Raw genomic sequence first — 140,266 nt, forward strand, 5'->3', positions numbered from 1 at the left:
TTTCTCAATTTTTATAGCCATACAACATTCTTTTATAAATTAATAATGTATCTATAAATCATATCCTAATCATTTTTCTACTATTAGATGTTTGCATTTTCTCATTTTGTCACTTTATATTATAGATCACTCAGAATAAATTTCTTTTACTTTTTTTTTTTTGCTTTTTTTAGGGTTGCAGGTGTGGTGTATGGAAATTCCCAAGCTAGAGGTCGAATTATAGCTACCCATGCCAACCTACAACACAGCAACAGTAATGTGGGATCTAAGCCACCCTGCAACCTACAGTGCAGTTTGCGGCAGCGTCAGATCATTAACCTGCTGAGCGGGGCCAGGGATTGAACCTGCATCCTAATGGATACTAGTCAGGTTCTTTTCCATGGAGCTTCTTGCATTATTTGATCTTCTCTAGATTATCATAATGATATTAGTGTTAGCATGTGCAGTACATATTCTTAATTAGCTTTCAAAATAATATTATTTATACTTGGATTATAACATAAAAGCAAATTTAGAAGGAGATAATAGTAGGGAAGCATAGAAGCATAAGTCCTGCAACATATCACTGAAGAAATATATATGTATATTTTTCTTTTTTTGGTTCTCCTTATGTCCTGCCAATTTTACTACTGCACACTGAATTGTCCTTATGGTTCTAAGGTTGCTTTTATTTTCTTATTTATTTCTTTACAATCTTAAAAATGCTTTGGTTGTAGTCCCTGTCATATCTCCATTTGCTTCACCAGTCAGCCCACTGAAAAAAATAAAAAATCTTGGATGATGACAACAGGTTGCCACAATTCAAACAAGTCATAACCCCAAGTGAATTATCTGGACCAGATGTGTCTTCTTGGTAGAGCATATTAACTGGGTATTGGGTGCTCAGTATGCAGTCCTTCATCTGGTAAATGTGTTATTTTCATTCCTATCAATAAAGATGATCAGAAGGAATTTACATTCACTTAGAAATGACAATATATATCATCCCAGGGCTATCTTTAGTCTTTCACCTTCTGTCATCATATAGACTGAAAAGAACTGAACTCTCTGCACATTCTGCAGGCCATCACACTGGTCAACTATATCAAGAACAACATGCTAATCAGACTGTATGAGCACAAAATAGTTAATACATGCAAAGTTTTGAAAAGACACCTGTGCTGTAGAAGGTGAGTGAGAAACTGTAAGGATTCCAGGGCCTGACCCATCAATAAAAGTTTTATAAATTCATTGGTCTGAGGCATCATGGGACATCACATCCAAAGTAAAAGATGCATTGTTGCATTACGAATTTCCTAGCATAAAAAAAGAAGCAAAGTGCCTGGCAGATCTCTTTGTTTTGTAGTAAATTTATTTGACACCATGGAATTCTACTCCAATCCATCTGCTGGTAACACAGAAGGATGCCAGCTTTGAATGAAAGCCAGAGTAAGAAAAGACTCTATAGCATGTCTAAGATCTAGTGTAAGTCATCCTGAAACTTGGCGCATACAATTTGTAAGGTCCTACATACTAGAGGTATAAGTTGTGGTAGGAAAGCATCAGGTGGAATTTATGGCAAGTTTATGGGAAACTAGAAACAAAACAAGTTTAGGGTTTGGAGGAAAATCCCGCTATCTGTGGCAGGAGATTATACATCTTTTGAAAAACAGCTTCTGTCATGTCTCTGTGTCCTGGCAGAGACAAAACACCTGATCTCAAACATCAGATAACCATGCAGCTAAAGGTACCCCTCATGAGCTGGATACTTTCTGACTCGCCAAGGTGTTAATGTCAATGGATATAGAGGCAATCATTGTAACAGGATATTGGTACATTCAGGATTGATCAGATGGAAGAAACAAACTACATGAGCAAGTAGCTCAGACTTTTATGCTGTCCATCACTTTTACATCAATGTTTCTTCCTCAGATCACATCTATGTAGCATGGGAGAACCCTTCTAACACACCAATAAAGGAAGAAAAAGACCAATCTTGATTCGTGAATAGATCAGCTTGGTATATGTATGCAAACAATAAGGATAAAGACTGAATTATAGTTCCACTCATGGGTGACCTTGAAAGATAGTGGTGAGGGAAACTGCTCCCTGTAGGCAGAATTTCAAGTGATATACCTTGTCATCCACTTTGTGTGAAAAAAAAGAAGTAGCCTGAAATTAGACTATGTATATATAACTCATGAGGAATAATAAATGATTTGAGAGGTTTTCCAGGTGGCTGGAAGGAAAAAAAGTTGGAATAAAGAAATCTGGAACAGAGGCATATATTCCAGGGTTCTTTGGAGATATATGGGAGCGGGCATATGAAGCCTTTTGTTCTTTGTATTACATGGTAACATCCACAAAATAGAATCTACCATAGAAAGGAATTAAATAACAGAAAATAAAATTGGCCAGAAAATATTGTCAAGTTTCTGTCATATGCCTTGTTCTACTGCCTGTAATACTGGTACAGTGAGCACATGAATACAGTAGCCATGATAGCAGGGATGGAAGCTATGCACGGATTTAGCAGCATATACTGTAGACATTGCCAAGTATCCAATCTTCTGTGTATATCTATCCTATTCTGCATTTAGGGACACAAGAAATACCATAGGGTAGGTCACAAATCCATTGGACTAACTATAAATTGAACTTAGGCCAGTGCTCCATTTACTTCCTATCCTCAGTTCCCACTCTAACTGGGGGTCATGATGGCATCTTGTGTATCCTGCCTGGCATGTGTCAACTAAGACTCCATATTGAATGACCCTCAAATTCTGGTCTCAATATTTGTCTCTCACCTTTGTAAATTAATCTGGTAAATGGCTTGAGGAAATATTTTGTGGAATATTTATTGTATATCCTTATAGTGGCAGTCCAAAATTCTTCCTTAAGGGATCCTCCATTCCCTTTAATTGATAGGATCTAGATCTGAGAACAGGCTTAGTTATGAAAACTGGGCAAAGATCATTATTTTTCTGTTGCAGCTTCCATTTCACCAACTCTGATTTTTTTCCTAACCAATCAAATCAACTAACTTTCTTATTACATCTACATCTGTCTTACCCCTAGAAGAATTATAGTTTATTATATTAGACACCACCATAGATCTTTGTGAAACAAGACACTCTTACTGTCCATATGTTAATTTTATCTAGCTGGCTTTTGGTAGTTAAGAGCTGCCACCTGGACCCTGCTTATCTGGAGTCTTATCATAGGAATTGAGTAAGGAGCTAAGTTCTCTGAAAGCATCTGCTATTATCAATATTGGTCTGCAGAGGACATTAAGCTTCTCAAATATACTTTGCCTCTTCTACTGATACATTTTCTACTCTATTAATAGAGTGTGCCCTCAGGGACATCATAGGGAGTCTAGTTAGGTGATAGGTTCTCTGTACATAATAAATGTTTTCCAATATTCCAAACTGTGATCCTTGTGACACTTTAATATTCTGTCAAGGCAGCTGCAGCAACTCCATTGCATTTACTGTAAATATAATTGTGTTAAAATTTTAATAAGATGTCCTTGTAGTATATTAGAACGGAATCTAGTGTTCATTTCCAGGAGTTTAATTCCTAAGTCTTGGGAAAATGTTTTCATGTCTTAAACTTCCCCACATCCAGCTTTATATTCTGTTTCTCTCCTAAGAAAAGTTCCTGATAATACATGTTAGCCAGGTCCTACATGTTTTAAAAAAGCTATTTCTTTTTATAGCAGAGGCTGTAGTTATTGCTCTGAAGGTGGTGAGTTAGGGCAAGGAGAGATTGTGAGAAGAACTATACCATTTTTCAGAGAACATGTTTACATGATCTCCACGTAGAGGTGGCTTCTCTCCTCTAGCAAGAGGGAAAAAACTACTTCCAGTTTGCAAGGTTCAGAGAAATCTAGATATTCATGTTTTTGAGGTGCCACTGTACAGATATCCATCATTACAGATGCAAATGTCTGACTCTTTCCCTTTTAGGATCCTGACTTTAATATAAACAGTCTGTTCATGTGCATTTTGTATCCTTTGAAATCTTGTGACCCTTATAATCATTTTAAGTGCTTTTCTCTATTCGGGATATAAAAATATCTTTAAATGCTTTCATGGAGGCTTACTTACTGTTACAGCATTCCCTAGTTAGTGGTTCTTTTTTTTCTATTTCTTTTATGGTTTTTATTTTTTCCATTATAGTTGATTTACAGTGTTCTGTCCATTTCTACTGTACAGCAAAGTGACCCAGTCATATTCATGTATATATATATATATATATATACACACACACACAAATATATATATTCCTATCCTCCATCATGTTCCATCACAAGTGACTGGATATAGTTCCCTCTGCTGTACAGCAGGATCTCATTGCTTATCAACTCTAAATGCAATAGTTTGTGTCTATTAATTCCAGCCTCCCACTCCATCCCACTCCCCCCCCCTCCCTTGACAACCATAAGTCTGTCTTCCAACTTCATGAGTTTCTTTTCTGTGGAAAGGTTGATTTGCACAGTATATTCCAGATATAAGTGATATGATATGGTATTTGTCTTTCTCTTTCTGACTTACTTCACTTAGTATGAGAGTCTCTACTTTCATCCTTGTTACTGCAAATGGCATTGATTTGTTTTTTTTTTGGCTGAGTAGTATTCCATTGTGTATATATACTACATCTTCTTAATCCATTCCTCTGTCAATGGACATTTAAGTTGTTTCCATGTCTTGGCTATTGTGAATAGTGCTGCAATGAACATGTGGGCACATGTGTCTTTCAAGGACAGTTTTGTCCAGATATATGTCCAAGAGTGGTATTTCTAGGCCATATGGAAATTCTATATTTAGTTTTCTGAGGTACCTCCATACTGTTCTCCATAGTGGCTGTACCAGTTTACATTCCCACCAGCAGTGCAGGAGGGTACACTTTTCTCCACACCCTCTCCAGCATTTGTTATTTGTCGACCTGTTAACGATGGCCATTCTGACAGGTGTGAGGTGATACCTCATAGTAGTGTTGACTTGCATTTCTCTAATAATCAGTGATGTTGAGCAATTTTTCATGTGCTTGTTGGCCATCTGTATGTCTTTGGATAAATGTCTATTCAGGTCTTTTGCCCATTTCTCAATGGGTTGATTTTTTTTTTTATTGTTGATTTGTAAAAGTTGTTTGTATGTTTTAGAGATTAAGCCCTTGTCAGTTACATCATTTGAAACTCTTTTTTTGACCCAGAATCGCCAAAGCAATCCTGAGAAACAAAAACCAAGCAGGAGGCATAACTCTCCCAGACTTCAAGAAATACTACAAAGCCACCGTCATCAAAACAGTGTGGTACTGGTATCAAAACAGACAGACAGACCAATGGAAAAGAATAGAGAATCCGGAAATAAACCCTGACACCTATGGTCAATTAATCTTTGACAAGGGAGGCAAGAACATAAAATGGGAAAAGGAAAGTCTATTCAGCAAGCATTGCTGGGAAACCTGGGCAGCTGCATGCAAAGCAATGAAACTAGAACACACCCTCACACCATGCACAAAAATAAACTCCAAATGGCTGAAAGACTTAAATATACGACAGGACACCATCAAACTCCTAGAAGAAAACATAGGCAAAACACTCTCTGACATCAACATCATGAATATTTTCTCAGGTCAGTCTCCCAACGCAATAGAAATTAGAGCAAAAATAAACCCATGGGACCTCATCAAACTGAAAAGCTTTTGCACAGCAAAGGAAACCCAAAAGAAAACAAAAGGACAACTTACAGAATGGGAGAAAATAGTTTCAAATGATGCAACTGACAAGGGCTTAATCTCTAGAATATATAAGCAACTTATACAACTCAACAGCAAAAAAACCAATCAATCAATGGAAAAATGGGCAAAAGACCTGAATAGACATTTCTCCAAAGAAGATATACAGATGGCCAACAAACACATGAAAAAATGCTCCACATCGCTGATTATAAGAGAAATGCAAATCAAAACTACCATGAGATACCACCTCACACCAGTCAGAATGGCCATCATTAATAAATCCACAAATAACAAGTGCTGGAGGGGCTGTGGAGAAAAGGGAACCCTCCTGCACTGCTGGTGGGAATGTAAACTGGTACAGCCAGTATGGAGAACAGTTTGGAGATACCTTAGAAATCTATACATAGAACTTCCATATGACCCCGCAATCCCACTCTTGGGCATCTATCCAGACAAAGCTCTACTTAAAAGAGACACATGCACCCGCATATTCATTGCAGCCCTATTCACAATAACCAGGACATGGAAACAATCCAAATGTCCATCGACAGATGATTGGATTCGGAAGATGTGGTATCTATACACAATGGAATGCTACTCAGCCATAAAAAAGGATGACATAATGCCATTAGCAGCAACATGGATGGAACTAGAGAATCTCATCCTGAGTGAAATGAGCCAGAAAGACAAAGGCAAATACCATATGCTATCACTTATAACTGGAATCTAATATCCAGCACAAATGAACATCTCCTCAGAAAAGAAAATCATGGACTTGGAGAAGAGACTTGTGGTTGCCTGATGGGAGGGGGAGGGAGTGGGAGGGATCGGGAGCTTGGGCTTATCAGACACAACCTAGAATAGATTTACAAGGAGATCCTGCTGAATAGCATTGAGAACTATGTCTAGATACTCATGTTGCAACAGAAGAAATGGTGGGGGAAAAACTGTAATTGCAATGTATACATGTAAGGATAACCTGACCCCCCTTGCTGTACAGTGGGAAAATAAAAAAATTAAAAAAAAGAAAAAGAAAATAGTGCTGCAATGAACATCGGAGTACAAGTGTCTCTGCGAGTCGTGGTTTTCTCTGGATAGATGGCCAGGAGTGGGATTGCTGGATCAAAGGGTAGTTCTATGCTTAGTTTTCTGAGGACTCTCCATCCTGCTTTCCACAGTGGTTGCACCAATTTACAATCCCACCAACAGTGTACTGGGGTTCCTTTTTCTCCGCACCCTCTCCAGCACTTATTGTTTGTAGACTTTTGGATGATGGCCATTCTGGCTGGTGTAAGGTGGCACCTCAGAGAGGTTTTGATTTGCATTTCTCTACTAATGAGTGATGTTGAACATCTTTTCATGTGTTTTCTGGCCATCCGTATGTCTTCTTTGGAGAACTGTCTGTTTAGATCTTCTGCCCATTTTTGGATGAGGTTGTTTGTTTTTTTGGTATGGAGCTGCAGAAGGTGTTTATAAATTTTGGAGATGAATCCCTTGTCCGTTGATTCACTTGCAAAGATTTTCTCCCATTCTGTGGGTTGTCTTTTTGTGTTGTTTAGGGTTTCCTTTGCTGTGCAGAAACTTTGAAGTTTGATTAGGTCCCATTTGTTTATTTTTGTTTTTATTGTCAGTACTCTAAGAGGTGGATCTGAGAAGATGGGCAACGCCTGATCCTTAACCCACTGAGCAAAGCCAGGGATTGAACCCACAACCTCATGGTTCCTAGTCTGATTCATTTCTGCTGCGTCACCATGGGAACTCTGTGGATTCTTTAGTTTTTGAAAAATTTCACATTGGTTTTCCGGGAATGGGTAAATCCAGATTGTGAAGCAAGTGCTTTTGTCTTAGACATGCAATATAATGTGTTTTTGAACCCCTTTGACTAAATCGAGATGTGTTTTTCTGAACCCTTTTTATTTCCCTATTTTTTCTTTCTTGCTTTAGCCCTTTACTTATGGGGACCATTTAAATGAAATTATTAGCAGTGCTTCCCCATTTGGCTTCACTTCAGAATAACTGGGATATGTGGAAATTTTAGAAATACAGAATCTAATTCCCGTGCCCTCCCCAGAGGCTATATTATTCTCTGTTTATACTGCTTCTCTGGACAATATCATATAGTTTCAGGGCTTTAAATGCCAGCTACATGTTGATGGCTTTCAAATTTATGTTTCCAGTCTTTTCCACTAAGCATGCAACTGGTAATCCCGACCACCTAATTGCATTTACATTTGGATGTCTAACAAGAACATGAACCTAGGAGTTCCTGTGTGGCTCAGTGGGTTAAGGATCTGGCAGGGTCACTGCCGTAGCTCAGGTGGCCCAGGTTCAGTCCCTGGCCCCGGAACTTCCACATGCCATGGGTGTGGCGAAAGGGGAAAAGAGAAAGAATAAGAACCTAAACGTGGCTAAACTAGAACTCTTGATTCCCACTGTGCCAAATCTGCTATCACCTCAATCTTCCTAATCATAGTCTATGGTACAAAGTTCTGCCTATCACTGGCCAAAAACCGTAGTCATCCTTAATTATTCCTCTGCCATCACCTTGAAAGTCTGAACTAGTTCAAGTTTAACCTGTTCTTCCCATGTCTACTGTTACACTGAGCACCTGCCTTCTTTTTCCTGGATCACTCAATGGCCTCATATCTTGATCCCTGCTTAATTCATTCTCTGTGTGAGAGCCAAAACTCTTCCTTTTTTGGGGGGGTGGGGGGCGGGGAACATTCCTGCGGCATGCAGGAGTACTTGGGGCAGGATCAGACCTGTGCCATAGCAGTGACAACGCTGGATGCTGAACTGCTAGGTCACCAGAGGACTCTCCAAAAGAGTTCTTAAAAAAAAAAGCTAAATAAAATATTTTCGTTTACCTGTCTGAAATCTTTCAAGACTCTTATGTACCTAGAACAAAATGTAGACTCCTTGAGATGGGGGCCAACCGAGATGGCAACAAAAGAGATTCCTGAACTCCACTCTTCCCATGGACACATCCAATGTGCAACAAGACAGAGTATTTATCTCTGAAAGAAATCCAGAAACTACTTGAGTGACTTCTCTACACCTTGAGTGGATGAGAAAATACTCACGTTCTGATGGGTGGAAATGATTGAGACACCCCCTCACCATAGCTCCCCCCTGCCCTGCCCTGCCCTGGCAGAGCACTATACAATTGGGAGAAACTCCCAGCTCCCAATTCCTCCCTGAGGAGCCCAGGGTTTGGACCCCATAAATGTCTATATTTTTTGGCTTTTTTTTAGGGCCACACCCGAGGCATATGGAGGTTCCCAGGCTAGAGGCCAAATCGGAGCTACAGCTGCCAGCCTACACCACAGCTATAGCAACGCCCGATCCAAGCTGTTTCTGTGACCTATACCACAGCTCACAGCAACACCGATCCGTAACCCACTGAGCGAGGCCAGGGATTGAACCCTCAGCCTCATGGATACTAGTCGGATTTGTTTCCACTGCACTACGAGGGGAACTCCAGAACCGCATTTTTAACACCCCAGCTTTCAAGAGTTCCATCCGAGGGATGGACCCTCCAAACTCTTAACTCTGAAAGCCAGTGAGACTTGCATCCATGAGACCCTCAAGACTAGAGCAAAGAAAGAGGAGTTGTTAACAGGTGTAGGAGACGTGACTCATTCCCCTGGGTTGACTGTTGAGGGAGCAAACAGAAAAGCTGATCTCCCAGGCTTTCCCTGAAAGAGGCCCATTGGCAAACTTTAAAAGCAGCTGCCCTAAGGGTCAGGCTTTTAATTTAGCCCACATCTGGTGGCTGGCTGTGATCGGCCCCAGAGACTGGGGAAACTGGTAGGCACCTTTTCTGCCATCTCCCAGTAGTCCCCTCCAAATCACCAGTATCTCCCTGGAAGGAGCTTGTATGCAAGTAATGTGCCTCAGAAATTTCACCGCGGCCCAAGGGACAGGTCCCTAGATGGGTAGGCTCTGATGACCGATGGGCCTTGCATTCGTGAATCCCACAGGACTGTAGCAAACAATGTTATACGATTGATATGTGACACTGTGTATGTTCAAGATGTACAGTGTTACATTTAAATATAACATTATAATTACCACCATAATGTTAGCTAACACCTCCATCATGCCACATAATAACCACTTCTTTTTTTGTGACGAGAACATTTAAGACTTAGTCTCTTAGCAGTGGAAACATTTGTTTTGAATATGGTTGACTATAATCACCATGCTGTACCTTAGATTTCCTGAACTATTTAACCTTCTAGTTGTACTCTTAAACATCTCAGTTCCCCAGCTCTCTAGCCCCTGGCAGCCAGCATTCTACTGTCTGTTTCTAAGAGTGTCTGTTTTAGAATTCACGTACAAGGGGTAATGAGTAGGATTTGTCTTTCTCTGCTTAACTTCTCTGACTTAGCATCCTGACTTCAAAGTCCATTCATGTTGTTGCAGATGGCAAGATTTTCTTCTCATAGCAGAATAACATTCCTGTGTGTGTGTGTGTGTGTGTGTGTGTGAGTGAGTGAGTGTGTGTGTGTGTGTGGTGTCACATCTTCTTTATCCATTCACCCACTGATGGACATAGAATGGGCTGTTTCTATGTATTGGCCATTGTGACTAATGCTGCAATAAACATCGAAGTTCAGGTATCTCTTTGGGATCCTGTTTTCATTTTCCTTGGCTATATTCCCAGAAGTGGAATTGCTGTGTTATATGGTAATTCTATTTTTAATTAAAAAACCCCTTCATATTCTTTTCCATAGCGGCTCAAACAATTTACATTCCCACCAACATACACAAAAGTTCCCCTTTTCTCCACATCCTGACAAACGCTTGCATTTTTTGCCTCCCAGATGCTAGCCATTCTACTAGGTGTAAGATGATATGTCATTCTGGTTTGGATGTGCATTTCCCGGATGATCCGTGAATTGAGCACCTCCTCATAAATGTGTTGGCCACTTGTATGCCGTCTTTGGAGAAATGTTATTCACTTCCTCGGACTGTTTTTCAGTTGGGTTGTTTGTTTTTTGGCTATTGAGTTGAATGAGTTCTTTATATATTTTGGATATTAGCCTCTTATCTGAAACATGATTTGCAAATATTTTCTCCTATTCTGTAGGTTGCCTTTGTGTTTTGTAGATTGTCTCTTTTGGTTTTTCGTTTGATGTAGTCCCACTTGTTGATTTTTGCTTTTGCTGCTTGTGCTTTTGGTGTCATATCCAAGCATTCTATTAAAATGGTCTCTTTTCTGGTTAGTTTGGTCCATTCTTCCAAAAATCTGTATTTGTTGGTAGTGCCAGGAGAGATTAGGGTGGTGTTTGCTTTTTTTTTTTCCCTTCCAGAATTTGATAGCACAATACATTTGATAAGACATTATATATTTCTTCCATTTCCAGTTGTTTTAGTGACAAATAATTCACTAGAATATTCCTTAGGAGTCTATTTAGGTGATACAAGCCCAAATTTCATGGATTAATTTTAAGTTCTGATTGGCTTTATTAGGTGATTCATGAACTGAGCACCGTCTCACCCAAGGGAATGGGTAACGTCTCCTACATCTGTTAACAACTCTAGAAGGGCATTACAAGGGGTTTTACAAATAGGAAAGTTTTTATAGGAAGAAAGGTGGGGTAAGGGAATTAGTTAATAGCCAAAGAAAAGTAAAGATTTTTTTTCATGCCAGAAAAATCTTCTCTTTTGGGGGGAAGAAAATGGCAAGGGTTTTATCATGCCGGTTGCCTTTTCTTCCTCTGGGAGAATGGAGAGGGCCCATGTGACAGATTATACCTCATTGGTGCTGACCAGAAAGTTCCACATACTGGTTGATTAAGATCACATTGGTGGTGAAGGTTGAAACTGCAGTTAGGTTAGGTATTAAATCTAGATTTGGTATCATGGACTTTAGCACAAGTGATGTCATTTTGGGCCTCTGGTTTTCCTCTTTAACACGGGGAACTAGAAACATCTTCCAAGTCACCGCATAAGAGAGAATTCTTGTACGGTTTCTCTATATCAACACCTCGTATATTATTGCCATTTTGATTTTCTTGGATTTTATAATTATTATACTTTCTTTAGGAGACGTAAGTTTCATCTTACCTATGCATGTCTCTGAAACAAACCTGAAAAAAAATAATTGCACGGATTTTTTTTTCATGTATTTGAGTCTTGTTGTAATTGGGAACAGTACAGGAGGATTTTTTCTTCAAAATTAATCTTTATATTTCCAATTTGTCATAATGTCTGACATTATGTTAGGTACAATGTTTGGTACCTAAAGTAATTTGATTTATATTTAATATGTCTGATCATTGTGATATGTAATTTCTGGTTAATACATCTACTAGCCAGACATACTTGCCTTTCTTTGCAAAATCAAAACAGTAGATACACATGAAAATTTATGGCAGTCCATCAGTTTGTGTATTTACGTAACATTAAATTGCATGAAATGAATTTCATATGGGTGTTTGGATTTAGTGGTATTGAAAGGTCATTGATTTAATGATTTTTTTTTTGAAAGGTCATTGATTTCACGATTTTCTTTTTTTTGGGAATCATTTTCAGGCAGAGCTACTTGATTAGTGAATGTCGTTAGTGGAAGGAATATTAAATAATACATATGTTCTTTTCTTTATGATATTTGTCTTAAATTTATTTCAACTTTTATTGAGACATCAGTGGGACATATAAAATTGTATTGGTTTTAGGTGTACAGTGTTATAGTTACTATAATGAGTTAACTTTCATCACCACACACAGTTACAACTTTTTTTTTTCTTGTGGTGGGAACTTTTAAGTTTTCCTCTTAGCAACTCTCAAATAAACCACATAGCATTGCTAAGTACAGTCACCACGCTGTATGTTACATCCCCGGGACTCATTTATCTTATAACTGGATGTTTGCACCTTTTGACCACCTTTGCCTATTTTACCAATTCCCATTTGTGGAGCAGGGTGGGGCCCTGCTCTCTGGCAAGTACCGATCTGTTTTCTGTATCAATATGTTGAGTCTTTTTTTAGATTTGACATGTATGTGAAGTCATATACTATTAGTCTTTGATTTATTTCACTTAGCTTAAGGCTTTCAAGTTCCATCTTTTTTTTTTTTTTTTTTTTTTTTTTTTTTTTTTTTTTTTTTTTTTGCAAATGGCAGCATCTCCTTCCTTTTTATGACTAAATAATATATTAATATATTATTATTTACATAATTGCATAGATTTTTCAGGTGTTTACATCATATTAATCATATAATAACTATGGATATATATATATATATACCGCATTTTCTTTATCTGTCATATTTCTTTGCTAAAGCAAAAGCAGTGGTTCCCAAATGTTGACCATATAACATTTAAACACACAAGGTGATTTCTCATAATACCTTTCACACAGTGGGCATTTCATTCATGTATTCTTATTGATTGCTCAATCTGGTTTCTGTTTATCAACACATTTTTAATCTCTGAGGCTTTTTACTTATATTTTTTTGTTCTAAGAGACATGGGTGCTGGTTTTTAGCCTCCATGACTTTACCACACCCTATTCACCTTGATGTTTTCTGCTGTTTTCAGATCTTATAGAACCTTTAGAGTTCATCTCAAGTGCCATCTACTTCATAAACCTATTTCCGTTTCCTCCTAATCAGACTTATCCATTACTTTTCTGAGAGCCTTTGTACTTTTTGCCTGTGCAAAATAATTTAGCACCTATGGTTAAGTCGTTGCGGGGTAGATTCTAATTATATTATGCAATGTTGTTTTTTCAAATAGATAAAATGGTGTTACTTTTGCTTGCATATATAGTTTCACATTTAAACTTATGATACAGAGATCAGGAAGCACGCAATTAATTCTGTCAATCAGATTCATCATTTGCTTGCCTTGAAAAGTCTGCTGGCTCCAAGTGACAGTGCTCTGCCTGGACCCCAGCACTGTCCCAATTTGGAAAGTCTCTCCACTGCCTACACACACACGAGATATCCACTACTGTTTGTTCTGTGTAGAGACAAAGATTGTGAAGCTAAGTTTAGGCAACCATTGAAAGAAGTGGCAGGAAAATAGGGAGATCACTTTAATATCCATTTTAAATTAAACACACAGAGGCTTGGAACAAATTAAGCAATTTTTTTCTCAAGTGGAGAGAAATTGAGGGTCAATGACTGGTCTTCTGAGTCCTAGTCTAATGTGTTTGTATCATACAATTTTTCCCCCTCATTAATCTTTTCTACTTCTGCAAGAATATTGACACTGTGCTAGCAGAGCATTTAAGTTAGATGAGCTAGAGCATCTGTGGTAAACTCTCATGGATGTTGATGTGAGACTCAGTTAGGAAAGTAACCTTTCCTCAAGGAGAAAATTAGATTTAATTACTATTACTCTTACTATTACGCTTACATTTTTCAAGCGACATATTATTCCACAAGTGTGATATCAGGCTGACTAAATTATGGAAGTCCTGATTAGCTTATAGAAGTTCAGTGTCTTGAAAGGATTTATTGTAATTTAATGTAAATTCCAAGTATATACCCATTAATTGTGAGAAATAAAAGGGAGGTTAAGTATTTGAAATTTTGGTTCAATTTGCAACCCAAATGCCAAAGACTGGAAAAGAAAATAAAAGTAAGTGTAAGCAAGAAAACAAACAATGATGAGCATAACCTGTAATTTTCTCCTGAGTCCATTACTATTGTGTATTTTGTGTGCTTGGATAATTGAAGATAGCAAAGTCTTAATGTATTTTCTAGCCCTATTAATTATAGATGGTACTAAGCTAAGAGCAGACTTAGCACAGAACTTATGTACTCTCTGTGAACCTTTTTTTGTGGGATGGTGAGCTGTTTCTGAAGGCAACTCTAAAAAGGTATTACGTGGACCATAAGAACGTTGACACTATTCTTTATCAAATTAAACATGTTTTATGTGAGTCATTATTGTCGTTCAGACTGGGGAAGTGAAAATTATCCAAAGACTCCTCCTTTCTTTACATTTCAAGAATTGTAATGTGATAGAGGAGAAAATATTACCTTTTCTTTTACTTTTAAAGTCCAACAATGTATCCAAAGTTCCAAATCCATCCAGATTATAATTATTAATAAGGATTACAATTATTAAACAAAGCCGTCTTTTAGAGATAGGTTTTAGATCATAGAAAAATACCAAAGTTTTATTCATCATCACATTTTCCCATAAAAATATAAACATTATACCATGATATAGGACAATGAAAATATTTATTTTATGAAATTCCACTACATACACATATTAGTACAATCCCTCAAAATTTATGTAAATTCCATGTAGATTTATGTCAAAAGCCTAACTCACCTCCAACTTGTCATATTTTCTTTCCATTGGGATTGAGACAATGATGAAATAAATCTTTCATGAATGAATGAGAAATGAGTAAGCCTTTTTTGTCACCTTTAAAATCCTTTAATTTGTGCCTTCTCACTCCTGTGTATCATGATAAAGAGGTAGATAGGCTTAAGTAACTTAGAGCCATTACTCAAGATAATGATATTGATGTCATGATTAGAAGCCAAAAAAGGTAGGGTGGTTATATTGTTTGCATCCACACAGTGTTTGCATATAAGAATTATTACATAAATCGATCTCTGTGATCTAGGGATTACTTGCCTCAGTAAAAATGAAAGTTAGATAACCTTATTATTGCCTCCATCACATTAATTTTTTCTATGACTTCCAGGTCCTTTTTGATTTAGTAGATTTGTGATCAACTCTCATCAGCTTCTTCAGTGCCTCCTTCATGTCTTTATTCCTTAAAGTGTAAATGAGAGGGTTGAGACTTGGTGTGATGATGGTGTAAAAGAGGGTGAGAAACTTAACCCTGATCTTTGGAGGCACTGTTACCTGGTTGTAGGTATAGGTAGATAATAGCTCCGTAGAAGATAGACACCACGGTGAGATGAGATCCACAGGTATTGATTGCTTTCCGCTGGCCTGCCCTTGACTTCATTCTCAGCACAGCTTTGGCAATGTAGCCGTAGGATATAAGAATAAGGATGAGTGGTGTAAGGACAATGGCGATGCCTAAAGCAAAAACAGACAATTCAACTGCTGTGGTGTCTATACACGCTATCTTGAGCATAGCTGGCAACTCACACAAGAAATGATCCAGAAGGTTGTTTCCACATCTAGGCAGATTCAGAGTGAGTGTACACAGTACAACAGAATTGGCCAAACTAATGCTCCAGACCATGATAATCATCTTGAGACATAAATGTGGGTTCATGATTACCAAATAATGGAGGGGCTTACAAATAGCTGTGAAACGATCGTAGGACATAACAGCTAGGAGAAGGCACTCGATGGAGCCCAACCACATATAAACATAGAGCTGAATGACACAGCCCCCATAGCTGATGGTCTTATGAGGCCCCCACAAGTTAACCAGCATCTGAGGGACGATGCTGGTTGTGAAACATAGGTCTAGGAAAGATAAATTCCGGAGGAAGAAGTACATTGGTGTGTGGAGGTGGGAGTCCAGGAGAGACGCAAGAATGATGGCTGTGTTACCGACCAGTGTGATCAAGTAGAAGGTGGCGACAACTCCTGACAGGGCCATCTCCAGTTTGGGATGGTCAGAGAAGCCCAGCAGAATGAAATCATGCAGAGAAGTAGAGTTTCTTTGGCCCATAGTCCTTCAGTGCCCAAATCCTAAACTGATTTTGGGGTTGGAGAAGGAGAGGGAGGAGAGGGTAGGAGGAAGAGTAGGTGGAGGAAGAGGAGGAGGAGGAGAAGAAGGAGAAGGAATGTGTCAACATAGAGTAAAAATTTGATGAGATACAGAAGTAAACAAGGTAGAGAATTTATATGAATAATTGAAAAAATTAATGGTACAAGTAAAAATTATGGCCAAGTAAGTCTGGTATTTGTCGGTTCTTTTAAAGTAATAAATTTAATATTATATTTTTATCTAGATGACCTTAGGGAGTTCGCTCTTAAACTTAGGGTCTGAATTTTCTCATATGTCAATCTGGAAGTTTGGACTAGAACTTTTTCTAAAATAGTGTGATTGTGTGATTATCCATAAAACTCAGCTACTTGATGTGGGAATATTATTCTTTAACTGAGTTAGTGAATTCACTTATTACATCTAATTATTTGGCTTTTGTTGGAATGAAGGATTAGTCCTCTTTTCCATTAGTTATTTACCAATTTGATTTACACCTTTGCTTTTCTGATATATTATGTAGTCGATCTGGCATGATTCCTTGGTACCTTTATCTTTCTCAACTCAGTACCTAGTTTATCACCCAAACTGGTACATTTGAATTCAAACATATTTGTTAACCATCCTCTCACTTAAAAATATGTCCTCCATCACTATGCTAATTCAAAAAAGTACCATTCTGGTGAGTGTTGTTGATAATGAGGAAGACTGTACATGTGTATGGGGAGGGCATAAATGGGAAATATCTGTACCTTTCTCTCAATTTTGTTGTAAACCTGAAACAGCTCTACAAATAAAGTTGAATAAAAAGATAGAAAACTTAGAGAAAAATATATGAATGAAAATTAAATTTAAATATCAAACTGGTGACACTTTCTCTCTGTATAGTACCAAAGTTGTGCTTACTGTTTGTTATACTATTTCAATCTATTTCCTGAATATTATGAAGAAATTGCTTCAAACTATGGCCATGATGCATAAGTGGACACATTTATAAGACTAAGTGGTATGGCTGAGACAGCTGTATTGAGACAGTCATTTGGTGATTTCCTCAGAATTAGCTTCCCAAGAATTATTTGAGTCTAGGTTCTGCCATTGACCAAGTTGGATAGTAAGAAAAAATTAACTTTCTGAAATGTATTACAAGCTTTTATACACCATTAGAATTATGTATTGTCTGAGCAGGGGGGTGAATTAATAATTAATGATTACTTATTTTGATAGGCATATGTTTTATGTAACCTCTGAATAAGACAGAACTTCAGTTAAAATTATATGAATGCAAAAATGAAAATTCTTTTAAAATTAAAGACAATACCATACAATTAATTTCTTAACTATTTCAATTATTCTTGTAGCCTCGAAAGATTAATTTGGGAAGGGAAAATACCCATCTATTAAAAATCTCCCATAGGAAATCTCCCCGTAATTTTTCATGCTCATTGTGAGATTTAGAAATGGATCAAAAATGTGAATCCTTTCTAGCTCTTCAGTCTTCATGAATAAAATATTACATTTCAAGCCTTCATTTTCAATTTAATCTACATTTCCCTCTTTTTTTTTTTTTTGTCTTTTTTTTTGTTGTTGTTGTTATTGTTGCTATTTCTTGGGCCGCTTCGGCGGCATATGGAGGTTCCCAGGCTAGGGGTTGAATCGGAGCTGTAGCCACCGGCCTACGCCAGAGCCACAGCAACGCGGGATCCGAGCCGCGTCTGCAACCTACACCACAGCTCATGGCAACGCCGGATCGTTAACCCACTGAGCAAGGGCAGGGATCGAACCCGCAACCTCATGGTTCCTAGTCGGATTCGTTAACCACTGCGCCACGACGGGAACTCCTCCCTCTTTTTTAAAATGCTGAATCAAGGAGTTCCCGTTGTGGCTCAGCTTGTTAAAAATCTGACTGATATCCATGAGGATGTGGGTTTGATCCTGGTCTTGCTCAGTGGGTTAAGGAAGAATCTGGCATTGCTGCAGGCTGTGGCATGGGTCACAGATGTGGCTTGGATCTCGCATTGCTGTGGTTGTGATGTAGACTGCAATTCTGATTTGACCCCTAGCCTGGGAACTTCCATATACCTCAGGTGCAGCCAAAAAAAAACAAATCCAGATGATTTCTCTGAAATTTCTCTAGAGAAAGAAAAGAAAAAAAAAAAAGAAAAGGAAAAATAAAAAGAAAAAAAGGAAAAAAATGCTGAATCAAAATGTCTGAAATCACAAATCAATAAATAACATTAGGATTATAACTTTTAAAATTGTAAATCACTGTGCCATATACGTGAAACATGTAATATTGTACACCAGTGATACCTCAAAAAAGTAATAGCATCATGCCCTCTACTTACAATAGAGAATAAATTTTTTTTTTTGTCTTTGCCATTTTCTTGGGCTGCTCCCATTGCATATGGAGGTTCCCAGGCTAGGGGTCGAATCAGAGCTGTAGCCACTGGCCTACGCCAGAGCCACAGCAACGCGGGATCTGAGCCGCATCTGTGACCTACACCACAGTTCACGGCAACGCCGGATCCTTAACCCACTGAGCAAGGCCAGGGACCGAACCCACAACCTCATGGTTCCTAGTCGGATTCGTTAACCACTGAGCCACGACGGGAACTCCAAGAGAATAAATTTAATCTTTCCTCCATAATGGAGATAAAGAGAATTTCTCTTCAGAGGTTTACAATATTTATTTGTTCTAAACATCCTGAAAGTCAGCAGGATCCTTAGTCTTTGTAGTTCCAAATTCTCTTTCTTTTACGTCCCACAAATTGTTTTACCAACTTAGACACACTATTTTCCAAGAGATATTAAAGAATAACATTACTGTGATCCAGAGAGCGTTTCCCTGATGTTGTACTTTTTGACCCGTGTGGAGCCCACTCTGTGGAAACCAGATCCTGGTTAAGCATTTGCTCTCGGGGGCTGCAGCTTTCTCCTTTTTTTTTCCTGCAGCGCCACTGCAAGTTCTGTTTTTTTCCTGATGTGTGTTAAAATATAGATTCTCGACTGGACTCCTCCTTCTTGAACATGTGACTTCGAGGAAGGGGAGGAAACGTGTCAGAAATTCTTACTACTTGTTCTGACTTTAAATCAGCTTGCAAATAGTCTTGGTCCCAGTGAAATATTGAAAAGCAACCATTAATTCAAAATAAGAATAAAACAAATTTCCCAGTATTGCCTGAAAACCCAGACCTCAAGAAAGGTTTCAAAGCCATCCAGACTACATCCCATTGATTTCAGTAGAGTGCCACAGAAAAAAAGCCTGTAAATGAAACAGCTGGAGAATTAGAAGATATTCTGATATTTCACTAAGAGAAATTTAATAGATGCAAAAGTTATTCACTGACAGAAAAGCATAAGATAGGGAATGAGGGAAATGTCTTTTAGACATTTTTCTCTAGTAGTGAATATGTTACAAATAAACTTTTCTGTTAGAGTGTGCATTTCCAATACTCAAATTATAGTATGTGTTATTTCTATAAAATAATCCTACCATTAATAGTACATATTGATTTGGAAAAAAGTTGCTGGAGAGTATCATTTAAAAAGTTACTGGAGCGTATAAAAAAGATATCTGATGCCTGAGGTTGAATAGTAATTTTATGAAAGATATTCAATCTGCAAATCCCTAAATAATAAGTTGAGAATCATAAGATTTATACTTTTATACAGTCCTAATGTGGCTTTGTCTTGATGACTGTGATTAGTAATTCAAACACTTCAGTATCTGTAACAACTAATTCTGTTTGTGTCGTAGAGGTCAGTGTTTAAACCCCCCAGTTCTAGAGTGAGTAGTACTCAGAAGAGTTTTATGAGTTGGCTTATGGTCCCAAGACTCCCTTGAGTTAAAATTACATTCCACCAATAATTAATAAAATACAGAAGCACAAATTGATTGCCTTATGATATGTACATGTTTAAATGTTGCAAGTCTCATCTCTGAGTCATAAAACAATTTTAACTATCTGCTTCAGTATGGTAATAATTTTTGTATTCTATATTTGAAACGTAGTGTGGTGTAAAGTAGATGGAGCCAGACTTTCTGAACTGAAATCCTGTGGTTTTAGTTATCAGCCGTGTGAACTTGGGAAAATTATTTAACTTTTTGGAGCATCAGATTTCTTATCTATAAGAGAGGGATAATAATACATACTTTAAGCAGTTAGTATGAGGATTAAATAAATTTAATATACATAAAACAGTATAATACTGGTTAACACATAGTAAGCATTCAAACAAGTGTTAGCTATTACTATTTCAATCAATTCAAGAGGTGTGTATGCTGTAAAAATAATCATTTTTATCACTTTTGGTAGAGCTCATACTGGTATTTGACAAGATATCTGGTAAACACCTCTCCTCTTTTTTTTTTTTTTTTTGGCAGCACACTTGGCATGTGGAAGTTCCCAGGCCAGGGATTGAACCTGCGCCATAGCAGTAATTAGAGCCACAGCAGTGACAATGCCCGATCCTTAACCCGTTGAGCCACCAGGAACTCCAACATTTTCCCTTTTTCAACCACTACTTTTAGAACTGTATACATATAGTGTAAATATTATTTATTTATTTATAAAGATAGTAAGAAACTTAAAATAAATCAATGACACATTTTTTGGTCTAGCAAAATTCTAAACATATGGAAACTTGACAATATCCACTTTGATTTAAAGATCTCAATTTCATTCTTGTATTTTTTCTATTTGCCTTTAGTTTTCTATAGCTTTCTTTTTTCTTTTTAAAAATTTCTTTAAAGTTGGAATTGAATTTTATAATTTAAGTCCAATTGTGAAAAATATTTAGTTTTTGTTTAAGAAATTATAAAACAAAAATGTATATAAATTTTTGTGTATGTATATTTGCTTTTATTACATTACTGCACTGTGATTCCCTAGTCCCTTGATCCTTATTCTATAGGTATATTCCATGGGTTGGCTCCTCTGGAAAAATTACAGAGCAATCATCTAGATTCTTTAATTTTTGGAAAATTTCCCAGTGTTTTTCCAGGGATGGGTAAATTCAGATTGTGAAGCAGGTGCTTTTGCCCTAGACATACAATATAATGTCTTTTTGAACCCTTTGACTAAATCAAGAGGTGTTCTTCTATTTCCTTTTTATTTACCTTTTTTTTTTCTTGCTTGCTTTAGTCCTTTACTTTTAGGAGACATTTACAGCGAATTATTAGCAGCACATCATTGTTTGGCTGCATTTCACAATAACTGGAATATTTGGAAATTTTAGAAATATAGAGTCTGAGGCTCCTATGGCCTCACCAGGGATTCTAGTATTCTCTGTTTATGCTGCCCCATTGGACACTATCATATAGTTACAAGGCTTTAAATGCTACCTACATTTTGATGGCTTTCAAATTCGTATTTCCAGTCTTCTCCATTGAGCATCAAACTGGTAGTTCCAACTGCCAAACTTCATTCATTTTTGGATGTTTAGCAAAAATATGAATCTAAACATGGCGAAAATAAAACTCTCGATTCCCATTGTGCCAAATCTGCTCTCTCTTCATTCTTCCTAAGCATAGTAAATGGGACAAATATCTACCTATTACTGGCCAGAAACCTAAGGCCATCCTTAATTACTCCCTTGCCCTCACCTTGAAAATTTTACCTATTTCAAGGTTTACCTCTTCTCTCCTTATTTATGGCTACTGCCAACAATGAGCCACTCTCTACCCCCGACATCATCCAATGGCCTCCAAACTTGTTTCCCTCCTCTAACTTTATTCCTTTTCAATCCACTCTCCATTTGGCAGCTAAAAGTGTTCTTAAAATTTTTATTTTTTTCCACTTACTTTTTTGAAATCTTTTAAGAATCTTTACACACTTAGAATAAGATTCAGACTCCTTATCATGACCTAGCCCCTTTTATCCGACCAAACTTCTTCCATTCTCTTCACCCCTGTGTCTCTCTAGGAATGCAAGCATTTAAAAGGTTTTTGCACTGTCCCACTTACCAGTAACATTGTCCCAAGTTGTGTTCTTTATTTTCACTTTGTTTCTCAGCTATCATCTATTCAATGAGAGCTTCCTTGATTTTCTAATCTAAACTAAGATCCTCTCCACCCCAGTCTTCTCTATCAAGTTTTCATATTTTTTCTTTAATAGCCCTTACTATACATTTTGCTTTTTAAAAATGTATTGTCTTAGTCTCTTTGGGCTGCTATAACAAAATTATTGTGACTGGGGACTTAAACCAACAATTATTATTATTATTATTATTATTTTGTCTTTTGTCTTTTAAGGGCCACACCTGTGGCATATGGAGGTTCCCAGGCTAGGGGTCTAATTGGAGCTACAGCTGCTGGCCTATGTCACAGCCACAGCAAAGCCAGATCTGAGCCTCATCGGCAATCTAAAGCTCACGTCAATGCTGGATCCTTAACCCACTGAGTGAGGCCAGGAATCGAACCCACAACCTCATGGTTCCTAATCGGATTCATTTCTGCTGTGCCACGACTTGGGAAACTCCCAACAATTATTTCTTATAATTTTAGAAGCTGGGAAAGCCAAGATCAAGATGCTGGCAGATTTGGTGTCTGGTGATGGTCTACTTTCCTAGTTTATAGATGCAGTCTTATTGTTGTGTCCTCTCTGGGCAGAAGGGGCAAGCGAGCTCTGTGGAGTCTTTTAGAAGAGCACTATTTCCATTCTTGAGAGCTCTGTCCTTGTGACCTAGTCACCTCCTGAAGGCTTACCTCCTAGTACTATCACACTGAATCACATTCATCTGCTTTTATGAATCCAAAAAGATATTATTGTGATTTTGTCAAAGAGTGTTCTGCCTAAGTTTTCCTTTAGGAATTTTTTAGTATCTGGTCTTACATTTAGGTCTTTTATCCATTATGAGTTTATTTTTGTATATGGTGTTAGAGAATTTTTTTTGCCACACCCATAGCCTGTGGAAATTCCTGGGCTAGGGCACGGCTGCCATCTATATCACAGCTGTGGCAACACTGGATCCTTAACCCACTGTGCCAGGGCAGGAACTCCTCAGAATGTCCTAATTTCCTTCTTTTACACATAGCTCTTCAGTATTCTTAGCACCACTTTCTGAAGAAACTGTCTTTTCTCCATTGTATGTTCTTGTCTCCTCTGTTGTGGATGAATTGACCATAGTGTGTGGGTTTATTTCTGGGGTCTCCTGTTCCATGGATCCATGTGTCTGTTTTTGTGCCAGTACTATACTGTTTTGATTACTGTAGCTTTGTAGTGTAGTCTGAAATCAGCGACGATGATTCCTCCAGCTGTCTTCTTTTTTTCTCAAGATTGTTTTGGCTATTCAGAGTCTTTCGTGTTTCCATACAGATTTCATTTTTTTTAATCGTCATTTTTTAAATTAATTAATTTATTTTTAGTCTTTTGTCCTTTTAGGGCCACACTCATAGCATATGGAGGTTCCCAGGCTAGGGGTCTAATCGGAGCTGTTGCTGCTGGCCTACACCAGAGCCACAGCAAAACGGGATCTGAGCCGCATCTGCGACCTACACCACAGCTCACGGCAACACCAGATCCTTAACCTACTAAATGAGGCCAGGGATCGAACCTGTAACTTCATGGTTCCTAGTCAGATTCAATGGGAACTCCCCATACAGATTTTAAAATTATTTGTTCTGGTTCTGTGAAAATGTCACTGATATTTCAAATAGAGATTTCATTGAATCTTTTGATTGCTTTGGGTAGTATGGCCATTTTAATAATATTTTTTCTTCTAATCCAAGAACCTGTTATATCTTTCCATCTATTTGTTTTGTCTTCAGTTTCTTTCATTATTGTCTTGTAGTTTTCCAAGTACAGGTCTTTTTCCTCTTTAGGTGGTTTGTTCCTAGGTATTTTATTCTTTTCGATGTGATGGTAAGTGAGATTGTTTCCTTAATTTCTCTTTCTGCTCTTTCATTGTTAGTTTATAGAAATGTAAGGGATTTATGTGTATTAATTTTGTTTCCTATAACTTTGCTAAATTCATCAATGAGCTCAAGTAGTTTTCTTGTGGTATCTTTAGGATTTTCTATACATGACATCATGTCATCTGCAAATAGTGACTGCTTTACTTCTTCCTTTATGGTTTGGATTCCTCTTATTTCTTTTTCTTTTCTGATTGCTGTGGCTAGAACTTCCAAAACTATATTGAATAAAAGTGGCAAGAGTGGACATCCTTATTTGGTTTCTGATCTTAGAGGAAATGCTTTCATGTTTTTCATCCTCAAGTATGATTTTTAGCTGTGGGTTTGTTATATATGGGCTTTATTATGTTGAAGTATGTTCCCTCTATGTCCTCTTTTATAGAGAGTTTTTTTTTTAAACCATAAATGGATGTTGAATTTTATCAGAAGTTTTTCTGCATCTATTGAGATGATCATATGTTTGTTTTCAATTTGTTTATATGGTATATATCACACTGATTGATTTATAGATATTGAAAAATCCTTGCATCCCTGAGATAAATTCTACTTGAACATAGTGTATGTGAATCCAACATAATGTATTGTTGGATTCAACTTGCTAGTGTTTTGTTTGTTGGTGAAAAATTTATTGTCATTTTAGTATGAGTTCATTATTATGCTGAATGCATTTCTGTGAAGAGTTTTTCCTTGTGACTATGACACCAATTTAACCAGGAAAGCTCCTTGAAGGGCATTAACTGCAACCCTGGGATTTATCCTCCCAATGGCCCCAGTCAAGAAAAGAAAGTCATATTACTCTTTTTGTTCCTGTAAAAGCCCCATTTGCTCTGGAGTAAGGGGTGCATCCCCTGATACCTTAAATGCCCTAAAGAGTTCCCATGTTCTGCTAAAAGGAAATCTTTTGGATAAACCTAGGCTCTCTCTTCTGTGGCAATGGTAATCATAATTATTTTCAGACTACTTTCGATAGTTAGATTATGTACATTAGCAAAGATGGACTATGAGGGCAATTAGGTTAATGTTCTTAGGTCACATGACAACCAGAGAGCTTCATATTAGTTTATACATGATGAAGGCATAGACAGGAAGAGAATGATAGAGAAGGTGGACAAACACAGGGAGGTCAGTATTGAAAGAAGTTGATGGAGCACTAAACCAGGTTTACTATAAAGGAACGAATAGGACAAGACTTAGAAAAATGTCTATTAGTAACAATGGGGGTGAGAAGAAAGTGCCAAGCCATCTGCTTTCCCAGTAATGACTTAATGGAAGAAAGAAAATATTTTATTCCATGGTTTATAAAGTCTACCTTTGATAGGGTCTTCATTTACCTCTTTTCCACTAAGAAGAAAATCAAACCACAAACCTTTGAAGTTTTATCTTCCTGAATTCTGTATTTTTTCTGTCCCTTACCTCTTATCCCTTTTTACTTTTAGAAAAATTCTGAAAGACAGGTAATAAAAAAGCTGCTACTTTCTTTTAATTAATATAATATGAAATTAAGACAGCTTTATAAGGGAGGAAAACTATGTCTGCATCAGAAAAAGTACCCATAGCATTTTAATTCAAATATCTTATGATGTATTAATCCTTATTCTAGGAGAATTTTAAAAATCCATTAGAATTTTTCTGTCATACCTTGAAAAGCTGATAGTCATTGACAATACCAATAACATCAAATGGTATATAGATACCTCTATGCCTGCCTAAATCAGTCTTAGCCAACTTCAATGTTCCTGGGTCTCCAGCTTGTAACTCAACCAATCAGACACCTCTGGTTTTTTTAAGCCAGTAAAAAAAGTCCCTCAAAAGATTGGAGGTGAATCTGTTTGGGTTGAATTTGTCTTTTGTCCTATTCAATTAGAGAATGTGAGAGGAGCAGAAGTGGCAGGGCAAAGCTGTTTGGGAATATTTAAATGGTGGATTACTGTGACTTGCAGCAATAACTATATAATAAAAGTGTTTATTTTTTCTATGAAAGATGGATAATGCACAGAGAAAATAAGCAACTGAAAATCAAACTATTAGTAAACATTTGAATTTCTTAACTTTATTATTATTATTTTTTTTTACAAAAGAACCACCACAAGATGACCTTGTATTTGGATTTTATGTGATATTCATGTCATTGTCCCTTATTTTTAAAAATTTTTTATTTTTTTGCTTTTTAGGGCCACACCATGGTGTGTGGAAGTTCCCAGGCTAGGGGTCAAATCAGAGCTACAGCTGCTGACCTACGTCATAGCCACAACAACCCCAGATCCGAGCCACATCTGTGACCTACACCACAGCTCACAGCAATGCCAGATCCTTAACCCACTGAGCAGGGCCAGGGATAAAATCCTGCTCCTTATGGATACTAGCTGGGTTCTTTTCCGCTGAGCCACAACAGGGAACTCCCATGTCTTTGTCTGTTAAAAATTAGTGAATTTTCTATTCAGATTCTCTCATTTCAAATCGTAGACCTAAAGACATATGATGAAATTATAAATTATGGCTTAGAATTTAATTTCTTAGCTCTTATTCTAAGAAATTTTGTGGAAACTACCTTTTAGCCTTATTTTCCAGATCTCACAACCTTGTGATATATGCACTTTCAAGTACCACAATCAGAGTTCCTCCTGTCTTTCCTGATCCAAACACTTTCCCTTTCTTGCTCCTTCCTAAACCTTTTCTTTGACTGTCCCTTTTTTTTTGTCTTCCAAAAAAAGTTGTCTTCTCATTTATGTTTGGAAGCATTTTATCACTGAATTCTCCAATCTATTTCACTTCTCAGTTAATTAATCAAGACTATCAGTCGTTTTTGTTTCTTTGTTTCCATAAAGGCCACTTGAGTATGTGGCTTTACCACCTCAGCACTTCATTCCTCCTTTACCTTCTGGGTGCCATTGTGTGGACATTGTCCAGTGGACCACTTCTGTGAAGTTTCAGCACTGCTGTGATTATCATGTGTTGATACTCATGCAATGAGATTCATCTTAGCTCATTATTGTGAATATTAATAAGTTGGTGTGTGCATGCATGTGTCTTTATACTTGTATTTTCATGTTATTTTTGTCTGAGAATAAGCTGACATAAATAAATAAGAATATTTCATCCTTTCTACAAACATATTCAACTGAAATTGACTTTTTCATTCAACATCGACATTTTAAAGTTACTACTGAATTGTTTTTCATCTCATGGTAAATTCTCTCAGCTTTATGTAAGATGATTAAAACTGGAGATATTTCTTTCTGTGTAATCACAAAATTGGAAATAATCTGAACATTAGGGAAAGGAGGATAAAGATTTTCTTTTTGTAAAAAAAGGGTTTTTTTTTAAATGAAAAGATATGGGATGTCTTTAATCATTTATCCAAATGCTAACTTATGGATGCACAAAGGAACTCATTAGCTTGAGAAGTTATTAATTGTATCTACAACAGGGCAAATGTCTGAATGAAACTTCAAAACAAAACCATACAAATCGTACTGTCATATTGCAGTATTTGGAAATGGCATAGATTTTTTCCCCAATCAGTTTTCAGTGGTTTGACAATGAGTGGGGCATCCTTCAGTTTATGTGCTTCTTTCCTCAGGTATTGGAAAAAAATGAATGATGAAGGAAAAAAATGCAAGTTCTGAAGATTACTTTATTCTACTGGGTTTTTCTAATTGGCCTCACCTTGAGTTAGTTCTCTTTGTAGTTATTTTGATGTTCTACTTGATGACATTGATAGGCAACTTGTTCATCATTATCTTGTCATACTTGGACTCCCATCTCCACACTCCCATGTACTTCTTCCTCTCAAACCTGTCTTTTCTGGATCTCTGCTATACCACCAGCTCCATCCCCCAGTTGCTGGTCAACCTCTGGGGCCCAGAGAAAAACATTTCTTATGTCGGGTGCATGATTCAACTCTATTTTGTTCTTGCATTGGGAACTGCTGAGCGTGTGCTACTGGTGGTGATGTCCTATGACCGTTATGCAGCTGTATGTAGACCCTTGCATTACACTGTCCTCATGCCCCCTCATTTCTGCCATCTGTTGGCTGTGGCTTCTTGGGTAAGTGGCTTTACCACCTCAGCACTTCACTCCTCATTTACCTCCTGGGTACCCCTGTGTGGACATCGTCAGGTGGATCATTTCTTCTGTGAAGTTCCAGCACTGCTGCGACTGTCTTGTGTTGATACCCGTGCTAATGAGCTGACCCTCATGGTCATGAGCTCCATTTTTGTGATCATACCACTTATTCTCATTCTCAGCTCCTATGGTGCGATTGCCCATGCTGTGCTGAGGATGCAGTCAACAGCTGGACTTCGGAAAGTCTTTGGGTCATGTGGAGCCCATCTTCTGGTTGTATCCCTGTTTTTCATTCCAGTCATGTGCATATATCTCCAGCCCCCAACAAGAGGTTCTCAAGATCAAGGAAAGTTCATTGCCCTCTTTTATACTGTTGTCACACCTAGCCTAAACCCTCTAATCTATACCTTGAGAAACAAAGATATAAAGGGGGCAGTTAAAAGATTAATGGGGTGGGAGAGGGAGATGTGATGGATCACCTGTTTAGCAGCTTTTGTTTGAAGAGTATTATCTATCTTGGAGGGTTCTTCTGGTCCTTTGAGACTTTTTTTTTTTTTTTTTGTCTTTCCTATGGCCGCACCTGCAGCACATGGAGATTCCCAGGCTAGGGGTCCAAATGGAGCTGCAGTTGCCAGCATACACCAGAGCCACAGCAACGTGGGATCCAAACCATGTCTGCGACCCACACCACAGCTCACGGTGATGCCAGATCCTTAACCCACTGAACAAGGCCAGGGATCAAATCCTCAACCTCATGGTTCCTAGTCGGATTTGTTAACCACTGAGTCACGATGGGAACTCTGAGACTTATTTTTGATCTATAACCCAGCAAGTTTAGAAGAAAAGTTCTGCTCCAAATTTGTTGTTCTTTTAATTAAAAGAATTAACCAATTGGTTAACCAATTAACCAATTGGTTAATTCTGGACTATTATCTAGAGATAAACTTTTTGATGTGTACCACTTTAATCTATTCAATATTTAGTGTCTATAGAAGTTAGGCAGTGGGTTTTAAAATTAATACGCTAATTTATAGAGCAAATATTAGTATCTATAGAAAGAGAGGGGCATACAGCAAAGACTTCGGCTAATGGAGTTTTTGGTCATTAATAGCCATTACATTTACCTAAATGGTAAAAATTATTTGGCTGGAACACACTTTTTCCAAGATACTACATTACATGAGTGTTTTGTTCTGTGGGCCTATATATATATATATTATAAAGAATTGCCTGTTCTAAATGGTTCATTCCTTCATCCATTCCTTTATTTATCTACTTATTCATTCGTTCATTCATTCAATTCATTGGCTAAATATCTTCTACATTGTTGGCTTGGTAACATAGATGAATTTTTCCTGAATAGAACTCACTTTCTAGTGGTGGAAATGACAGTGTTAAGATAGAAAATGAAGTATCTGTATAGGACTTAGTTTCCAATGGGCACAATGCTAATAAATTAATGTATCTTTAAAAAATCTAAAACAAAAGAAGTTTGGCCAAAACCTTGAAAATAAATACCAGATGGTAATTTCTGCAGGAAGGTAATCTCATTACATGAAATAAAACCAAACAAACAGAACAAGTTTAATTTCCTTTAGTTGAGTTAGTTAATGACAACGATATCGTTTAAATTTAAGGTACCTTAAAGCTTTTCTTTTTAAATATCATTAGTCTTTGCTGTGTAGCATGAGTTTTTTTTTTTAATGTAGAACAGAAAATTGGACCATATTTTTTAAAGTTACCATTCCTTATGGTAGATAATGACCAAAAAAATCACAGCTATGAGAGATTCTCAATTAATACAGCAGATATAGGCTTCTCTTCTCCCTCAACTTTTTCAAGGTAGTTAGAAGTATATGGATAGTGGGAACAATTTCTAACATTGTGATTTATAGACTGCTAATTCATGAGAACTTGTAAACTGGGAACAATCATGTTAAATAATGTTAGAGGATCAAATATCTGAAGCAGTTAATACCAGGCTCTGAAAACAACTTGATTCATCTAATGGATGTCTTAAAAACTTACCCATTTTTATACATGGATGTCTTCTTCTTATTGAATTCTAAGTGGTATTTACATATTCTTGACTCAAGTCCTATGTCAGATAAATGTTTTATAAATATCTTCTTCCAGTCTGTGGTATGCTTTTATTTTCTAGTAGTGTCTTTCGAAGAGCAAGTTTTTAACTTTAATGAAATATGCATAGTTTCTACAAAAAAGCATGCTGGCATTTTGATTGTGGTTGCATTGAATTTGTATACCAATTTGGAAAGAGCTGACATCTTGGTGATATTGAGTCTTCTGATTTAGGAACCCAGTATATATCTCTATTTATTTACATCTTTTTAGTTTCTCTCAGAAGGATTGATGTTTTTATTATACAGATTTTGTACCTATTTGGCAAAATTCATCCCTAAGTATTTAATGTTTTCGAATGCCATTGTGAATGACATAGAAGTACAATTGATCTTTGCGTATTGACCTTGTATCCTGTGACTGCTAAATACGCATTTTATTTCTGGTAGACTTTTAATAGATTTTTAAAGATTTTCTGAGTACATGATCATGTCATTCATAAATAAGGACTTTTATTTCTCTCTCTCCAACTGTTATTTCTTTTATATTGCTATGTTACTCTGTTGCACTGGCTGTGATTTCCAGCTTAATGTTGAATGGAAGAACTGGGAGCCAAAATGCTTGCCCTAATCTTAAGGGGAAAGTATTGTCTTTTACTAATAAGTATATTAGCTATGCGTTATCTGTGTCCTCTACCAGGTTTAGGAAGTTGCATTTTTTTCTTGCTTTTCTGAGGTTTATCATGCAAGGGTATGAAAATTCTGTCCAACACTTTTTCTGCATTTTGTGAGATGATCTGATAGCCTTTCTTCTTTATTCAATTAATACAGTAAATTTCATTGGTTAATTTTCGTAACTTAAAATAACCTTGTCTCCTGAGGGAAAAAAACCTCTTGATATAATATATTGTTCTTTTAAGGCCATTCTGGACTTCATTTGCTAATCTTTTTTTGGTAAGAGTTTTAGTGTCTATAATCATGAGCAATATTAAACAGTATTTTTCTTTTCTTGTGATGTATGTGTCTAGTTTCTGTACCAACTTAATGCTGGATTTATTACATGACTTGGGGAATATTCCCTTCTCTATTTTCTGAAAGAGTTTGTTTAGCATTGGCATTACTTCTTCTTAAATGTTCAATATAATACTCTTGTGGATATATAAGTCCATAGTTCTTTTTGTGGGACCATTTTAGATTAAAACTTCAATTACTTTCATTGTTATAAAAGTATTAAGATTTTTCTGTTTCTTTAAGAATCTGTTTTGATTATTTGTATCTTTCAAAGAATCTACTGATTTCACCTTTGTCATCAACTTTATTATTCATAATATTCCATTATTGTCCTCCTAATGTTTGTAGGATTCCTACTGACCTCCATTTTATTTCTGATCTAGTAGTTTATATCTCCCACACTTTTGTGTGAATCAGTCTAGATAGAGATTTGTCAGTTTCATATTTTATTTTCAATAACTTTGTATTTCACAGATCTACTTTTATATTTACCATTCCCTTTCCTTTGCTAAATTTTAGTTTAACATCATCTTCCTTTTTTAGCCTTTTAAGGTAAAAGCTTCTGTCATTGATATTAGATCATTTCCCTTTGTTTAAAATAAGCATTTAAATCTATACATTTTTCTTTAAGCACTGATTTAGCTGCATCTCACATATTTTGACATTTTCTATTTTAATTTTCACTTTGTTTCAAAGACTTTTTTTTTTTTTTTTTGTCTTTTTGCTATTTCTTTGGGGCCGCTCCCACGGCATATGGAGGGTCCCAGGCTAGGGGTCGAATCGGAACTGTAGCCACCGGCCTACGCCGGAGTCACAGCAACACGGGATCCGAGCCGCGTCTGCAATGTACACCATAGCTCGCGGCAACGCCGGATCCTTAACCCACTGAGCAAGGGCAGGGACCGAACCCGCAACCTCATGGTTCCTAGTCGGATTCGTTAACCACTGCGCCACGACGGAACTCCTCAAAGACTTTCTAATTTCCTTTGTGATTTCTTTGACTGAAGGGAGTGGCACAGTTGGTGTTATCATAAAAGAATGACAAAAAACAGATATGAGAGAATAAAGATTCTAGTAAAAGTGATAATTTCCTATAAATCTATAAATATTTGACTATTGTACATCATTTCTATCTTCTATGTAGCTTTTGTGTTGTTCACACAAGTTTAAAGAATTTGTTTTTTCTGAGGTTTTTTTGTTTCTCCCTTATCTGAGTTACAGTTGTCTGTCTTTTCATTTTTATAGGTTTTTGGTGTGGTGCCCTTTTTGCAGATAATACAGTTTTAACTTCTCTTATTTCTGTGTCTGCCTCCCTTGTGGCTGAAGTTGGTCCAGGGGCTTGCTCTAGGCTTCCTGATGGGAGGGATAGGTGCCTGCCCACTGGTGGATAGGGCTGTGCACCAGCTGGATAGGGCTTTGTCCCTGGGTGAGATTAGACGTGGCTGTGTGCCTGGGCTCTTTAGGCAGGCTGTTTACTGATGGGTGGGCTGTGATCCCACTTGGATTGTTGTTTGGCCTGGGGCTTCTCAGCGCTGATGGGTGGGGTCAGGTTTTCCCAAAATGACCACCTCCAGAGAAACACATGCTGATGGATATTCCCAAGAGCTTTGCTTCCAATGTCCTTCCCCACAATGAGCCACAGTCACCCCCTGTTTTCCCGGGAGATCCTCCAAGAACTGCAGTCAGGTCTGACCCATATTCCTATGGAGCCTTTGCTTTGCCCTGGGACCCAGTGCACATGAAAGTCTGTGTGAGTCTTTCAAGAACAGGGTCTCCATTTCCCCCAGTCCCACGGAGCTCCTGCACACAGGCCCCACTGGCCTTCAATGCCAGATGCTCCAGGGGCTCTTTCTCCTAGTGCCTGATCCCTAGGCCTGGGGATTTGATGTGGGGCTCAGAACTCTCACTCCTGTAGGTGAGTCTCTGTGATACAGTTACTTTCCAGTCTGTGGGCTTCCCACCTGGGAGGTGTGGGGTTGTTTATATCATGTAATCGCCCCTCCTACTTCTTGATATGGCCTCCTATTTGTCTTCTGGAGTAGGATATCTTTTTGAAAGTTTCCAGTCCATTTGGTTGAAGGTTGTTCAGCATTTGGTTTTAATTTTGTTGTTTTTAGGAGAGAAGTTGAACTCCAGTCCTTCTATTTGGCCATCTTAATCTCATCTGCAAAATAACTCTTTTCTTGAAGTGTTTGATTCAAATATTCCATTCCTTGGGTTGTCGTTGGATCATCCTGGGCAATGATTAGTCTCCTTGCTTGCAGCTGGCTGCTGTAGCTGCAGGTAGATGACATGACGTGTGGAGTTGTATCCCCAACCCCAGGGGTGGGAGCCAGGCTGCCAGGGAAAACTAAAGAATTTGTCTTGAGAGTGGAAAATTCTAGTGTACAGTAAAGGCAAGTTTGTAACACGTGCAGGTCATTGTAATCTCCAGAACTAGAAGGCCTTATTGATCAATGGGTGATTTAGAGTCTTGGAAGAAGGCATGGGGGACAAACAGCTTAGGAATACTATGCTATTGTATATTCCTTGGGATAAGCAACTCATTACTTGCCCCAATAAGGGCCTTTTTGATTTGTCAGTACCAGAACCATCTTTATTATATTAGATCTGGGAATATATATATATATGTATATATGTATATATATATATATATGTATATATATATTATATGGACTTAAAAAATAATTCTCAAAATAGACACAACCTTCTTAAGCTTTATCTTCACAGACATCCTTGTTTCTCAAGGTATTGGTGAAGGTATTGACACTGAAGAGAGTAAGGAACTTGCCCTAGTTTTAGCAATAAAATTTTGTTTGCTGGAGAGATATTTATACGTATAATCTGAATATATTGCTGTCTGTATGTCTGTCTGTCTATCTATCTATATATCTATCTATCTATATATCTATCAATCATCATCATCCCATCATCACCTAACTTGGGGTAGCATAGGAGAAGTACATGATCAGGAAATACAGATGTTGAAGGTTTTCTTTTCTCCAGCTCCTGAGTTAGTTAAAAACCTACAGGCTTATGTATCTACACTAGTACTATATTGAACATTTAAGAAGAAGTAATACCAATGCTAAACAAGGTTAAGGTCAAGTTATCACATGCAATGTACCTATGAGAGATGAGAGAATGAGACACCCAATGATAAGGGTTGTGAAGACAAAAGCCTTAAGGGTCATAGTGTCTACACAGTAGTGCAGCATCTGGACCTTGGGTCCAATATGACCATTACCAAATTTGTAAGTACATGATGCCATTTAGTACAAGGTTTTCCAGACTGCAGCTTACTTGTCATATGTCTTGACAGCCAGGTGAATACATTTCACCTTTTCCAGTGCTTGATGGCAAACCTAGATAGGTTATGACCTTTATCTGCACCCCAGATACAACTATATAACATTGAGTGAATGGAGCCTATGGTAAGACACACTTCTAGTAATGAAAAGGTGACTCCCTGACACAACATTGGTTTGAGGAACTGAAAATTTAGAGTTGAAAGCAAGAAAATATTTATATTTCCCAGGAGAGGAAACAGATAAAATGTGAGGGAAATCGTGAAAAGAATTAGCTCTAGAGCAGAATAGTCAGAGAAACCTACCAAAATACAGATTTCTAAAGATCTGATATTGTTCCTTTTCTTTTCTCATAGCCTTGTTTTACCTCTTGGGAAGATAGTGAGTGTTGGTGAAAAGGACATGATTGACAACTCCAAAATGAAATGCTCTTAGGGGAGAAGTGCACATTTGAGTAGAAGTCTTAGCAATGAGACATTAAACAGATATGAGATTGGAGATGCACACATTTTTGGGGATGATTATTATGGGTCTTGACTGTGAATACTTACTAACATTGTATGTCTTTTTATTTTGTCAGGTATACGAAAGTGATTTCCAAAATCTGAGTATGTACAAGGGGAAGTAAGCTCAATATTTTTCCTTCTTTCCTTTCTGTAATTGGGGGAGTTTCAAATCTTTCATTTTTCCACTCATATTTAACCCAAGAGATATTTCCCTACATGCCACTGACATTCTGACTTTTATCTTTGGATCAGGGAAAACCAAGATCACTTTAAACAAATGATTAATTCTTGTAAACTTGCCCTTGTGGGATCTAGTCAACCTGTGAACCCAATAAGCTTCTAAATGACCAGGCAATACCTTAGAATACAAATGATAGGGTTATTTTTGATATATCCTTATAATTTGATCTATTCTTTCAAATCTTATGTATTAACATTTGTCTCGATTAGATGAGAATGAACAGCTTCTTCTGGCATTTTGATAACCTAGGCCCTGTTCTACCCCAACCTCAGTGGTATCATCATATTATAAGTCACTGGTGTGTTCTCACTCTTGAAGTGTTTATTTTTTCCTAATAGCTTATGAAGATGAAAAGAATGGGAAAATAAATAAATCATATTTAATAATAAACAAATACCAGTGTCTAGAACTCTACTCCACTTGAAGCTCTGTCCATGATAATTTAATAGTTTATAATCTATTCTAATTCACACCCTTCTCAAATAAAATACTCAATTTACCAGAATCCTACAGAGATTAATTAATGTCATTTCTCCCTTTTAATCCTCCACGCATGATTTGTGCCTTATGGTCTATGATAATCTGACAAAATGTTTTGCATTGGTTTCATATCACTGAGAATGAGTATGGACTCTGAAAATTACCTAAAATCAGCATATATATTTCTTTTTCTTTTTTTTAAGCACTGTGGAAAATGTTTATATCTTTTTCTTATTGAATGCTTACAACAGTCAAGACCACAGAAACATAAAGACTGTTTTCTGGTACTTCTCTTAAACAGAAAGCAAAATACCCAAATGCTCTCTTAAAATCATACTTTTTAAAATGATATCACTTATATGTGCAATCTAAAGTATGGCACAAATGAACTTATTAAAAAAACTGAAACAGACTCAGAGACTTAGAGAACAGACTTGTGGTGGCCCAGGGGATGGGCTAGGAGTTTGGGATTAGTAGATGCAAACTATTACATTTAGAGTGGATAAGTGATGAGGTCCTACTGTGTAGCACAGGGAACTAAATTATAAATCTATAATTTAATATAATCTTATTATAAAATATAATTTTCAAACGCAGATTTTCTTTCTATAGATGGACTATATTAACCAGAAACAATATAAAAATTTAAAAATATTCATTAATTTATAAACTCATCATGTAATGTTTTTTTGTTACAGCAACAAGTCAATTATTGGATATAGTCTTAATTTCATTTTTTATATACTATAGCAAAACTCTTGATAAGACAGCAAGGGAAATCATTCATAAAAATATTTTGGAAATTTTAAATAGTTACGTTAAGTTTTCAGAGTTTTGGTGGTTACCTTCTGAGTTATAGTTTGAATGGTATTCAGAGATTATTTTCAATATTTTGCAGGGCTAAACGTGGCCTTGAATTTTAGAGATGTTAGGCAGAGACAATTAACTCTAATTAATAGTAAAAATGTACAATTTAGTTTTTAATGTATCCCACTTTTCAAATGTCTCATGCTTCTCTACTCTCTCACTTAACACCACCCCTAACAAGTTATTCCTCAAATGTGGCCCTTAGCAGGATGAGGAATTGGGGAAGAAATTTTAGGACAACCTGTTCCCTTCCCTACAAAGACAGCTTCATGAGCATGTTCCTCAGTGAAGGTTGGTCTGTAGAGTCATTGTTTTCTTTGGGCAACAGTGTATCATGTTGAAGGTATTCCTCAGCAACTGTTGTAACCAGGACAACTCCTTGAAGGGCATTACTTACCACTTTGGGATTTACCCTCCCAATGGCCCCAGTCAAGGAAAGCATGTCCCATTATTCTTTTGTTTCCATAAAACTCCATTTGCTCTAGGAGAAGGGGTCCCCTGAGACACTAAATGCTCTAATGAGCTCCTCTTCCCTGCTAAACCATATCTTTCAGTAGACTCAGAATTCCCTGTTGTGTAGCATGATAACCATAGTAATTTTCAGACTCTGCTTTCCTAGTGTGATGTGGTAGGTTAGACTCTATGGTACATCCAGCCATCCCTTTATGTTGGTGATGTGAAAGAGATGAAAACCAGAGATCAGGTTGGTCCCTACATAAAGAGGCATCAATTGGTCAAATAGAGGGAATATGATCAGACACAGAAAGGACAGAAGTGAAAGGAGTTGTAGTTGTTTGAGTGTTACTCAAGTGGTAATTTAAGAGTATTAAAGGACTAACATAAGAATAAAGTAAGCTGATTAGTGATATGGGGATGGGAAGGGGAAACTCATATCACCACTCTTTCCTCCATCATGTCGTATTTTTTTTTTTTTTCGGTCTTTTTGCTATTTCTTTGGGCCGCTCCCGTGGCATATGGAGGTTCCCAGGCTAGGGGTCAAATCGGTGCTGTAGCCACTGGCCTACGCCAGAGCCACAGCAACGCAGGATCTGAGCCACGTCTGCGACCTACACCACAGCTCATGGCAACGCCGGATCATTAACCCACTGAGCAAGGGCAGGGACCAAACCCACAACCTCATGGTTCCTAGTCGGATTCGTTAACCACTGCGCCACGATGGGAACTCCCATCATGTCGTATTTTTGAAAACCGAGATATTTCATTCCACAGTCTGTGAAAACAGTCTTTGATGAGGTCTTTATTTCTCACTCCCTGGTAAAAATAAATTTAACCATAAAGTTCCTATCTTTACTTACATCTGGTAGTTTTATTTTTTTTTTGTCTCTTATCTCATATCCCTTCTAAATTCTTTAAGAATGCTGAAGTATGGTTCATGCAACAGATCAGTATATCCCAAGCTGTACTTTTTGTTTCGTTTTGTTTTTTGTTTTTTTTAGGACCACATCTGAGGCACATGGAAGTTCCCAGGGTTAGAGGTTGAATCGGAGCTGTAGCTGCCGGGCTACACCACAGTCACAGCAATGTCGGATCCGAGCTTCATCAGTGACCTACACCACAGCTCACGGCAAGGCTGAATCCTTGACCCACTGAGTGAGGCCAGGGATTGAATCTACATCCTCATGGATACTTGTTGGGTTTGTTACCTGCTGAACTACAACGAGAACTCTGAATTTGATATTTTTGTGAGGGCAGGCCAGCTCTTTTGCCCAACTTGTCTCAGTGTGGGTTTGTCTCATATTTCTTCATTTTAAAAGTCAGGCTGTGCATTTTTGGCAGGCATATGACTGAAGTGACATTGTGTCCTGTTTAGAGCAACATGTCAGTAGTCACATACTGTTGGTTTATCTCAACATTGGCGACGTTAATATTGATTACTTGGCTATGGTGATGTCCACCAGGTTTTCCTCTGGTAAAGCCTACTACTTTTCATTTTGTAATTAACAAGTAATTTGTGGGGAGATATTTTATTTTTATTTGATTTTTATTTTTGGCTGTGCCTGTAGCATGCTGAAGTTACATATTTCTGGGCTCTCTTTTCTGTTCCATGAACCTATATGTCTGTTTTTGATAATACCATGCTGTTTTGATGACCGTTGCTTTGTAGCATAATCTGAAATCTGAGAGGGTTATACTTATAGCTGTGTTCTTTTTTCTCGAAATTGCTTTGGCGGTTGTATTTCCATTTATTTTGAGTCTGTGTAATTCTTTTGTCAGGTAAAAGGAGTGAATGATGATGGAAAAACTCAATGCAACTTCTGGAGGCTACTAGGTTTTTCCAATTGGCCTCGTGTGGAAGTAGTACTCTTTGTGGTTGTCTTGATGTTTTACTTGATGACATTGACAGGCAACCTGTTCGTCATTATCTTATCATACCTGGACTCCCATCTGCACACTCCCATGTACTTCTTCCTCTCAAACCTGTCTTTTCTGGATCTCTACCAGCTTCATCCCCCAGTTGCTGGTCAACCTCTGGGGCCCAGGAAAAGCCATGTCTTATGTAGGTTGCATGACTCAACTTTACTTTTCCCTTGCACTGGGATCCACAGGATGTGAGCTGCTGGTGGTGATGTCCTGTGACCGTTATGCAGCTGTATGTAGACCTTTGCGTTACACTGTCCTCATGCACCCTCGTTTCTGCCATCTGTTGGCTGTGGCTTCTTGGGTAAGTGGCGTCACCAACTCGGCACTTCATTCCTCATTTACCTCCTGGGTACCCCTGTGTGGACATGGCCAAGCGGACCATTTCTTCTGTGAAGTTCCAGCACTGCTGCGACTGTCTTGTGTTGATACAAGACAGCTAATGAGCTGGCCCTCATGGTCAGGAGCTCCGTTTTTGTTGTCATACCTGTCATCCTCATTCTCAGCTCCTATGGTGCCATTGCCCGTGCTGTGCTGAGGATGCAGTCAACAGCTGGACTTCAGAAAGTCTTTGGGTCATGTGGAGCCCATCTTCTGGTTGTGTCCCTGTTTCTCATTCCAGGAATGTTTATATATCTCCAGCCCCCATCAGGAGGTTCTCAAGATCAAGGAGAGTTCATTGCCCTTTTTTATACTGTTGTCCCACCTAGCCTCAACCCTCTAATCTACACTTGAGAAACAAAGAGGTAAGAGGGGCAGTAAAGAGATTAATGGGGTGAGAGTAAGCCTGTGTACTTGTGACATGAATAGAATAATATCATATGATACCAGTGACCTTCCAGTCCCACGTTTGTAAAACAGAGAATACAGTATGTGACGCTGAGGCCAATAAAAGAGCATAAAACACCTGTATGTGGCCTGGAAGCCAGAGCTAGTGTCTGTGATTATCTGATGACACGTCTGTGCCTGCACTGCTGAGATACACTCAGAAGAGATAACTGAGCATGTGTTTTGGGAATATGCTGCACAGGAATGGGTATGAGGTGACGTGAACAAAGACTGGAGCCATTTGTCTGTGTTATTCAATCCATGATAGGTTGCATGAGCTTTGGTGTAGGTTGCAGAGGTGGCTCGGATCCCACGTTGCTGTGGCTCTGGTGTAGGCCGGTGGCTACAGCTCCGATTCGACCCCTAACCTGGGAACCTCCATATGCCGTGGGAGTGGCCCAAGAAATGGCAAAAAGACACACACACACTAAAATTAGATACGGGTCACAGTTGGTTCTTGTTTGGAAGAACATGCCATTCTCCAACCAATAGTGTGCTTAGATTTTGATTGTACCAGAATGCATGCCAGAAAAGTTCCAATGATTCTCGTTTTTCTTACCTGTTAATTTCTTCACTACACAACACTGTTGATTTCTCATCATATTAATTCAGTATCAAGTAACAATAAAATCCTTTATTTGCTTAAAAACATAACTAATTTTTCAATGAAGTTTTAGGTTGAGTATGAGTCCTAGAACTAAGTTTATTTTTGTAACTAAGGTACCTTTCCCTTTTAATGATACAGATTCTGAGCATCAGAGAGCTACTTGTGTTGCTTGAAGTAATCAAGTTGCTTTCCATTCTAGAAATATCAATTGTTTCTTTCTCATAATGATTCTTGCACTGTTTCAGAAGGCATTCCTGGCTGTTTCCATCATGCGCCAAATGTTTACATGTTGTGGTTCGTTATTATATCACTAATTTTCTCTTACTGATTCAGAAGGTTCATGCTTATGCTCTTTAAAAGAAATGTTAAGAAACTTATGCACATATTTTGTCCACCTATTTAATTTATTTTAATATTTAAGAATATATTTTAAGGTTTTTAGGTAAATATTCAAACCCTGTATACTTTTTTTGTTAAACAAGACCCACAATGAGTCTTTAAGGAAGCAGTAGCATCTCCATAAGTTGAGGCTGATTGTCTCATAAGACTCCTGGTTTGTCTAAGGTTTATTTATTTATTTATTTATTTGAATTGATTACATTTATTGTTGTACAATGATCATCCCAATCCATTTTTATAGGATTTCCATCCCGTGACCTCACTGCATCCTCCCATCCCCCAAACTGTCTCCTTTGGAAACCATAAGTTTTTCAAAGTCTGCGAGTCAGTATCTGCTCTGCAAAGAAGTTCACTGTGTCCTTTTTTCAGATACCACATGTCAGTGAAAGCATTTGATGTTGGTGTCTGATTGTCTGACTGACTTCACTTAGCATGATAATTTCTAGGTCTGTCCATGTTGCTAAATATGCCAGCATTTCGTTCCTTAATGGCCGAGTAATATTCCATTGTGTATATGTACCACATCTTCTGGATCCACTCCTCTGTTGAGGGGCATTTAGGTTGTTTCCATGTCTTGGGTATTGACAAGAGTGCTGCAATGGACATTGGGAGGACATGTGTCTTTTTGAGTCATGGTTTTCCCTGGATAGATGCCCAGTGGTCTAAGGTTTAGAGTGTCTCACTCTGAATGCCCAGTGGCAGTGTGCTGCCCTCTTAGACATGGCCAATCTTGCAGAAAGTGGTGAAATATTTCTTAAGGGACACTGTCATAGGAAATCCACTGATGAATAGTTGCCGTGGTGACTAGCTTGAATGAATGGGTTTATATTATTACTTTATTCACTTCTTAACACCATTAGAATTTTAGTGTGTGCCACCAGAATAGAACTCTTTTTAATACATTTCCACAAACAGTGCCCTTATGGGTGCATTATTAGCCAAGTGTCCCCTTGGTCTAAGAGCATTAGAAAGAACATGAGAAACAGGACACAGGACAAGAAGACCCTGTGCCATGATCTGGGGAAGTATGAGACAAGAATGATTTGTCAGAGAAACTCCTATATTCCTACTCACTTGTTAAAGAATGTCATTCGATGTCTGCGAACTATCACTTGGAAGTGAAAACGCTCCTCACCAGGTTGCCCCATGCACCCTTTACATCCTTATTCCTCAGAGTGTAGATGAAAGGGTTGAGTGTAGGAGTCACCACTCCATAGAAGAGAGCCATGAACTTGGGCTGGTCCCTAGAGATGGAGGAAGGGGGCTGAAGGTACATGCTAATGGCTGGGCCATAAAAGAAGAAAACTACAATGAGATGGGAGGAACATGTGCCAAAGACTTTTTTTCTTCCCTCCGAAGATTTAATCTTAAATACAGCATGTCCAAAAGAAGCATAGGAAGCAAGAATGAAGCATAGTGGCACAGCTAACATGAAAATGCAAACCACAGAGAGTGTGAGCTCATTTGCACCCTTCTTACCACAGGCTGCCTTTATCAGAACGGGAACCTCACATACCAAGTGATCCAGTGTGTTGTGACCACACAGTGGTAAATGTAATGTGACAGTGGCCTCTGAGACAGCGTAGGTCATTCCACCCAGCCACACAGTGGCCACCAGTAGGATACAGGTGCACCGATTCATGATGAGGGTGTAGTGCAGAGGCTTGCAGATGGCCACGTAGTGATCGAAAGACATAATAGCCAAGAGCAGACATTCTGTGCCTCCCATTATGTGGAAGAAATAAAGCTGAACGGCACAGCCCAGATAGCTGATTGTCTTCTTCGATCGTCCCAGGTGAAAGAGCATCTGAGGGACAATGCTTGTGGTGTAGCACATGTTCATAAAGGAGAGTTTGGTGAGGAAGAAATACATGGGGCTGTGCAGACGGGAGTCTAATGATGGCTCTGTTTCCCACCATGGCCATGGGGTATGTTAGAAGCAGAATAATGAACAGAGGAAGCTCCAGCCAGGGACGATCCGCAAAGCCTAGTAGAATAAACTCTTCTGGATGGCTTTTGTTAATTCATTCCATTATCTGCAGTTTGCTTCCCCTGTATCGGAGCAGTGGCAGGAAAGGTAGAAAGATTTTGAGAAATGACAAACACAATTGTGTATAGTGGGACTATATGCACACAATTAAGCATCCATTCATAGAAGATTGGGTGCAGTCACTTGGGTGGTTGGGGGAGGATAATTAAAAGATGTGACACCAGGGGACTTAATTTCTCCTCATGACCCTACAGCATAAAGACAGCTACCTTAAGCAAGTAACCGAACCTTTCTGAAATGGAATCTACTACTCTGTGTGATAAAGATGACAATAAGTATGTCCTTGAGCTCTGATAAGGATTGAATGCCAAGCAGAAGTGACTGTGTTTCAGATGCTCCAAAGTAATGCTTTTTCATCCCTTGGTTTGCAGAAATACCAGCTAAGTTTATTGGTTCCTACCTTCAGGTGCCCGATGAAGTAGATGTGGCTGGGTCTTAGGAATCAGATAGGTCTTTTTCAGAATCCCTGCTGCAAGGCCTTACTGAAATGTTAAGAAGAGTGAAAGGGTGGAGTTAGCTCTAGCACAAGGAGGAGGTGGAGAGAACCTAGCCCTAGCCCTTAGTTATCATCTAGATAGGCTTGTGCAGATGCAGGTTGAATTATTACATCATCCCCATGGGGACTAAGAAGGCTTTTACAGTTTAAATCCATCTTGGTCATTTAGAATTGAGCAAGAAACTTAAACCCTTAGATGACAGCTTGCTGAAGTATAAACTGAGAGAATTTAGCTATAAATATGTTTCTCCCAACTCAAACATTTGTTGTTGGATGTCCCTTTTCTTGCATAAATACTTTGTTGAAACCAGGCCGTTGATTGTTCATGTCAGAATTCATTATGTATCTTGTAGGAGTTTTTCTTTATCCCGGGGGCTTATCTTGTTTTTAGGTAAGGCCTTGGCCTGTTATCAACAGCTTACTTACTTATATGTAGCTACAAATACGACATTTATGTCCAGGGAACGGGAACAGGAGGAAAGCATTTCCACTGAGGACCAGAGAGTCATTGGTTTAGAGGCAGCAGATTACATTTGGAGGCTGGCAAAGCACAGTTTTCACATACTCTGTTTCTCTGAGTCCTCAAGGCCATTGTGTGAGGTGTCACATCGAACTCCCCTGGGCTAAGATATTATTTTGATTCCAAAAGAACCCTAGGTCTGTTGTGCACAGTGAGATAATATAATAATAATTCCAGCTGATCCTTAATGAGACCTGTGTGCCAAAAACTACAGTAAACCTTTCAGACCCATGAATCATCTAGTACCTATCCCCAAACCTTATGACAAAGGAAATGTTAGTATCTGAATTGTAAGATACTGTTCATCATTCATCCCAGTTGTCTGCTAATGACTAGGGAGGATCTAAAGATCAAAAAGCCATGAATTCCTTAAATGAGGTATTGAGATGGTGAGACTATAAATCCAGTTTTCAAGGTTCCGTAGATGTATAGCTAAGCTCTAAAATTCTATGCTCGAACTCTGCTCTTTTCCATGTCATTCTCCTGGTATTTCATTACTTTCAATTCTCTGATATCATGACATTTTGTCCAATTTTTCATCTACTTCCAGTGATTTTCCTTCCCTACATAGGGGACTATTTATCTGTGCATATTTTTTATTGCTTTGGCATTGCCCAAAGTGTGCAGCCATTTCCAGGTCAGAGGTCAAACCTGAGCCACAGCAGAGGCCCAAGCCACAGCAGTAACAATGCTCAATGCTGGGTCTTTATCCAGGAGGCAGCCAGGGAACTCTGTTTGAATATTTAAATTCTCTTGTCTCTCCATCTCCATTAATATTTTCATTCTAGTGTATCTTTTTTTTTTTTTTTTTTGCCACACCCATAGCATGTGGAACTTCCCAGGCCAGGGATTCAACCCATACTGCAGTTTTGGCTTTTGCCACATCTGCAGCAGTGTGGGATCCTGAAGCTGCTGTGCCAAAAGGGAACTTCTCTAGTGTATCTTTTTGTACATCATTTCTCATCACACAGCATTTTATTTATATGGACAGGGACTTTTAAGTTATGTGTAGGAAAATGTTATAGAAGAAAGGAGAGGTTTTTCTCTGACTTCAAAATGTCTGGAGAAATCAGGTGGATGGGTCAACCCATCAGATTTCTACTGCATATTTTAAAAGTTCACATGATTGGATGAAGGCTACACATTTCCTTTAGGTATTTAATACCTTTCAGGAATAGTGTTTGTTCAAATTTACATGCCTTTAATATGGGTTTAAGTGATAGCCTGATAGAATCTGATTACAAAAAAATTCTAGTTGCTCTCTATAGGCACCAAACTAGTTCCAAAAAGTTTAGAAAGACTCTCTCCCAGCAATGAAATGCTTTCTTAATTCCCAGTATATATTTGTTACTATGATATACACACATTCCAACCTTCCCTAAAAATGGATAGTTTTTAAAATGGGTCTTTTGACTTACCTTATGTTGATAACTATAGTTTAAGCAGCAAAAGGAATTATGAAGGAACACAGCTGAATTGTTCCAACTTTCAGAGAAAGACAGAGAACCCTAGAGTACACAGATGAATATTTATGAATAATCTTTGGAAGTGTGTTTTCCATTTCATAAAATGCTGCCCCAAAGAAAAAAAAACCCAGATTAGGAAGACAATCGTAGATAATATCCAGAGTGCTTTGCAGACGTGCAATTTATTTTATTCCTGAGACTCTTGGGCATTATTTTCAAACAGCCCATTTATGCTTATCCCAGATGAGTCAGCAGGCAAACTTCCTTGGGACAGAGTTCTCCATGGAAATGCTTCTGATGTACAGTTAATTACCTCCTGAATATCGGTTGGTAGCAAGTCTCCTTTCTTGTTAATTTGGTTTAGAATAAACTCATTTGATTTCTGAGAGCACTGGAAACTACTTTTATTATTTAATTCATTTATTTCTCTTTTTAATGTTTCTTTTACTGTCATGATTTTTTAAAGTGAAGCATAATTGACATGCAACAATACATTATTTTCAGGTGTACAGTGTCATGATTTGACATTCCTATACCCTGCAACGTGGTAACAGTAAATTTAGCCACCATCGGTCACTATACAAAGTTAAAATTTTCTGTTTTTTTCCTTTTTTTAATTAAAATTTTTATTTTTTATAATGATTGCTATTTTTTCCACTAGGGCTGATTCACAGTGTTCTGTCACTTTTCTTCTGCACAGCAAGGTGACCCAGTCACACATACATGTATCCATTCTTTTTTCTCACATTATCATGCTTCATCACAAGTGCCCAGACATAGTCCCCAGTGCTATACAGCAGGATCCCATTGCTTATCCATTCCAAAGGCTATCGTTTGCATCTATTAACCCCCAATTCCCAGTCCCTCCTACTCCCTCCCTGTCCCCCCCTGGCAAGCACAAGTCTGTTCTCCAAGTCCATGATATTCTTTTCCGTGGAAAAGTTCATTTGTGCTGTATGTTAGATTCCAGGTGTAAGTGACATCATATGGTATTTGTCTTTCTCTTTGTGACTTAACTTCACTTGGTATGAGAGTCTCTAGTTCCATCCATGTTGCTGCAAATGGCCTCATTTTGTTCTTTTTTATGGCTGAGTAGTAGTCCGTTGTGTATCTATACCACATCTTCCTAATCCAATCATCTGTCAATGGACATTTGGGTTGTTTCCATGTCTTGGCTATTGTGACTAGTGCTGCAATGAACATGCAGGGCATGTGTCTTTTTCAAGGAAAGTTTTGTCCAGGTCTATGCCCAAGAGTGGGACTGCGGGGTCATATGACAATTGTATGTATAGTTTTCTAAGGTACCTCCATACCGTTCTCCATAGTGGTTGTACCAGCTTACATTTCTTGCCAACAGTGCAGGAGGGTTCTCTTTTTCTCCACACACTGTCCAGCATTTGCTATTTGTGGACTTATTGATGATGGCCATTCTGACAGGCGTGAGGTGATATCTCACAGTAGTTTTGATTTGCACTTCTCTCATAATCAGTGATGTTGAGCATGTTTTCATGTGCCTGTTGGCCGTCTGTATATCTTCTTTGGAGAAATGTGTATTTAGGTCTTTTGCCCGTTTTTCCATTGGGTTGTTGGCTTTTTTGCTGTTGAGTTGTATAAGTTGTTTGTATATTTAGAGATTAAGCCCTTGTCAGCTGCGTCATTTGACACTATTTTCTCCCATTCTGTAAGTTGCCTTTTTTTTTAATGGTTTCCTTTGCTGTGCAAAAGCTTGTCATTTTGATTAGGTTCCATTGGTTTATTTTGGCTTTTATTTCTGATGCTTTGGGAGACTGCCCTGAGAAAACATTTGGAAGGTTGATATCAGAGAATGTTTTGTGTATGTTCTCTTCTAGGAGTTGATGGTGTCTTGTCTTATATTTAAGTCTTCAAGCCATTTTGGGTGTATTTTTGTGTGTGGTGTGAGGGTGTGTTCCAGTTTGGCCGATTTGCATGCAGCTGTCCAGGTTTCCCAGCAATGCTTGCTGAAAAGGCTGTCTTGTTCCCATTTTATATTCTTGCCTCCTTTGTCAAAGATTAATTGACCGTAGGTGTCTGGGTTTATTTCTGGGTTCTCTATTCTGCTCCATTGGTCTGCCTGTCTGTTGTGGTACCAGTACCACACCGTCTTGATGACTGTGGCTTGTAATGTTGCCTGAAGTCTGGGAGAGCGATGCCTCCTGCTTGGTTTTCGTTCCTCAGGATTGCTTGGGCAATTCTGGGTCTTTTGTGGTTCCATATAAACGTTTGGATAGTTTGTTCTAGTTCTGTGGAAATGCCATGGGTAATTTGATAGGGATTGCATTGAACCTGTCGATTGCTCTGGGTAGTATGGCCATTCTTACAATATTAGTTTTTCCAACTCAGGAGCATGGACTATCTTTCTATTTCTTTGACTCCTCTCTAATTGCCTTGATTAATGTTTTATAGTTCTCAGGAGGTAAGCTTTTGCCTCGTTGGTCAGGTTTCTTCCCAGGTATTTGATTTATTGGGGTGCAATTTTAAAAGGTATTGTATTTTTGTATTCCTTTTCTAATATTTCATTGTTGATGTACAGAAATGCGACTAGTTTCTGAATGTTAATCTTATATTCTGCTACTTTGCTGAATTTGTTGATCAGTTAGAGTAGTTTTAGGGTTGAGTCCTTAGGGTTTTCTGTGTATAGTATCATGTCATCTGCATATAGTGACCATTTCACCTCTTCTCTTCCAATTTGGATACCTGTTGTTTCTTTTGTTTTTCTGATTGCTTGGCTAGGACTTCCAATACTATGTTGAAAATAGCGGTGGTGAGAGTGGGTATCCTTGTCTCGTTTCAGATTTTAGTGGGAAGGCTTTCAGCTTTTCTCCACTGAGTAATATATTTGCACTGGGTTTGTCATAAATGGCTTCTAGTATGTTCCCTCTATACCCACTTTGGTGAGGGTCTTGATCATGAATGGATGTTGGGCTTTGTCAAATGCTTTCTCTGCATCTATTGAAATGATCATGTGGTTTTTGACTTTTCTTTTGTTAATGTGGTGTATGACGTTGATTGATTTGCATATGATGAACCACCCTTGTGCACCTGGGAAGAATCCCACCTGGTCATGGTATATGATCTTTTTAATTTATTTTTTATTTTTTATTTATTTTTTTTTTGTCTTTATGCCTTTCCTAGGGCCACTCCCATGGCATATGGAGGTTCCCAGGCTAGGGGTTTAATCGGGTCTGTAGCTGCCAGCCTATGCCCCCTATGTGGGATCCGAGCCGCGTCTGTGACCTACACCACAGCTCATGGCAACGCCGGATCCTCAACCCACTAAGCGAGGCTAGGGATCGAACCTGCAACCTCATGGTTCCTCGTCGGATTTGTTAACCACTGAGCCATGACGGGAACTCCCATGATCTTTTTAAAATGTTATTGGATTGAGTTGGCTAAGATTTTGTTGAGAATTTTGGAGTCTATAGTCATCAAAGATATTGGCCTCTAGTTTCTTTTTTGGTATCTTTGTCTCGTTTTGGAATTACGATGATTGAGGTATCATAGAATGTGTTTGGGAGTGTTCCTTCTTCAACATTTTGGAAAAGCTTAAGGAGGATGTGTATAAGTTCCTCTTTGTATGTTTGGTAGAATTCGCCTGTGAAGCCATCTGGTCCTGGACTTTTATCTGTAGGGAGTGTGTTTTATGACATATTCAATTTCCTTTCTAGTGATGGCTTTGTTCACTTGATCTGTTTCTTCTTGATTCAGTTTTGGCAACCTGTAAGTCTTGAGAAAGTTGTCCATTTCTTCTAGGTTGTCAAATTTGTTGGCATTCAATTGTTCGGAGTCTTCTCTTAGGGTTTTTTGTATTTCTGCCGTATCCGTTGTGATGTCTCCTTTTTCATTTCTTATTTTGTTTATTTGGGTTTTTTCTCTCCTTCTCTTGGTGAGTCTGGTCAGAGGTTTGTCAATTTTGTTTACCTTTTCAAAGTACAGCTCTTGGTTTTATTGATTTTTTTAAATTTAAAAAAAAAATCTCTATTTCACTGATTTCCTCTCTGATCTTTATGATTTCCTTTCTTCTGATGACTAGGTTTCTTTCGTTCTTCTTTTTCTAATTCATTTAGGTGATGGGTGAAGTTGTTAATTTGAGATTTTTCTTTTTGAGGAAGGCCTGTATTGCTATGAATTTCCTTCTGAGCACTGCTGTTGCAGCATCCCAGCGATTTTGAGTGGTTGTGTCTTCATTATCATTTGTCTCAGCGTATTTTCTAATTTCTTCTTGATTTCCTTCTTGACCCATTGGTTTTTTAGTAGCATGTTGTTTAGTCTCCACATAGTTAGTTTTTTCTCTCTTCTTTTCATGTGCTTGATGTGTGCTTTCGTGCCATTGTGGTCAGAGAAGATACTTGAAATAATTTCTGTACTCTTAAATTTGTCGAGGTTAGCTTTGTGCCCCAGTATGTGATCCCTCATTGAGAATGTTCCATGTGCACTTGAGAAGAATGTATATTGTGATTTTTTGGATGTAATGCCCTGAAAATGTCAATTAGGTCTAATTTTTCTGTTGTGTCATTTAGGATCTCTGTCGCCTTATTGATTTTCTGTCTAGAGGATCTGTCCATTGGTGTGGGTGGAGTGTTAATGTCTCCTACAAATACTGTATTCCCATCGACTTCTCCTCTTTGTCTACTAGTATTTGTTGTAGGTATCTGGGTGCTCCTATATTAGGGGCATCTATATTGATGATTGTAATATCCTCTTCTTGAATGGATCCTTTTCCCATTAAGTAGTGTCCTTCTTTGTCTTTCTTCATGGCCTTCGTTTTAAAGTCTATTTTGTCTGACACGAGGATTGCAACTGCTGCTTTCCTGTCTTGTCCATTGGCATGAAAAATCTTTTTCCATCCTCTCACTTTCAGTCTCTCTGTGTCCTTTGCCCTAAGGTGAGTCTCTTGTAGACAGCAGATTGAAGGTTTTGCTTTTGTATCCAATCTGCCACCCTGTGTCTTTGGATGGGAGCATTAAGTCCACTGACATTTAAGGTAATTATTGATAGATATATATTTGTTGCCATTTTAATCCTTGTTTTCCAGTTGATTCTATGTTTCTCCTTTCTTCCTTTCTTTTTTTTGGTTGGATGATTTCTGCTTATTTTTTGCCCGAGTACTTTTCTTTTTAGTTTTTGTGAATGTGATGTTTGGTTTTGATTTGTGGCTGCCCTATTTTTAAAGTATGTTAACCCCTTCCCGCATCTGTTTGCTTTAGCCTGATAGTCATATAGGCTCAAACACATTGTGAAAAAAAAAATCTATTTTTTCTTACTTTCCTTCCCCACATTCTATGATTGTGTAGTCCTGTTTTCTTTTTTTTAACATCTTCATATATATCTTTTTGCTGTTCCTTGTGTTTATCAGTGCTTTTACAGTAGCTTTTTTGTGTTGTTTTGGTTTTTAGAACTATGTGCAGGCTTATTCAGGTGACTGCTTTCCAATTGTGGTTTCCTCTATCCTAGGTTTCCTCCCAGGTTCGGCTCCTCAGCCTGTGGTTTTCGGCTCCCCGGCCTGTGGTGCACCACTCCCTAGCCCTTCAGGCTGTCTCCACCCACCCAACCCTAGTCGTCTCCCTAGAACTGAACTCTGGAGCCTGAGTCTCAGTGACCAGCCTCCGCCCGAGCGTCTCGGGCTGTGCCATCTGGGGCACTGGTGCAGATGGTCTGTGTGGCTCTCACTCTGTTTTGCCCTCCTTAGTCCAGTTGCTCTGCTTTTCTCAGAGACTTTGAAGTTCCTCGGCTCTGCTGATCTCCCTGTCAATAAGGTGGCCTCCCAGGGTGTGGGTTCCTTTTCTCTTCCACAGCTACCTCTCAGGAGTGCTATTCCTGTCCTGATTCCTTCTGTCTCTCTCTCTCTCCTCCTGCTTTTTTCTACCCAGTTATGTGGAGGGTTTCTTGCCCTTTTTGGAAGTTTAAGTTTTTCTGCTAGCATTCAGTAGATGGTCTTTGTGAACTGTTCTACATGTAGATACGTTTTTTTTGATGTGTTTTTCGGCGAAGGTGAGTACAATGTCTTACCCCTTCGACATCTTTATCCTTCTCTAGAATCTCTGGACATTTAAATTAATTCTTCCAGTTCATGAGTGTAGAATATACTTGCATTTATTTGTGTGTTCTTCAGTTTCTTTCTTCAGTGTCTTTTATTTATTTTATTTTTTCAGGCCACACCAGCAGCACATGGAGGTTCCTAGGCTAGGGATCGAGTTGAAGCTGTACCCGCTGGCGTATGCCCCAGCCACACCAATGCCAAATCTGAGCAGCATCTGTGACCTACATCACAGGTCATGGCAATGCAGGATCCTTAACCCATGGGAGCGAGGCCAGGGATTGAACCTGCATCCTCGTGGATACTAGTCAGATTTGTTTCTGCTGAGCCACAATGGGAACTCCTCATCAGTATTTTACAGTTTTCAGTGAACTTGTTTTTCACCTCCTTGCTTAAATGTATTTCTAAGTATTTTATTCTTTTTGATGCAATGGTATATGGGGTTGCTTTCTTAATTGCTCTTTCTAGTAGTTGTTGGACCACAATTTTAAATAGAGTTAAGTTAGACCAAAGCTAGTTTGAAGGTTGTGGAGAATTTCATGTGAATTTCTTGAATATCTTACATTGTTCATTTGTAGAATTCTCAAATAAGGTATAATATTTCTGGGTTTAAACAATAAATAAGGGGACACAAAGATGAGTTGAAGAGAGAAGAAAGAACCATAAGTGGTCTTTCCAGTGAGGAAGAATAAAATGACAGTAAAAATCCTTAAAATATTTAATAATTTCCTAATATCAAGACTAAGAGCCCGTCTTTTCCCTCTCTCACACACACACAAACACATAACATCCCACATAATAGTAGTCTGATTTGTGTACCAACATTAAGATTTAAAAGTTATCCACATAATCCATGAGTACATTACTTTGAAAAGCAAGTTCAAATGTACTGAACAACATGTACAAATAGATACATCTCCCTTTAAACAGCCTCTCCCCATGGCCCATAATCTCACTGTCCTTTCTGTAAAGGAAACCACTAGTATCATGTGGGTGTGTATTGTTTCACTTTACAAGTGTGATGGGTATATTTCATTCTCTTTCATCCCTCACCCAGATCCACTCTTTATCCCACTGTGTATGTTGTACTCTATGCTCTACTCAAGAGTCTGAATCAAAAGGTGTCCTTGATATATAGCTTCCATTATAGTCAATGGGGGTCACCAGTTGAGGATTAGAGAAAGAGAGAACAGCTAGTTTGGTTTATTTTCCCTTGGCTCCCTCTCAGCTGGGACACCTGAGATGGCCTATATTGCTCAAGCAAAAGTCATAGCTCTTGGAGATAGCTGTGTATTACGGTTTCTTTTTTTCTGGTTTCCAGTACCACTTCCCCACTTTGTTGCTTCAGGCCTTGGGTGTGTGACAGACGTCCACTCTGGCTAGTTCCAGGGTAGTACATGTACAGTACACATATAGATGCCCCTTGTTGGGGTTCTAAATCCTTCTCATGCCTTTGTTGATACTTCCTTTTTTCAACTTCCCTCATTTTCCCAGGTGGAGCGTGCCAACTATTTTATGCTGGGATTATAGCTGATATAACTCTCCTTTTACAGATGGACCAAGATCATTCCATGCTTCACAACCTTTTTTTTTTTTTTTTTTTTTTTTTGTCTTTATATGGCTGCACCCGCGGCATATGGATGTTCCCAGGCTAGGGGTCAAATTGAAGCTATAGCTGCTGGCCTATGCCACAGCGACAGCAACGCCAGACCTGACCCATGTCTGTGACCCACACCACAGCTCACAGCAGTGCCGGATCCTTAACCCACTGAGCGAGGCCAGGGAGTGAACCCGCAACCCCATGGTTCCTAGTCAGATTCGTTTTGGCTGCACCATAATGGGAGCTCCCATGCTTCAGAACTTTTGAAATCACCATTTCTCCTGCCTCAAATGCTCTTGGAGTTCCCATCATGGCTCGGTGGTGAATGAATCTGACTAGGAACCATGAGGTTGTGGGTTCCATCCCTGCCCTTGCTCAGTGGGTTAAGGAACCAGCGTTGCTGTGCACTGTGGTGTAGGTCCCAGACGCGGCTCGGATCCGTGTTGCTGTGGCTCTGGTGTAGGCTGGTGGCTACAGCTCTGATTGGACCCCTAGCCTGGGAACCTCTATATGCCACAGGAGCGGCCGAAGAAATGGCAAAAAGACAAATACATAAATAAATAAATAAATAAATAATAAAATGCTCTTTCCCTGATTTCATCCTGGCCAGCTCCTTCCTGTCTTTCAGTTTTGAGCTTAAAGATCCCTTCTAAGAACGGATACCCAAAATGAATTTACTTCCCAGTTTCTCTATAGCATAATCTTTTAAGTTTCATCAAAAGAGTAGTTTCTAAGTTATTTTACTTTCCAATTCTCTCTCTGAAAGATGTAAATTTTATGACAGTAGTAGCTCAAAAATTCTAGTGAAATTATTATTATAGACATGATTTTTATAGACATACATGCACACACATTTTCGATGGCACAGAAATTGTCAAATCAATAATTTAAAAAAGATACATATTTTTACAAATCTCTGATATGCTTTTGCTGCCTTCTATATGTTTGGTATGTTTTGTTTCTGTTTTTATTATTCCCAAATTAGTTGGTAATTTCCCTTGTAATTTCTTCTGAGACATTTATTATTTGGAAGTGCATTGTCTAATTTCTCTGTACTCATGTTTCTCAACATTATTGTTATCCATTGCATCTCATTCTGTTTTGTTTAGAGGACATACTTTCAGTCATTTTACCTTTTTTGGGGGGGCTGTACCTATGGCATATGGGAGTTCCCAGTCTAGGGATAGAATTGAAGCTGCAGCTGCCAGCCAACCCAACTACAGCACAGCTCACAGCAACACCGGATCCTTAACCCACTGAGCGGGGCCAAGGATCGAACCCTCATCCTCATGGATAGTAGTCGGGTTTGTTACCACTGAGCTACTGTGGGAACTCCACTTTCAGTCATTTTAAATTTATTGTAACTTGTTTCATGGCCTGACCAATGATCGATTCTGTAGAATATTCCATATGCAATGAGACATATGTATATTCTGCTTTTGTTGGGTGAAGTGTTCTGTAGATGTCTGTTAGTTTTATTTTGTTTATATTGTTCACATCTCTCTTTCCTTGCTGATAGTCTGTCTAATTGTTCTATCCATTGTTTTAAGTGGGGCATTGAGGTTCAACAGTTATTGTGGAGTTATCTATTTCTCCAGTTAGTTCTGTTACTTTTCATGGTATGTATTTTGGCAGTCTTTTATTAGATGCCATATCTATCCATATCTTCTGGATGGATAGATCAAATGTAACATTATAAAAATTTTTTGACTGTAATAACAATTCTTGTCTTTATGTCTAAATTTTCTGATATCCACAAAACTGTTAGTGCTCTCTTTTTTTGCTTTATTTATTAATTTTTTGGAGTACAGATGTCTCAGAATATTATAGAAGTTTCAGGTGTACAGCATAGTGATTCACTACTTTTATAGGTTATATGCTATTAAAATTGTTGCAAGATAATGGCTATAATTCTCTGTGTTAGACAATAAAACCTGGGTTTCTTATCTATTTTATAGGTAGTAGTTTGTATCTATCAATCTCATACCCCTCTCTTGCCCCTCCCCTCTTCCCTCTTTTCACTGGGAACCACTAGTTTGTTCTCTGCATTTGTGAATCTGTTTTTGTTTTCTTAAATACGTTCATTTTTTTTTATTTTTTAGATTCCATATATAAATGATAGCGTGGAGTGTTTGTAAATATGTCACATCAATATGTCTTCTTTATCTCCTTTATCCGTTCAAGTATTGATGCACACTAAGTGGGCACCCATATCTCGGCTATTGTTAATAATGCTGCTCTGAACATTAGGGTGCCTGTATCTTTTCAAATTCATGTCTTTGTTTTCTTTAGGTATCTACCCAGAAATGGAATTGCTGGATCATGTGGTCGTTCTATTTTTGGTTTTTTGAGAAATCTCCGTAATGTTTTCCATAATGGCTGCACAAATTTACATTTCTACCAAGAAAGGACAAGGGTTTCCTTTTCTCCATATCCTCACCAATATGTGTTATTTGTGTGGTTTTTGATTATTAACATTCTAGTAGATATGAGGTGATATCTCATTGTAGTTTTGTTTTACATTTACCTAATAATTAGTGATGTTGAACATCTTTCTATGTGCCCGATAGCCACGTATATGTCTTCTTTGGAACAATGTCTTTTCGGATCTTCCACCCATTTCTGGATTGTTTTTTTTTTTGATATTGAGTTGTATGAGCTTTTTATATATTTTGGCTATTAGCCCCTTATCCATCGTATCATATAGGCTTGAGTATTGTCTTCTATTCAGTAGGTGGTCTTTTTTTGTAGATCATTTTCTTTGCTATGCAAAAGCTTTTAAGTTTAATTAGTCCTATTTGTGTGTTTTTGGTTTTATTCCTTTTGCCTTAGCATGTGGATCCAAAAAGAATTGCTATGATTTATGTCATTAGAATGTTCTGCCTATGTTCTAGAGTCTTATGGTTTCAGGTCTTACGTTAAGGTCTTTAATCTATTTGGAGTTTGCTTTTGTATAGGATGTGGAGAAATGTTTTAATCTTATTATTTTACATGCAATTGTCCAGTTTTGGATCTTTTGAAGACTATAAAACTTATCAAAATTAGTAAGGGAAACAAAAAGGATTGTGCTGTAAAATTGTTATTAACTTTCTTTTTTTCTTTGTTGCTGTTAGGGCCACACTTGTGGCATATGGAATTTCCCAGGCTAGGAATTGAATCGGAGTCCCAGCTGCTGGCTTATGCCACAGCCACAGCACTGGGCTATCTTAGCTGTGTCTGTGACCCACCCCACAGCCCATGGCAATGCTGGATCCTTAACCCATCGAGTGAGGCCAGAGATTGAACCTCCATCCTCATGGACACCAGTGGGGTTCGTTACTGCTGAGCCACGACTGGAACTCACAACTTGCTTTAATTTTTAAAAATCATTCATTTTTCTTGATTAATCAACATATTTATAAATAATAATCTCTAATGCATGCAGATAATTCCTGCCTATTTCTGTAGCATAATTGTTAATTAGTTATTTTTTGCAAGTTCAGATTATTTTTATCCTTTATTAATGGCACATAGATCTAAATACAAACCACAATGCATTAAGTTTCGGTCTTCAGTGAATCAGACAGCTTTTGCTAAAATGGGCATATCTGGCAAAACAGACAGCTTGGTCATTAGTAACCATCACTACTATCCCCTGGCTGTAGAATTACCACATCTTCTTTTTCTTTTCCAGCTTTATTGAGATGAAATCGACAAATAAAATTGTGAAGACTTAAGGTGTATAATGTGATGATACATATATCAAATATATATCCCTCGATGTATGTATCCATTGTGAGATGACCACCACGATCGAGTTAAGTAGCACATTTGTTGCAGCATGTGGTTATCTTTTGTGTATGTGTGTGGTCAGAAGAGTTAAGATCCGTTCTGTTAGCAAACTTCAAGTACATAATTCAGTGTTATTAACTACCGTCACCATGCTGTGTGTTAGATCCCCAGAACTCATTCATCCTATGCTGTAGGTTGTCACGGTAGCTGTCACAGTTCTCCATTCCTTGTCCTATACCCACTGCTATGTGGGTAGCTGAGAATCTCTCATAGATCACAGCACCTCCCTGAGAACGAAACGTTCAAAGCCAAGGTAATGTTCCTATAGATGCCTCAAGCGACTACACTGTGTTATAACAATGTCCATTTATCTTAGGAGCAAGTTTTCGGATCATTTCCAAATGTATTTGGTCAGGATTCATCTGTACCTATGTCAATCTGTACCTGAAAATGTTTAAAATTATTTATATTATTTAGTGTTAGTTCAGTTTTCTTCTTCCATCCTTGAATTTAAATAGGAGTTCTCCTTCTTTTGAAAAACATTTTCACCATGAGGAATCTTGGTGAAAATTTCCCCTAATTTTCTTTTAATAGTCTGCAACAGATATTTCTGATGTGTTTTTTTGTTTTTTTAGGTGCCCAAACCTGGGATGAACCAGGGACCTTTTGGATTACGTTTAAAGTCTTAATAATTTTCTTTTTTTTGGATGTTTACATATTTTTATAGTACACACAACTCAAAAAGGAACTATTTAACTCTATGTCGTGTACCAATAATTAAGATTGAAGAATTTTGAAACCTTTTTATGGAAGGAAGTAATGCACATTACAGAGCTAATAGGGCATAAAGAGCCATGTGAGACACACATATGTGGAAGCAGTACCCCAGTGACCACCGCAGAAGTCATACAGACCCCTCAGGGGCTCAAAAATGCCTAAGAGTTTAGAGTGAGAACTTGTTAGGCTTCTGAGATATAATCTGGCAATTTGTGCTTTTAGCCTATACTTTAGCCTAAATGGGAACATTTTGGGAAAGCTGCCTAGTTTTGGACTCATCTATTAAAATTCTTTGGTATCCAACTTCCTTCCAGAATTTGGTAATAAGAACTTCAACTGTGAGTACAGAGGTATCTCCAAAATAACAATCACAGTTATTCAAGAAGGTGTTTACAAAACAGATTGACAAGTACAGTTCTTCCTTTCTTTCTTTTTCCCTCCTTCCTTCCTTCATTCCTTCTGTCCTTCTTTCCTTCCTCTCACCCTATTCCTTCCTTCCTTCCTTCCTTGATTCCTTGCTTCCTTCCTTCCTCCCTCTCTCTCTCTCTCTCTCTCTTCCTCTTTCTTTCTTTCTTTCTTTCTTTCTTTCTTTCTTTCTTTCTTTCTTTCTTTCTTTCTTTCTTTTCTTTCTCTCTTTCTCTCTCTCTCTCTCTCATTCCTCTTAGGCTGACTCTACATCTTTTTCAAAGGGCAACTTGTGTGGTCCTCTGGTATCTACCTATGAGCCAATACTTTTTTCTTGCCTAGAGTTCTCCTAAGAGCTACCTTGACTTCCTTGTTCCGTAACTGTAGATGATGGGCTTGAGCATGGATGTCACCACGGTATAGGAGAGGGCTAGGAGTTTATCTATTGCTGGTGAATGGCTAGCCTTGGGTCTCAAGTAGGTGACAGATGCTGAGCCATAGAAGAGTGTTACTACAAGTGAGTGGGAAGAACAGGTGGAAAGAGCATTTCGGCGACCCTCAGGTGAGGGCATGCTGAGCACGGCAGCTAGAATTCTGCCATAAGAAGCAATGATGAGTAAAAATGGGCTGGAAATGCAAAGGGTGGCCGCAACAAAGACTGCAGCCTCATTATGGGAGGTATCCCCACAGGCAAGTGCCAGGATAGGCGGGAGGTCACAGAAGAAGTGGTCTATTTCACAGGGGCCACAGAAGTCCAGGGAGAAAATATAGTTGGTCTGGCCCAAGCCTACCATGCATCCCACTCCCCAAGAAACCATTGCCAGATGGACACACACTCCACGACTCATTCGTGTTGCATAGTGAAGTGGGGAGCATATGGCCATATAGCGGTCAAAAGCCATGGCGGCCAAAAGACAGCACTCACTGATACCAAAAAATGTGAAGAAAAACATCTGTGTGGCACACCCCTCCCGAGAGATTCCTCGGGCCTCGCTCACAAGGCTCTGCAGCATCTTGGGTATGACAGAGCACGTGTAGCCAATCTCCAAGAGAGACAGGTTGGCCAGGAAGAAGTACATGGGGGTGTGGAGGACCGGGTTGGTCCAGATGGCAGTGGCTATGAGAGCATTGCCCGTCAGTGATGCTAAGAACATGAGCAGGATGAGGGTAAACAAAAGGAAACACTGTTCAGTGACCTCAGAGAATCTGGCAAAGGCAAAGCGTTTGACAGACATGCTGTTGTCCTGCCACAAGGAACAATTGAAGGTCATGCCTGAAAAAAAGAAGGCAAGGTCATCATCAAGAGTCTTTCACATAGAAATCTGAACCATCTCTTACTCTTAACAAGGTCTCGTGTGTCAGAGAGATAGATTTCTTTTCTGCATTTCTAAAACTCAAAATTTGGAAGTTACCCTCATCTTGAAACCAAATCCTATTCCATGTTCACTCTCCTAGTTGATTTGTTGTAAATAATCTAGTAAGCAGGCATGAAATGGAAAACAGTTTAGTAAAATTTTCTCTCTCATCCCTCCATTTTACCAGTTGCCAAATACTACCAGATAATGTCCTCCCATACCTACCTATTTCTTTCCTACTCTTTAGTCACTGACTTGCTTTCTTTACTCATTTATTCACAAGTATTTATTAAGCACAGTGTATTTTCAAAGTATTTTTCAGTTTCTGTTGTAGGTCCTGGATTCAACAAAGAAGGAAAAAAGAACAGAAATAAATGGACTGGTTCAGAATTCTGTTAAATATGAAATAACAAACATTATATGATTACAGGGACCCTTAGCATCTATGACTGCTGAAAAAATGTGCTCACATATGAGGTATTCTATTATAATGCATTTACACTTATATTAAAGCCTTTAGAAACATTTCCCTTTTGTTGTTATTAATTAACTTAATATAATGTAATATTTATCTTTTCTATGTGGCACCAAAAGTCAGTTGAGGGCATGACAAAGAAAATAGAGACAAGTTTATTTATTTCTTTTAACCCAAAATATTTTCTTTCTTTCTTTAATTTTTTTTTCTTTTGCTTTTTAGGGCCACACCCATGGCATATGGAGGTTCCCAGGCTAGGGTTCCAATTCAAACTGTAGCTTTTGGCAGTGGAAATCAAACCCAGGTAATGTACATGAGGACATGGATTAGATCCCTGGCCTCACTCAGTGGCTCAAGGATCCAGCCTTGCTGTGAGCTGTGGTGTAGGTTGCAGATATGGCTTGAATCCTGCCTTGCAGTGGCTGTCACGGAGGTTGACAGCTGCAGCTCCGATTTGACCCCTGGCCTGGGAACTTCCATATGCTGTAGGTGCAGCCCTAAAAAGAAAGAAAGATACCAAAAGACAAAATAAGAAATTAACATGCACTTTATCACCATCAGAAACTCTTGCCCTTTAGAAATGTCATGTTAATGAACTCATTGGACACTGTATGCAGTATTCTCTAATATTGCCAGTCTATAAAAATAACCTATATTAAGAATCAGCCATCAACCAAATAATGCACCATGATTCTAATCTAAAGATATAGGAGTTTCATGCCCAATGATACACCGTGTTTGTAGATGCCTACTCAATGTGATGAAAGATCAAGTGGCCGTTGAACATTGACAAGATTCTGCAGGTTTAAATCTTGAGATGGAGTTTCAGTGATAGGTGGATGTATGAAAAAGTAAATAGAGGAAAGAGACAAGATCATTTCAATAGCTCATGGCTTTCTTCATGTGCCAGCTTCCCCAGCCCAAGATCCAAGACATGTACCTTGTCTACAGCTCTGCTTTGGAAATAACCCAGCAGAAGTGATTCATTTGGAGCCAGCTCCACATAACTAGAACTGTTGCTTAACTGACTCAGTCCCTTATTAGTCTCTATTGTCATGATGAAATGTTTCTTTAGTTCCTATCGGCCAGAGGAAATCATGTGATACATTACTAGATGTTTTACCTGAAATGCTTAGTGCAGTGCCTGGAATATAAGAAAAACTCAGTAAATATTAGTCTCCATTATTCTGAAACGGTCATTTCTAAAATGCTTGAATCATAGGTACAATTTAAATAAACTGGCCATTGAATATGGCAGAGATGATTTCCCATTGCTTTCCACCATTTATCCGTAGTTATTTCATCGAGGACCTAATATCTAGCTGAGTGATGCCTTAATATAACCCAGCAGAAACTATTTTATCATTTGATTACAGGATAATCGAGGCATTTCCAATTACCTGAAGATAAGACATATATCTGTTTCCTGTAAAGTATTAGTTTAGAACAACTTACAGTAGTTTTATGACAGGAGTACTGGCAAGTCTTCAGAGAGGGGAGAAACTAACCGATTAAAATAATGTCTGGAAGTGAATAATGCTTTGAATGCTGGCTATTCGTTTTCAAGCTTTCATCCACCATCTTCCACAGCACTGTTAAAACATCAGTTATATCACATACCTTCACTCATCATTTTTGAGGGAAGAAAGTAGATGGTATTTGCTTCTGATGAGCCACTTCCTATTTTGTCTGCACAGTCTCCTTATAACCTCCCCAAATTCAGAGGATGTAAAGCTCCCCAATCCTTACTTCTAAAACTAAGCACTGAGAAGCTTTTGTTGTAGTCAGAACCACGTCTGATGCCAGGAAGACTGTGTCTCCTGAGAGAGCATTATGTCCTTCCTCACAGTGCCCTCAGCCACACACACACACACACACACACACATACACACACACACACACACACAGACACACACAAGCATGTAGGGTTGTGCTGATTACATAATATATTTGACCCTTTCTCATCCTGAAAAAAAGGAATGTGAATATGTTTTACTTCATTTCTTCTCCTTGTTCTGAATCCTTATCATGCTTCCCTTCTCCTGAGAGATATTTTCTTCTAACAAGAGGGTCAGGAATAGTTTGATTCTGTCTCTGAGGAATTGCCATGGACCTGTCTGCCTCTATTTGTTGTTGGTTATGAACATTTAGGTAGCAAAATAAATAAATATAAAAGGTAATGTAAAAACAAGAGTATCTTTCTGTATAGCGCTGGGAGCTATACCTAGTCACTCATGATGGAGTATGATGGAGGATAATGTGAGAAAAAGAATGTATATGTGCATGTGTGACTGGGTCACTTAGCTGTACGGTAGAAAATTGACAGAACACTGCAAACCTGTTATAATGGAGAAAATAAAAATTACTGTTTTAAAAAAGAGATGCTTGAGAAAATGCTTTGGCAAAGATGCCGTAGTTTGGCTGCTTCTAGTGTCTATAGTCCTGGATAAATACTCCTCTATTTCTACAAGTAATGAAATAGCATTGATTGAACATGCAGTATTTTAGGTGCTTTACATGTCATTGCAGTTTTAGTTTAATCATCACAATTAATCAGCGATACATTAGTTTCTTTGTTAACGATGAAGAAGTTGAGTTTCAGCACAGCACAGGGAACTTTATCCAATCTCTTGGGATTTGGGACCATGATGGAAGATAGTGTGAGAAAAGTCATGTGTATATATATATGTATGACTGGTCACCTTGCTGTCCAGCAGAAATGTATACAGCACTGTAAATCAACTACACTTTAATAAAAAATAAAATGAAAAAAATGAAAGTAAAAGCAAATCCATGGTAAAATACGAATAACCCATATTATAGATTACTGCTATGACAGACTGTATGCACAATGTGATAGTAATACAAGTGAAATCTAGCCAAATATTTGACCCCTGTATACTATTAATATGAAATACTGAGATTTACAATTTAGTTTGAATTTAAAGAAGTAGTCATCAAAATAATTATGAAAATGACATAAGTAAGGTTCACACCACATGATATTGAAGCAGTTAGTATTTTTCTGGGATTCTCTCCCCAGATAATAAGAAATGAGTGACAACGGAAAAAAAATCGATGCAACTTGTCGAGGGTACTTTGTTCTACTGGGTTTTTCTAATTGGTCTCATCTGGAGATAATACTTTTTGTGGTTATCTTGATGTTGTACTTGTTGACATTGTAGGCAACCTGTACATCCTTATCTTGTTGTACCTGGACTCATGTCTGTACACAGCCATGTATTTCTTCTTCTCAAATGTCTCTTTTCTGGGTCTCTGCTATACCACCAGCCCCATCCCTCAGTGGCTGATCAAGCTTTGGGGTCCAGAAAAAAAACATCCAGGAGATTGACAGAAGCTAAATATTCTCCTACAGATCTAGTGACCACAGTATGAAAAACATTGGAACTTTGTACAGACTTCTCTAGCCTAGGTTGTTGGGCGTTTCCCACCTTTTGATAACTGGGTTTTTCTGCTCGTATTGGATCCCTGTTTAAATTCTCTCCCCAGTAGGAAAATTTAAACTCTGAATATATAACCATGTAATAATATTAATATTTAGATATTTATTACATACATAATATTTGATATACATTGAATGGAACTGGAATGATACATGCCAAGCTCATAATATTAGTTGTCTCTGGGTTTGGTTTTGGGTCAGAGAGTAATAGTTAAAGGACACTGGTTTTTCTCTGTGATATTTTATGTGCTAGAAAATGCTGGAAATAAATATGACAAAAGTAATAGTTGATGATTCTGAGTGGTGGAAATGTAGGTTTTCTTTGGGTGTGTAATATTTTAAGTATCTGAAATATCATTTGTTGTATGTGGACTTATTAACAGAGAATTAAAGTAGAGTTGTCTGTTAAAATATCAGTTCAAGTTAAAATTCACCCCGATGGTAATAGTAGTTCATATGTATGGAGTAATTATGTACTAAGCACTGTGGAAAATGTTTTATATTTTCCTTGTGGAATTCGTACAACAATCAGGACCAAGGATACATAAAGACTGTTTTCTGGTACCTGTCTTAAACAGAAAGCAAAACACCCAATTGCTCTCTTAAAATCACAATTTTTAAAATGATATCACTTATACGTGCAATCTTAAATATAGCACAAATGAACGTAGCAACAAAACCGAAACAGACTCAGAGACTTGGAGAACAGACTTGTGGTTGCCAAGGGGGAAGGGGAGAGAGTGGGATGGACTAGGAGTTTGGAGTTAGTAGATGCAAACTATTACATTTAGAATGGATAAGCAGTGAGGTCCTACTGTAGAGCTCAGGGAACTATACTGTTTCTTGTGACAGAACATGATGGGAAGATAATATGAGAAAAAGAATGTATTTATATAAGTATGGCTGGGTTGCTTTGCTTTATAGCAGAAATTGGTTCAACATTGTAAGCCAACTCCACTTATTAAAAAAATGTAATCTTATAATTTCCAAACCCAGATTTTCTTTCTATAGATGGCATATATTCGCTAGAAACAATGTAATGATTTAAAAATGTTTATGAATTCATAACCTCATCAGATATTTTTACAGTAACATGTCAGTTCTTGGATATAGTCTTATTTTATTTTTTATATATTATGGTAAATCCCTTGACAAGACATCACGGGAAATTATTCATAAAAATGTTTTGGAACACATTTTTTCCCCTACTGTACAGCATAGTGACCCAGTTACACAAACATGTACACATTCATTTTTCTCACATTGTCATGCTCTGTCATAAGTGACTAGACCTAGTTCTCAGTGCTTAACAGCAGGATCTCATTGCTAATTTACTCCAAAGCAATAGTGTGCATCTTAACACCATGTTCCCAATCCATCCCACTCCCTCCCCCTCCCCTAGGCAACCACAAGTCTATTCTCGAAATCCTTGATTTTCTTTTCTGTGGAAAGGTTCATTTGTGCTGTATATTAGATTCCAGATATCAGTGATGTCATATGGTATTTGTCTTTCTCTTTCTGACTTACTTCACTCAGGATGAGAGTCTCTAGTTCCATCCATGTTGCTGCAAATGGCCTTATTTTGTTCTTTTTTATAGCCAAGTAGTATTCTGTTGTGTATCTATACCACATCTTCCTAATCCAATTGTCTGTCAATGGACATTTGGGTTGTTTCCATGTCGTGGCTATTGTGAATGGAGCTGCAATGAACATGCGGGTACATGTGTCTTTTTCAAGGAAAGTTTTGTCTGGATATATGCCCAAGAGTGGGATTGCTGGGTCATATGGTAGTTCTATGTATAGTTTTCTAAGGTACCTCCATACCGTTCTCCATAGTGGTTGTACCAGCTTATATTCCTGCGAACAGTACAGGAGGCTTCCCTTTTCTCCACACCCCCTCCAGCATTTGTTGTATGTGGACTTATTAATGACGGCCATTCTGACAGGTGTGAGGTGGTATCTCGTGGTAGTTTTGATTTGCATTTCTCTCATAATCAGGGATGTTGAGCATTTTTTCATGTGCTTGTTGGCCATCGGTATATCTTCCTTGGAGAATTGTCTATTCAGGTCTTTTGCCCATTTTCCCATTGGGTTGTTGGCTTTTTTGCCATTGAGTAGTATAAGTTGCAAATTTTAAATAGTTAAGTTTTCAGAATTTTGGTGGTTACCTTCGGTGTTATAGTTTGAATGGTCTTCAAAGATTATTTTTAATGCCTTTTGCAGGGCTAAACTTGGCCTTGAAATTAGAGAAGTGGAGACAATTAACTCTAATTAGTAAAGCAATAATGTACAATGCAGTTTTTGTTTGTTTGTTTGTTTGTTTTTGCTTTTTAGGGCTGCCCCTGGGGCATATGGAAGTTCCAGGGTAGGGGTTGAATCAGAGCTACAGCTGCTTGCCTACACCACAGCCACAGCCATGCCAGATCCAAGGTGCCCCTGTGACTAACACCACAGCGCATGGCAATGCCTGATCCTCAACCCACTGAGAGAAGCCAGGGATTGAAACCGCAGCCTCATGGTTCCCAGTCAGATTCGTTTCTGCTGTGCCACTTCGGGAATTCCCATTCCCTAAATTTTTAAAATGAAAAACACATCCCAAAACTTCCCCTCAGTTTCTGGTGTGGTTTGCAATTACATCGACTCTGATGTCTTTGACTTTGTGTGTCTGTCATTCTTTATCTCCACCTCGACACAAACAGTAATACGGCATACATTCATTTGTCCTTAACCTACTGTCCAAGAAAGGAAGAACCAAGGATCATGTACATGTAAGGACTGTTAGTAAATAATTAGTGCCGCACAGAGTGAACCACCACAGAGCAAAATAAAACTTTTAAAAGCAAACCCAATAGTTTAGTTCTTTGAACCACCGTGTACTTACGGAAATCTTATTGTTTGCAACACTTCATGTAATACACTGGCCTCTCACTATCTAATTCAAGAAAACTGTGGGAGTTCCCATTGTGGCTCACTGGTACTGAACCTGACAAGTATCCTTGAGAAAGCAGGTTTGATCGCTGGCCCTGATCAGTTGGTTAAGGATCCAGTGTTGCTGTGAGCTGTGGTGTAGGTTGCAGATGTGGCTTGGATGCCACATTGCTGTGGCTGTGGTGTAGGCTGGCAGCTGCAGCTCCTATTGGACCCCTAGCCTTGGAACTTCCATATGCTGTGAGTGCAGCCCCCAAAGATGAAAAAAACCCCAAAATAAAACCCAGACTTTGACATTTCTTATCTCTTTTCTTTCTTTTTTGCTTGAAAACCATATACATTGAAGAAATATGTAGACTATTTTTCTTGGAATGCTATAGTTATAGCATACATATATATTGAATCCTAGCTCCATTACCATGATCTTCTAATTAATTTGTAATCGAAAACAAAGTTCAGTTAACAAAATCCCCTCAAAGATTAACACAGATTTTATTGTGTTTATTGTTTTGTACTTTTCAAACTACTTATGTGAATCTTATGCAACTTTATCACAAACCACAATGAGATATCTCCTCGTGCCTGTCAGAATGGCTATCATCAAAAACAAGACAAATAACAAACGTTGGTGAGGAGGTAGAGAAAAGGGAACCTTCCTGCACTGTTGGTGGGAGTGTAACTTGGTAGAGCCACTATGGAAAACAGGGTATAGGTTCTCAAAAAATTGAAACTAGAAGTACCATATGACCCAATAATTCCACTCCTGGATATAGATCTGAAAAGAAGAAACACTAATCTGAAGAGATATATATACCCCAGTGTTCATAGCAGCATTATGTACAATTGCCAAGATGCAGAAACAACCTGTGTCTACCAACAGATAAATGGATAAAGGAGATATGATAGAGGACACACACAAACACACACACACACACACACACACACACACACACACACACACACACCCAGTGGAATACTACTTAGCTATAAAAAGAAATCAGATTTTGCCATTTGCAGGAACATGGATGGACTTGGAGGCAATTATGCTGAGTGAAAAAGTCAAACAGAGAAAGACAAATATTGCATTACATCACTTATATGTGGACTCTAAAAATATAACAACCTAGTGACTCTAACAAAAAAGAAGCAGATTCACAAATGTAGAGAACAAACTAGTGAGAGGCGGCAAGTGGGAGTGGCAACATGGTGGTAGGAGACTGAGAGGTACAAACTATTGTGTGTAAAATAAGCTCAAGTATATATTTTACAACACCGAGAATATAAGCAGTATTTTATAACTAGAAATGGAGGATAACTTAAAATTGTGAATCACGGTATTGTACACCTGTTGACATCTAATATTGTACATAACTGTATTTCAGAAAAAATAAAGGGAGTTCCCATTGTGGCTCAGTGGTAAGGAACCTGACTAGTATCCATGAAGATGCAGGTTTGCTCCCTGGCCTCGCTCAGTGGGTTCAGTGATCCGGCATTGGCATGAGCTGTGGTGTAGGTCGCAGACGTGGCTCGGATCTGGTGTTGCTGTGGCTGTGGCGCAGGCTGGCAGTGCAGCTCCAGTTTGCTAGCCTTGGACTTCCATAGGCTGAGGGCGCAGCCCTAAAAAGACCAAAAAGAACACCCCCTGTCCCAAAAAAGAGAACAGAAAAGAGAGAAAATAAATTGCCTAACTTTGGCTTTTCACCAACAACAATAAAATCTGAAGGGAAGAAGACACATGGCTTGCCGAAGTTTAAATGACCTCTGTGTGGCAAAATCAAGGTAATGACAGTAGAGTTTTGGTTCTGAGGCCCTTTGTCGTGACCAGCAATGCCCAGGGTAAACTAGAAGGTCTGAAATCCTACCACTGCCATCTCTGAACCTTGAACCACTCTTTGGTACTTTGACACTCACACTGCACACATGAGCGTGGGTCACAGGCAACTTTACTGAAGAACTAAGAAGGAATCCAGCTTGTTCTCAGTAAAGAATGGAGACTAAATGCTGTGAAGGACCAGCTTCTTCTCTACCCCAGGAAGTTTCTGCTCCCCATCCAGACAGATGGCTCCAGTCCCCTCATACCCATTCCTGTGCAGCATATTCCCTAAACCCTGAGTGTGTCTCAGCAGTGCAGGCACAGATGTGTCATCAGATAATCACAGACACTAGCTCTGGCTTCCAGGCCAGATTCAGGTGTTTTATGCTCTTTTATTGGCCTCAGCGTCACATACTGTATTCTCTGTCTTACAAACATGGGACTGGAAGGTCACTGGTATCACATGCTATGACAACATTGAGTTGAAGCACACTAAGTTTTCAAATATAAGTCCATCATATTCCAATTACAATTCGACAACTAAAATAATAACACTTAGAGGAAAAAGTAGTACCTGGATTTACTATAGATTTCACAATGATAATACTTTACCATGGGAATCTGGCCTTGTCACTGCAGCAGCTCGGGTTGCTGCTGTGATGCGGGTTTCCTCCCTGGCCCGGTAACTTCCCCATGCCGCCAATGTGGCCAAAAATGATTTTTACCATGGGAGTAAAATTTTCTGTCTATAATAATGTCGTATTAACATATGTTTTAAATACTTTTCTGAAACATTGCAGAGTCTAATGCACACTTACGCCTAAGTGCTCCTGAGAGTATCTCCTAAAGACAGGATCTAATCCAGGATCACCGATTAGATGTTTGTGTTATGTCTCTTAGTGTGCTTTCTTTCTCACTCCACTGTGTCTAACCTTTTTTCCCCCACCCTCTCCCCGACTCAGGCCCTAGTGGTCTCTGGAACTCTTCCAAGTCATTGGAATCCTGAGTCTCACAATTTGAGTAGTCAATTGGTTTTATGATAGCTGTAAGACTATTTTTGTTTGTTTGTTTTTGCTTTTGAGGGCGGCACCCACTGCACAGGGAAGTTCCCAGGCTAGGAGTCGAATCGGAGCTGTAGTTGCTAGGCTATACCACAGCCACACCAATGCCTGATCCGAGCTGAATCTGCGACCTCCACCACAGCTCATGAAAATACCAGATCCTTAACCCACTGGCAAGGCCAGGGGTTGAACCTGCAACCTTATGGTCACTAGTTGGATTTGTTTCCACTGTACCACAGTGGAACTCCTGGAAGACGGTTTTTGAACCAGAATTGTGATTTGCACTTACTTGAATCATCTCCCTTAGAGCAGGGTGCACTTCTGCCTTGCAGGTAGTTTTGCCATGCAGACCTGAGGACACCTCTCGTGAGAACAAAATCATGGGTAAGCCTTTTTGATTTCTTCCTTAAAGACAATCTCAAATACATGTTTGCATTTGTAGTATCTTTAGAGCTAGAGGTTAAAAGATTTTGCCGCTTTCCATTTATTCTTCAGGCAAGACATGCTTGGTTGGGAGAAGAAGAAAAGATTTTGGCTAACTTCCTTGCAAAGGCAATCTTGAGATTGTTCATGCAACCTATCAAGGATAGAATAGAGTATACTCCCACCTTCGCATGTAATATGAAACTTCCTTCGGCAGAGCTTCTCAGTGGTTAATGACAGTATTCTTCATGCTGGAATATACTGAACATATATGACTTGGAAATGTGAAGCAGTCTTGTACAAACAGCATGTTTCTGTGGCTTTTCCCTGCCACTACCCTCAACATTCTTTATCCTTAAATTTTTTGGTGTATTCCCTTAGGAAGTCCCAATATTTCAGAGTCTGGAAAACACTCACAATTCTGAAATTAGTTGTCTTTACAGGCCTTCAAGATGAAGAAGCAGTCAGAATAGCTCTTAACTGTCTCATAACTAAGCTTTTGACACAAATCTTGCTGGGTTTTTCCCTCCAAACTAAAAATTACCAATGCCTCTGTGTTTAAGACTAGGTTAGACAAAGGATATCTTTAATGAAAATGATTAGAGATATTATTTCACATCACAAAATTTTCATTTGTATTGCTCTCTGTGTGAGTGTGTGTGTGTGTGTGTGTGTGTGTAAAATTAAAAAACCCATTTGGCAACCAGCCGCCAATCAGGCAAATTGTAAAATTATTTAGAATTTTTTTCCAAACTGCATATACCAAAGTCTATTTGTCTCAAGAACTGGACCAAGCATCAGATGATTTTTTTTTTTCAAATGGCTGCACCTGCAGCATATGGAATTTCCCAGGCTGGGGTTGAATTGGAGCTGCAGCTCTGCCCTGTGCCCAGCCACAGCAGTACCAGATCAAGCCATGTGCATCTGCAACCTATGGCTCAGCTTCTGGCAATGCTGGGTCCTTATGCTGAGTGAGGCCAGGGATCAAACCTGGATCCTCATAGAGACATTGGGTCCTTAACCCACTGAGCCACAACGGGAACTCCAGATGATCTTTTTTTTTTTAATTAAAAATTAGATATGGGTTGGAGTTCCCGTCGTGGTTAAATTGGTTAACAAATCTGACTAGGAACCATGAGGTTGCAGGTTCGATCCCTGGCCTTGCTCAGTGGGTTAAGGATCCGGCATTGCCGTGAGCTGTGGTGTAGGTTGCAGACGTGAAGGTTGGTCTATGGAGTCATTGTTTTCTTTGGGCAACAGTGTATCATGTTGAAGGTATTCCTGAGACCCTGTTGTAACCAGGACAACTCCTTGAAGGGCATTACTTACCACTTTGGGATTTACCCTCCCAATGGCCCCAGTCAAGGAAAGCATGTCCCATTATTCTTTTGTTTCCATAAAACTCCATTTGCTCTAGGAGAAGGGGTCTGTCCCCCGAGACACTAAATGCTCTAATGCTCTTCCAGCTAAAACCAGGTCTTTTAGTAGACTCAGAATTCTCTGTTGTGTAGCATGATAACCATAGTAATTTTCGGACTCTGCTTTCCTAGTGTGATGTGGTAGGTTAGACTCTATGGTACATCCAGCCATCCCTTTATGTTGGTGATGTGAAAGAGATGAAAGCCAGAGATAAGTTTGGTCCCTACATAAAGCGACATCGATTGGGCAAATAGAGGGAGTATGATCAGACACAGAAAGGACAGAAGTGAAAGGAGTTGTAGTTGTTTGAGTGTTACTCAAGTGGTAATTTAAGAGTATTAAAGGAGTAACATAAGAGTAAAGTAAGCTGATTAGTGATATGGGGATGGGAAGGGGAAACTCATATCACCACTCTTTCCTCCATCATGTCGTATTTTTTTTTTTTTCGGTCTTTTTGCTATTTCTTTGGGCCGCTCCCGTGGCATATGGAGGTTCCCAGGCTAGGGGTTGAATCGGTGCTGTAGCCACTGGCCTACGCCAGAGCCACAGCAACGCAGGATCTGAGCCACGTCTGCGACCTACACCACAGCTCATGGCAACGCCGGATCGTTAACCCACTGAGCAAGGGCAGGGACCAAACCCACAACCTCATGGTTTCTAGTCGGATTCATTAACCACTACGCCACGATGGGAACTCCCATCATGTCGTATTTTTAAAAACCGAGATATTTCATTCCACAGTCTGTGAAAACAGTCTTTGATGAGGTCTTTATTTCTCACTCCCTGGTAAAAATAAATTTAACCATAAAGTTCCTATCTTTACTTACATCTGGTAGTTTTATTTTTTTTGTCTCTTATCTCATATCCCTTCTAAATTCTTTAAGAATGCTGAAGTATGGTTCATGCAACAGATCAGTATATCCCAAACTGTACTTTTTGTTTTGTTTTGTTTTTTGTTTTTTTTAGGACCACATCTGAGGCACATGGAAGTTCCCAGGGTTAGAGGTTGAATCGGAGCTGTAGCTGCCGGGCTACACCACAGTCACAGCAGTGTGGGATCTGAGCTGCATCTGTGACCTACACACAGCTCATGGCAAGGCTGAATCCTTGACCCACTGAGTGAGGCCAGGGATTGAATCTACATCCTCATGGATACTTGTTGGGTTTGTTACCTGCTGAACTACAATGAGAACTCTGAATTTGATATTTTTGTGAGGGCAGGCCAGCTCTTTTGCCCAACTTGTCTCAGTGTGGGTTTGTCTCATATTTCTTCATTTTAAAAGTCAGGCTGTGCATTTTTGGCAGGCATATGACTGAAGTGACATTGTGTCCTGTTTAGAGCAACATGTCAGTAGTCACATACTGTTGGTTTATCTCAACATTGGCGATGTTAATATTGATTACTTGGCTATGGTGATGTCCACCAGGATTTCCTCTGGTAAAGCCTACTACTTTTCATTTTGTAATTAACAAGTAATTTGTGGGGAGATATTTTATTTTTATTTGATTTTTATTTTTAGCTGTGCCTGTAGCATGCTGAAGTTACATATTTCTGGGCTCTCTTTTCTGTTCCATGAACCTATATGTCTGTTTTTGATAATACCATGCTGTTTTGATGACCGTTGCTTTGTAGCATAATCTGAAATCTGAGAGGGTTATACTTATAGCTGTGTTCTTTTTTCTCGAAATTGCTTTGGCAGTTGTATTTCCATTTATTTTGAGTCTGTGTAATTCTTTTGTCAGGTAAAAGGAGTGAATGATGATGGAAAAACTCAATGCAACCACTGAAGGCTACTTTGTCCTACTAGGTTTTTCCAATTGGCCTCGTGTGGAAGTAGTACTCTTTGTGGTTGTCTTGATGTTTTACTTGATGACATTGACAGGCAACCTGTTCGTCATTATCTTATCATACCTGGACTCCCATCTGCACACTCCCATGTACTTCTTCCTCTCAAACCTGTCTTTTCTGGATCTCTACCAGCTTCATCCCCCAGTTGCTGGTCAACCTCTGGGGCCCAGGAAAAGCCATGTCTTATGTAGGTTGCATGACTCAACTTTACTTTTCCCTTGCACTGGCATCCACAGGATGTGTGCTACTGGTGGTGATGTCCTATGACCGTTATGCAGCTGTATGTAGACCTTTGCGTTATACTGTCCTCATGTACTCTCGTTTCTGCCATCTGTTGGCTGTGGCTTCTTGGGTAAGTGGCGTCACCAACTCGGCACTTCATTCCTCATTTACCTCCTGGGTACCCCTGTGTGGACGTGGCCAAGCGGACCATTTCTTCTGTGATGTTCCAGCACTGCTGCGACTGTCTTGTGTTGATACCCATGCTAATGAGCTGGCCCTCATGGTCAGGAGCTCCGTTTTTGTTGTCATACCTCTCATTCTCAGCTCCTATGGTGCCATTGCCCGTGCTGTGCTGAGGATGCAGTCAACAGCTGGACTTCAGAAAGTCTTTGGGACATGTGGAGCCCATCTTCTGGTTGTGTCCCTGTTTCTCATTCCAGGAATGTTTATATATCTCCAGCCCCCATCAGGAGGTTCTCAAGATCAAGGAGAGTTCATTGCCCTTTTTTATACTGTTGTCCCACCTAGCCTCAACCCTCTAATCTACACTTGAGAAACAAAGAGGTAAGAGGGGCAGTAAAGAGATTAATGGGGTGAGAGTAAGCCTGTGTACTTGTGACATGAATAGAATAATATCATATGATACCAGTGACCTTCCAGTCCCACGTTTGTAAACCAAAGAATACAGTATGTGACGCTGAGGCCAATAAAAGTGCATAAAACACCTGTATGTGGCCTGGAAGCCAGAGCTAGTGTCTGTGATTATCTGATGACACATCTGTGCCTGCACTGCTGAGATACACTCAGAAGAGATAACTGAGCATGTGTTTAGGGAATATGCTGCACAGGAATGAGTATGAGGGGATATGAACAAAGACTGGAGCCATCTGTCTGTGTTATTCAATCCATGATAGGTTGCATGAGCTTTGGTGTAGGTTGCAGAGGTGGCTCGGATCCCACGTTGCTGTGGCTCTGGTGTAGGCCGGTGGCTACAGCTCCGATTCGACCCCTAACCTGGGAACCTCCATATGCCGTGGGAGTGGCCCAAGAATGGCAAAAAGACACACACACACAAAAATTAGATACGGGTCACAGTTGGTTCTTGTTTGGAAGAACATGCCATTCTCCAACCAATAGTTTGCTTAGATTTTGATTGTACCAGAATGCATGCCAGAAAAGTTCAAATGATTCTTGTTTTTCTTACCTGGTAATGTCTTCACTACACAACACTGTTGATTTCTCATCATATTAATTCAGTATCAAGTAACAATAAAATCCTTTATTTGCTTAAAAACATAACTAATTTTTCAATGAAGTTTTAGGTTGAGTATGAATCCTAGAACTAAGTTTATTTTTGTAACTAAGGTACTTTTACTTTTTAATGATATAGATTCTGAGCATCAGAGAGCTACTTCTGTTCGTTGAAGTAATCAGTTGCTTTCCATTCTAGAAATATCAATTCTTTCTTTCTCATAATGATTCTTGCACTGTTTCAGAAGGCATTCCTGGCTGTTTCCATCATGCGCCAAATGTTTACATGTTGTGGTTCGTTATTATATCACTAATTTTCTCTTACTGATTCAGAAGGTTCATGCTTATGCTCTTTAAAAGAAATGTTAAGAAACTTATGCACATATTTTGCCCACCTATTTAATTTATTTTAATATTTAGGAATAAATTTTAAGGTTTTTAGGTAAATATTCAAACCCTGTATACATTTTTTTTTTTAAACAAGAGCCAGAAATAGTTTTTAAAGAAGAAGTAGCATCTCCATAAGTTGAGGCTGATTGTCTCATGAGACTCATGGTTGGTCTAAGGTTTATTTATTTATTTTTTCTTTTATTTATTTATTTATTTATTTATTTATTGAATTTATTACATTTATTGTTGTACAATGATCATCACAATCCAATTTTATAGGATTTCCATCCTGTGACCCCAGTGCATCCTCCCACCCCCTGAACTGACTCCTTTGGAAACCATACATTTTTCAAAGTCTGCGAGTCAGTATCTGCTCTGCAAAGAAGTTCATTGTGTCCTTTTTTCAGATTCCACATGTCAGTGAAAGCATTTGATGTTGGTGTCTGATTGTCTGACTGACTTCACTTAGCATGATAATTTCTAGGTCTGTCCATGTTGCTAAATATGCCAGCATTTCGTTCCTTAATGGCCGAGTAATATTCCATTGTGTATATGTACCACATCTTCTGGATCCACTCCTCTGTTGAGGGGCATTTAGGTTGTTTCCATGTCTTGGCTATTGACAATAGTGCTGCAATGAACATCAGAGTATACTTCTCTGCGAGTCATGGTTTTCCCTGGATAGATGCCCAGTGGTCTAAGGTTTAGAGTGTCTCACTCGGAATGCCCAATGGCAGCGTGCTGCCCTCTTAGACATGGCCAATCTTGCAGAAAGTGGTGAAATATTTCTTAAGGGACACTGTCACAGGAAATCCACTGATGAATAGTTGCCATGATGACTAGCTTGAGCGAATGGGTTTATATTATTACTTTATTCACTTCTTAACACCATTAGAATTTTAGTATGTGCCACCAGAATAGAACTCTTTTTAATACATTTCCACAAACAGTGCCCTTATGGGTGCATTATTAACCAAGTGTCTCCTTGGTCTAAGAGCATTAGAAAGAACATGAGAAGTAGGACATAGTTTGCAAGAAGACCCTGTGCCATGATCTGGGGAAGTATGAGACAAGAATGATTTGTCAGAGAAACTCCTATATTCCTACTCACTTGTTAAATAATGTCACTTGATGTCTGCGATCTATCACTTGGAAGTGAAAACGCTCCTCACCAGGTTGCCCCAGGCACCCTTTACATCCTTGTTCCTCAGAGTGTAGATGAAAGGGTTGAGTGTAGGAGTCACCACTCCATAGAAGAGAGCCATGAACTTGGGCTGGTCCCTAGAGATGGAGGAAGGGGGCTGAAGGTACATGCTAATGGCTGGGCCATAAAAGAAGAAAACTACAATGAGATGGGAGGAACATGTGCCAAAGGCTTTTTTTCTTCCCTCTGAAGATTTAATCATAAATACAGCATGTCCGATAGAAGCATAGGAAGCAAGAATGAAGCATAGTGGCACAGCTAACATGAAAATGCAAACCACAGAGAGTGTGAGCTCATTGGCACCCTTTTCACCGCAGGCCACCTTCATCAGAACAGGAATCTCACATACCAAGTGATCCAGTGTGTTGTGACCACACAGTGGTAAGTGTAATGTGACAGTGGCCTCTGAGACAGCGTAGGTCATTCCACCCAGCCACACAGTGGCCACCAGTAGGATACAGGTGCACCGATTCATGATGAGGGTGTAGTGCAGAGGCTTGCAGATGGCCACGTAGCGATCGAAAGACATAAGAGCCAAAAGCAGACTTTCTGTGCCTCCCATTATGTGGAAGAAATAAAGCTGAATGGCACAGCCCAGATAGCTGATTGTCTTCTTCGATTGTCCCAGGTTAAACAGCATCTGAGGGACAATGCTTGTGGTGTAGCACATGTCCAGAAAGGAGAGGTTGGTGAGGAAGAAATACATGGGGCTGTGCAGACGGGAGTCTAAGGTGGACACCAGAATGATGGCTATGTTTCCCACCATGGCCATGGGGTATGTTAGAAGCAGAATAATGAATAGAGGAAGCTCCAGCCAGGGACGATCCGCAAAGCCTAGTAGAATAAACTCTTCTGGATGGCTTTTATTAATTCGTTCCATTATCTGCAGTTTGCTTCCCCTGTATCAGAGCAGTGGCAGGAAAGGTAGAATGATTGTGAGAAATGACAAACACAATTGTGTATAGTGGGAGCATATGCACACAATTAAGCATCCATTCATAGAAGATTGGGTGCAGTCACTTGGGTGGGTGGGGGAGGATAATTAAAAGATGTGACACCAGGGGACTTAATTTCTCCTCATGACCCTACAGCATAAAGACAGCTACCTTAAGCAAGTAACCAAAACTTTCTGAAATGGAATCTACTACTCTGTGTGATAAAGGTGACAATAAGCATGTCCTTGGGCTCTGGTAAGGATTGAATGCCAAGCAGAAGTGACTGTGTTTCAGATGCTCCAAAGTAATGCTTTTTCATCCCTTGGTTTGCAGAAATACCAGCTAAGTTTATTGGTTCCTACCTTCAGGTGCCCGATGAAGTAGATGTGGCTGGGTCTTAGGAATCAGATAGGTCTTTTTCAGGATCCCTGCTGCAAGGCCTTACTGAAATGTTAAGAAGAGTGAAAGCGTGCAGTTAGCTCTAGGACAAGGAGGAGGTGGAGAGAACCTAGCCCTAGCCCTTAGTTATCATCTAGATAGGCTTGTCCAGATGCAGGTTGAATTATTACATCATCCCCATGGGGACTAAGAAGGCTTTTACAGTTTAAATCCATCTTGGTCATTTAGAATTGAGCAAGAAACTTAAACCCTTAGATGACAGCTTGCTGAAGTATAAACTGAGAGACTTTAGCTATAAATATGTTTCCCCCAACTCAAACATTTGTTGTTGGATGTCCCTTTTCTTGCATAACTACTTCGTTCAAACCAGGCCGTTGATTGTTCATGTCAGAATTCATTATGTATCTTGTAGGAGTTTTTCTTTATCCTGGGGGCTTATCTTGTTTTTAGGTAAGGCCTTGGCCTGTTATCAACAGCTTACTTACTTATATGTAGCTACAAATATGACATTTATGTCCAGGGAACTGGAACAGGAGGAAAGTATTTCCACTTTGGACCAGATACTCAATGGTTTAGAGGCAACTGATTACACTTGTAGGCTGGCAAAGCACAGTTTTCACATACTCTGTTTCTCTGAGTCCTCAAGGCCATTGTGCGAGGTGTCACATAGAACTCCCCTGGGCTAAGATATTATTTTGATTCCAAAAGAACCCTAGGTCTGTTGTGCACAGTGAGATAATATCATAACAATTCCAAATAATCCTTAATGAGCCCTGTGTGCCAAACACTTCAGTAAAACTTTCAGACCCATGAATCATCTAGTACCTATCCCCAAACCTTATGACAAAGGAAATGTTAGTATCTGAATTGTAAGATACTGTTAATCATTCATCCCAGTTGTCTGCTAATGACTAGGGAGGATCTAAAGATCAAAAAGCCATGAATTCCTTAAATGAGGTATTGAGATGGTGAGACTATAAATCCAGTTTTCAAGGTTCCGTAGATGTATAGCTAAGCTCTAAAATTCTATGCTCGAACTCTGCTCTTTTCCATGTCATTCTCCTGGTATTTCATTACTTTCAATTCTCTGATATCATGACATTTTGTCCAATTTTTCATCTACTTCCAGTGATTTTCCTTCCCTACATAGGGGACTATTTATCTGTGCATATTTTTTATTGCTTTGGCATTGCCCAAAGTGTGCAGCCATTTCCAGGTCAGAGGTCAAACCTGAGCCACAGCAGAGGCCCAAGCCACAGCAGTAACAATGCTCAATGCTGGGTCTTTATCCAGGAGGCAGCCAGGGAACTCTGTTTGAATATTTAAATTCTCTTGTCTCTCCATCTCCATTAATATTTTCATTCTAGTGTATCTTTTTTTTTTTTTTTTTTGCCACACCCATAGCATGTGGAACTTCCCAGGCCAGGGATTCAACCCATACTGCAGTTTTGGCTTTTGCCACATCTGCAGCAGTGTGGGATCCTGAAGCTGCTGTGCCAAAAGGGAACTTCTCTAGTGTATCTTTTTGTACATCATTTCTCATCACACAGCATTTTATTTATATGGACAGGGACTTTTAAGTTATGTGTAGGAAAATGTTATAGAAGAAAGGAGAGGTTTTTCTCTGACTTCAAAATGTCTGGAGAAATCAGGTGGATGGGTCAACCCATCAGATTTCTACTGCATATTTTAAAAGTTCACATGATTGGATGAAGGCTACACATTTCCTTTAGGTATTTAATACCTTTCAGGAATAGTGTTTGTTCAAATTTACATGCCTTTAAGATGGGTTTAAGTGATAGCCTGATAGAATCTGATTACAAAAAAATTCTAGTTGCTCTCTATAGGCACCAAACTAGTTCCAAAAAGTTTAGAAAGTCTCTCTCCCAGCAATGAAATGCTTTCTTAATTCCCAGGATATATTTGGTACTGTGATATACACACATTCCAACCTTCCCTAAAAATGGATAGTTTTTAAAATGGGTCTTTTGACTTACCTTATGTTGATAACTATAGTTTAAGCAGCAAAAGGAATTATGAAGGAACACAGCTGAATTGTTCCAACTTTCAGAGAAAGACAGAGAACCCTAGAGTACACAGATGAATATTTATGAATAATATTTGGAAGTGTGTTTTCCATTTGATAAAATGCTGCCCCAAAGAAAAAAACCCCAGATTAGGAAGACAATCATAGATAATATCCAGAGTGCTTTGCAGAGGTGCAATTTATTTTATTCCTGAGACTCTTGGGCATTATTTTCAAACAGCCCATTTATGCTTATCCCAGATGAGTCAGCAGGCAAACTTCCTTGGGACAGAGTTCTCCATGGAAATGCTTCTGATGTACAGTTAATTACCTCCTGAATATGGGTTGGTAGCAAGTCTCCTTTCTTGTTAATTTGGTTTAGAATAAACTCATTTGATTTCTGAGAGCACTGGAAACTACTTTTGTTATTTAATTCATTTATTTCTCTTTTAAATGTTTCTTTTACTGTCATGATTTTTTTTTTTTTTTTGTCTTTTTTTGCTATTTCTTGGGCCGCTCCCGCGGCATATGGAGGTTCGCAGGCTAGGGGTCGAATCGGAGCTGTAGCCACCAGCCTACGCCAGAGCCACAGTAACGCGGGATCCGAGCCGCCTCTGCAACCTACACCACAGCTCGCGGCAATGCCGGATCGTTAACCCACTGAGCAAGGGCAGGGACCCAACCCGCAACCTCATGGTTCCTAGTCGGATTCGTTAACCACTGCTCCACGACGGGAACTCCTGTCATGATTTTTTAAAGTGAAGCATAATTGACATGCAACAATACATTATTTTCAGGTGTACAATGTCGTGATTTGACATTCCTATACCCTGCAACGTGGTAACAGTAAATTTAGCCACCATCGGTCACTATACAAAGTTAAAATTTTCTGTTTTTTTCCTTTTTTTAATTAAAATTTTTATTTTTTATAATGATTGCTATTTTTTCCACTAGGGCTGATTCACAGTGTTCTGTCACTTTTCTTCTGCACAGCAAGGTGACCCAGTCACACATACATGTATCCATTCTTTTTTCTCACATTATCATGCTTCATCACAAGTGCCCAGACATAGTCCCCAGTGCTATACAGCAGGATCCCATTGCTTATCCATTCCAAAGGCTATCGTTTGCATCTATTAACCCCCAATTCCCAGTCCCTCCTACTCCCTCCCTGTCCCCCCCTGGCAAGCACAAGTCTGTTCTCCAAGTCCATGATATTCTTTTCCGTGGAAAAGTTCATTTGTGCTGTATGTTAGATTCCAGGTGTAAGTGACATCATATGGTATTTGTCTTTCTCTTTGTGACTTAACTTCACTTGGTATGAGAGTCTCTAGTTCCATCCATGTTGCTGCAAATGGCCTCATTTTGTTCTTTTTTATGGCTGAGTAGTAGTCCGTTGTGTATCTATACCACATCTTCCTAATCCAATCATCTGTCAATGGACATTTGGGTTGTTTCCATGTCTTGGCTATTGTGACTAGTGCTGCAATGAACATGCAGGGCATGTGTCTTTTTCAAGGAAAGTTTTGTCCAGGTCTATGCCCAAGAGTGGGACTGCGGGGTCATATGACAGTTGTATGTATAGTTTTCTAAGGTACCTCCATACCGTTCTCCATAGTGGTTGTACCAGCTTACATTTCTTGCCAACAGTGCAGGAGGGTTCTCTTTTTCTCCACACACTGTCCAGCATTTGCTATTTGTGGACTTATTGATGATGGCCATTCTGACAGGCGTGAGGTGATATCTCACAGTAGTTTTGATTTGCACTTCTCTCATAATCAGTGATGTTGAGCATGTTTTCATGTGCCTGTTGGCCGTCTGTATATCTTCTTTGGAGAAATGTGTATTTAGGTCTTTTGCCCGTTTTTCCATTGAGTTGTTGGCTTTTTTGCTGTTGAGTTGTATAAGTTGTTTGTATATTTAGAGATTAAGCCCTTGTCAGCTGCGTCATTTGACACTATTTTCTCCCATTCTGTAAGTTGCCTTTTTTTTTAATGGTTTCCTTTGCTGTGCAAAAGCTTGTCATTTTGATTAGGTTCCATTGGTTTATTTTGGCTTTTATTTCTGATGCTTTGGGAGACTGCCCTGAGAAAACATTTGGAAGGTTGATATCAGAGAATGTTTTGTGTATGTTCTCTTCTAGGAGTTGATGGTGTCTTGTCTTATATTTAAGTCTTCAAGCCATTTTGGGTGTATTTTTGTGTGTGGTGTGAGGGTGTGTTCCAGTTTGGCCGATTTGCATGCAGCTGTCCAGGTTTCCCAGCAATGCTTGCTGAAAAGGCTGTCTTGTTCCCATTTTATATTCTTGCCTCCTTTGTCAAAGATTAATTGACCGTAGGTGTCTGGGTTTATTTCTGGGTTCTCTATTCTGCTCCATTGGTCTGCCTGTCTGTTGTGGTACCAGTACCACACCGTCTTGATGACTGTGGCTTGTAATGTTGCCTGAAGTCTGGGAGAGCGATGCCTCCTGCTTGGTTTTCGTTCCTCAGGATTGCTTGGGCAATTCTGGGTCTTTTGTGGTTCCATATAAACGTTTGGATAGTTTGTTCTAGTTCTGTGGAAATGCCATGGGTAATTTGATAGGGATTGCATTGAACCTGTCGATTGCTCTGGGTAGTATGGCCATTCTTACAATATTAGTTTTTCCAACTCAGGAGCATGGACTATCTTTCTATTTCTTTGACTCCTCTCTAATTGCCTTGATTAATGTTTTATAGTTCTCAGGAGGTAAGCTTTTGCCTCGTTGGTCAGGTTTCTTCCCAGGTATTTGATTTATTGGGGTGCAATTTTAAAAGGTATTGTATTTTTGTATTCCTTTTCTAATATTTCATTGTTGATGTACAGAAATGCGACTAGTTTCTGAATGTTAATCTTATATTCTGCTACTTTGCTGAATTTGTTGATCAGTTAGAGTAGTTTTAGGGTTGAGTCCTTAGGGTTTTCTGTGTATAGTATCATGTCATCTGCATATAGTGACCATTTCACCTCTTCTCTTCCAATTTGGATACCTGTTGTTTCTTTTGTTTTTCTGATTGCTTGGCTAGGACTTCCAATACTATGTTGAAAATAGCGGTGGTGAGAGTGGGTATCCTTGTCTCGTTTCAGATTTTAGTGGGAAGGCTTTCAGCTTTTCTCCACTGAGTAATATATTTGCACTGGGTTTGTCATAAATGGCTTCTAGTATGTTCCCTCTATACCCACTTTGGTGAGGGTCTTGATCATGAATGGATGTTGGGCTTTGTCAAATGCTTTCTCTGCATCTATTGAAATGATCATGTGGTTTTTGACTTTTCTTTTGTTAATGTGGTGTATGACGTTGATTGATTTGCATATGATGAACCACCCTTGTGCACCTGGGAAGAATCCCACCTGGTCATGGTATATGATCTTTTTAATTTATTTTTTATTTTTTATTTATTTTTTTTTTGTCTTTATGCCTTTCCTAGGGCCACTCCCATGGCATATGGAGGTTCCCAGGCTAGGGGTTTAATCGGGTCTGTAGCTGCCAGCCTATGCCCCCTATGTGGGATCCGAGCCGCGTCTGTGACCTACACCACAGCTCATGGCAACGCCGGATCCTCAACCCACTAAGCGAGGCTAGGGATCGAACCTGCAACCTCATGGTTCCTCGTCGGATTTGTTAACCACTGAGCCATGACGGGAACTCCCATGATCTTTTTAAAATGTTATTGGATTGAGTTGGCTAAGATTTTGTTGAGAATTTTGGAGTCTATAGTCATCAAAGATATTGGCCTCTAGTTTCTTTTTTGGTATCTTTGTCTCGTTTTGGAATTACGATGATTGAGGTATCATAGAATGTGTTTGGGAGTGTTCCTTCTTCAACATTTTGGAAAAGCTTAAGGAGGATGTGTATAAGTTCCTCTTTGTATGTTTGGTAGAATTCGCCTGTGAAGCCATCTGGTCCTGGACTTTTATCTGTAGGGAGTGTGTTTTACGACATATTCAATTTCCTTTCGAGTGATGGGTTTGTTCACTTGATCTGTTTCTTCTTGATTCAGTTTTGGCAACCTGTAAGTCTTGAGAAAGTTGTCCATTTCTTCTAGGTTGTCAAATTTGTTTGCATTCAATTGCTCAGAGTCTTCTCTTAGGGTTTTTTGTATTTCTGCCGTATCCGTTGTGATGTCTCCTTTTTCATTTCTTATTTTGTTTATTTGGGTTTTTTCTCTCCTCCTCTTGGTGAGTCTGGTCAGAGGTTTGTCAATTTTGTTTACCTTTTCAAAGTACAGCTCTTGGTTTTATTGATTTTTTTAATTGTTTTTTTTTAATCTCTATTTTGTTGATTTCCTTTCTGACCTTTGTGATTTCCTTTCTTCTGATAACTAGGTTTTATTCATTCTTCTTTTTATTTTCTTTCTTTTCTTTTTCTTTTTCTTTTTTTTTTTTTTTTTGTCTTTTTGGCATTTCTTGGGCCGCTCCCATGGCATATGGAGGTTCTCAGGCTAGGGGTTGAATCGGAACTGAAGCTACCCGCCTACACCAGAGCCACAGCCGTGTGGGATCTGAGCCGATTCTGCGACCTACACCACAGCTCAGGGCAATTCTGGGTCCTCAACCCACTAAGCAAGGCCATGGATTGTACCCAGAACCTCAGGGTTCCTAGTTGGATTCATTTACCACTGTGCCATGACAGGATCTCCCATTCTTCTTTTTCTCATTCATTTAGGTGATGGGTGAAGTTGTTAATTTGAGATTTTTCTTTTTGAGGAAGGCCTGTATTGCTATGAATTTCCTTCTGAGCACTGCTGTTGCAGCATCCCAGCGATTTTGAGTGGTTGTGTCTTCATTATCATTTGTCTCAGCGTATTTTCTAATTTCTTCTTGATTTCCTCCTTGACCCATTGGTTTTTTAGTAGCATGTTGTTTAGTCTCCATATAGTTAGTTTTTTCTCTCTTCTTTTCATGTGCTTGTTGTGTGCTTTCGTGCCATTGTGGTCAGAGAAGATACTTTAAATAATTTCTGTACTCTTAAATTTGTCGAGGTTAGCTTTGTGCCCCAGTATGTGGTCCCTCCTTGAGAATGTTCCATGTGCACTTGAGAAGAATGTATATTGTGATTTTTTTGGATGTAATGTCCTGAAAATGTCAATTAGGTCTAATTTTTCTGTTGTGTCATTTAGATCTGTCGCCTTATTGATTTTCTGTCTAGAGGATTAGTCCATTGGTGTGGGTGGAGTGTTAATGTCTCCTACAAATACTGTATTCCCATCGATTTCTCCTCTTTGTCTATTAGTATTTGTTGTAGGTATCTGGGTGCTCCTATATTAGGGGCATCTATATTGATGATTGTAATATCCTCTTCTTGAATGGATCCTTTTCCCATTAAGTAGTGTCCTTCTTTGTCTTTCTTCATGGCCTTCATTTTAAAGTCTATTTTGTCTGACACGAGGATTGCAACTGCTGCTTTCCTGTCTTGTCCATTGGCATGAAAAATCTTTTCCCATCCTCTCACTTTCAGTCTCTCTGTGTCCTTTGCCCTAATATCAAGACTAAGGACCCGTCATTTCTCTCTCACACACACACAAACACATAACATCCCACATAATAGTAGTCCAATTTGTGTACCAACATTAAGATTTAAAAGTTATCCACATAATCCATGAGTACATTACTTTGAAAAGCAAGTTCAAATGTACTGAATAACATGTACAAATAGATACATCTCCCTTTAAACAGCCTCTCCCCATGGCCCATAATCTCACTGTCCTTTCTGTAAAGGAAACCACTAGTATCACATGGGTGTGTATTGTTTCACTTTACAAGTGTGACAGGTATATTTCATTCTCTTTCCTCCCTCGCCCCAGATCCATTCTTTATCCCACTGTGTGTGTTGTACTCTATGCTCTACTCAAAATTCTGAAGCAAAAGGAGTCCTTGATATATGGCTTCTGTTTGGCTTCAGCCAATGGGGGTCACCAGTTGAGGATTAGAGAAAGGGAGAAAACAGCTAGTTTGGTTTATTTTCCCTTGGTTCCCTCTCAGCTGGGACACATGAGGCAGCCTGTATTGCTCAAGCAAAAGTCATAGCTCTTGGAGATAGCTGTGTATTACGGTTTCTTTTTTTCTGGTTTCCAGTACCACTTCCCCACTTTGTTGCTTCAGGCCTTGGGTGTGTGACAGACATCCACTGTGGCTAGTTCCAGGGTAGTACATGTACAGTACACATATAGATGCCCCTTGTTGGGGTTCTAAATCCTTCTCATGCCTTTGTTGATACTTCCTTTTTTCAACTTCCCTCATTTTCCCAGGTGGAGCGTGCCAACTATTTTATGCTGGGATTATAGCTGATATAACTCTCCTTTTACAGATGGACCAAGATCATTCCATGCTTCACAACCTTTTTTTTTTTTTTTTTTTTTTTTTTTTTTTTTGTCTTTATATGGCTGCACCCGCGGCATATGGATGTTCCCAGGCTAGGGGTCAAATTGAAGCTATAGCTGCTGGCCTATGCCACAGCGACAGCAACGCCAGACCTGACCCATGTCTGTGACCCACACCACAGCTCACATCAGTGCCGGATCCTTAACCCACTGAGCGAGGCCAGGGAGTGAACCCGCAACCCCATGGTTCCTAGTCAGATTCGTTTTGGCTGCACCATAATGGGAGCTCCCATGCTTCAGAACTTTTGAAATCACCATTTCTCCTGCCTCAAATGCTCTTGGAGTTCCCATCGTGGCTCGGTGGTGAATGAATCCGACTAGGAACCATGAGGTTGTGGGTTCCATCCCTGCCCTTGCTCAGTGGGTTAAGGAACCAGCACTGTTAACACCAGTTGCTGTGCACTGTGGTGTAGGTCCCAGACGCGGCTCGGATCCGTGTTGCTGTGGCTCTGGTGTAGGCTGGTGGCTACAGCTCTGATTGGACCCCTAGCCTGGGACCCTCCATATGCCGTGGGAGCGGCCGAAGAAATGGCAAAAAGGCAAATACATAAATAAATAAATAAATAAAAAATAAAATGCTCTTTCCCTGATTTCATCCTGGCCAGCTCCTTCCTGTCTTTCAGTTTTGAGCTTAAAGATCCCTTCTAAGAACGGATACCCAAAATGAATTTACTTCCCAGTTTCTCTATAGCATAATCTTTTAAGTTTCATCAAAAGAGTAGTTTCTAAGTTATTTTACTTTCCAATTCTCTCTCTGAAAGATGTAAATTTTATGACAGTAGTAACTCAAAAATTCTAGTGAAATTATTATTATAGACATGATTTTTATAGACATACATGCACACACATTTTCGATGGCACAGAAATTGTCAAATCAATAATTTAAAAAAGATACATATTTTTACAAATCTCTGATATGCTTTTGCTGCCTTCTATATGTTTTGGTATGTTTTGTTTCTGTTTTTATTATTCCCAAATTAGTTGGTAATTTCCCTTGTAATTTCTTCTGAGACATTTATTATTTGGAAGTGCATTGTCTAATTTCTCTGTACTCATGTTTCTCAACATTTTTGTTATCCATTGCATCTCATTCTGTTTTGTTTAGAGGACATACTTTCAGTCATTTTACCTTTTTTGGGGGGGCTGTACCTATGGCATATGGGAGTTCCCAGTCTAGGGATAGAATTGAAGCTGCAGCTGCCAGCCAACCCAACTACAGCACAGCTCACAGCAACACCGGATCCTTAACCCACTGAGCGGGGCCAAGGATCGAACCCTCATCCTCATGGATAGTAGTCGGGTTTGTTACCACTGAGCTACTGTGGGAACTCCACTTTCAGTCATTTTAAATTTATTGTAACTTGTTTCATGGCCTGACCAATGATCGATTCTGTAGAATATTCCATATGCAATGAGAAATATGTATATTCTGCTTTTGTTGGGTGAAGTGTTCTGTAGATGTCTGTTAGTTTTATTTTGTTTATATTGTTCACATCTCTCTTTCCTTGCTGATAGTCTGTCTAATTGTTCTATCCATTGTTTTAAGTGGGGCATTGAGGTTCAACAGTTATTGTGGAGTTATCTATTTCCCCAGTTAGTTCTGTTACTTTTCATGGTATGTATTTTGGCAGTCTTTTATTAGATGCCATATCTATCCATATCTTCTGGATGGATAGATCAAATGTAACATTATAAAATTTTTTTGACTGTAATAACAATTCTTGTCTTTATGTCTAAATTTTCTGATATCCACAAAACTGTTAGTGCTCTCTTTTTTTGCTTTATTTATTAGTTTTTTGGAGTACAGATGTCTCAGAATATTATAGAAGTTTCAGGTGTACAGCATAGTGATTCACTACTTTTATAGGTTATATGCTATTAAAATTGTAACAAGATAATGGCTATAATTCTCTGTGTTAGACAATAAAACCTGGGTTTCTTATCTATTTTATAGGTAGTAGTTTGTATCTATCAATCTCATACCCCTATCTTGCCCCTCCCCTCTTCCCTCTTTTCATTGGGAACCACTAGTTTGTTCTCTGCATTTGTGAATCTGTTTTTGTTTTCTTAAATACGTTCATTTTTTTTTTTATTTTTTAGATTCCATATATAAATGATAGCGTGGAGTGTTTGTAAGTATGTCACATCAATATGTCTTCTTTATCTCCTTTATCCGTTCAAGTGTTGATGCACACTAAGTGGGCACCCATATCTCGGCTATTATTAATAATGCTGCTCTGAACATTAGGGTGCCTGTATCTTTTCAAATTCATGTCTTTGTTTTCTTTAGGTATCTACCCAGAAATGGAATTGCTGGATCATGTGGTCGTTCTATTTTTGGTTTTTTGAGAAATCTCCGTAATGTTTTCCATAATGGCTGCACAAATTTACATTTCTACCAAGAAAGGACAAGGGTTTCCTTTTCTCCATATCCTCACCAATATGTGTTATTTGTGTGGTTTTTGATTATTAACATTCTAGTAGATATGAGGTGATATCTCATTGTAGTTTTGTTTTACATTTACCTAATAATTAGTGATGTTGAACATCTTTCTATGTGCCCGATAGCCACGTATATGTCTTCTTTGGAACAATGTCTTTTCGGATCTTCCACCCATTTCTGGATTGTTTTTTTTTTGATATTGAGTTGTATGAGCTTTTTATATATTTTGGCTATTAGCCCCTTATCCATCGTATCATATAGGCTTGAGTATTGTCTTCTATTCAGTAGGTGGTCTTTTTTTGTAGATCATTTTCTTTGCTATGCAAAAGCTTTTAAGTTTAATTAGTCCTATTTGTGTGTTTTTGGTTTTATTCCTTTTGCCTTAGCATGTGGATCCAAAAAGAATTGCTATGATTTATGTCATTAGAATGTTCTGCCTATGTTCTAGAGTCTTATGGTTTCAGGTCTTACGTTAAGGTCTTTAATCTATTTGGAGTTTGCTTTTGTATAGGATGTGGAGAAATGTTTTAATCTTATTATTTTACATGCAATTGTCCAGTTTTGGATCTTTTGAAGACTATAAAACTTATCAAAATTAGTAAGGGAAACAAAAAGGATTGTGCTGTAAAATTGTTATTAACTTTCTTTTTTTCTTTGTTGCTGTTAGGGCCACACTTGTGGCATATGGAATTTCCCAGGCTAGGAATTGAATCGGAGTCCCAGCTGCTGGCTTATGCCACAGCCACAGCACTGGGCTATCTTAGCTGTGTCTGTGACCCACCCCACAGCCCATGGCAATGCTGGATCCTTAACCCATCGAGTGAGGCCAGGGATCAAACCTCCATCCTCATGGACACCAGTGGGGTTCGTTACTGCTGAGCCACGACTGGAACTCCCAACTTGCTTTAATTTTTAAAAATCATTCATTTTTCTTGATTAATCAACATATTTATAAATAATAATCTCTAATGCATGCAGATAATTCCTGCCTATTTCTGCAGCATAATTGTTAATTAGTTATTTTTTGCATGTTCAGATTATTTTTATCCTTTATTAACGGCACATAGATCTAAATACAAACCACAATGTATTAAGTTTCGGTCTTCAGTGAATCAGACAGCTTTTGCTAAAATGGGCATATCTGGCAAAACAGACAGCTTGGTCATTAGTAACCATCACTACTATCCCCTGGCTGTAGAATTACCACATCTTCTTTTTCTTTTCCAGCTTTATTGAGATGAAATCGACAAATAAAATTGTGAAGACTTAAGGTGTATAATGTGATGATACATATATCAAATATATATCCCTCGATGTATGTATCCATTGTGAGATGACCACCACGATCGAGTTAAGTAGCACATTTGTTGCAGCATGTGGTTATCTTTTGTGTATGTGTGTGGTCAGAAGAGTTAAGATCCGTTCTGTTAGCAAACTTCAAGTACATAATTCAGTGTTATTAACTACCGTCACCATGCTGTGTGTTAGATCCCCAGAACTCATTCATCCTATGCTGTAGGTTGTCACGGTAGCTGTCACAGTTCTCCATTCCTTGTCCTATACCCACTGCTATGTGGGTAGCTGAGAATCTCTCATAGATCACAGCACCTCCCTGAGAACGAAATGTTCAAAGCCAAGGTAATGTTCCTATAGATGCCTCAAGCGACTACACTGTGTTATAACAATGTCCATTTATCTTAGGAGCAAGTTTTCGGATCATTTCCAAATGTATTTGGTCAGGATTCATCTGTACCTATGTCAATCTGTACCTGAAAATGTTTAAAATTATTTATATTATTTAGTGTTAGTTCAGTTTTCTTCTTCCATCCTTGAATTTAAATAGGAGTTCTCCTTCTTTTGAAAAACATTTTCACCATGAGGAATCTTGGTGAAAATTTCCCCTAATTTTCTTTTAATAGTCTGCAACAGATATTTCTGATGTGTTTTTTTGTTTTTTTAGGTGCCCAAACCTGGGATGAACCAGGGACCTTTTGGATTACGTTTAAAGTCTTAATAATTTTCTTTTTTTTGGATGTTTACATATTTTTATAGTACACACAACTCAAAAAGGAACTATTTAACTCTATGTCGTGTACCAATAATTAAGATTGAAGAATTTTGAAACCTTTTTATGGAAGGAAGTAATGCACATTACAGAGCTAATAGGGCATAAAGAGCCATGTGAGACACACATATGTGGAAGCAGTACCCCAGTGACCACCGCAGAAGTCATACAGACCCCTCAGGGGCTCAAAAATGCCTAAGAGTTTAGAGTGAGAACTTGTTAGGCTTCTGAGATATAATCTGGCAATTTGTGCTTTTAGCCTATACTTTAGCCTAAATGGGAACATTTTGGGAAATCTGTCTAGTGTTGGACTCATCTATTAAAATTCTTTGGTAGCCAACTTCCTTCCAGAATTTGGTAATGAGAACTTTAACTGTGAGTACAGAGGTATCTCCAAAATAACAATCACTGTTATTCAAGAAGGTTCTTACAAAACAGATTGACAAGTACAGTTCTTCCCTTCTTTCTTCTTTCCCTCCTTCCTTCCTTCTTTCCTTCCGCTCCCCGTCTTTATTCCTTCCTTTTTTTTTTCTTTTTTTTTTTGTCTTTTTGCTTTTTGTTGTTGTTGTTGTTGCTATTTCTTGGGCCGCTCCCTCGGCATATGGAGGTTCCCAGGCTAGTGGTCAAATCGGAGCTGTAGCCACCGGCCTATGCCAGAGCCACAGCTTCCCGGGATCCGAGCCATGTCTGCAACCTACACCAGAGCTCATAGCAACGCCGGATCATTAAGCCACTGAGCAAGGGCAGGGACCGAACCCGCAACCTCATGGTTCCTAGTCGGATTCGTTAACCACTGCTCCACGACGGGAACTCCCTCTTTCTTTCTTTCTTTCTTTCTTTCCTTTCTCTCTTTCTGTCTCTCATTCCTCGTAGGTTGACTCTACATCTTTTTCAAAGGGCAACTTGTGTGGTCCTCTGGTATCTACCTATGAGCCAATACTTTTTTCTTGCCTACAGTTCTCCTAAGAGCTACCTTGACTTCCTTGTTCCGTAAACTGTAGATGATGGGGTTGAGCATGGATGTCACCATGGTATAGGAGAGGGCTAGGAGTTTATCTATTCCTGGTGAATGGCTAGCCTTCGGTCTCAAGTATGTGACAGATGCTGAGCCATAGAAGAGTGTTACTACAAGTAAGTGGGAAGAACAGGTGGAAAGAGCTTTTCGGCGACCCTCAGGTGAGGGTATGCTGAGCACGGCAGCTAGAATTCTGCCATAAGAAGCAATGATGAGTAAAAATGGGCTGGAAATGCAAAGGATGGCCACAGCAAAGACTGCAGCCTCATTATGGGAGGTATCCCCACAGGCAAGTGCCAGAATAGGCAGGAGGTCACAGAAGAAGTTGTCTATTTCACAGGGGCCACAGAAGTCCAGGGAGAAAATATAGTTGGTCTGGCCCAAGGCTACCATGCATCCCACTCCCAAAGAAACCATTGCCAGATGGACACACACTCCACGACTCATTCGTGTTGCATAGTGAAGTGGGGAGCATATGGCCATATAGCGGTCAAAAACCATGGCGGCCAAAAGACAGCACTCACTGATACCAAAAAATGCGAAGAAAAACATCTGTGTGGCACACCCCTCCCGAGAGATTCCTCGGGCCTCGCTCACAAGGCTCTGCAGCATCTTGGGTATGACAGAGCACGTGTAGCCAATCTCCAAGAGAGACAGGTTGGCCAGGAAGAAGTACATGGGGGTGTGGAGGACCGGGTTGGTCCAGATGGCAGTGGCTATGAGAGCATTGCCCGTCAGTGATGCTAAGAACATGAGCAGGATGAGGGTAAACAAAAGGAAACACTGTTCAGTGACCTCAGAGAATCTGGCAAAGGCAAAGCGTTTGACAGACATGCTGTTGTCCTGCCACAAGGAACAATTGAAGGTCATGCCTGAAAAAAAGAAGGCAAGGTCATCATCAAGAGTCTTTCACATAGAAATCTGAACCATCTCTTACTCTTAACAAGGTCTCGTGTGTCAGAGAGATAGATTTCTTTTCTGCATTTCTAAAACTCAAAATTTGGAAGTTACCCTCATCTTGAAACCAAATCCTATTCCATGTTCACTCTCCTAGTTGATTTGTTGTAAATAATCTAGTAAGCAGGCATGAAATGGAAAACAGTTTAGTAAAATTTTCTCTCTCATCCCTCCATTTTACCAGTTGCCAAATACTACCAGATAATGTCCTCCCATACCTACCTATTTCTTTCCTACTCTTTAGCCACTGACTTGCTTTCTTTACTCATTTATTCACAAGTATTTATTAAGCACAGTGTATTTTCAAAGTATTTTTCAGTTTCTGTTGTAGGTCCTGGATTCAACAAAGAAGGAAAAAAGAACAGAAATAAACGGACTGGTTCAGAATTCTGTTAAACATGAAATAACAAACAGTATATGATTACGGGGACCCTTAGCGTCTATGACTGCTGAAAAATGTGCTCACACATCAGGTATTCTATTATAATGCATTTACACTTATATTAAAGCATTTAGAAACATCTCCCTTTTTTGCTATTAATGAATACAATTTAATATTTCTTCTTTCCATGTGGCACCACAAGTCAGTTGAGGGCGTGACAAAGAAAACAGAGTTAATCGTTTATCTTTTTTTTTTTTAATCCAAAATATTTTCTTCCTGTCTTTTCTTTATTTTTTCTTTTGCTTTTCATGGCCACACCCACAGCATATGGAGGTTCCCATGCTAGGGGTCCAATTGGAGTTGTAGCTTTGGGCCTGCACCATAGCCATAGCCATACCCTTGCAGCACCAGATCCAAGCTGCATCCATGACCTATACCACAGCTGTTGGCAATGCTGGATCCTTAACTCTTTGAGAGAGGCCAGGGATTGAACCTGCATCCTCATGGATCCTAGTTGGGTTTGTTAACTGCTGAGTCACGACGGGAATTCCCCAAAATATTTTCTTGCTATCCTGACTTCTTAATATAGCCTATGCAGTTGCATAGAAAATTCTGGATGAGGAGTTGTCATCTGTTTTGTTGTTTAAGTGTAAAGATGTGTATCTTACTCATTGTCTTCGTGTATCTGAAACAAATTGCAGTTTCCTCATTGACTCTGATGGCAGGCCTGAGGGGGAAATCCCAACCACAAAAGGAGATTTCTTTTCCTAAATATCTTGCTCCCATTTAGACTGTAGACAGCAAAAGTCCATGTTGTGCGTTGGAGTCAGGGGCTGTGGGAATGAGGGACACCTACTGGTGGATGGCCCACAGTGCGGACTGAGTGCACAAAGGCTGATGCCTGCTCTTAGTCATGTGATAGTCTTAGACCCACAGGGTGAATTAAAAAGACTTCCAGTGGTAAGGACTTTTTAAAACCTGGTAAACTTCAGAGACAGCTGAAAATCTAAGGCATCCAAGATAGTGAAGATCTCTGAGTGCTTCTAAACATTTAAAAAGGCAAAGACGGATACTCTGTCTAGAAATAATTATTAAATCATATAGAAATAAATATATAGGTGTCCCTGGGGGTGAGAATGCAAGCAAAATTGTTCAGTTCTCTCCTCCCTCCCTGTTACTTGGAATAATTCTACACCAGGTAAAATCTTATTTTTTTCAGTACTCTTCCTGTTGTTTTCTGGATTTACTCTCCATCTTGACCTTTGTCTGTTGACCTAAGATCCGTGTAGTAGAGGTCAGCTTTATGTACACACCAAGAATGGTTAATTTTAATCATTGCCTACAGAAAGGGTGCGAGAGGCTCAAGGCAGGTGTCAGGGGTCTGCAGGAAGGAGCATCTCAGGCAGTACAGTTGGGCATGAACATTCTCTGTCTCTCACCTGGTACATATTTTCTCGAGCTAAAATTTCTGATTTGTCATGTTGGTGTGAAGGAAGAATGATGAAGCCCTTCCTCTTTCTTGCTGAATTGCTTTGGTTTTAATGTGCCAACATTGTAGAGGCAACTGTGAATTCAAACTAAGAAATTAAGGAGTGCCTGGAATTCACAGTGTGGCACCAAGGAAACAAACCCAACTAATATCCATGAGGACATGGAGTTGATCCCTGGCCTCGCTCAGTGGCTCAAGGATCCAGCCTTGCTGTGGGCTGTGGTGTAGGTTGCAGATGTGGCTTGAATCCTGCCTTGTGGTGGCTGTCACGGAGGTTGACAGCTGCAGCTCCGATTTGACCCCTGGCCTGGGAACTTCCATATGCTGTAGGTGCAGCCCTAAAAAGAAAGAAAGATACCAAAAGACAAAATAAGAAATTAACATGCACTTTATCACCATCAGAAACTCTTGCCCTTTAGAAATGTCATGTTAACGAACTCATTGGACACTGTATGCAGTATTCTCTAATATTGCCAGTCTATAAAAATAACCTATATTAAGAATCAGCCATCAACCAAATAATGCACCATGATTCTAATCTAAAGATATAGGAGTTTCATGCCCAATGATACACCGTGTTTGTAGATGCCTACTCAATGTGATGAAAGATCAAGTGGCCGTTGAACATTGACAAGATTCTGCAGGTTTAAATCTTGAGATGGAGTTTCAGTGATAGGTGGATGTATGAAAAAGTAAATAGAGGAAAGAGACAAGATCATTTCAATAGCTCATGGCTTTCTTCATGTGCCAGCTTCCCCAGCCCAAGATCCAAGACATGTACCTTGTCTACAGCTCTGCTTTGGAAATAACCCAGCAGAAGTGATTCATTTGGAGCCAGCTCCACATAACTAGAACTGTTGCTTAACTGACTCAGTCCCTTATTAGTCTCTATTGTCATGATGAAATGTTTCTTTAGTTCCTATCGGCCAGAGGAAATCATGTGATACATTACTAGATGTTTTACCTGAAATGCTTAGTGCAGTGCCTGGAATATCTCAGTAAATATTAGTCTCCATTATTCTGAAACGGTCATTTCTAAAATGCTTGAATCATAGGTACAATTTAAATAAACTGGCCATTGAATATGGCAGAGATGATTTCCCATTGCTTTCCACCATTTATCCGTAGTTATTTCATCGAGGACCTAATATCTAGCTGAGTGATGCCTTAACATAAGCTCGCAGACTATTTTAGCACTCGATGTGTGTAACATGTACAGGATGATACAGGCATTTCCAATTACCCAACAACAAGAGCTGTATCTAATTCTTGTGAAATAATTAATTTAAAACAACTTACAGCATAAGTCACAACTTATCCTTTATGACAGAGATACTGGCAAACTGAGGAAATTTTTATGGTCTTCAGAGAGGGGAGAAACTAACTGATTAAAACAATGTCCAGAACTGAATAATGCTTTGAATGCTGGCTATTCGTTTTCAGGCTTTCATCCACCATCTTCCACAGCACTCTTAAGACCTCAGTTATATCACATACCTTCAATCATCATTTTTGAGGAAAAAAAGTAGATGGCATTTGCTTTTGAGGAGCCACTGCCTGATTTTGTCTGCATGTTCTCCTTCTAACTTCCCCACATTCAGAGGATGTAAAGCTCACCAGCCCTCACTTCTAAGGCTATGCACTGAGAAGCTTTTATTGTCGTCAGGACCGTGTCTGATGCCAGGAAGATTGTGTCTCCGGAGAGAGCATTATGTCCTTCCCAGCAATGCCCTCTCTCCACACACACAAGCGTGTAGGCTTGTGCTGATTACATGATACTATATTTGAATGTTTCTCATCCTGAAAAGAAGGAATATGAATATGTTTCACTTCCTTTCTTCTCCTTGTTCTGAATCTTTATCGTGCCTCCCTTCTCCTGAGACATATTTTCTTCTAACAAGAGGGTCAGGACATAGTTTGATTCTGTCTCTGGGGAATTGCAATGGACCTGTCTGCCTCTATTTTTGTTAATTATAGAACACTTAGGAAGCAAAATAAATAAATGTAAAAGGTAATATAAGACAAAAGTAAAAGTAAATCAACAGCAAAATATGATGAATTGCCTATATTATAGATCCCTGCTATTCTAGACTGTATGCACAATGAGATATTAATTCAAGTGAGATGTACTCCTGGGGCCAAATATGTGATGCCTGTATACTATGAATATGAACTACTCATATTTAAAATTTTGTTAGAATTAAAAAAGTAGTCATCAAAATAATTAGTAGTCACTTTCACATCGTATTATATTGAAGCAATCAGTGTTTTTCTGGGACTCTCTCCCCAGATAATAAGAAATGAGTGACAATGGAAAAAAATCGGTGCAACTCCTCGAGGCTACTTTGTTCTCCTGGGTTTGTCTAATTGGCCTCATCTGGAAGTAATACTCTTTTTGGTTATCTTGGTGTTCTACTTGATGACATTATAGGCAACCTGTTCATCATTATCTTGTCGTACCCTGACTCCTGTCTGCATGCTGTCATGTGTTTCTTCCTCTCAGACCTCTCTTTTCTGGATCTCTGCCACACCACCAGCCCCATCCCTCAGTGGCTGGTCAACCTTTGGGGTCCAGAAGAAAACATCCAATGGATTAACAGGAGCTAAATATTCTCCTACAATCTAGTGACCAAAGTATGAAGAATATTGGTGCTTGATACAAACTGCTCTAGCCCGGGTGGTCAGACATTTCCCACCTTTTGATAGCTGGGTTTTTCTGCTAGTATCAGATCCCTGTTTAAATTCCCCCCAATAGAAAAATTTAAATTCTGAATATATAGCCATGTAATGATATTAATATTTAAATATTTATTACATGCATAATATTCGATATGCATTGAATGGAGCTGGAATGATACATGCCAAGCTCATAATAGTAGTTGCCTCTGGGTTGGGTTTTGGGTCAGGGAGTGATAGAAAGGACACTGATTTTCTCTGTGATATTTTAGGTGCCAGAAAATGCTGGAAATAAATATGACAAAAGTAAGAGTTGATGATTCTGAGTTGTGGGAATGTAGGTTTTCTCTGTGTGTGTAATATTTTAAGTATCTGAAATGAAGAAGAACAAATTAAAGCAGAATTGTTTGTTAAAATATCAGTTCAAGTTAAAATTCACCGTGATGGTAATAGTAGCTCACATGTATGGAGTAATTATGTACTAAGCACTGTGGAAAATGTTTGTATCTTTTCCTTGTTGAATTTGTACAACAATCAGGACCAAGGACACATAAAGACTGTTTTCTGGTACTTCTCTTAAACAGAAAGCAAAATACCCAATTGCTCTCTTAAAATCACAATTTTTAAAATGATATCACTTATACATGCAATCTAAAATATAGCACAAATGAACGTATTAACAAAAGTGAAAGGATTCAGAGACTTGGAGAACAGACTTGTGGTTGCCAAGGGGGAGAGGGGAGTGGGATGGACTAGGAGTTTGGGGTTAGTAGAAGCAAACTCTTATATTTCTAAGGGGCAAGTGATGAGGTCCTACTGTTTAGCACAGGGAACTACACCCAGTCCCTTGTGGCAGAACATGATGGAAGATAATATGAGGAAAAGAATGTATGTATATGTATGGCTGGGTCACTTTGCTATATAGCAGAAATTGGTTCAACACTGTAAGTCAACTCCACTTACTAAAAAAATGTAATCTTATTGTAATACAATTTCCAAACCCAGATTTTCTTTCTATCGATGTTGTATATTAGCTAGAAACAATATCATAATTTTAAAATGTTTCTTAATTCATAAACTCTTCATATACTGTTTTTTTGGTACACTAACAAGTCAGTTACTGGATATAGTCGTATTTTATTTTTTCTATATTATGGCAAATCTCTTGGCAGGACCTCAAGGGAAATTATTCATAAGGATGTTTTGGAAATTTTAAATAGTTATGTTAAGTTTTCAGAGTTTTGGTGGTTACCTTCTGAGTTATAGTTTGAATGGTCTTCAAAGATTATTTTCAATATTTTGCAGGGCTAAACTTGGCCTTGACATTTAGAGATGTTAGGCAGAGGCAATTAACTCTAATTAATAGTAAAAATGTACAATTTAGTTTTTAATGTATCCCATTTTTCAAATGTCTCATGCTCCCTATTCCCCCACTTAGACCACCTCTAACAAGTTATTCCTCAAATGTGGCCCTTAGCAGGATGAGGAATTGGGGAAGAAATTTCAGGGCAACCTGTTCCCCTCCCTATAAAGACAGCTTCATGAGCATGCTCATCAGTGAAGGTTGGTCTATGGAGTCATTGTTTTCTTCAGGCAACAGTGTATCATGTTGAAGGTATTCCTGAGACACTGTTGTAACTAGGACAACTCCTTGAAGGGCATTACTTACCACTTTGGGATTTACCCTCCCAATGGCCCCAGTCAAGGAAAGCATGTCCCATTATTCTTTTGTTTCCATAAAACTCCATTTGCTCTAGGAGAAGGGGTCTATCCTCTGAGACACTAAATGCTCTAATGAGCTCCTCTTCCCTGCTAAGCCATAACTTTCAGTAGACTCAGAATTCTCTGTTGTGTCACCATGATAACCATAGTAATTTTCAGACTCTGCTTTCCTAGTGTGATGCGGTAGACTAAACTCTATGGTGCCTCTGTCCAGCCAGCCCTTTATGTTGGTGATGTGAAAGAGATGAAAACCAGAGATCAGGTTGGTCCCTACATAAAGAGGCATCAGCTGGGCAAAGAGAGGGAATATGGACAGACACAGAAAGGGCATTTAGTGAAAGGAGTTGTTTGAGTGTTAGGCATGCCCTAGGTAAGGGTATTGAAAGACTAATATGAGAACAAAGACAGCTGACCAGTGATATGGGGATGGGGAGGCGAAACTCATGTCCGTCACTATTTCCTCCATAGAAATTTAAAAATAAGGACATTTAAAAATAATGTCTTATTATTATTATTTTGTCTTTTTATCTTTTCCAGGGCCGCTCCCACGGCATATGGAGGTTCCCAGCTCAGGGTCAAATGAGAGTTGTAGCCACCGGCCTACACCAGAGCCACAGCAACGTGGGATCCAAGCCTTGTCTGCGACCTACACAGCAGCTCACGGTAACGCCGAATCCTTAACTCACTGAGCAAGGCCAGGGGTCGAACCTGCGACCCCATGTTTCCTAGTCAGATTCGTTAACCCCTGAGCCACGACGGTACCTCCATTGATGTCTTATTTTTAAGAAAAGGCGATATTTCATTCCACAGCACAAGACAACAATCTTTGTAGAGATCTTTTTTCCCACTCCTTTGTAAAAAATAAACTTACCTGTAAAGTTCCTACCTTTTGTCTACTTACATCTGATTATTTTATTAAGAGTTTTAAGTCTTAGAGGCTTGGGGACAAACTGTTTCTAACTTTCCTGTTGAAACTCAATATCTAGTGCTAACATCTTTTTTAAGAATGGTACTTGAGCAAGTGAGAGACCTCAAAAGAGGTAACCAGAGGTGGCTCTATTATTTTTGTTTGTTTGTCTGTTTTTTCATTTCTTTTTTCTTTCTTTCTTTTTTTTTCCCATAGCTTGTTAGGAAGTGTGAGAGAAAGAATTGGCTGTGTGAGGAAACAGAAGTGATGAGACATTATTGGATGAGGCAAAGCTCTCACGGAGAGACAGAGGGATATTTCAATGGTGGGATACTTATAATACGAAGCAAGCTAAAAATCTTAGTTCGCATGAATAGATCTGTCAAGTACAGGGGGAGAACCTTGATAAAATGCCTCTTTTTTGGTGGGGGGGGTGGGCAGAGGAAGAGCAATTTATTGCTTCTTTGGGCTTTAAACAGCCAAAGTGCACTCATAGTCCACAAGAAGGAGCATAAATTTGTAACACAGTGGTATCACCGTAAAATGCCTCTTAAAGGACACATGAATTTAACTGATTTGAAAAGAGAAATTTTTTAGGAAAAGGAAGCTATAGATTCAGCGAGAGAGCCAAGAAGAAAGAAAGAGTGTGAGGTTGGAGGAAATGGCTTGTCACAATACAGTGGAAAACTGTCCTATGAAAGAGACGAAGAAATCACTTGAGTTATAGCTATTTATGAAATGTATCTTTTCTTAAAGAAAAGGAAACATAAGATCCCTAGTAACAATATATTAAATGATGAACAGCCATTTAATGATTTCATTAAACATTCAGAATTCTTCATGAAACTTACTTCAGGCCCTTTGTTCAGGTTCCTCAGCCCTGTGATAGACATATATGCACTTCCAACTTTAAGCACTAGTATTCAGTTTACTCTCTGTTTTCTCCATCCCACACCCTTCCTTGCTTCTTTGCTCTCTCAATGAGTTTATACCTTCCTGTTCCTAAAAATTTCTCTTTTCAAAATAGTTATATTTACATGTTCCTTAGGAGGCATTCTACCACTGTTCTCCCTATCTGCCTCACAGATCTGTTCATGTGAACTAAGGATTTCAGCTTTGTTCATATCACAGGTATCCATAAATGGATGTGCCTGTGTCTGTCTCTCTCTTTTTTTTTTGGTATCTCTATGTGTATTTAATTTTCAGTTTAGAAATAAGCTATGAGTGTGAGGAAACAAATCGGAAGATGAAGTTCTTTCTATAAGAATATTTACTTGAAGCTCAATATTTTTTACCCTATGTCAAAATTTTGAAATCATAAATGAGTTTATATTGTTCATCATATCTTTTTATCTGTGTGTAAGATTATCTGGATTGCAATTATTGTGTTTTTGATAATCAGATAAGCAGAAATGGCATGAAAATGCTGAAAAGAACACTAAAGCTAATTGTTTAAAAGATTATGTTCCATGGAAATTTTCCTTTGTAGCTGTGCTAGAAAATGTTCAAGTTACTATTTACCCAGACATCACCCTCGGGTGAGTGAGAAGAATTCAGCAGTTAAGTTGTTTCTCTGTAGCAGGGAAAATATCTGGATGAAACATAAAAGTAAAAAGAAAAAAACCTTTGTATTTACTTAAAAAATTTTAATCTGGTAAAATATTACATTTGCAGAAAAGTTGCAAAAGTGGTACAAAGAACTGTCATTAGCCTTTTGACCAGAGTCAGCAGAAGTTTACATTCAGCCTGAAATATTTATTCTATTATCTATCAGTCATCTAGCTAGCTATCATCAATGTCTATGTATCCATCTGTCACCCATCTCTCCTCATCTCCCTCTCATCTATCTATATCATCTCTTTTTGTGACTAATGTGGAGACAACCCATCCTTTTATTGTAAATACTTAAGTGTTTTCCCCTAAGATCAGAGATATTATTTTACATAACCAGTGTATAGTTAACAAAGTAGAAAATTTAATATGGATACAATATTATCATCTGACCCATAGTCCATCTTCATACTTCTCCCGTTGTCGCAGTAATGTTGTTAACAGCTATTTTTTCCCAGTTCAGAAGCAGACATTTAGGTAGTATGTCTCTTTGACGTCCTTTAATCTGGACCAGTTCATTTATCTTCTTTGAATATGATCTTTTTGAAGCGTGCAGGCCAGCTCTTCTGTCCAAGTTGTCTCCGTGTGAGTTTGTCTCATTGTTTCTTCATTGTTAAGGTCAGGCTGTGCATTTTTTGGCAGGAATATGACTGAAACATAATGTCCTATTCATAGCATCATATCAGTAGTCACATGCTGTTGGTTTGTCTTAACATCGGAGATGTTAACATTGATTACTTGGCTATATGGTGATGTCCGCCAGGTTTTTCTAATGTAAAGGCTACTGCTTTTCATTTTGTAATTAGCAAGTAATTAGTGGGAAAATATTTAATTAAATTTGTTTTAATTTTTGGCTGAACCCATAGCATGCATAAGTTCCTGTGCTAGGGATAGAGCCTGAGGCACAGCATTAACAACACCAAATCCTTAACGGCTAGGCCGCCAGGGAACTCTGTGGGGAGATATTTTAACCTATGTTCCTATTTCTCATCTTACTTTCATTCCCCATTTTTTAGCATCCGTTTATGCTTTTCGAACCCCATCATTCTATTTTTTTCAATTTAATTTTATTGGCGTGTAGTCGATTTACAATGTTATATTAGTTGAAGGTATATAGCGACATGACTCGGTCATACATGTAAAAACATCCATTCTTTTTCCCGTATAGGTTTTTACAGACAACTGAGTAAATTTTCCTGTGCTATGTACAGCAGGTTCTCATTAATCATCTATTTTACACAGTGGTGTTTATGTGTGAATCCCACCCTCCCAATTTTTGTCTCCCCCCAATGGTTTCCCCCATGGTAACCATAAGAATGATTTTGAAATCTGTGTGTTTGTTTCTGTTTTTTAAATAAGTTATTTTGCATAATTTTCATTAGAGTCCACATATAAGTGATACCACATAGTGTTTTTCTTTCTCTGTCTGACTTACTTTACTTAGTATGGTAAACTCTGGGTCCATCCATGTTGCTTAAGTGGCATTATTCCATTCTTTTTCATGCCTCAGTAATATTCCACTGTGTATATGTGTCCCATATGTTCTTATATTTATTAATTAGGATACTGCTTACAGAGATAACTTTGTCTTTTCTACTATCTATTTTTTCTCTAAATTCCTCATACGAATGTGGATTCTTATTTCTTTCATCTCATTAGTATCACAGTTTCCCTTAAAGCCTAATTGTCCCAGAATTGAAAAGTGGTAGGCTCTTCAAACTGGTTTCTGTTTCTTTTTTGTGTGTCCCTGTGGTTCTTGGAGAATTTTTTCTCTATTGAAGTATTGCTGATTTATAATAATATATTAGTTTCAAGTGTACAGCAGAGTGATTCATTATTATTGCAGATTAAACCCCATTATAGGCCATTATAAGGTAATGGCTATAATTTCTGTGTTGTAGAGTATATCTTTTTTGCCTATCGATTTGGTACATAATAGTTTATATCTGTTAGTCCTGTACTCCTAATTTGTCTCTTCTCCCTTCGCTTTCCCTTTTGGAAACCACCAGTTTGTTTTCTGTATTTGTGAGTCTGTTTCTTTTTGGAATAATTAATAATGCTAATTTTTAGATTCCACATAAGTGACTCTTATGTGGAGTGTGTGTCTTTTTCTGTCTGACTTAGTTCACTAGGCATAATGTAATTTAGGGCCATCCCCATGGCTTCAAGGGGCAGTATGTCATTCTTTTTAATGGCTGAGTAGTATTCCATTGTGTATATGTATATATACGACATCTTCTTAATCCAACCATCTGTTGATGGGCCCTTGGGTTGCTACCATGTCTTGGCTATGGTACATAGTGCTCCTATGAACACTGAGGTGCATTTTTTGGAACTAGTGTTTTTGTTTTTTTCAGGGTGTCTATCTGGGAGTGGAATTGCTGGATCATGTGGTAGGTATTTTTTAATTTTTTGGATGCACCTCCTTACTGCTTTCCACAGTGGCTGCACCAGTTTACATTCCCATCAACAGCATGCAAGTGTTCCCTTCCCCCCAACTCCTCCTCAACATTTGTTATTTGTAAACAACAAATGTTATTTGATGATAGACATTCTGACAGATGTAATGTGATATCTCATTGTTGGTTTGATTTGCACTTATCTAATAATTGAGCATCTTTTTATGTGCCTGTTAGCCAATTGTATGTCTTTGTAAACATTTCTCTTCAGGTCTTCTATTTGTATTAAGACTGAGTTATTTGTTCTTTTTTTTTCTTTTTGATAGGGAATTGTACCTGAACTCTGTGGATATTTTGTATGTTAACTCCTTGTTGGTCACATATATGCAAAACTTTTCTTCCTTTCTGTAGGGTATCTTTTTGTTTTGTCCCTGGTTTCCTTTGCTGTGCAAAAGCTTTTAAGATAAATTAGGTCCCCCCTTTTAATTTTTGTTTTTATTTCTTTTCCCATAGGGAGTGATCCAAAAAATATTGCTATGATTTATCTCAAAGAGTGTTTTTCCTATGTTCTCTTTTGGAGTTTTGTGGTTTTGTTGTTACATTTAGATCTTTAAGCCATTTTGAGTTTATTGTTGTATGTGGTGTGATTAAATGTCCTAGTTTCCTTGTTTTATATGTGGCTGTCCAGTTTTCCCGGCACGACGTGCTGCAGAGACTGTCTTTTGTGCATTGTATAGTCCTGTCCCCTTTGTTGGAGATTAATTGACCATAGGTGAGTGGGTTTATTTCTGGGCCTTTCTGTTCCATGGATGTATGTGTCTGCTTTTGTACCAGTACCATGCTGCTTTGATGACTGTAGCTCTGTAGTAAAATCTCAAGTCTGGGAGGGTTGTACTTATGGCTGTGTTCTTTTTTCTCGAAATTGCTTTGGCAGTTGTATTTCCATTTATCTTGAGTGTATGTAATTCTTTTGCCAGGTAACAGGAAATGAATGATGATGGAAAAACTCAATGCAACTTCTGGAGGCTACTTTGTCCTGCTAGGTTTTTCCAATTGGCCTCGTGTGGAAGTAGTACTCTTTGTGGTTGTCTCAATGTTTTACTTAATGACATTGACAGGCAATCTGTTCATCATTATCGTATCATACCTGGACTCCCATCTGCACACTCCCATGTACTTCTTCCTCTCAAACCTGTCTTTTCTGGATCTCTGCTACTCTACCAGCTTCATCCCCCAGTTGCTGGTCAACCTCTGGGGCCCAGGAAAAGCCATGTCTTATGTAGGTTGCATGACTCAACTTTACTTTTCCCTTGCACTGGGATCCACAGGATGTGAGCTGCTGGTGGTGATGTCCTGTGACCGTTATGCAGCTGTATGTAGACCCTTGCATTACACTGTCCTCATGCACCCTCATTTCTGCCATCTGTTGGCTGTGGCTTCTTGGGTAAGTGGCTTCACCAACTCGGCACTTCATTCCTCATTTACCTCCTGGGTACCCCTGTGTGGACATGGCCAAGTGGACCATTTCTTCTGTGAAGTTCCAGCACTGCTGCAACTGTCTTGTGTTGATACAAGACAGCTAATGAGCTGGCCCTCATGGTCACGAGCTCCGTTTTTGTTCTCATACCTCTCATCCTCATTCTCAGCTCCTATGGTGCCATTGCCCGTGCTGTGCTGAGGATGCGGTCAACAGCTGGACCTCAGAAAGTCTTTGGGACATGCGCAGCCCATCTTGTGGTTGTATCTCTGTTTTTCATTCCAGCCATGTGCATATACCTTCAGCCCCCATCAGGAAGTTCTCAAGATGGAGGCAAGTTCACTGCCCTCCTTTATACTGTTGTCACACCCAGACTCAACCCTCTCATCTACACCTTGAGAAACAAAGATGTAAGAGAGGCAGCAAAAAGATTAGTGGGGTGAGAGTGAGCCTGTATACTTTGACATTAAGAGCATAATGGAGCATCTCTTCACCAGTGGCTCATCTGCTCATCCATGTGTCAGCCACTTTTTCATTCACTCACTTTCTCTGCACTTATGGACTCTCACAAGGTCACAGAGTTTGTGGCAGCCAATATGAATTAAACACAGACTCCCCAAATACAAGTCACTATCTAGCAGAGAAAAAAATCATGTACAATCAAGATCAAATTCAGTATTAATTTTTTTTTCCAGTGGCACAAACCTAATAAAACAGAAGTATCTTTTTCTTAATTGAAAATGAGACATGGAACTGTGTTACGTTATGTTATGTTATGTTATGTTTTATGTTATGTTACGTTATGTTATTTTTTGTCTTTTTGTCTTTGTAGGGCTGCACCTGTGGCATATGGAGTTTCCCAGGCTAAGGGTCTAATCGTAGCTGTTGCTGCTAGCTATGCCAGAGCCACAGCAATGCCAGATCCGGGCTGCGTCTGTGACCTACACCACAGCTCATGGCAATGCCAGATCCTTAACCCACTGAGCGAGGCCAGAGATCGGACCTCATGGTTCCCAGTTGTATTTGTTTCTGCTGTGCCACGTCGGGAACGCCAAGGGAGGAGTTGTTTTAAATATTGATAAAACAGCAAGTGTAGTACTTATGGAGAGATGATCTTATTAATTTTTATTTTTTTTGGTCTTTTTGCCATTTCTTGGGCTGCTCCCGCGGCATATGGAGGTTCCCAGGCTAGGGGTCGAATCGGAGCTGTAGCCACTGGCCTACTCCACTGCCACAGCAACGCGGGATCCGAGCCACATCTGCGATCTATACCACAGCTCACAGCAATGCCGGATCATTAACCCACTGAGCAAGGGCAGGGACCGAACTCGCAACCTCATGGTTCCTAGTCGGATTCGTTAACCACTGCGTCACGATGGGAACTCCCGATCTTATTAATTTTAAATAACCTAGAATATGCCTTTTAATTTCTTGCTTTTTAGGCAGAATTCATCATAAAATTTATCTTCATTGATTTGATTAAAAATACAGTGAAATGTCTTCAATCCTTTCTCCAACACTTACTCTTTTGTTGAATAATAGTTACGATTGAGAGGAATTTTGGCATGTATTCTTTATTATGCCATCAATAGTAAGAAAACAAGTTTTGGAAGTTCCTGTTTTGGTGCAGCAAAAATGAATCTGACTGGCAACCATGAGGTTGTGGGTTCAATCCCTGGCCTTGCTCAGTGGGGTAAGGATCTGGCGTTGCTGTGGGCTGTGGTATAGGTCGCAGACATGGCTGGGATCCTGTGTTGCTGTGGCTGTGGTGTAGGCTGGCAGCTATACCTCCGATTGAACCCCTAGCCTGGGAACCTCCATGTGCTGTGGGTGTGGACCTAAAAAACAAACAAGTACAAAGAAAGAAAGAAAAAAAACGGAGGCAACCGAGTACTAGGGTCTGAAAGTGACTTGATAAATCTGATGGGTATTTGAAAGAATTAGTGAAAATATATTGGAAAATGTTGTGATAAAAGCTATATGAAAATGTAGTGTTTTTCCTTCTTAAGGAAATTGGTCTAATTTGAACAGTTCTGATTAGTAAGTTCATTATGAAGATCAAGGCATATGTTTTCCAAAGAAATGAATGTATTTTTATTACAGTAATAGTTTTGTGACCTATGTTATTGATATCTTCTCTATTTGAAAGAAGTGTCCTATGTATGTAACATTTTAAAACTGGAAACCATATGGAGCTCACGTGGAATAAGGTTAAAGGATAATTCAACATAAAATAAACACCTGAGTTTTGTGTGGTGATCGCGTTGTCCGTTGTGGTTTTGAGGCCTTTAACCTTTTCATATGATTGATTCAAATCCTATTTCCTAAATTTTTAAAATGAAAACCACATTTTCAGACTTCCCCTCAGTTCCTTGGTTGGTTTGCAGTCACACTGATTCTGATGTCTCTGCCTTTGTGTGTCTGTGATTCTCTATCTCCAGCTCGACATAAACGGTAATATGGGCTATGTGCCTTTGTCCTTAACCTACTGTCCAAGAAATGAAGAACCGAGACTGTGTATATAAAAGAATTTTTAGTAAGTAATTGGGGCCACATAGAGTGAACCATCACAGAGCGAAATAAAACTTTTAAAAGCAAAAACGATAGTTTAATACAAAACAAAAGCTGACTCACAAGCATAGAGAACAGACTTGTGGTTGCCAAGGTAGGGGGAGTGGGAGATGGAGAGGGAATTTGGGGCTAGTAAGATGCAAACTACTGCATTTAGAAGGGATAAGCAATGCGATCCTACTGTGTAGCACAGGGGACTATATCCAATCTCTTCGGGTAGAACATGAGGGAAGATAATATGAAAAAAAGTGTGTGTGTATATGTATGTGTGTGTGTGTGTGTGTGTGTGTGTGTGTGTATGAACCGGGTCACTTTGGTGTACAGCAGAAATTGGCACAACATTGTGAATAAACTGTACTTTAATTAAAAAAGGGATAGGAGTTCCTGTCATGGTGCAGCAGAGACATGAGGTTGTCAGTTTGATCCCTGGCCTTGGTCAGTGGGTTAAGGATCCGGCATTGCTGTGAGCTGTGGTGTCGACTGCAGACATGGCTCGGGACTGACGTTGCTATGGCTGTCTCGTAGGCTGGTGTCTACAGCTCTGACTTGACTCCTAGCCTGGGAACCTCCATATGCCATGGATGCAGCCCTAAAAGCCAAACAAAAGGGGGGAATTAAAAAAAAACTCCCCCCATGTAGTTTAGTTCTTTGAACCACCTTGTGCTCATGGACGTTCCAACACTTCCTGTAATACACGAGTCTCTGACTATCTAACTTTAAAAAAAGTTGAAATTTCGCATCTGTTTTCTTTCTTTTCTGCTTGAAAACATAAATTTAAAAAATTTGTATAGACTATCTTTCTTGGAATGCTATAATTATAGCCTATATGATATCGAATCCTAGCCATATTACCATGATATTCGAATTAATTTGTAATCCAAAACAAAGGTCAGCTACCAAAATTCCCCCAAAGAGTAACACATACATTATTGTGTTTATTGTTTTGAACTTTTCAAACTACTAATGTGAATCTTATGCAGTTGTATCACAAACCACAATGAAATATTACCTCGTACCTGTTGGAATGGCTATCATCAAAAATAACGCAAATAATAAATGTTAGCAAGGATATAGAGAAAAGGGAACCCTCCTACACTATTGGTAGGAATGTAAATTAGAACAGCTGTATTATCCTATGACCCAGTGATTCCATTCCTGAGTATAATCCCCCCAAACCCCACTAATTTAAAAAGATACATGTACCATAGCGTTCATAGTAGCATTATTTATAATTGCCAAAATATGGAAACAATCTAAGCATTCATCAACAGAAAAATGGATCAGGAACACATGGAATGAATATATATACACACACAGACACATATGTACACAATGGAATACTACATGGCCATAAAAAGTAATCAGATTTTGCCATTTGTAGCAACATGGATGGACTTGGAGGGTATTATACTAAGTGAAATAATTCAGGCAAAGAAAGACAAATACTGTATGATATTGCTTATTTGTGGAATCTAAAAAATACAGCAAATTAATGAATGTAACAAAAAAATAAGCAGATTCACAGATAGAACAAGCTAGTGGTTACTAGTGGGGAGAGGAAAGAGGAGAGTGGCAACGTGGTGGTAGGAGATTAAGAGGTAGAAACAATTGTGTATAAAATAAGCTACAAGTATATGCTGTACAACACATAGAATATAACCAATATTTCATAATAACCATAAATGGAGTATAACCATTAAAATTGTGAATCACTGCATTTTGTATACTTACAATTTATGTAATTTGAACCTAACTATACTTCAAAAAAAATGAGAGAGAGAAAATAAATAGCCTAACTTTGGGTTTTCAACAACAACAACAAGAACAACAACAAAAACTGAAGGAAAGAAGACACACGACTTGCTTAAGTTTAACTGACTTTTATGTGACAAAATCAGGGTAATGACAATAGATTTTTTATTTTTTATTTTTTATTTATTATTTATTTTTTTATTTTATGCTTTTTAGAGCCCCACCTGCAGCATATGGAGGTTCCCAGGTTAGGGGGTCTAATCGGAGCTACATCTGTTGGTCTACACCACAGCCACAGCAATGCCAGATCCGAACCACATCTGCGACCTACACCACAGGTCACAGCAATGCTGGATCCTTCACCTGCTGAGCAAGGCCAGGGATCGAACCCACTACCTCATGGTTCCTAGAGGGATTCGTTTCCACTAGGCCACGACAAGAACTCCACAATAGATTTTTTGTAGTCTGAGACCCTTTGTCATGGCCAACAATGCCCAGGGTAAACTAGAAGGTCCGAAATCCTAGCATTGCCAACCCTAAACCTAAAACCAAGAATTGGCAAATTGACAATCACCCAGCGCACATGAATCTGAGTCACAGACAACTTTACTTAAGAACTGAGCAGCCTTTTCTCAGCTAAGAATGGAGGCTAAATGCAGTGAAGGACCAGCTTCTTCTTTATCCCAGTAAAATTTTCCTTCCCTTCCAGACAGCTCTTGTCTCCCAGTTTTTGTCCACTTCCTCTCATGCCTATTCCTGTGCAGCATATTCTCTGAACACATGCTCAGTTATCTCTTCTGCGTATGTCTCAGCAGTGCAGGATGATTGGCACAAGCATGCTATCAACAATGACAGAAACCAGCACGGCTTCCACCCCAGATACACTCGTTTTCTTTTCCTTTGTTGGTCTCAGCTTCGCATATTATATCTCTATTTTACAAATGTGGGGCTAGAAGGGCACTGGTTATCATATGTCATGACAGCTTCAAGTGATTTCAAGCATAATAAACTTTCAAATTTAAGTCCATCATATTCCAATAACAATTCAACCACTAAGATAATAAAAAGTATGGCAAAAATAATGGTATAGAGACTTAGTATATTGCACCACCAGATTTCACATTGTTAATTTTTACCAGGGGATTTTATTATCTTCTGTTTATAATAATATAATATGAATGTACATTTAAAATATTTTTTTCGGAAATATTACAGAGTATAATGCGACCTATTCCTCAATGTTCCTGAGAGTATTTCCCAAAGACAAGATTGAGGAAGTTCCCTTGTGGTGCAGTGGATTAAGGATCCAGTGGTGTCACTGCATCGACTGGGACACTGCTGTGGCATAAGTTTTTTTCCTGGCCTAGGAATATCCACATGCCATGGGTGTGGCAAAAAATAAATAAACCAAAGATCGAATCAAGGATCACATTGATTAACTTTATGTATCTGTCTCTTAGTGTGCTTTAGTGGAAACTCTTTCTCACTCCTCTCATCTCCCCCCTCTTCCACCCCTACCCCACTCCTGCCCTAGTGGCCTCTGGGACGCTTCCAAGTCATTGGAATTCTGAATATCACCTTTTGAGTAGACATTGGATTTATGGTAGCTGTAAGACATTTGTTGAACCAGAATTCTCATTTGCATTTACTTTATTTTATTTTACTTTATTTTATTTAGTTTATTTTTTGCTTTTTAGGGCCACACCTGTGGCATATGGAAGTTTCTAGGCTAGGGGTCGAATTGGAGCTGTAGCTACCGGCCTATACCACAGCCACAGCAACCTGGGATCTGAGCTGCGTGTGTGATCTACACCATAGCTTATGGTGCAATGCCGGATCCTTAACCCACTGAGCAAGGCCAGGGATCGAACCTGTGTCCTCATGGATACTAGTTGGGTTCATTACCACTGTGCCACCATGGGGACTCCTGATTTGCATGTATTTTGTTTTAATCCTATCCCTTAGAGCAGGATGCACTTGTTGCATAGGAGTTATACTCTGCAGGTCTGAGAACACCTCTAATGTGAAGGAAATCATAGGTAAGGTTTTGTTTGTTTGTTTCTGGCTGCACCCACGGCATGTGGAAATTCCAGGGCCTGGAATCAAACCTGTGCCATAGCAGCAACCCAAGCCGCTGCAGTGATAATGCAGAATCCTTAACCTGCTGTGTCACAAAATAACTAGTGAAGCCTTTTTGACTTCTCCCTTAAAGACACTCCTAAATACATGTCTACATTTTTAGGATCTTTTAGAACAAACGTGAAAATATTTTGCTGTCTTCCTTTTGTTCTTCAGGAAAGATTTGCTTGGTTGGGAAAAGAAGAAAAGCTTTTGACCAACTTCTTTGAGAAAGCACTCTTGAGATTGCTCATGCTTTACATCAAGGATAGAGTACATGCTAAACTTCACATGTAATATGTACTTCCTTCAACAGAGCTTCTTAATGGTTCCTGACAGTATTCTTCATGCTGGAATATACTGGATATACATGCTGCGGAAACGTGAAGTAGTTTAGTAAAAAGGACATGTTTCTGTGACTTTCCCCCTACCACTACACTCAATATTCTTTATGCTTAAATGTTTGTGTGTATTTCCTTCAGGAAGCCCTGATATTTCAGAGTCTGGAAAGCCCAGTTCTGAAATGAGTTGTCTTTACAGACATAAAAGATAAAGAAGTAATCTGAAGAGCTCTCAACAGTCTCATCGCTAAGCTTTTGACACAAATCTTCCTGGATTTTGCCCTCCAAACTGAAAATTATCACATTCCTCTGTGTTTAAGACTAAGTAAGACAAAGGGTGTCTTTATTATTTCTTTTTTATTAAAGTGCAGTTGATTTACACTGTTGTGCCAATTTCTGCATAGAGCAAAGTGATCAAGGATATCGTTACTCAAAATGATCAGAGGCATTATCTAACATCACAGAAATTTTTACTTTCATTGCCCTGTGTGTGTGTGAAATTAAAAAAAAATTTTTGGGGGGCATTCAGGCCAAAACTCAGGCCAAAATATTAAATTATTTAAACAGCTAAATTTTAAAATTATTTAGAATATTTTCCAAATGAGATAAAGCAAAGTCTGTTTGTCTCAAGAACTGGATCAAGCATCCTATGATCTGCTTTTTTCTTTTTTAAATCAAACATTAGATATGATTTCAAATTGTTTCTTGTTCAGGATAACATGCAACTTTTCATCCAGTGGTTTGCTTAGATTTTGATCATACCCGAACCCATGCCAGAGAAGTCTAAATGGTTCTTGTTTTTCTTAGCTGCTAGTTTCTTCGCTACACAACTATTATGTTGATTTCTCATCCTATTAATTTAACAGCAAGTAACCATAAACTCTTTAATTTGCTCTAAAAGTGTAACTAATTTTGTGACAAAAGTTTGTTAGATATGAACCCTAGAGCTCAGTTCAGTACTTTGAATTTGTCATGATACAGATTGTGAGCATCAAAGAGATACTCAATTGCTTAAAGTAAGCAAGTGGCCTTCCCTTCTAGAAATACAAATTGCTTCTTCTTGTAAAAGATTCTTGAAGGATTTCAAAAGGCATTCCGGGCTATTTCCATTATGCACAAAATGTTTCCAGGTTGTGGTTCATGATTCTCTCAGAAGGTTCATGCTTATAATATTTAAAAGGGATGTTAAGAAACTTAGGCACACATTTTGTCCATTTTAATATTCAACAATAGATCCTTTAGGTAAAAATACAAACCCTGTACACTTATTAGTTAAACAAGGGTCACAGTGTGCTTCTGAAGAAGCAATAGGATCTACGTAAGTTGAGGTTGATTGTCTTCTGAGACTCACGGTTGGTCTGAGGTGTAGAGTGCCTCACTCGGAATGCACGCTGGCACCGTGCTGCCCACTTGGATGTGACCAGTCTTGCCGAGAGTGATGAAATTGTTCTTAGGTGGCACTGTCATAGGAAATCCATTGGTGAATGGTTACCATGCTGTCTTCTGATTATTAACTTTAACTAATTAGTTTGTATTGTAATATATAGTACTTTTTAAATACTGTTTGACATAGTTACTATTACAGTATGTATTAACCAGTGTAGACTATTTGTAGTGTATTTCCACGGATTGGCCTAACTGGTGCATACTAGCCAAGTATCACCCTTGTCTAACACCATTAGAAAGAGCATTAGAAATATGACATATTTTGCAAGAAGAATAACATGATCTGAGGAAAAATGAGATGAGAATGATTTGTCAGAGAAACTCCTATGTACCTACTCACTTGTCAAATAATGTCATTCGATGTCTGCGAACTATCACTTGGAAGTGAAAACGCTCCTCACCAGGTTGCCCCAGGCACCCTTTACATCCTTATTCCTCAGAGTGTAGATGAAAGGGTTGAGTGTAGGAGTCACCACTCCATAGAAGAGAGCCATGAACTTGGGCTGGTCCCTAGAGATGGAGGAGGGGGGCTGAAGGTACATGCTAATGGCTGGGCCATAAAAGAAGAAAACTACAATGAGATGGGAGGAACATGTGCCAAAGGCTTTTTTTCTTCCCTCTGAAGATTTAATCTTAAATACAGCATGTCCGATAGAAGCATAGGAAGCAAGAATGAAGCATAGTGGCACAGCTAACATGAAAATGCAAACCACAGAGAGTGTGAGCTCATTGGAGCCCTTCTCACCACAGGCCGCCTTTATCAGAACGGGAACCTCATATGCCAAGTGATCCAGTGTGTTGTGACCACACAGTGGTAAGTGTAATGTGACAGTGGCCTCTGAGACAGCGTAGGTTATTCCACCCAGCCACACAGTGGCCACCAGTAGGATACAGGTGCACCGATTCATGATGAGGGTGTAGTGCAGAGGCTTGCAGATGGCCACGTAGCGATCGAAAGACATAATAGCCAAAAGCAGACATTCTGTGCCTCCCATTATGTGGAAGAAATAAAGCTGAATGGCACAGCCCAGATAGCTGATTGTCTTCTCAGATCCTCCCAGGTGAAAGAGCATCTGAGGGACAATGCTTGTGGTGTAGCACATGTCCAGAAAGGAGAGGTTGGTGAGGAAGAAATACATGGGGCTGTGCAGACGGGAGTCTAAGGTGGACACCAGAATGATGGCTATGTTTCCCACCATGGCCATGGGGTATGTTAGAAGCAGAATAATGAACAGAGGAAGCTCCAGCCAGGGACGATCCGCAAAGCCTAGTAGAATAAACTCTTCTGGATGGCTTTTGTTAATTCGTTCCATTATCTGCAGTTTGCTTCCCCTCTATCAGAGCAGTGGCAGGAAAGGTAGAAAGATTTTGAGAAATGACACACACAATTGTGTATAGTGGGAGTATATGCACACAATTAAGCATCCATTCATAGAAGATTGGGTGCAGTCACTTGGGTGGGTGGGGGAGGATAATTAAAAGATGTGACACCAGGGGACTTAATTTCTCCTCATGACCCTACAGCATAAAGACAGCTACCTTAAGCAAGTAACCGAACCTTTCTGAAATGGAATCTAGTACTTTGTGTGATAAAGATGACAATAAGCATGTCCTTGGGCTCTGGTAAGGATTGAATGCCAAGCAGAAGTGACTGTGTTTCAGATGCTCCAAAGTAATGCTTTTATACTTTGATTTGCAGAAATATCAGCTAAGGAGGCAGTTAAAATGAAGTTTATTTATTCCTATCTCAGGTGACCAATAAAGTAGATGTGGCTGGGTCTTAGGAATCAGATAGGTCTTTTTTTGAATACCTGCTGCAAGGCCTTACTGAAATGTTAAGAAGTATGAAAGCGTGCAGTTAGCTCTAGCACAAGGAGGAGGTGGAGAAAACCTAGCCCTTAGGCATCATCAAGATAGGCTTGTCCAGATGCAAGTATATTATTATAGTCGAATAATTACATCATCATATGGGGACTAAGAAGGCTTTTAATATTTAAATCCGTCTTGGTCATTTAGAATTGAGCAAGAAACTTAAACCCTTAGATGACAGCTTGCTGAAGTATAAACTGAGAGAATTTAGCTATAAACATGTTTCCCCCAACTCAAACATTTGTTGTTGGATATCCGTTTTCTTGCATAACTACTTGGTTCAAACCACACAGTTGATTTTTCATGTCAAATTTTATTACCTATCTTGTAGGAGTTTTTCTTTATCGGGGGACTTATGTTATTTTTATGTAAGACCTTGGTCTTTTAACAATGCTTTTCTTAATTGTATGTAGCTACAAATACATTTATGTCCAGGGAACTGGTATAGGAGGAAAGTATTTCTGTTGAGGACCAGAGACTTAAAAGTTTAGGGGCAACATGTGGGCTTACAAGGCACAATTTTCACATACTCTGTTTCTCTAAGTTCTCAAATCCATCGTGTGAGGTGTCACACAAAGCTCCTCAGGGCTAAGATATCACTATGGCTCTTAATTCCAAAATAACCCCAGGTCTGTTGTGTCCAATGAGGTAATATAATAATAATTCCAACTAATCCTTAATGGGCCTTTATGCCAAACACTAAAGTAAGCATTTACACCCACAAATCATTTAGTACTTATCCCCAAACATTATGACAAAGGAAATTTTAGTATCCGTATTTTAAGATATTGTTAATCATTCATCGCTATTGTCTGCTAATAACTATGGGAGCTTCTAAAGATCAAAAAGTTATCAATTCCTTAAATGAGTTATTGAGATTGTGAAACTATAAATTCAGATTGCAAGGTTCCATAGATTATATGTAAGCTCTTTAATTCTGTGCTAGATCTCTGATCTTTTCTATGTCATTCTCATGATATTTCATTACTTTTAATTCTTGTATACCATGACTTCTTTATCCAATTTTTAATCTGCTTTTTTTCCAATTTTTGATTTACCAGTGACTTCACATCCTTATTTAACTGCATAGGGATTTGTTTATCTGGAACTTTTTATTTCTTTTGGCTGTGCCCAAGGTACATGGAAGTTCTCACCCATCTATTTTTTTTTTTTTTTGTCTTTTTTTTTGTCTTTTTTTTTTTTTGTTATTGTTGTTGTTGCTATTTCTTGGGCCGCTTCCGCGGCATATGGAGGTTCCCAGGCTAGGGGTTGAATCGGAGCTGTAGCCACCGGCCTACACCAGAGCCACAGCAACGCGGGATCCGAGCCGCATCTGCAACCTACACCACAGCTCACGGCAACGCCGGATCGTTAACCCACTGAGCAAGGGCAGGGACCGAACCCACAACCTCATGATTCCTAGTCGGATTCGTTAACCACTGCGCCACGACGGGAACTCCTCACCCATCTATTGACTTAAGCCACAGCAGTGGTGACGCCAGATCCTTAACTGATAGACCACCAGGGAATTCCTATCTGTGATTTTTTAAAGTTTTGTCTCTTCACTATTTATACATCATTTTGATCACACAGTATTTTATTTATATTTACAGTTATTTTTAATTTATGTTTAGGAAAATGTTACAGAATAAGTGAGATTTTTATCTGACTTTAAAACATCTAGATAAAACATGGACAAATTAATCCACCAAATTTTTATTGCGTATTTAAATACCTCACATAATTGAATGAAGGCTATACATTTCATTCAGTTATTTAATATCTTTCAGATATAGTGTTTACTAAAATTTACATGCTTTTAAGACAGTTTTAGATGATAGACTGAGAGAATCTGATTACAAAGAAAAAAAATGTAGTTGCTTTCTATGGGCACCAAACTAGTTATTTCCAAAGTTTAGAGGAGGCTTCCAGAAATGAAATGCTCTGATTTCCCTATGTATATTTAGTACTATCATATACATACATTTCAACCTTCCCTAAGAATGGGTAGTTTTTAAATCAAATGTCATTTTACTTACCTTATGTTGATAAAAATAATTTAAGAAAAGGAATTATGAAGGAACACACTTGAATTTTTCAAACTTTCAGAGAATGACAGAGAACCCTATAGTACACAGATGACTATTTAAGCATGATCTTTGGAACGAAAAAAGCCCATATTAGGAAGACAATAGTAGATAATATTGAGAGTGCTTTGCGAATGTGCAATTTATTATAATCCTGAGACTCTTGGGCATTATTTTCAAACAGCCCATTTACGCTTATCCCAGATGAGTTAGCAAAGTTCCTTGGGACTGGGTTCTCCATGGAAATGCTTCTTATGTACAATTACCTACTGAATATAGGTTGGTAGCAAGTCTCCTCTATTGCTAGGTTTGTTTTAAAATAAGTTGATTTCCCCAAACACTGAAACTTAATTTTATTTTATTATTTTATTCATTTCCCCCATCCTTTTTCTTTTTTGCTTTTTAGGGCCCCACCTGCAGCATATGGAAGTTCCCAGGCTGTATAGCTGCTGGCCTATGCCACAGCCACAGCAATGCCAGATCCTAGCTGTGTCTGTGACCTATAACACAACTCATGGTAATGCTGGATCCTTAACCCATTGAGTGAGGCCAAGGATTGAACCCACACCTTCATGGATCCTAGTCAGGTTTGTTAACCACTGAGCCATGAAGGGAACTCCCTCACTTTTTCCCTTTTAAGTGTTTCATTTATTCTCATGATTTTTTAAATTGAGGCATGATCGACATACAATGACATTAATTTCAGGTATATAACATAATGATTTGACATTTGCATACATTGCAAAGTGATCACAGTAAATTTAGCTACCATTGGTCACTGTACAAAGTTACAGTTTTTTTTCTTTGTGATAAGGTCTTTAAGATTTATTTTCTTTCTTTTTTTTCATTTATAATGATTTGTATTTTTTTCTATTAGGGCTGGTTTACTGTTTCTATCAATTTTCTACTGTACAGCAAGGTGACCCAGTTAAACATACATGTATCCATTCTTTTTTCTCACATTATCATGCTCCATCATAAGTGCCCAGACAGAGTTCCCAGTGCTATACAGCAGGATCCCATTGCTTATCCATTCCAAAGGCAATAGTTTGCATCTATTAACCCCAAATCCTAATCCATCCCACTCCCTCCCTCCCCTTTCATCTTGGCAACCACAAGTCTGTTCTCCATGTCCATGATTTTCTTTTTTGTGGAAAGGTCCATTTGTGCCATATATTAGATTCCAGATATAAATGATATCATATGGTATTTGTCTTTGTCTTTCTGACTTACTTCACTCAAGATGAGACTCTCTAGTTCTATCCATGTTGCTGCAAATGGCCTCATTTTGTTCTTTTTATGGCTGAGTAGTAGTCCATTGTGTATCTATACCACATCTTCCTAATCCATTCATCTGTTGACGGACATTTAGGTTGTTTCCATGTCTTGGCTATTGTGAATAGTGCTCCAATGAACACGCAGGTGCATGTGTCTTTTTTTAAGGAAAGTTTTGTCTGGATATATGCCCAAGAGTGAGATTGCTGGGTCATATGGTAGTTTTATGTAGAGTTTTCTAAGGTACCTCCATAATGTTCTCCATAGTGGTTCTACCAGCTTACATTCCCACCAATAGTGCAGGAAGGTTCCCTTTTCTCCACACCCCGTCCAGCATTTGGTATTTGTGGACTTATTAATTGACGGTAGGTATCTGGGTTTATTTCTGGGTTCTCTATTTTGTTCCATTGGTCTGTATGTCTGTTGTGGTACCAGTACGACACCATCTTGATGACTGTGGCTTGTAATGTTGCCTGAAGTCTGGGAGAGCGACGCCTCCTGCTTGGTTTTCGTTCCTCAGGATTGCTTGGGCAATTCTGGGTCTTCTGTGGTTCCATATAAATTTTTGGATTGTTTGTTCTAGTTCTGTGGAAATGTCATGGGTAATTTGATAAGGATTGCATTGAACCTGTAGATTGCACTGGGTAGTATAGCCATTCTTACAATATTAATTTTTCCAACCCAGGAACATGGACTATCTTTCTATTTCTTTGACTCCTCTTTAATTGCCTTGATTAATGTTTTCTAGTTCTCAGCATATAAGTCTTTCACCTCCTAAGATTTACGTTTTTAGCAGTTTTAAAATTTGCAATGTAATATTGACACTATCACCATGATGTACATTACACCCTCATGACTTATTTTATATCCGGATATTATACTTTTTGTCCTCTCACCTCTCTTTTCCACCCTTCAACACTCCTCCCCTCTAGCAACAACCAGTCTTTTCTATTCTGTTCTTTGTTGTCTGTTAGTTTTGTTTTGTTTGTTCATTTGCTTTTTTTTAAGATTCCACATATTGGTTTATTTTTGCCTTTGTTATCATTGTCTTTGGAGTCATATCCAAGGAACTATTGCCAAGAGTGATGTCCAGGAGCTTAATGCCTGTGTTTTCTCCTAGGACTTTTATGCGTTTTGGTCTTACATTGGAATGTTTAATTCATTTTGAATTAATTTGGTGTATGGTATCAGATAGTGGTCCAGTTTCACCCTTATGCATGTAGCTTTCAAATTTTTACCATACCATTTGTTGAAGAGCCTGTCTTTCTCCCATTCTTTTTGTTTTCTTTAACATAAATTAATCAGCCTTATGTGAGCAGGTTTGTTTCTGGGCTGTTTTGTTATATTGATATATATGTCTGTTTTTATGCCAATACCATACTGTTTTGCTTACTACTGCATTGTAGTACAGTTTGAAACCATATAGCATGATATCTCTGGCTTTGTTCATCTTAAGATTTCTTTGGCTACTCAGGATCTTTTGTAGTTCCATACAAAGATTTAAAATTATTTATTCTAGTTCTGTGGAAAATGTCATTGGAATTTGATAGGGATTTCATTGAATATGTACATTTCTTTGGGTAATATGGACATTTAAATAAATTCTTTCAGTCCATGGGTGTGGTATATTTCCATGTATTTGTTTGAACTTCAGTACTCTATTTTTATTTTTTGTCTTTTTGCCTTTTCTAGGGCTGTTCCTGCAGCAGATGGAGGTTCCCAGGCTAGGGGTCTAATTGTAGCTGTAGCCGCTGGCCTATGCTACAGCCACAGCAATGCCAGATCCAAGCCGTGTCTGCAACCTACACCACAGGTCATGGCAATGCCAGATCCTTAACCCACTGAGCAAGGCAGGGGATCCAACCCACAACCTCATGGTTCCTAGTCAGATTCATTAACCACTGAGCCATGATGGGAACTCTGAACTTCAGTACTTTTTTTAGTGACCTGTGGTTTTCAGTGTATTAGTCTTTCACCTTCTCAGTTAAATTCATTTCTAGGTATTTTATTCTTTTTTTTTTGTCTTTATTTTTGCCATTTCTTGGGCTGCTCCTGCGGCACATGGAGGTTCCTAGGCTAGGGGTTGAATCAGAGCTGTAGCCGCTGGCCTACACCAGAGCCACAGCAACACCAGATCCAAGCTGTGTCTGCAACCTACACCACAGCTCATGGCAATGCCGGATCCTTAACCCACTGAGCAAGGTCAGGGATTGAACCCGCAACCTCATGGTTCCTAGTCGGATTTGTTCTCCACTGAGACATGACGGGAACTCCCGGTATTTTATTCTTTTTAAAGCAATTGTATATAGGGTTGTTTTCTTAATTTCTCTTTCTAGTAGTTGTGGGACAAAACTTTTAAATAGGATTCATTTAGACCAAAGCTAATTTGAGTAAATGGTTGTGGAGAATTTCATGTGAGTTTCCTGAATATCTTTTTTTTTTAGGACTACACCACAGCATATGGAAGTTCCCAAGCTAGGGGTCAAATTGGAGCTATTGCTGCTGGCCTACATTGCAGCCACAGCCACAGCAACATGGCATTTGATCTACGTCTGCGACTTACAGCACAGTTCAGAGCAACACCAGACCCCTGACCCGATGAGCAAGGCCAGGGATTGAACCCACAACCTCACAAATATCAGTCAGATTTATTTCTGCTACACTGCAATGGGAAGTCCTTGAAATCTTACTTTGTTCATTTGTAGAATATATCAAATAAGATGTAATATTTCTGGTCAAACAGAATAAATAAATGAACACCAAAATTAGTTGAAGAGAGAAGAAAAACCATAAGTGGTCTTTCTAGTGAGGTGGAATAAAATTAAATTAAAAATCCTTTAAAATATTTAATGATCTTCTAATATAAAGACTAACAGCCTCTCTTGCTGTCTCTCACCCTCTCTGTTTCTCTCTCTCTCTCAAACACACACGCACACACAACATTCCACATAATAGTAGTCTGATTTGAATACAAACACTAAGATTTAAAATTTACACACACAATCTGTGAGTACATTATTTTGAGAAGCAAGTTCAAATGTACTGAATAACATGTACAAATAGATACATCTCCCTTTAAACAGCCTCTTCCCATGGCCCATAATCTCACTGTCCTTTCTGTAAAGGAAACCACTCGTATCACATGGGTGTGTATTGTTTCACTTTACAAGTGTGACAGGTATATTTCATTCTCTTTCCTCCCTCGCCCCAGATCCACTCTTTGTCCCACTATGCATGTTGTACTCTATGCTCTACTCAAGAGTCTGAACCAAAAGGAGTCCTTGATATATGGCTTCTATTTGGCTTCAGCCAATGGGGGTCACCAGTTGAGGATTAGAGAAAGAGAGAACAGCTAGTTTGGTTTATTTTCCCTTGGCTCCCTCTCAGCTGGGACACATGAGGCAGCCTATATTGCTCAAGCAAAAGTCATAGCTCTTGGAGATAGCTGTGTATTACAGTTTCTTTTTTTCTGGTTTCCAGTACCACTTCCCCACTTTGTTGCTTCAGGCCTTGGGTATGTGACAGACATCCATTGTGGCTAGTTCCAGGGTAGTGCATGTACAGTACACATATAGACGCCCCTTGTTGGTGTTCTAAATCCTTCTCACACCTTTGATCAATATCTCCTTTTTTTAGCTTCCCTCATTTTCCCAGGTGGAGCGTGCCATCTATTGTATGCTGGGATTATAGCTGATATAACTCTCCATTTACAGACGGACCAAGATCGTTCCATGCTTCTGAACGTTCGAATCACCATTTCTCCCACCTAAAATATTCTTTCCCAGATTTCATCATGGCTAGTTGGTTCCTGTATTTCATTTTTGAGCTTAAAGATCCCTCTAAGAAGGAATACTCAATATAAATTTACTTCCCAGGCTCTCTATAGCATAATTTTCTAAGTTTCATCAAAAGATTATTTTCTGGGAGTTCTCATTATGGCTCAGTGGTTAATGAACCCGACTAGGATCCACAAGGATATAGATTAGATCTCTGGCCTTGCTCAGTGGGTTAAGGATCTGGCATTGCTGTGGCTGTGGTGTAGGCTGGCAGCTACAGCTCCTATTAGGCTCCTAGCTTGTGAACCTCCATATGCCACAAGTGTGGCCCTAAAAAGACAAAAAAATACCAAAAAAAAAAGAAGAAGTGCATTGTCTAATTTCTACATACTTGTATATTTCACAATCTAGTTTATACTTTATTATTATTATTAAAGTGTAGTTCATTTACAATGTTTTGGCAAGTTCTGTTGTACAGGAAGATGACTTAATCACTCACATTTCCTGTGCTGTTCAGTAGGGTCCCATTTCCCATTCATTCCAAATTAACAGTTTGCATCCAAAAAAGCCCCAAAATGCCCATCCATCCCACTCCCTTCCCTCTCTCCCTTGGGAGCCGCAAGTCTGCTCTCCTTGGCATGATCTGTTTCTGCATTTTTTGTTTGTTTGTTTTTTAGATAGGATCATCTTTTCCATATTTTAGATTCCACAAATAATTTATATCCTATGGTATTTGTCTTTTTTTTTTCTGACTTACTTCATTTAGTATGAGAGTCTCTAGTTCCACCCATGTTGCTGCAAATGGCATTAGTAATATTCCATTGTACAGATGCACCACATCTTCTTAATCCATTTTTCTGTTGATGGACATCTAGGTTGCTTCCATGTCTTGACTATTGTGAATAGTGCTGTTATGAACATAGGGGTACGTGTATCTTTTTCAATGCAAGTTTTGTCCAGATAGATGCCCAGGAGTAAAATTTCTGGATCATATGGTAGCTCTACATTTAGATTCCTGAGGTACCTCCATACTGCTTTCCATAGTGGTTGTACCAGTTTACATGCCCACCAACAGTGGAGGAGGGTACCTTTTTCTCCACGTCCTCTCCAGCATTTGTTATTTGTTGACCTTTTCTTTTTGTCTTTAGTCTTTTTAGGGCCGCACCCATGGCATATGGAGGTTCCCAGGCTAGGGGTCTAATCAGAGCTGTTGCTGCCGGCCTACACCAGAGCCACAGCAATGCCAGATCCGAGCCATGTCTGCAACCTACAGCACAGCTCACGATAATGCCAGATCCTTAACCCACTGAGAGAGGTCAGGGATCGAACCTGTAACCTCATGGTTCCTAGTTGGATTTGTTTTTGCTGCTCTACGATGGGAAGTTATTTGTTCACTTCTTAATTATGGCCATTCAGACAGGTGTGAGTTGGTACCTCCTAGTAGTTTTGATTTGCATTTCTCTAATAATTAGTGATATTAACCCTTTTTTCCATGTGCCTGTTGGCCATCTGTATGTCTTTTTTGGAGAAATGTCTATTTAGGTCTTCTGCACATTTTTCAATGGGGTTGTTTTGTTGTTGTTGAGTTGTATGAATTGTTTCTAAATTTTGGAGATTAGGCCCTTGCCTGTTGCATTGTTGGCAAAGATTTTCTCCCATTCTGTGGGTTGTCTTTTCATTTTTTTAATGGTTTCCTTTGCTGTGCAAAAGCTTTTGAATTTGTTTGGGGCCCATTGGTTTCTTTGTGTCTTTATTGTCATTATTCCAGGAGTGGATCAAACAAGATATTTTTGTCTTTTTGCTATTTCTTGGGCCGCTCCCGTGGCATATGGAGGTTCCCAGGCTAGGGGTCGAATCAGAGCTGTAGTCTCCAGCCTTCGCCAGAGCCACAGCAACGTGGGATCTGAGCCGCGTCTGCAACCTACACCACAGCTCACGGCAACGCCGGATCGTTAACCCACTGAGCAAGGCCAGGGATCGAACCCGCAACCTCATGGTTCCTAGTTGGATTCATTAACCACTGCGCCATAACGGGAACTCCAAGATATTGTTGTTATTTATGTCAAAGAGCATTCTGCCTATGTTTTCCTCTAGGAGTTTTATAGTATCTGGCCTTATATTTAGGTATTAATTCTTTTTGAATTTATTTTTGTATGTGGTGTTAGATTTCATTCTTTTACATGTGGCTTTCCAGTTTCCCCAGCACCATTTATCGAAGAGACTATCTTTCTTCCACTATATAGTCTGTCCTCCCTGTCATAGATTAGTTGACCATAGTTACTTCGGTTTATATGGGGGCTTTCTGTCCTGTTCCATTGGTCTATAGTTCTGGTTTTGTGTCAGTACCATATTGTTTTGATGACTGTAGCTTTGTGGTATTGTCTTATGTCAGGAAGCTTGATACCTCCATTTTTGTTTTTTTTCTAATATTGCTTTGGCTATTCAGGGTCTCTTGTGTTTCCATACAAATTTTAAAATATTTTGTTCTAGTTCTGTTAAGAATGTCTTTGGTAATTTGAGAGAGATTGCATTGAATCTGTAGATTGCTGTGGGTGGTATGGCAATATTTTGATAATATTGATTCTTTTAACTCAAGAGCATGGTTTATCTGTCCATCTGTTTGTGTCATCTTTGATTTCTTTCATCAGTGTTTTACAGTTTTCAGAATATAGGTCTTTTGTCTCTTTAGGCAGGTTTATTCCTAGGTATTTTATTGTTTTTGATGTGCTTGTAAATGGGATGGCTTCTCTGATTTCTCTTTCTGATCTTTTATTATTAGTATATAGAAATGTAATCGATTTCTGTGTACAGTATTTTTGTTATCCATTCTGTTTCATTTCATTTTGCTCAGAGGGCATACTTTCAATCATTTTAAATTTATTGTGACTTGTTTCATGGCCTAACAAATGATTTATTCTATAGAATGTTCTGTATGTGATGAGAAGTATATGTATTCTGCTTTGTTGGGTGAAGTGTTCAGTAGATGTCTGTTAGTTTTATTTTGTTTATGTTGTTCAAGTCTCTCTCTACTTGCTCATATTCTGTTTAATTGTTCTATCCATTATTTTAAGTGGGGTATTGAAGTTCAACTGTTATTGTGGAATTATCTATTTATCCATTCAGTTCTGTTAGTTTTTTTCCTTATGTGTTTTGGTAATCTGCTACTAGATGCATCATGTTTGTGATTGCTATAACTTTTTGATGGATAGACTAAATTTATCATCATAAATTTTTTGGCTATAGTAACAATTCTTGTCTTTGTGTCTATATGCTCTGATATAGATATAACTATTAGTGTGCCCTTTCCCCCTATATTTATTATTATTTTATTGAAATATTAATGTTTTAGAATATTATAGAAGATTTAAACAGCATAGTGATTCAATATTATTACAGATTATACTCTGTTAAAATTTTTATAAGATAATGGCTATAATTCCCTGTGTTAGACGATAAACCTTGTTTCTTATCTATATTATACATAGTCATTTATATCTGTTAATTCCATTCCTCTATTTTGCCTTTCCTCTCTTCCCTCTTTCCATTGGAAAACACCAGTTTGTTCTCTATATTTGTGAAACGGTTTCTGTTTTGTTATATACATTAATTTCTTTTGATTTTTAGATTCCACATGTAAGTGATAACATGAAATATTTATCACACACATACACACACAGTTATAATGTTCACATCTCCTTCATCTCCTTTATCTATTTAGATGCTAATAGATACTAAGCTTGTTCCCATGACTTGCCTTTGTAAATAATGCTGCTATGAACATTGGGGTGCCTGTATCTTTTCAAATTAATGTTTTTGTGTTCTTTAGATACAATCCCAGAGATGGAATTGCTGGATCATATGGCAGTTTGCTTTTCAATTTTTTCAAGAAAACTCTATAATTTTTTTCCATAAGGAATCACCGATTTATATTCCCACTAAGAGTACACAAGGGTTTCCTTTTCTCTACATCCTCACCAATATTCATTATTTGTATTGTTTTGATGATAGCCATTTTGATAGCTATGAGGTGATATCTCATTGTGGTTTTGATTTGCATTTGCCTGATAATTAGTGATGCTGAGCATCTATTCATGTGCCTGTTAGCCATCTATATATATTCTTTGAAAAAATGTTTATTCAGGTCTTCTGCCCATTTTGGAGGCCACACCTGAAGCATATGGAAGCTCCCAGGCTAGGGATGTAATTGGAGCTGTAGTTGCTGGCCTACGCCACAGCCACAGAAACATGGGATCTGAGCCATGTCTTCAATGTACACCACAGCTGACAGTAGTGCTGGATCTTTAACCCACTGAGTGAGGCCAGGGATTGAACCTGCATCCTTGTAGTTACTAGTCAGGTTTGTAACATGTTGAGCCACAACGGGAACTCCTTGCCCATTTTTCGATTGAGTTGTTTGTTTTTTGATATTGAGTTGTATGAGCTTTTTACTGTATTAACCCCTTATCAGAAATATCATTTGCAAATAATTTCTCCTGTTTAGTAGGTTGTCCTTTTGTTTGGTAGGTAATTTTCTTTGCTTTGCAAAAGCTTTTAAGGTTAATTAGGTCTTATTTGTTTGTTTTTGCTTTTATTTCTTTTCCTTAGCATACAGATCCAAAAAAGTACTGCTATGATTTATGTCATTAGAGGGTTCTGCCTATGTTCTCTTCTAGGAGTTTTATGGTTTAAGGTCTTACATTTAGGTCTTTCATTCATTTTGAGTTTGTTTTTATATGCGAGGTGGGGAAATGTTTTAATCTTATTATTTTACATGTAACTGTCTAGTTTCTGACCTTTTCAAACATGAAAAACCTCTTCAAAATTAGTAAACTAAACAAAAGCTCATGTTATACAAATTGTTTTTAACCTACATTAATTTTTAGTAAATCATTCACTTTTTCTAGATTAGTAAACATGTTTACAAATAATCATCTCTAATACCAAGAGATAATTCCTGCCTATTTCTTCTGCATAACTGTTAAGTAATTACTTTTGTATGTTCATATTATTTCCATTCTTAATTTACTGCACACAGATATAAATAAAAACCACAATGTATTAATGTTTTGGTCTTCAAGGAATTAGATATCTTTTGGTAAAATGGGCATATATGGTAAAATACACATTTTGGTCATTAATGAACATCAGTAGAATTATCACATCTTTTCTTTTCCAGCTTTATTGAGATAAACATGACAAATAAAATTATCAAGAGATGGAGTTCCCGTCGTGGCGCAGTGGTTAACGAATCCGACTAGGAACCATGAGGTTGCGGGTTCGGTCCCTGCACTTGCTCAGTGGGTTAACGATCTGGCGTTGCCGTGAGCTGTGGTGTAGGTTGCAGACGCGGCTCGCTCGGATCCCGCATTGCTGTGGCTCTGGCGTAGGCCGGTGGCTACAGCTCCGATTCAACCCCTAGCCTGGGAATCTCCATATGCCGCGGGAGCGGCCCAAGAGATAGCAACAACAACAACAACAAAAAACAAAAAGACAAAATAAAATGAAAAAAAATTGTCAAGAGTTAAGACTTAATATGTATAATGTAATGATTCGATATATGTATCTATTGTGAAATGATTACCACAATTAAGTAACACATTCATTGCCTCACATAGTTGTCTTTTGTGTGTGTGTGTGGTAAGAGCACTTAAGATCTACGTTGTTAGCAAATTTGAAGTATATAATACAGAATTATTAACTACAGTTACCATGTTGTATGTTAGAATGGCAGAACTTATTCATTCTATACTATGGGTTGTCACAGTAGCAGTCACAGTTCTCCATTCTTTATCATATTACCACTATTATATGAAGAGTTATTAATCCAAAGGAGGTTTTTACAAAAGATTGGCAAGTACATTTCTTTCTTTCCCTCTTCTTTTCTTTTCTCTTAGATTGAGTGTGCATCTTTTTCAAAGAGCAATTTGTGTCGTCTTCTTCTATCTACCTATGAGCCAATACTTTTTTCTTGCCTAGGGTTCTCCTAAGAGCTGCCTTGACTTCCTTGTTCCATAAACTATAGATGATGGGGTTGAGCATGGATGTCACCACGGTATAGAAGAGGGCTAGGAGTTTATCTATTCCTGGTGAATGGCTAGCCTTGTGTCTCAAGTAGGTGACAGATCCTGAGCCATAGAAGAGTGTTACTACAAGTAAGTGGGAAGAACAGGTGGAAAGAGCTTTTCGGCGACCCTCAGGTGAGGGCATGCTGAGCACGGCAGCTAGAATTCTGCCATAAGAAGCAATGATGAGTAAAAATGGGCTGGAAATGCAAAGGATGGCCACAGCAAAGACTGCAGCCTCATTATGGGAGGTATCCCCACAGGCAAGTGCCAGGATAGGCGGGAGGTCACAGAAGAAGTGGTCTATTTCACAGGGGCCACAGAAGTCCAGGGAGAAAATATAGTTGGTCTGGCCCAAGGCTACCATGCATCCCACTCCCCAAGAAACCATTGCCAAATGGACACACACTCCACGACTCATTCGTGTTGCATAGTGAAGTGGGGAGCATATGGCCATATAGCGGTCAAAAGCCATGGCGGCCAAAAGACAGCACTCACTGATACCAAAAAATGCGAAGAAAAACATCTGTGTGGCACACCCCTCCCGAGAGATTCCTCAGGCCTCACTCACAAGGCTCTGCAGCATCTTGGGTATGACAGAGCACGTGTAGCCAATCTCCAAGAGAGACAGGTTGGCCAGGAAGAAGTACATGGGGGTGTGGAGGACCGGGTTGGTCCAGATGGCAGTGGCTATGAGAGCATTGCCCGCCAGTGATGCTAAGAACATGAGCAGGATGAGGGTAAATAAAAGGAAACACTGTTCAGTGACCTCAGAGAATCTGGCAAAGGCAAAGCGTTTGACAGACATGCTGTTGTCCTGCCACAAGGAACAATTGAAGGTCATGCCTGAAAAAAAGAAGGCAAGGTCATCATCAAGAGTCTTTCAGAAGGAAAGATGAATCTTTCTCTTACTCTTAACAAGGTCTCGTGAGCCAGAGAGATAGATTTCTTTTCTGCTATTCTAAAATTCAAAGTTTGGAAGTTACCCTCATCTTGAAACCAAATCCTATTGTATGTTTATTATCCTGGTTGATTTGTCAGAAATATATCTGGTCAGTAGACATATAATGGAAAAAAATTAAGTAAAATTCTTTCTCCTCTCTTTTTTTTTATCATTTGCCAAATACTACCAAATAAAGGTCCTCCCATACCTACCTATTTCTTTCCTATTCTTTAGCCACTGACTTGCTTTCTTTACTCATTTATTAAACACTATTTATTGAGCAAAGAGTATTTTCAAAGTATTTTTCAGTTACTATTGTAGGTCCTGGATTTAATATGTAAAAAAAGATGGAAAGAAGTAGACTGATTCAAAATTCATAAATGTGAAGTAGCAACTCTGCATGATTACAGGGACCATCAGCGTATATGACTGTTGAAAAAGTTGCTCGCACATCAAGCATTTTATTATAAAGCAGTTACACTTATGTTAAAGTATTATTAAGCATTTGCCTTGCACTGTGATTGACTTAATTATAAAATTTAATATCTATGTTTCCCACATAGCAACTCAATTCAGTTAAGGCTGTGGCAAAGAAAACAGACAATAGTTTAGTTATTTTTTTTTAACCCCAAATATTTTCTTAGATGTCCTGACTTCTCAATCATAGCCTATGCAGTTGCATAGAAAACTCTGGATGTGAAGAAATTGTCATCCCTTTTGTCAGTTAAAAACATAAACGTATATCTTACTCATTCTGTCTTTGTGGATCTGGGACAAATTGCAAGTTTCCCCGGTGACTCTGATGGAAGGAACAAGGCGGAAATTCCAACCAGCAAAGGCGAATGCCTGACTCTTTCTTAACTAGGGACATCACAAAATTTCATTTCATAAATCTCTCTCGCCATTTAGACTGTAGACAGCAAATGCCTGTGCTGTGGGTTGGTGTCAGAGGGTGTGGGAATGAGAGAAACCTGCTGGTGGATGGCCCACAGTGTGGGCTGACTGCACAAAGGCTGATGCCTGCTCTTAGTCATGTGATATTCTTAGACCCGCAGGGTGAATTAAAAAGACATCCTGTGGTAAGTACTTTTTAAAACCTCACAAACTTCAGAGACAGTTGAAAAACTGAGATATCTGAGATAGTGAAGATCTGTGAATGCTTCTAAATATTTAAACAGTCAAAGAAGGATACTCTGTCTAGAAGTAAATATTAAATACTATAGAAGTAAATGTATAGGTCTCATTAGAAGTGAGAAAGCAAGCAAATGTTAAATTCTCTTCTTCCTCGCTCTCACTTAGAATAATTTCACATCAGGTAAAATCAGATTTTTTTCATTACACTTTCTATTGTTTTCTGGATTTGCTCTCTGTTGACCTTTTGTTGGTTGACCTGAGATCCATGTACTAGAGGCCAGCTTTGTGTACATACCAAGAATGTTTAATTTTAATCATTGCCTACAGAAAGAGCGTGAGATATTCAAGGCAGGTGTCAGGGGTCTGCAGAAAGGAGCATCCCAGGCAGTACAATTTGGCATGAACATTCTCTGTCTCTCATCTGATAATATTTTCTTGACCTAAAGTTTCTGATTTATCATGTCCACATGAAGGAAGGATGATGAAGCCCTTCCCATCTTTCTTGCTGAGTCGTTTTGTGTTAAACGTGCCAACATTGTAGAGGCAATGATGAATTCAAAATAAGAAATTAAAGTGTACTTTATCACCCTCAAAAACCCTTGCCCTTTAGAAGTCTCATGTTAATGAACTCATAGGACTCTGCATACAATATTGTCTGCTATTGCCATTATATAAAAATAACCTGTATTAAGAATCAGTCACCACCTGAATATGCACTGTTTTGTTAATCTAAAGATATAGGCGTTTCATGCCCAATGATAAACTGTTTTATAGATTCCTGCTCAGTGTAATGAAAGGTCAAGTGGTCATTGAACATTGACAAGATTCTGCAGGTTTAAATCTTGAGATGGAGTTTTAATGATAGCTGGATATCTGAAAGAAATACATCGAGAAGGAGAAAAGATAAATTTAGTAGCTCATGGCTTTGCTTCATGTGTCACCTTACCCAGCCCAAGATCCAAGACATGCACATTCTCTGCAGCTCTGCTTTGGAAATAACCCAGCAGAATTGATTCATTTGGAGTCAGCTCCACATAATTAGGACTGTTCTTAACTGACTCAGTCCCTTCTTAATCTCTTTTTTCATAATGAAATGTTTATTTCCTATCAGCCAAAGGAAAACATAAGATAATGATTAGATATTTTACCTGAAACACTTAGTACAGTGCCCAGAATACAATAAAAACTCAATAAATATTAATCTTCATTATGCTAAAATTATCATTTCCAAAATGCTTGAATAGTAGATATAATTTATGTAAATTGGTCATTAAATATTGCATAGATGATATCCCATTGCCTCCCACCATTTATCCATAGTTATTTCAGCATCACTTAGTATTTTAACGAAGTGATGCCTTAACATAAGCTAGCAGAAACTGTTTTATCACTTGATGGGAATAACAGGTACAGGATAATGGAGGCATTTCCAATTACCCAAAGATAAGAGATATGTCTATTTCCTGGGAAATAATTAATTTAGAATAACTTACAGCAGTTTTCTGACTGGGTCACTGGTAAACTGAGTAAATTTTTATAGTCTTCAGAGAAGGAGAAAATAACTGATTAAAATAATGTCCAGAACTGAATAATGCTTTGAGTGTTAGCTATTCATTTTTACACTTTAATCCATCTTATAGAACCCTCTTAAGAAATCATTTATATCACATACCTTTAATCATAATTTTTGAGGGAAAAAAGTAGATGATATTAGCTTCTGAGTAGCCACTCCCTGATTTTGTCTGCATGCTCTCCTTATAACCTCCCCACATTCAGAGGATGTAAATTTCCCCAGTCCTCACTTCTAAGACTATGCACTGAGAAGCTTTTGTTGTCATCAGGACCTTGTCTGATTCCAGGAAGATTGTGTCTCCTGAGGGAGCATTATGTCCTTCCTAGCAATGCCCTCAGCTACACACACACACACACACACTCACACACATACACACACACACACACACACACACACTCACACACAAGCATGCAGGTCTGTGCTGATTATATGACATATATTTTAACCTTTCTCATCTGAAAAAAAGGAATATGAATATGTTTTACTTCATTCCTTCCCCCTGTTCTGAATCCTTATCATGCCTTTCTTTCCCAGGAGACATATTTTCTTCTCACTAGAATGTCAGAAAGTGGTTTGATTCTGTCTCTCAGGAATTGCAGTGGACTTGTCTGTCTCTATTTTTTTGTTAATTATGAACATTTAGGAAGCAAAATGAATATATATAAAAGGTAATGTAAAAACAAAAGTAAAAATAAATATAGAATATAATGAGTAACCTATATCATAGATAACTGCTGTCATAGACTGTGTGCACAATGTGATATTAATTCAAGTGACATGTACTGGTGGAGCCAAATATTTGACACTGTTGGCTATTAATATGAAATGCTCAGATTTAAAATTTTTGTTTGAATTAAAAATTCGTCATCAAAAATAAATATGAAAATGACAAGTAACTTTCATATATTATATAGAAGCAGTTAGTACTTATTCTGATTTTTTTTTTTTTTACCTTTTTAGGGCTGCACCCACGGTATATGGAGGTTTTCAGGCTAGGGATCTAATTGGAGCTACAGCTGCTGGCCTACACCACAGCCACAAAAAAACACACGATCTAAGCTGGGTCTGTGAACTACACCACAGCTCATAGCAACGCCGGATCCTTAACCCACTGAGCAAGGCCAGGGATCAAACCCTCAACCTCATGGTTCCTAGTTGGATTTCCACTGCACCATGACGGGAACTCCTATTCTGGTTATTTTAAAAGATTCAAATTAACAAATCATAATAATTTTCTAGTTACACATGAGTGTGACAAAGAGCACATTTGTTTCTATTAAAAGTAATAAAGAAACCCTAAGAGTCAAAGATATATGCTAGGATGATGAAAAACTGTAAGGTACTGAATTTTTTTTTTTTTTTTTGGTCTTTTTGCCATTTCTTGGGCCACTCTTGTGGCATATGGAGGTTCCCAGGTTCGGGGTCTAATCGGAGCTGTAGCCACCGGCCTATGCCAGAGCCACAGCAACGCAGGATCCAAGCTGGTCTGCGACCTACACCACAGCTCATGGCAACGCCGGATCGTTAACCCACTGAGCAAGGGCAGGGATCGAACCCGCAACCTCATGGTTCTTAGATGGATTCGTTTCTGCTGTACCACGACGGGAACTCCCTGAATATTTATTTTTTTAAATGAAATAAAAAGTGGGTAAAGTATTGAATACCTATTTACTGACATGATATAATGGCAAAGGAGAAAGACCAGGGAAGAGGAAGTTGTCGTTCGGATTGAAAATCCTCCTTATTGCAGCCCCATTAAATGAATTATGCACAGGAGGAGAACAACATGGCAGAGTAGGAGGATAGGGGACTCCTTTCCTCAATGAACACATCAAAAATACATCTACGTGTGAAACAGTTTTCACTGAAAACTAACTGGAGTCTGGGAGAAAGACTTCTGCACAATGAAGGCCGTAAGAAATATCCATATGGAAGAGAACCATCAGGTCAGGACCTGTGCCTCTGGGGAGGGGACTCTGAGGAAAAGAGAGATTTCATGGGCAGAGATCCTCTCCAGGGAGTGAATGGTTCCAGCCATAAATCAGGCACCCCAGCCCTGGGGTCCTACACAGGGAAGACAAGCCCCCCTTGGCTGGTTGGAGGGCCAGTGGGACTACCAGAAGGGCTGTGGGAGGCCCGGACTTCACTTCTGAGGAGCACATGCACACTTACTTGCTCCTGAAGCATGAGGAGAGGAAGGATTGAAAACTGCTTGAGTAACTGGCCAGTACCACAAGCCTGTCCTCCAAGCTCATGTCCCAATCTGAGCCTAGGGAATGCTCCAGCCCTGCTTGTTATAAGATGCAGCTCCACATTTACGTTTTCTTTTTTTTTAATAATGATTTTTTTTTTCCATTATAGCTGGTTTACAGTGTTCTGTCAATTTTCTACTGTACAGCAAAGTAACCAAGTCACACAAATACATATATATATATATATATATATATATATATATATACACACACACATTCTTTTTCTCACATTATGCTCCATCATGCTCCATCGCAAGTGACTAGATATAGTTCCAGTGCTATACAGCAGGACCTCATTGCTTATCCATCCCAAATATTGCATGTATTAACCCTAGATTCCTAGTCCATCCCACTCCTTCCCCCTCCACCTTGGCAACCACAAGTCTGTTCTCCAAGTCCAGGATATTATTTTCTGTGGAAAGGTTCATTTGTGCCATATATCAGATTCCAGATATAAGTGATATCATATGGTATTTGTCTTTTCTCTTTCTGACTTACTTCACTCAGGATGAGAGTCTCTAGTTCCATCCATGTTGCTGCAAATGGCATTATTTCGTTCTTTTTATGGCTGAGTAATATTCCATTGTGTATATATACCACATCTTCCTATTCCAATCATCTGTCAATGGACATTTAGGTTGTTTCCATGTCTTGCCTATTGTGACTAGTACTGCAATGAACATGCGGGTGCATGTGTCTTTTTTAAGGAAAGTTTTGTCCAGATATATGCCCAAGAGTGGGACTGCTGGGTCATATGGTAGTTCAGTGTACATTCACATTTTCTATACTCTCTCTTCTCTTTCTGGGACCATTGTAAGATGAATATTGGTACCCTTAATGTTGTCCCAAAGATTCCTTAAATTGTTTTCATTTTTTTTAAATTTGTTTTTCTTTTTGCTATTCTCATTTGATGATTTCCATTAATCTATCTTTCAGATCACTTATACATTCTTCTGTTATCACTTAGTCTGCTGTTCATTCCTTCTCATTTTTTTTTTCATTTTAGTTATTCTTCAGTTTTGACTGGTTCTTTTTTTTTTCCTTTTTCTGGCTGACCCATGGCATGCAGAAGTTCCTGGGCCAGGGATCAAGCCTGAGCCACACCAGGGTCAACCCCAAATCCTTAACCACTAGGTCACCAGAGAACTCCTGACTGGTACTTTTAAAAAATTTTTAGTTCCTTGTTAAACTTCTCACTGTTTTCATCTATTCTTTTCCTTAATTCAGTTAGCATTCTTAATACTGGTACTTTCAATTCTTTATCTAATAGATTGTTTATTTCAGTCTCATTAGTTGTTTTTTCAGGGGTTTTCTCTTGTTCTTTCAGTTGATACAGGTTTCTCTGTATTCTCGTTTTGCTTACTTCCCTCTGTCTCTATGAAACTAGGTGAACGGTTACCCTCAGCAGTCTTGAACAGGTGCATGTATTTGGGAGCATCCCTATACAGTTTGTGGGTGTCCAGCGGCTTTGATGGAACAGCTGGACTTGATGTGAGCAAAGTCAGATCTTCAGTATGTGCCGGTAACTATCACCTTGGTAGGAGGTGGGGCTAGAGATGAAGGGACTGGGTCCAGAGTTAGGTGTAAACCAGGACTTACCCTCTGCCCAGTGGCCATCACCACCGTATAGGGGGCCTGGGTGGGACCCAAGTTGCTGGAGCAGAAACCCTGAGGGTTGAGTCAAGCTGGCTCTATTTCCATTTTGTGTGTGCTCTTCTTCCCAGCACTGGCCCCCTCAGCCCCAAAGGGGAGCAGTGCTTGAGCAGGAGAGGCTGGTGTGTTTATCTGGCAATGGTCTGTGAATTTGGTGTGGTCTTTTAGCCTCCAGAGATCTGTTTCTGATGTGCTGTCTGTGTAAGTGCCAGTAATGGCTGCCCCCTCCCTGCTCAGATGCCACTTGGGTTTTGAGCTGTCATAGCATCTCCTGCTGAGATTTTTCCTTGGTCATGGCAGCGCTTCCTCCAGTGTGGAGCTATGAGTGTTTGTCTAGCTCAGAGTGGGGCATACACCAGGGAAGTCTCATGAAACAGTCAGGTAGTCACATGGTTTCAGTTGGCCGTTTGCGCACTGCTTTGGGAAGAAGAAAGAAACAGTTCTAACTAGGACAACTCCTTGAAGGGCATTAATTGCTACTTTGGGATTTACTCTCCCAGTGGCCCCATTCAAGGAAGGCAAATTGCAGTATTCTTTTGATTCCATAAAGGCACCATTTGCTCTAGGAAAAGAGGTTCATCCCTTGACACACGAGATCTTTTTGGTAGACTCACAACTCTCTCTTGTGTAGCAGTGATGATCATAGTAATTTTCAGCCTCTGCTTTCCTATTCTGATGTAGTAAATTAGAATGTATGATCTGGGAAGTCATTTATTTTGGTGATTTGAAAGAGATGAAAACCAGCAATCAGATGGTTCCACACATAAAGAAGCATAGATCAGGTGGACAAATAAGGTAATGTGGACAGACACAGGAAGGACAGAAGTGAAGGGAGTTGTTTGAATGTTACTTAAATGCTAGGTAAGAGTATTAAAGGACTAAAGTAGGAAAAAAAATAAGCTGACCAGTGATATGGGGATGGGGAAGAGAAACTCATGTCCACCACATGATATTTCTTCCAAGATGTCTTACTTTAAAAAAAGAGAAGAGATATTTCATTCCATAACCTGTGAAAGCAATCATTGATGAGATCTTTATTTCCCACTCCTCTGGTAAGAAGAAATTTAACCATGAAGTTCCTACCCTTTCTCTACTTACATTTGGTAGTTTTATTTTTTTTTGTGTCTTATCTCATCCCTTTCTCACTTCTGTAAGAATTCTTAAGGATGGGTCATGCAACAAGTAAATATATCATATAGCTGCTTCTTTGTTTTAATTACTGTTTCATGCAGTTGTATAAGGAAGAGGAAAATTATATCTGCATTAGAAGAAGCAACACCCGCATTTCTTTTTGTATTTCTCATGATATACTAGCTCCTATTCTAGGGAAATTTTTTAGAATCTTGGAACTTTCCCGTCATCCCTCAAATGTCAGTGACCTTGAAGTGAAATAATCTTTGTAATTTACTAATTGACCATTCCTGTTTTTTGATTCCATCATAGTGAACTTCTTCATCATCCATCAGGCTCAACCACACCTTCTTTGGGGAGGTCTGAACTTTAACCTTCGGCAGGAAGTGCCTCTTTCCAAGTTTGTCCTTTCTTGGATAATGTCTCTTGGTCCAAGATATCATTTAGAATTCTAATTACATTTTTATAGTTATTCTCCTTCCATAGTGTAATAATTCTATTTTTATATGATATTTATTTTTCCATTATAATTTATTTATAATTTTATATTAATATTCTGTTTAATTACAAAAAATTCTTATAAGAAATCTACTGTCTGATCATCTTGCATGGTTTCTGAGCTGTAGAAAGTAGTCTAGATTAGTAACAATTAGTTAATGATTAACAGTTTTAAGGCCCAAAGCAGTCTTACGGTCTTGTAGCTAAATTGTTCCTAACTTTCCTGTTGAAACTCAACTAATTACCAACTGCTAACTTTTTCAAGAGTTGCACTTATAAATGTGAACAACTAAAAGACCCTCAGAGAGGTAAACACAATGGCTCTGCTATGATTTCTTTCTTTTTTTGGTTATAGCTTGTTAGAAAGTGTGAGGGAGAAAATTGTCTATGAAAGGAGGGAAGCAGAAGCGATGTGGCAACACTGAATGAGGCAAAGCATTTACAGAGAGAAACATTTATTTATTAAACATTTCTTTTTCTTTCTTTCTTTTTTCTTTTCTTTTCTTTTTTCTTTTTTGGTTTTTTTAGGGCTGCACTCAAGGCATATGGAAGTTCCCAGGCTAAGAGTCAAATCAGAGCTGCAGCTGCTGGCCTACGCCACAGCCACAGCAACGCAGGATCCCAGCCGCATCTACAGCCTATATCACAGCTCACGGCAATGCTGGATCCTTACCCACTGAGCGAGGCCAGGGATTGAACCTGTGTCCTCACAGATACTACTTGGGTTCGTTACCTGCTAAGCCAAGATGGGAACTCCAAGGAGGTATATTTAAATGGTAGTTGTTATGCCTTATTAGAATAGCTACATAACAAAAGGTAGTATTAATCCTTCCTATGGAAGACTGAAAACCCACAAGAGAAAAAAAAATCACTTACGAGTTATAACTATTTATGAAATGCACTTTATTTTTTTTAACAAAAGAGAAATGTAAGATTCTCTATGCAAAACATAGAATTTGCTCCAATTATAAGCCATAGTAAACTGAGCTGTTTGCAGTTTACAGGTTCTGCATTTTTTACCAGGAGGCTCACCAAACTTTGTGCTTAGCCCTGAGCAGAAGGTCTTGCAAATGAGTCTTCAGAAGAGAGGTGCATGCTCAGACTGTGCACGTAGGGCAGCTGCGTAACGTAGACTTGGTCGTTACTGACTTTCCTTAAAAAAAGACAGTTTTTAATAGCTTCCTAGGTACATTATATGACTTTCTAACTGATGGGAAGTGGATATAATATATTAGGATCCTCAGGATCTTTACCACAATCTGAAGAATTAGGCCCTGAGTCTTCTGTTGGCTGTGGAATTTTTTAAAAAATAAAAATGCAATGAAGTAATATCTCACTAATAAAAGGTCTGTTGAATGCTTAAAAGGGCAAAATATATTAGATAATAAAGTCATTTAATGGTTTCCATAAAAATTCAGAATTCTCTAAGTTGGAGAATAAAACTATATGTAGACATTAATAATTATGATTGGAATTTAAATATGGTTTCAGTTATTGTCCTAAATAAAAAGAAATAATGTAGAAACCTTCTTGAGGTCCTATGTTCCAGTTTCTCAGCCCTGTGATATACGTATATACACTTTCAACTTTAAACACTAAAAAAAAAACAAAATATATATATATATATATAAACACTAGTAGTCAGGTTAATCAGTTTCTCCCCAACTTCTCATCCTGCCTTGCTTCTTTGCTCTCTCAATTAAGCTATATCTTCTTTTTGCTAAAAATTTCTCTTTTCAAATCAGTTATATTCACATGTCTTTTTAGGCATTTAATCACTATCTCCTTGTCTATTTTCACAGATCTATTCATGTGAGCTAAGACCATCGGCTTTCTTCGTATATGAATAATAAGTTGATGTGCATGTGTTCCTGTGTCTCTCTTTTTTTTTTTTGGTATCTCCATTTAGTTTTCAGATTAGAAATAAACTGTGAATGCAAGCAAACAAATAGAAAGAACAAGTTTATCTATAAGAAAATTTAATTGAAGCTCAATATTTTTCACCCTATATAAACACCTTGAAATAATAAGTAGATTTGATATTGTTCATTGTAATTTATATGTAAGATTATTGGGATTAACAGTTATTCTCTTTCTATAATCACATAAATGGAAATTGTGTAAAAATTGTGAAAAGAAAACTAAAGCTATTTGTTAAAAAAAGATTATTTGTTTTGTGGAAATTTTCCTCTTTAGGTCTGCTAGGAAATTTTTAAGTTACTATTTAGCCAGATGTCACCCTTGGATGACTGAGAAGAACTCAATAGTTAAGTTATTTTTCTGTATAGGGCAAATATCTGGAGGATATATAAAAGTAAAAAACCATTTATATTTACTTTTTGTAACTTTTCATTCTGGTTAAATATCAAATTTACAGAAAAGTTGAAAAAGTTGTACAAAGAACTATTAACCTTTTAATCAGATTAAGCAATAGTTTATATTCTGCCTGAAAAAGATTTATTCTATTACCCATCCTCTCTCTCTCATCAATTTGCTTATCTGTCTGTCTGTGTCTGTCCATGTCTGTCTGTCTGTCTGTCTGTCTGTCTATCTATCTATCTATCTATCTATCTATCTATCTATCTATCTATCTATCTATCATCTATCTATGTGTCTATTATCTATCTATCATCTATCTTCGTTTTGAATTCTTCATTGACTTTGATGTTTTTGAAGAGTGTAGGCTGGCTATTTTATCCATCTCATCTCAGTGTAAGTTTGTTGCATGTTTCTTCATTATTAAAGTCAGGCTGTGCATTTTTGGCAGTAATATGACTGAAGTGATTTTATGTCGTGTTCAACACACTGTATCAGT

The 140,266-nt window shown here is 38.7% G+C and overlaps 8 protein-coding genes and 2 pseudogenes across 8 annotated transcripts; 3 read left to right on the top strand and 7 right to left on the bottom strand.

Moving 5' to 3' along the window:
- Positions 1-15,395: 15,395 nt before the first annotated feature.
- LOC146401381 (olfactory receptor 2W1-like) lies at positions 15,396-16,359 on the bottom strand. Its single transcript, XM_084970356.1, is given in 2 exon segments — positions 15,396-15,545; positions 15,547-16,359. Coding segments are annotated over 2 exon segments (963 nt in total).
- Positions 16,360-27,825: 11,466 nt separating this feature from the next.
- Positions 27,826-28,843, top strand: LOC110258791 (olfactory receptor 2J3-like). Its single transcript, XM_084970357.1, has one exon. The coding sequence runs from the start codon at positions 27,905-27,907 to the stop codon at positions 28,841-28,843; it is 939 nt and encodes a 312-aa protein (XP_084826483.1). The 5' UTR covers positions 27,826-27,904.
- Positions 28,844-34,697: 5,854 nt separating this feature from the next.
- On the top strand, positions 34,698-39,977 carry LOC110259049 (olfactory receptor 2J3-like). Its single transcript, XM_021082342.2, has 4 exons — positions 34,698-34,715; positions 39,099-39,345; positions 39,431-39,546; positions 39,678-39,977. The coding sequence occupies exons 1-4, from the start codon at positions 34,698-34,700 to the stop codon at positions 39,975-39,977; spliced, it is 681 nt and encodes a 226-aa protein (XP_020938001.2).
- Positions 39,978-42,184: 2,207 nt separating this feature from the next.
- On the bottom strand, positions 42,185-43,109 carry LOC100513665 (olfactory receptor 2B11-like; annotated as a pseudogene).
- A 15,463-nt stretch (positions 43,110-58,572) lies between these two features.
- Positions 58,573-59,487, bottom strand: LOC110259008 (olfactory receptor 10C1-like). Its single transcript, XM_021082306.2, has one exon. It carries the CDS (start codon positions 59,485-59,487, stop codon positions 58,573-58,575), a length of 915 nt encoding a protein of 304 aa, XP_020937965.2.
- Positions 59,488-72,912: 13,425 nt separating this feature from the next.
- On the top strand, positions 72,913-73,777 carry LOC100520140 (olfactory receptor 2J3-like). The gene is made up of 2 exons (XM_084970489.1): positions 72,913-73,153; positions 73,239-73,777. Exons 1-2 carry the CDS (start codon positions 72,913-72,915, stop codon positions 73,775-73,777), a joined length of 780 nt encoding a protein of 259 aa, XP_084826615.1.
- A 2,233-nt stretch (positions 73,778-76,010) lies between these two features.
- Positions 76,011-76,949, bottom strand: LOC100520315 (olfactory receptor 2B11-like). Its single transcript, XM_021082305.2, has one exon. It carries the CDS (start codon positions 76,947-76,949, stop codon positions 76,011-76,013), a length of 939 nt encoding a protein of 312 aa, XP_020937964.2.
- Positions 76,950-91,257: 14,308 nt separating this feature from the next.
- LOC110259006 (olfactory receptor 10C1-like) lies at positions 91,258-92,220 on the bottom strand. Its single transcript, XM_021082304.2, has one exon. The coding sequence runs from the start codon at positions 92,218-92,220 to the stop codon at positions 91,258-91,260; it is 963 nt and encodes a 320-aa protein (XP_020937963.2).
- Positions 92,221-113,572: 21,352 nt separating this feature from the next.
- On the bottom strand, positions 113,573-114,511 carry LOC110257990 (olfactory receptor 2B11-like). The gene has a single exon (XM_084970358.1). It carries the CDS (start codon positions 114,509-114,511, stop codon positions 113,573-113,575), a length of 939 nt encoding a protein of 312 aa, XP_084826484.1.
- A 13,637-nt stretch (positions 114,512-128,148) lies between these two features.
- LOC110257991 (olfactory receptor 10C1-like) lies at positions 128,149-129,111 on the bottom strand (annotated as a pseudogene).
- Between the last annotated feature and the right edge of the window lie 11,155 nt (positions 129,112-140,266).

Source organism: Sus scrofa, chromosome 7 (assembly GCF_054392235.1).
Source record: "Sus scrofa isolate SSC_HxYL_T2T_F1_AM1 chromosome 7, Sscrofa_HxYL_maternal_Yorkshire_Landrace_v2.0, whole genome shotgun sequence".
Lineage (NCBI taxonomy): Eukaryota > Metazoa > Chordata > Mammalia > Artiodactyla > Suidae > Sus > Sus scrofa.

What these genes read in the sequence shown, in the direction of transcription:
- LOC110259008 (XM_021082306.2), bottom strand. Translation starts at nt 59,487, where the DNA reads ATGACCTTCAATTGTTCCTTGTGGCAGGACAACAGCATGTCTGTCAAA.
- LOC100520140 (XM_084970489.1), top strand. Translation starts at nt 72,913, where the DNA reads ATGATGGAAAAACTCAATGCAACCACTGAAGGCTACTTTGTCCTACTA. An exon ending in GCTTCATCCCCCAGTTGCTG is followed by an intron (nt 73,154 to 73,238) that starts GTCAACCTCTGG and finishes TGGCATCCACAG; the next exon opens with GATGTGTGCTACTGGTGGTG.
- LOC110259006 (XM_021082304.2), bottom strand. Translation starts at nt 92,220, where the DNA reads ATGACCTTCAATTGTTCCTTGTGGCAGGACAACAGCATGTCTGTCAAA.
- LOC110259049 (XM_021082342.2), top strand. An exon ending in GCTTCATCCCCCAGTTGCTG is followed by an intron (nt 39,346 to 39,430) that starts GTCAACCTCTGG and finishes TGGGATCCACAG; the next exon opens with GATGTGAGCTGCTGGTGGTG. An exon ending in TGTTGGCTGTGGCTTCTTGG is followed by an intron (nt 39,547 to 39,677) that starts GTAAGTGGCGTC and finishes TGTTGATACAAG; the next exon opens with ACAGCTAATGAGCTGGCCCT.
- LOC110257990 (XM_084970358.1), bottom strand. Translation starts at nt 114,511, where the DNA reads ATGGAACGAATTAACAAAAGCCATCCAGAAGAGTTTATTCTACTAGGC.
- LOC110258791 (XM_084970357.1), top strand. Translation starts at nt 27,905, where the DNA reads ATGATGAAGGAAAAAAATGCAAGTTCTGAAGATTACTTTATTCTACTG.
- LOC100520315 (XM_021082305.2), bottom strand. Translation starts at nt 76,949, where the DNA reads ATGGAACGAATTAATAAAAGCCATCCAGAAGAGTTTATTCTACTAGGC.